This window comes from Arvicola amphibius, chromosome 9, assembly GCF_903992535.2.
Source record: "Arvicola amphibius chromosome 9, mArvAmp1.2, whole genome shotgun sequence".
Lineage (NCBI taxonomy): Eukaryota > Metazoa > Chordata > Mammalia > Rodentia > Cricetidae > Arvicola > Arvicola amphibius.
Window position 1 is genome coordinate 59,886,612 of NC_052055.2, and position 103,651 is coordinate 59,990,262.

The 103,651-nt window shown below is 47.5% G+C and overlaps 1 protein-coding gene across 1 annotated transcript; it reads left to right on the top strand.

The window, feature by feature from the left end:
• Nucleotides 1-29,765: 29,765 nt before the first annotated feature.
• Nucleotides 29,766-74,897, top strand: Slc4a8 (solute carrier family 4 member 8). Its single transcript, XM_038342104.2, has 23 exons — nucleotides 29,766-29,830; nucleotides 36,963-37,112; nucleotides 37,796-37,931; nucleotides 38,727-38,887; nucleotides 43,607-43,795; nucleotides 44,676-44,767; nucleotides 45,716-45,873; nucleotides 46,651-46,738; nucleotides 47,710-47,856; nucleotides 48,788-48,888; nucleotides 54,367-54,541; nucleotides 55,259-55,392; nucleotides 56,663-56,908; nucleotides 58,217-58,322; nucleotides 59,386-59,547; nucleotides 61,283-61,396; nucleotides 63,908-64,069; nucleotides 64,867-65,118; nucleotides 67,116-67,184; nucleotides 68,412-68,585; nucleotides 69,711-69,848; nucleotides 73,314-73,405; nucleotides 74,798-74,897. The coding sequence occupies exons 2-23, from the start codon at nucleotides 36,992-36,994 to the stop codon at nucleotides 74,895-74,897; spliced, it is 3,117 nt and encodes a 1,038-aa protein (XP_038198032.2). The 5' UTR covers nucleotides 29,766-29,830; nucleotides 36,963-36,991.
• The last annotated feature ends 28,754 nt before the right edge of the window (nucleotides 74,898-103,651 follow it).

Below are 103,651 nucleotides of genomic sequence, written 5' to 3' on the forward strand. Positions count from 1 at the left end.
GCTAACCCCTGCTTCTTCCCTAATCATTACAATATATGTTTTTCTATGTTGGAAATAAAATGGCATTGTTAAATGAGCTTTTGGTTGTTTTCAGACAGGGCCTGTTGTCTGAGAAATCACATCTCCATCACACACAGGAAGTAAAAGAGATGGAGAGTCAATGGGGGGGCTAGTAATGAGCGAAGGCTGTGGACAGTTCTGTTAAGCCACCCCACAGTGACATACTTCCCTAAACAGGCATCCTGTGCTACAAGTTCCGAATCTCCCCAAACTGCAGGGGACCGACCAATGGGGGACCAAGCAGCTTACGGAATGTCATGAATTTATAAGAAGGACATTTCATCTTTAAACTACCAAGGGGAAATACCCACTGAGCTAATCACAAGGTCGAACAAGGGTAATCTTTAGTAGTTCTAAAAGAGCAGCCTTAGCTGCAAAATTGAAGTCCTCAAAAAAAAAAAAATCCAAAAAGAGGGCTGGGCATGGTGGCGCATCTGTTTAATAATCCGAGCATTCAGGAGGCAGTGGCAGGTAGCTCTCTGTGAGTGCCAGGTCTATATAGTGAGACTCAGTCTCAAAAATAAAATATAAAGCTGGATGTTACACTCTGTAAATTGTAAAAGGAGAAAGATTTTTGCCAAGGAGATGGTGCGTGAGCTCTAGTACCTAGTACTTGGGAAGTGGAGGGAGGGGAGATTCACTGGACATTATCCTTGACAACTAGCAGTTCAACAAGTCTAGGATTTGTGAGATTTTTCTGTCTCCACATAAGAAAGAAGAAAGAGCCGGGTAGGGGTGATGCACGCCTTTAATCCCAGCACTCGCGAGGCAGAGGCAGGTGGATCTCTGTGATTTGGAGAGGAGGTCTAGGAAGAAGACCTTTCCATACCTTTCCTGATGATCCTTGGGCTCTCAGAGCAGCAGGAAAGCGCCCGCCCAGGTGCACATGCCTATAATCCCAGCTCTGTGGAGCCCAAGCAGGAGGATGACAAACTCAATGGCAGCCTAAGAGCCTGTCTCAAAACAAAAGCCGGAGTGGAATTCAATAGCAGAATGCTTGTCTTGCATGCCCACAGCCCTGGGTTTGAGCTGCAGCAAGCAGAAACTACAGGGAGATAATAGCGGACCTTTGTGCCATTGACAGATATAAACTGCTCTGCAGGACAACATTCCTGTCATGAGAACCATGCCTATAATGTATGTTTGAATGTTTCAGGGAATACAAAATAAGTGATTAGAAATGTAAATGTTTAGGGAAATGTAAATGACTTTTGTACATGCAGGGCTTCTTTCTTTTTTCTTATTTTTTTTTTTTATTTATGAGAGAAGGTTTCTCTGTAGCTTTGGTGGCTGTCCTGGAACTATCTGTTGTAGACCAGGCTGGTCTTGAACTCACAGAGATCCACCTGCTTCTGCCTCCCGAGTGCTGCGATTAAAGGCATGTGCCACCAACACCCAGCCATACAGGGCTTCTTCATTCTGCCTTTCAGTTTTTTTCTTTTTTCTTTTGTGTGTGTGTGCGTGTGTGTGTGTGTGTGTGTGTGTGTGTGTGTGTGTGTGTTAGAATTTCATGTTGTCAAGGCTGGCCTTGAACTCACCATGGAATGAGGCTGGTCTTGATTTTCTTGCATCCATTTCCTCAGTATTTTGAGTTCAGACATGTGGCAGCTGCCTAGCTTGTGTGTAGGTGTGTGTGCACGTGTGGTCATGTGAGTGCAAATGCTGCGTGTGCGTGTGTGAAAGTGAGGGAATCTCTGGGGTGTCTTCCTCTTCTCTCCCCTGCTTACATTTTGAGACAAGGACTCTCACTGAACCTGGAGCTTCCAGACTGACTAGGCTGCTGGCGAGGAGCTTCAGGGATCCGCCTGTCCCCACTGTCCCCAGCTTTTACATGGTGGAAGGAATCTGAACTCCAGTCTTCATGCTTACATAGCAGGCATTGTACTGACTGAGGCTTCTCCTTCGCCCCTCTTTCCAACCTTTGCAAAGTCTGAAGTTACTTCTAAATAAGAAAGTGTTTTAAAACTGAACTGTATAACTGGGTGGTGGTGGCACAGCCTTAAACCCCAGGACTTGGGAGGCAGGCAGAGGCAGGCTGATTTCTGGGAGTTCAAGGCCAGCCTGATTTACAGAGTGAGTCCTAACTGCTCCATCGCTACTCAGAAACCCTGCTTGAAAAAGCAATAGTAAATAAGTAGATAGAACGATAGATAAAATAAAAACTCCAAATTCAGCCCACACTAGATAGCGGCACACTGTCTCTTGAGTGGTAAAATTGTAGGCATGTGCTACCACCACCCGGCTTTATACAGAAACTTTGAAGGGCTCAGGGGGAAGGCGCTTGCTACCAAGCTGATGACTTCAGTCCCTAGACCTCCATTGTGGGGTGAGAACAGACTCCCTCGGGTTGTCCTCTAGCTTCCACATATGCTCCATGCCACGAATATCACTCATAAATGAATAAAAACATAATAAACTGACAATAAAAAACAGTACCAAGCTGAGCATGGCGACACGTAGCTGTAACCCGAGCACTTAGACACGATCCTTACACTACTTAGACCTCCAACTTCTGATCTTTCTAAGTCGAAGGAGGAGGATCAGAACTCTCAGGCCAACCTTGGCTCAACATTTCCCAGTTGGAGGCTAGCCTGGGTTATATGAGACATGGTCGTAAGTAATAAACAAGTGGACCTAGAACCCAGTGTGATGCCCTAGTGCTGGTAAACTCTCAACCAGCTGGAGGACAGGCAGAAGGATCCATGAATTTCAAAGCCAGCCCAGTTCCATGCCAGCCTGGACTGATGATGTAAGATCCTGGCTCCACAATATACAACAAGGATTAGTTAATATGGTAGCACATGCCTTTCTTTAATCCAGCAGTCAGGAGCAGAAGAGCAAGAGGATCTCTGTGGGTTCAAGGCCAGTGTATAAATGGAGTTTCAGGGCTACAGAGAGACCTTGTCTCAAAACAGTAACAAAAAAAAAATCAAGGATTGAATGAGGGAAGAAAAGGAGAAGGAGGTAAGACATCACGACACTAGTTGAGTGCATGTACACTCACATGACCACACATGTCATACACCTACACATACACAGACACACAAGATAGGCTGGTGACACATGCCTATCCTTGAGTTCTTCCCAGGTCCTGACACATATGATCCCACCACTGCAAAAATAAATAAAGTAAAAATTTAAAGTAGGGACAGTTAAATGTGCCATGGGATCCCCTACATAATGGAATAATATGTATCTGGAAAGATGAATAAAAGTTTCTAAGCCAGCCTCGGTGGCACATGTGCCTGTAACTCCAACACTTGAGAGGCAGAGACAGGAAGATCAGAAGTTCAAGGTCATCCTCAGTTAAATATTGAATTTGAGGCCAGTTTGGGTTACAAGAAACCTTCTCTCAAAAATGAATAAAACTTTGCAGAAATCGCCTCAGTTATTAAGTAGACACACCTGGGAAGACAGAACCTCAAAGAGTTGCCTTCACCAGATTGGCCTGCAGACATGATGACAGGGTGTGTTCTTAATTGTGAACTCATGCAGGGGAGCCTAGTCTCATTATGGCGGGTAATGTGATCCTGGGACAGGAGGTTCTCTTGTACAAGGAAGGTAGAGGCTTTATGGTGCCTTTTCTTTGTTGGAGATTCTCTGAGTGGGGTTTGGGGTTTGGAGAGACAAAGACAGACAGTGACAGACCAGGGGTGGGGGGAATGGGGCTTTCCAGATTGTTCAGGAACAAGCTGGAAGCTCCAATCAAACATTATTCCTGGGAACTCTGCACAAAGAGAAAGTTGCCAGCTATAACTAAAATGATCCCACCAGGCACCGAGGAAATGATTGAGGGTACAATGCCAGGCGGGCATGAGGAGCAGAGGACTGGAGTTCCATGGCAAAGCTGGGCATGTTGCTGCATCATTGGGAAGGCTGAGAACCGCTGGGCAAGCAGTGAGGCCAGCTGATCCTGGGAAGGGACTGCCACTGTCTGCATGACCATCATGACAGGAATCCTGGGACAGCTGATCCCAGGAAGGGGCTGCCTGTTAATATGACCATCAGGACAGGAATCCTGGGATTGCGGAATGGCTCTTTTTCTGGGTTGCTGTGGGGGAAATGACGTTAGAAACTGGTTTGTAGGACTAGTCTCTCTGCAACTCTAGTCTTCTAGTCTTCTAGTCTTCTAGTCTTCTAGGCGGGAAGTCCTGGGGAGACAGACTGATGAGCAGATGATGACGTAACTGTAAGGGGCTTACTCTAGCCCCGTCCACCTTCCCTAGACACAGCTGAGGTTTTGGTTGTTTCATCAGGGCCACACTATGTAGCCTGGCCCACAACTCCCCGCCTCCCTGCCTTAGCCTCTCAGTGCTGGGATTCTGGACCATGATCCGACCATGCCTGACTCCAAAGTGTTCTAAGACTAGAGTCTCGTGCCCCACGTGCTAAAAGTCAACCCCAAGCCTTGCCCGTGTTAGCAATTCTTCTACCTCTAAGCTACACCACAGTCCTAAGTTGGACTTGTTTTCCCTTTTCAGTGAATCTGGCAAATATTTGCTCCTGTTTTCTATCGAGTTGCAGAAGAGACCGGAGAAAGTCTGGCCTTTTCTGTTTAGCACAAGCGAAAAGAGGCACATTCTGTGTTTAGTCCCCTTGGCTCCAGTGCAGATGTCTAAAGGAGTCTCCTTTCTTTCTTATTATCTGCAACATAAAAAGCCTCAGGGACTGTAGCAAGGGAAGGAAGAGTGGTCTGGACTAGATCTATGTCTATGCCAGGTCATAGCTTTTGTTATTATGTTGTGCGAGTTTGTTCAGAAAGGACAGACTTCAAAGGGGAAATTGTGGAACTGGGGGTGTAGCTCAAGGGCAGAAAGCTTGCCTACCCAGTCCAAGGTCTTGGTAATAGGTTTTCTGTCCCACCCCCCACAATAGGTTTACTGATAAGGTAAGCCAGATGAAGCGAATGAAAAAAGTTATAAACACAGGTTTATTTTGAACAATGCCACTCCCGGGTGGGCCCTGGGGTCCAGAGATTGGGGGCCAGAGAAGTCGTTCCTCTGAAAAAAATAGGAAGATTTTCTAGGTTGTAGACAAGAGGTCATGACATGTCAACCATACAAACCATGGGTTTCTGTCTAAGTATGGGTTAGGCCAGGACTTGGGTGACTGGCAACTTCAGAGGAGTAACCTGCAATAGCCACCAAAAATATGGCTTTTTGACACCTTTCCTTTGTTGGAGAATCTCTAAGCGGGCAAGGTTTGGAGAGGGAGAGAGACAGGAATGGGGCTTTCTGGATCGTGCAGGGAGTGAGGTTCTAACCAAACATTTTGGTTTGGTACTCAGCACTGGAAAAAAGAAAGCAATGAAAAAGACATGGAATTTTCACTGTGCAGAGGAGGACCCATGCCCAGGCTTTTGCATTGTAGTGTGAGGAGTGACCCATTCAAGGGGGGGAGATGGTCACTGTGCAGGCCAATTGAATTTGTATCTGTAGGAAACCACACACCCCAGCGAAACACAATTGGCAATTGTTGTGTGTGTGTTGTTAATGTTGTCCTTGCCATCCTGGAACTCGCTCTGTAGACCAGGCTGGTTTCAAACTCACAGAGATCTGCCTGCCTCTGCCTCCTGAGTGCTGGGATAAAAGGTGTGTGCAGAGTCAGGTGGGGACCTGGAGGCAGGAGCTGAAGCAGAGGTCACGGAGGAGGTCACTTAGCAGCTGGCTGGCTCTCTCATAGTTTCGTCAGTCCATTTTCTTATGCAACCCAGAACCACCTGCCCAAGGGGGCACTGCCCACAATAGGCTAAGTCTTCCTACATCAACCATTAATCAGGATGATGCCTCTCAGGCTTGCCTATGGGCCAATGTGATGGGGAGGAAGCCCTCATCTCAGATGACTTCACTTGGCAAAGAAACCACACAGAGTTGTGGCTCAGCCACTGTCTCAGGCAGCCCTGGGTTGGCCTGAGCAGTGGGATCATGGCTCTGAATCGGGTCCAGAAGGAGCTGCCTGGTTCACAGAGGGATCGTCTTGTTCAGTGTTCTGCAATAAGGACAGTCCTTACCAGGAAGGGTTTTTTCCCTGACCATCCACTCCCTTACAGTTTATCCTTCCAACCCCCCAAAGATGTGCTTTCACTACCAAAATCTATCACCCTAATATCAGCAGCAATGGCAGCATCTGCCTGGACATCCTGAGGTCCCAGTGGTCCCCAGCATTGACTGTGTCCAAAGGTAGAGACGCTGACATGGACTCAGCATGTCTGTCTCCTGTACTTTCCCCTCTTGCTGGTAGTGTACATGGAAACTCAGGAGGAGCAGATGGCTTGCCCAGATCACAGAGCCCTGCCCAGTCTTGTGCCCACTGCATTCCCACACTGTAAGGAGACGGCATGTGAAGCCCAGTACCTATGCCCTAGTAGTTCTCAGCAGCCATTTGCTGTGTGATGCTCAAAACTGCCAGATGGGTACAAGAAGACAGCATCAGCTCCACTTGCATTTCACCTAAAAGTCTAAAGGCAAATATTAAATAATAAACTTTTCTTTTTCTTCCTTCCTTCATCTAAGGATTACCAACACACACACACACACACAGACACACACACACACACACACACAGAAGCATGGCTATCACTGTGCTCTTAGCAATGGCTCCAACACAAGCATCTTTACTTTCAAATGGTCCACTTATTCAAGGGAAGGCAGTCTGTAAAAGGCTCATGTACATTGAAGACAAATGACAAAATGATGGGTTTGAAAGCTGAGTGTGTTGGGCTGGAGAGATGATTAAAAGCACAGATCCTGAATTCAATTCCCAGCAACCACATGGTGGCTCACAACCACCTATAATGAGATCTGGTGTTCTCTTCTGGCCTGCAGGCACACATGGAGACAGATTACTGTATACATAATAAATAAATCTTTTTTTAAAATTGAGTGTGTGGAATTATAGATGTGAATGTGGGATATATGTGCTGGAATCAAACCAAGGGCCTGACCACCTAGGTAAATGCTCTAGCATGCGTTTCTTTGTAAGAAAGTTGTTATACACACACACACACACACACACACACACACACACACACACACTGATACACACATACTGCCTCTGAGTTCTACAGAGGGTGGATTTGCTGCCACCTAAGGCCAGGTCAGGCTGGAGGGCTAGAAGTGAGCCAAGAACTTCCTGCCTAACTACAACAGATCTCATCCCAAGAAGACAAGGTACAAGTGAAACTACTTTAAACAAACATTTCTGAGCAGGGTTAGGCTTGGTTAGAAACAGATAAGACAAATGTGTTTAGCATAACATAAAAGGGCTCAGATTTGGTATCAAGAGCTTTGGCAAGAGATCCCTTGGGAACACCTGCTTCTTGCAAATTCCCAATGTGCTTCCCTTTGAGTCCTGCAGTCCCACAGGGCCTTTCCTCTGGGCCCCACTTGCAGGTGACACTTTCTAGGACTTGTTTTTCTGTTTGTTCTGCTTCCCCCTTCCCTCCTCTGCTTCTGTCTAGACATCTAAATCAGGGTTGCAAAGAAAGCGGGGGTGGAGCAGGTCTTTGCCTCTGTACTTACACTTCATCTCAGAGTGGCTAGTCTGGGGCAAGGTGTAAATGAGTTGGGCATAAGGAAGCTCTCTGGATGATGCTGATGGTGAGGGGGAGTGATTCTCAGTCAGGAGCTGGCTCTCCTCTGGGGATGTGTGTGTGTGGCATTTGGTTTTCTTTCCTGTGACATGCAGTATTCCAGGCTGGCAGCATACAGTGAACAAAGACAATTACATTCTCTCACCTCCTTAGGCTGTGACTTGGCAAAGGCTGAAAACAAATCATTCACCTGCTTAACCTTTCTGGCATGACAAAGAAGCCCGCCCCTTCTCTTCCACAAGAAGTGCTTCTAGATTGCACTGGAACAAGCCCTAATTAAGTCTTTCCTTGGATCCATCTTTTTCTCCAACCTTTTCTTGGACTTAGATGTGTAATTAAAAGGAATATCAAGAGACACCATTTTTCTTGACCGAAGGGCTGGGATGTAGCTCCATTGATAGAATGCTTGTCTGGCATGTACAGTGTGCCCTGAGTTCAGTCCTCAGTGCTGGGGTGGGGATCGGGGGAGAAACAAGGAAAAAACAAAACAACAACAACAAAAACCAAAGAAACAAAGCTGGTATGGGGCTCAGCTGGAGAGCCTGGTGTGTAGTCTGGAGGTAGAAACACCTGCCTAATGTAGGATAGGTCCTGCCTGATGTAGGCGAGGTCCCTGGTTGGAGCAGAAAAGCAAACTGACAGGAAAAATTAAGATGATTTTGATGGAAAAAATTGACTGCAATTATAGAACATTTTCTCAGATGTTTGTTTCTCACATTTTTGTCATTTTGTCTCTTAGGAAGAAAATGCTTCCAGCCAATAGAGTCACAATCACATGCTCTGTCCCTGACACACATGCATACACAGTCACACATACACACATGCATACACATTCACACACATGCATACACATTCACACATACACACATGCATACACAGTCACACATACACACATGCATACACAGTCACACATACACACATGCATACACATTCACACATACACACATGCATATAGTCATACACACATACGTGCAAACACATATACACATACATTCACATTCACACTCACATACTCACATGCATTCACATACACACATGCATACACAATCACATACACACATATACATTCATGCATTCACACACAGCTTTAACACTCACCTGCATTCCTATTCATATATACACACACGCATTCCCATTCACAATCGCATACACACACATGCATACACACTCGCACATAAAGACATTTTGGTTGAGGATAGATCATGTGGACACGCTGGCCCTTTACGACTGTGTTGCGGAGTGACATGGTAGTTCTCTTAATTTGTGTACGTAGACTCCGTCTGTGTGAAGTGTACCTTACATGTTTGCACAGGGAAAGACCTGTCTACCGGTGAGTATCTTTGACCCATCCTCGTCCAGCTGTGTCTGTACACACTGTGCAAATTTGTGTGCTTTGTATACAGAAAGAGTCTTAAACAATTTATCACGTATCAGGGCTTTCAAGACAAACCTCTTTCTCCCAAGAGTGTGAACCACCGATACTAAAGAGCAGAGAGAAGCAGAGACTACATCTGGAGGACAGAAAGAGAGGGTGGGGTCTATACAGACAGAGAAGCCAGGGCTTCCAAGAGCCATCCTGTCTGGATCAGACGCACCTGGCCTCAGCTGCTGGCATCTCCACGAAGCTAATGTTCTGGCTGGGTGACCTGGGGCATGGCTTCTCTAAGCCTCAGTTTCTCAACTGTGAAATGGGATGAGAGAATCGACTTCACAGAGGCGTGCCAAGGATTACATGAGGTCATGCCCACGAGTGTCCTGCTAATTTGATGTGCCTGTGTGACTTCTGTCTCTGTATGTGTGTTTTTGTATTTTCCTGTTTACTTTATTCCCCTTCCAGGCCAACTGCAGGCCCCACAGGGGTCTGCTAATGCTGTTTCTTAGTTGAATGTTTTTCTCCAGCTGCTCCAGGGCCCATTTGCTCAGTCACTCATTGGCACTTTTTCCACCAGTGTAGGGAGTGCTGTGAGCTAGAAGACTGATTCCTGGTAGCAAGGCAGCTTCCCAGCTTGGGAAGGAGAGACCAAATGAGCTCTAGGGGAGGTCTCAGCCTTAGAAGCTCTGGCTCTGGCCTACTTTCCTTCTGTAATTCTCATACAGGCCAAAGATGGGGCTCTTGACCCTGAAGTCAAGGGCCAGAGCGCTGCCTCCACAGCTGAACTAAAAGGAAATCAGATCCCTTGCCCTACCCTGCCCTCTCTTACTGTGCTGAGACCTGTCTTATGGGGCAGGGAAGTATCAGAGACATCCTCCCTTTGGCCACACCTTTGTTCAGGGCCGGTCTAATGCTTCAGGGTTGTGCTATCAACCACCCCACCGTCTGGCAGCTTTTCCAAGATAGGGCAGCACATCCTCCAGGAACTCCAAGACCAACCAGGCTCACCTCAGCTGATTGTCCTCAGCTCCACAGAGACGTGTCCCCTGTCACATAACTAGGTTCCTTCTGTCACATACCCTTGCAGTTTCCTTCACAGTGGCTGTCATAACTTACAGAATGATCTTGTTGACTTACTAACCCTAACCTAACCCCTAAGTCCCAAGGGGGCAAACTTCTCATTGCTGCTTCCCCAGCACCGAACAACCAAGTCTGGGTACATGAGATCTCAGCAAAGCCACTGTAATCAACAAATACTGATTGAATCCCTGCTTAGTGATTGCCTGATCAAGACATTGTTTAGTTTTCCTGTGATTCTGCTTTCTCACTATGAAACAGCGGGGATAGAGAAGCCCCGACTACTGAAATGAGTGACACATTTTATACCATTAAGTCCGGGTACATAGGGGGCTCCCTAAAACCTTTAATGGTCTGACTTTTTGTTATACAGGGAAATGAAGTCTGCACACATTACCCAGGGCTCCACAGTCGACAAGAGCATTTTCTAATGCAACACTCACTTCTACTGCTCCTCTCGACAGCACTTTCTGTGTTGGCCTGGCTGTGGCTACTCTGCACGTGTTACCATGCTTAATCTTCACCCTAGACTTGAGCTGTTTGCATGCTCTTTATTTCTGCTCAATAAAATGTGTACGCGAACACACCAGCCATGCTGCGCATGTAGAGCCCTGAGGACAGCTTACAAGAGTTGGTTTTCTTTTTATTTCATGTATCTACTGCTAATAAAACTCAGATAATAAGGCTTGGTGACAACTGCCTTCACCTGCTGGACCACCATACACTCATGAGTAGATTGAAATAAGTGCACATGTATTTGTAGTCTTCTGGATGCTCAGCATCCTTTGCGGCTGTGTGGAGCACAGAGGCAAAAATCATTGTTTGTGAGATGAGAAACTGGCAGCGGGCTTTTTATAGAAGATCAGGAATAACAGTGCATGGTGTGTGTGTGTGTGTGTGTGTGTGTATGTGTGTGTGTGTGTTGTGTTACACATTCCTGTGTGACTCATGTGTGACTACACATGGGGAGGTCTGAGGTCTAGGTCTCAATAGCTCTTTGCTTATTTTTTTAATGTGCATCAGTTGTTTTTCCTGCATGTGTGTCTGTGGACCACATTCATTTCTGGTGTCTGAGGAGACCAGAAGAGGTGGACCGATTCTGGGACTGCCATTACGGATGGCTGTGAGACACCAAGGGGAACCAGCCCAGGTCCTCTATGAGAGCAACAGCTTCTCTTACTGCTGAGCCATCTCTCCAACCCTTTCCACCTTATTTGTTAAGACAGAGCCTCTCACTAGATGGAGCTCCTGGTAGATTGGTCTGTACTGGTTGACAAGCAAACTCCAGAACACACTGTTTCTACCTTCCCCACTTCTGGGGTTACAAGCTTTTTCCACCAGACCCAGGTTTTTTCTCAGGTTCTGGGCAGGGGACTCAGGTCCTTAAACTTCCACAGGAAGAACTTTTTAGACAGAGCCATCTCCCCGGATATAGAGTCCCTTTTCAGGGACATCAAGGCTCAGTCTTGTTTCCAGTTTTGGTTCAAACAAAGGATGGTATGCAGATGTTGCGACTTACTTGTTGATTTATTTTGAGATAGGGTGTCACCAGGAATCTAAACTGACCTTGAACTTGTTGCTGCCTCAACCTCCCAGACTGGAGAGGCCCGCACAACCACAAGGGTTGAACTTGGACTTGTCATATTCCCTTCTGGAGCTTTGGCAGAGGCTGAGAATGATTTGCAAGGTTGCTTTCCCACCAACAGTGTGGACTCCCCTCCAGCCTCAAGTGATAGTGTCCATGAGACAAAGGGCCCTTTCTCTCTCTTAAGCCTGGCTGGGAGGATTAACTGCTTTGCTTTCTTTTAAAACCGGATCGAATTGAATGTGTTACTCATCATTTTCCAACCTTGCCTCAGATCTGTTAGTTCTGCTCTTAGATAGGAATTTGTCTTAAAGCTTTCTTTTCTTGTCCTTTCTTTTTATTTATGTACTTATATTTTATGGAGGAATTGAAATTATCCTCAGCTCAAACTCCACTGTCTGCTGTCAGTCTTAGAGGCAGGGAGACCTAAGTCTCATAGCCTGTGGAGGGGCCTGCCTGCTGCCTGTCTGTGCTCTTTAACGTTCTCCAATCTGGCCCCTAGCTCAGGAGTTAACAAGCCAATTGAGAAGTCCCTCTTTTCATCATTGCTTCCTCCTGCCATCTTAGTTTCTGGGAGGGATTTTCTCCTAATTTAAAAATCCTTCATCCGAGGAAGAAAATCAGAATAGGTAAACCCAACACCTTCCCAGAGTCCGTGCAATGCAAACAGAGGCAGTGGTTTTCCTTCTTAGCAGGCAGTTGGAAGGACCTCTGAGTCCATAACCCCCACCCCACCCTGAGGGAGAGAGGAAGGCGGTTTCCAGGGCAACCGGCACAGGGAGAATTGGCTCTCTGGCGCCCTCCTCCCCTCTTCCTGGTAGCTCAGGGTACAGCCGGACAGCGTCCTCCCGTGCTCCGCGCTCTGATTGGCTGCTCGGGCCGCTCTGTGATTGGCTGTGGCGGGCGTCTCGCCGGCTGGTGGCTATGAAGGTGGCGCCGATTGATGGTTGACCGTTGGCTTCAGGGTTTGGGTCGCCGCGTGTGCGATTCGCTCGCCCGGGATCAGAGGGCGAGGACCGCTGCTGCTCAACCTGGAACCCACCGGCGAGACCTGGCTCCGCACGGCCATGCCCGCCGGGAGCAACGAGACGGATGGTGTCCTCAGCTATCAGGTGGGCCCCGCCTCCCGCTCCTCCCCAGCTCAGCCTGGGTCGGGAGCCCACCGCCCGACTCCCGTTCCAGCCGGGGCTCCGGGCGTGTCCGCGAGAGCCGGGGGAGGCCCGCGTGGGACGCCAGAGGGCGCTCCGGGCGGAAGGGGAGGCTGACCTTGGGCCGAACCCGGTGCCGCTGGCACCGCCTCATCCCTTGCGTTACCTGCTGCCCCGTGTCCCGGAGCAGTGACCTCTGTCCGCGGGTCCCCTTAGGCGGCAGACGCCGGCTTCTGGCCTTGCCTTGCTCTGCCGTAGGCGGACGAGAGGGTATCCGAGGACCTTCGCAGGTCTTTGTGTTTTTATTCTGGTTCCTCGGTGACTAAGAGGAAGCCTTGCAAAGACCCTAAGAATATGACCGGCTTTGTGTATTCCCGCCCTGCTGTCCAGACAGCCGATAAGTTCTCAGTAGGGATTGCACATGGACCAGGGAAGCGGTGAGGGGTCTGGATCAACACCACCAGCCTTAAGTAGGTGATGGTGTAACTGCAGGGGCGGTTAATATTAGGAAGCACTGGCCTAGGTATTAAGAGTGTGTGGGTTGAAGTCCCAGTCTGTTTCTTATAGGCTTTCTCACCTTGTGCGTGCTACTTGCCTCTTTGAACCTCAGTTTCCCCGTCTGTTAAAATGGAAATAGTGATCTTTGTAAGGTTTACTTCACAGGGCTGTTTTAAGGACTCTGTGAAACATGGTTTATTGTGTGAGCCCTAATAAGCGCGTAGTAGCTTTTTGAATTCTCACCCCCTTCCCCCCTTCTTGTGAAACCCGGATCAGATGTGATTGCTGCCCTGGAAAGAGGATTTGAAGAAGGGAAGGGAACGGAGACGATGCTGTTGCAGAAGGGTGGTGGGTCTTGGAAGCAAATGCCCGGTTGACATGGTAGTGGGGTCTGGGAAAGGCAGGGGAAACTTCCTGAGTGTTGTGACCCCGGTGTGATGCCCCCTACTCCTCTTCTTTCCTGGAAGTACTATTTGCTCCCCAGTCACCAAAATAAATACATGTGAGATTTTTGGGAAATCTTTCCATATCTGATCTCATGACATACCATGAGCTTCTGTTTGGGAGACAGAAGCAAAAAGAGGCCAAGGTCTTGCTCCTCCCAGCTGGTGGGAAAGGAGGAGAATTAGCTTTGTTTGTTTTGCCTTTGGGGATGCTGGGGATGGACTACCTTCTAATTTAAAGGCAGACACCTTACTGCAGAGCCATATCCCCAGCCTAAAGTAAGAAGTGTGTGTGTGTGTGTGTGTGTGTGTGTGTGTGTGTGTGTGTGTGTGTGTTTGGTGGCCAGAGTTTGATAACTGGTGTCTTTAACCCTCTATCTTTATTTACTGAAAACATGTTCTTGCACTGAACCTGGAGCCATTTTAGCTGGCCAGTGAGCCCCTGGGATCTGCTTGTCTCCCCCTCCCCACTCGCCACCCCACCGCCACCCCCAGTGCTGGGCTTACCAGACAAGCGCATGCTGGCTGCTTACACGGGTGCTGGGGTCTGCATTCAGGTCTTTATTCTTTGAGACAAGCAGGTCACCCACCTTCATTTCACACAACGTGCTAGGAGCCTGAGGCAGGGGGATCACGTGTTTGGGGTTCACATAGACTGCATAATGAGACCTGGTCTCTAAAGATCTGCAAATGTGTTTTTATAAGATCAGGTGCTTTGACACATCTCAGACCATCCCGTGAGTGTACATTGACGCACATCGCAGGAGATTTTTCTAAGAAGAAAATTTGGGCAAAGGTCTGAAGACTGACTATCAGCTGAAGAAAAGGGGAGGTCAGAGAACTTGGAAACAGAGAAAAGGATGTACAACAGTCCTGTGGCAGATATGGGGTGCGTTCTGCAAGGACATATGGTGGAGCCACAAGGAGCAACGAGGAAATGGCGGGATGTGTCCTGGGTTCCTAACATAGCGAGACACTGTGGCCCCCACTGAAGAAGCTGATATTTACCTGAGGAACAAGAGCAGTCATTGATGAGCTTTAGTCCTGGCTGCTGTGGGCGATCGGGCTGGATGTGTGCGCAGGCCCTGTGTCTAACATGCAGAATGTGTGCAGGTTATGGCCAGTACATAGTCACCCTTAGGTTTCTGCTAATGGTCTGTGGTTTGGATTTCTGAACGGACAGTATGTTCTTTACATTGAGCTAAGATAGTTGTGGGTTATGGTGTGGAGAGAGAAAGGGGAGGGACCAGCAGGTCCTTGTGAAGTCAGGCATTAGACACAGGAACTTGAGATTTCAGAAGGGGAGGAGAATGGGGGCTGAAAGGGGAAAGGAAGTGGGAATGGCCTGGAGGAGACATAGTCAACCAATGGGCAGTGACCTTAGTGACCAAGCCCCCTGCGTGCGCACCTGAGAGAGCTGGACCTTGCAAAGAGAGTAGATTGTGTGACTCAGTGGAAGCAGAGAGGTTCCAGGCTTCTCATCCCCCATCCCCCATCCCACAACTCGAGTTTTCTCGGGTGGACTCTGGCCCTTCCCTTTGAAGCTCTCCACAGCTGGGCTCCACCATGCAGCCAGCCGGGTTTAGAAATGCAAGCCATATCATGTCCTCACTTGACACCTGCCAGTGGCTTCTTGGTGAATGTTAGAATAAAATCCAAACTCTGCAGTGGCTGAAGCCTTGCCCACCCTGCCGGGACTGCCCCTATCTCTCACCGTGCACTCCGACTCTGGCTTGCTTTGTGTTTCTTTAGTATGACCAGCACCCTCACAGCTCGGGAATGTGTCCTCTTTCTAGAACACTCTTCCAGCTCAGTGTCCTCATGACTCCTTTGTATCTCCTGAAGAATAGCTTCCCCTGACCTCCACCCTGAGTCACACCCCTCCTTAGGATTCTCTTTGTGTTTCTCCCTAGCACACTTTGTGTGAGTGTTCATGTTTTGATGTCCTGCTATCATCTTGGGGAGAAGTTTCAGGAGGGCAGGGCGCTCAGGTGACCCTGGCTCATACATCGCCCAGTGTCCAGTTAGTGCTTGGCTGCTGGAGGAGACGGCTCGGGAGACTGAGGCTGAGTCTTTCTCTTAGGACCTCGTGGTCTACTAACAGGATTTGCATGAAGCAGCAAACAGCAGTTAGTGGCACACACATAAGCCCCCCCTTTTTTGGTACCTTTGCTCAGGTGAGCGAGCTGCAGAAACTTTCCTGTCTCTTCTCTGAGGAAATTCCATTCTGGCCTTCAAAGCTGGCTCCATGCAGCTCCACGAGGATTTGCCACTCGGTCTCCTCTGCCCACACCGCCAGCCTAGTACTCCCATGTCTCCACTCTGCTCCTGCCACTTGCCCCATCTTCCCTTCTTGCTGTGAGCAGGAAATGCTTTCCGTGTGATGGGCACCATGCTGGATGCTTTGCACGTGTTCTCATGCTCACCTTTTCTTTAGTGACAGCACTGAGGATTGCACCTGAGACTCACACATGCCGGGCAAGCACTCTGTCGCTGCACTGCCCAACCTCACATCCCAGTTAACTTTTCCTGTAGGCCTGATATTTATGTACCTGTATTGGTCCCACTGCATAAACAAAGAAATGGAGATGCAGTGAGGTGAAGGACTTCCAGAAAGGGCAGAGCCGCTGCTCTCCACAGGCTGTGCCCTCAACTACTGTGCGTTACCACAGATGTTGTCTTGCATCTGGAGCAGCGCCTGGCCCTGAGTGAGCACCAGAAGTGCTTGGGAAGGCGTACAAGGAATGCATTAGAGTACAGCTGGCTGGAGTGAGGGAGGCCAGCCCGAGGCTGCTGGCATGATGCCGGCTGTGTCTACGTGGTCTGCATCATCCACCTTGCTAAGCTCTCTGAGGCATTACTGACATTTTAGGAGTTTATGAGCCCTTACAAGTCGGGAGTGATAGAGGAAGGCAATCAGACAGCTTTAGGGAAAGACCTGCTTTGTGCTGGAACATCCAACAGCCTCACAGTTCCGCTGAACAGCACTTTCAGAACTGACCAGAAGGAAGTGCTGGAAGGACTGGGAGGTTGGGCATCAGAGCATCCAGGTAAGGTAGTGCTGGGCATCAACGGGACATCCAGGGAGCGTGGAGACAGTGGACAGAGGGCATCAACGGGACATCCAGGGAGCGTGGAGTCAGTGGACAGAGGGCATCGATGGGACATCCAGGGAGTGTGGAGACAATGGACACAGGGCATCGGTGGGACGTCCAGGGATCATGGAAATAGTGGCGAGGAAAGCAAAGAAGCTTGGCTTTTATGTGCGTGATTGCTGGAACACTTATAGAATACAACTCCAAATCCCGGAGATAGACATAGGAGCAAATAGCTTTGATCCCGGCACTTGGAATGTAGAAGCAGGAGAATTAGTTCAAGGTCAAAGCCAGGGAGATGGTACAATGGATAGAGCACTTCTGGACAAGTATGACACTTGAGTTTGAACTGTAGGACCTGCATAAAGATAGAGGACAAGACAGACTCGACAGAGTTGTCCTCTGACCTTGATAGGTACACCATGGTAGCACATGCCTGCATGCACTACACACACACACACACACACATACACACACATAAATGCACGCACACACACGGTGTAATACTTAAAAAAAGATGGATCAACATTTTAAAACACTTGTTGCTCTTGCAGAGTACCCTAGTTCAATTCCCAACACCCACATGGTGGCTCGTAATCATAACTCCAGTTCCAGGGGCTCTGATGCCTTCTTCTGAAATGGGGCACACAGGTAGTGCACATACATATGTACAGGTAAAGCGCTCATACACATAAATCTAGAAAAATGTTCACAATTGATGTTGGATACGTAGATAGTTCAAGGCCAGCCTGCGCTGTGTGAGACTCTGGCTAAACAAACAGCCAGGAGACGGTGCCAAACCCTGGCCTGTGGGCGATGACTGAGGAGTACAGCCGGCTGGAAGAGCGTCCCCCTGTCTCTTTGTGGTAGACCGGGAACAAACTCGCAGGATAAGAGTTCCCGAAGGAGCTGTGGCTTCTAGTGTTCATCGACTTTGGCACACGAACACGGTACATGTTTGCTGAACAAATGAATGAGTGGCTCCAGGGAGTGCGGTTCGGCTTCCCAAGGGTCGTGGTCAGTTTGTGGTAAGCAGATGATAAGAATTTGCTCGACACTACCGAACAAAAGTGCCAATCCTAGATGGGAGTTTGCCCTGTCACCTCATTGCAGAATAACAAGCCAGACCCCGTCCTCTCCTAGCAGGTGGGGTGGTGTGAGAACCTGTGGGTACCCTCTGTCGTGCTCTGCCAGCTCTGCTGGGAAGCTTTGTAGGAGAGCTGTGGGCCAAGCAGAGCCGTGGGCAGAAAACGGAGCAGCTCAGGCTGCACGTTTACTTCCCTAGGAGCCTTAGATACCCATCTCAGTGCTGTTTGCCCTGGCAGGGTAACCAGGGCCCGTAGTCATCAACACAGGAAAAGCAGCAAGTCGGCTCTAAGTGCGCTGCTAGGTTACAGCAGCACACCTCAGATAATGGAGCCTTGGTCATTTCCCATAAGGTAAGAACAAGTTCACGCCAGCTGTGGTAGTTAGGGAGTCCAGATACACACACTGCACTAGCCTCTTACTGGTTCCGTGTCATTGCCAGAGGCAGAGTGTCTCAAACATCCTATGTCTACATGGGAACAGTTCTGCAGTGGGAGACTGATGCCTTTGCTTGTAAGCATAAGCTTTGGCCAGGGCCGTAGTTCTGGAAGCCTCAGGACAGAGTCTCTTTGTTCCTTCCCATCTTGTTAGATTAAGACTTAGCCATGTTCTTTGGCTCTTCGTTTCCTCCCTCTCTTCTTCCTGCCTCGGGGCCAGAAATCACATCTTAAAGGCCAAAATTTTTCCCTCAAATCTTCCTCTCTGATTCTACTTCTCTGCCTCTTTTGTTTGTGGATGATTTTTTTGTAAACTATTTACATGGCTAAGAGTTTTCCTTGCATGTATGTGGATGCTTCATGTATGTACAGTTACCACAGAGGCCATAAGGCATCGAATTCCCTTGAACTGTAGTTATAGGTGGTTATGAACAATTATGTGGGTGCTGAGAACTAAACCCAAGTCCTTCGCAAAAGCAACCAGTGCTCCTACCTAACAAACCATCTCAACCACCTCAAAAAGAAAGGATTTCCCTGTGCAGCCAAGTATGGCCTAGAATTCACTGTGTAGACCAGGCTGGCCTGAAATTCACTGTGTAGACCAGGCTGGCCTGAAATTCACTGTGTAGACCAGGCTGGCCTGGAATTCATTGTGTAGACCAGGCTAGCCTTGAACTTGTGAACTTTCTGCTTCAGGCTCCCACCTGCTGGAGTACAAGCACACCTGGCTTTACAATGATTTGATTACAGGAAGTTACTTTGGAGTTTACATAATTTTCCACAGACTTCTTGGAAGGTCAGTTGATCAGTGATTGTTAGTTGTAGTCTTAATTCTCTTTTGCCAGGTAAAGTCACAAACTCTCAGATCACTGGGGATCAGAAGAGCATCTCTACCAGAGCCACTATTCTCCAAGTCTGTGCTTATTAGGAGCAACTCTAAGTGGGGTTCAAGGAAAGAATGGCAGAGCCACTGTGGAGTCTCATTTCCCAGCAAACTGCTGTAGGGTGCGAGGGACAGGACAGCTCATGGCTCGCAACTCCTGCCACAGGCCTTGTGGACCGGTGTTTGTAGGCAGTGAGGAAGTTAGTGGAGGCCCTCAGGCATGTCCAACCTTTCAACGTGTGGCAGGCACATCGCTGTCATCCACAGAGTTCATGCTTGAGAACTGCACAGCTCTTACATTACAGAAAGCCACCAAAAAGATTTCCTCTTTGGCTTCTTTTGTTCTAAGCCAAAGTTGGACATGCCGCAAGAAAAGTAGAGAGCTGGGTCAGGCTCAGCGGCCAGGCTTCCACTGGGGGCCAGAATCCAGGTGAAGAGGCAGATGGACCAGGGGCTGGGAAACGGCTGGAGCGCTGCTGAGCAAAAGGACTCTTGGGTATGTGAGGTCCTGGAGCACTGACGGCTTGGGAAGACGTCACTGTGGGTATGAATCCATGATTAGTTTTCTGGAACTCTCAAAAATGACCAGTTTCTTTGCTTTGGGCACTATTAATACATAATTAATAACAAAACTTGAACCTTGTAAACCCTCTCGGTTCCTGTGAGATCTTACTTTGCCTTGATTTAGGACCATGGTGAAGATGAAGTATGTAATACCTGTAGCAATACTGGTAGGCGTAAGTAAGCCTTTACTTGAAATTAGTCCCTCTTCTTTGGTTGACTAGAAAGCCAGGAGGTAGGGCTGAGGATGTCCTCTGTGCAGAGTGCTTGCCTGGGAGACCTGGAGCTGACTCTGCAGGACTAAGCAGAGGCTTTCTTGATGTTGTTCTGGGTGCGAGTGTTGGTTGAGGGGGAGTGCCATAGTTGAAGACTGAAAACATTGGCTTCCTGGGGTGGGGTGGGGTGGGGTGGGGTGGGGTGGGGTGGGGATGGAAGAGGTGTTTGAGATAAAGTTGGGACGCTCTTACCAGAAGAGGGATGGAATTCATTTGGGCACAAGTCCAGACTAGCCAGCAGGGGCAGTGTGTCTAGAAGGGATTCTAAGTGGCCTGTGCCCACAACCTTCATTCTCTACAGCTTCTTGGCTGTGTCTAGGAGTTGGGACATTATGTAATAATTAGCCCTGTTTTTGTCTTTTTATTTGTTCATTACTGGAAGCAAGGCTTTAATTTACCAAGATCTGACTCATTTTTTTTTTCTTGAGACAGGGTCTCACTGTGTAGCCGTCACTGTTCTGGAATTCAGTTTGTAGAACTTAGAGATCACCTGTCTGTGCCTCCTGAGCACTGGGATTAAAGATGTGTCCCGTGTCTAGCTTCATTCATTTTCTTTAGTAATATATTTTATATTTTGAAATTATAATATAGTTATGTCATAGCTCCCTTTTCCTTTCCTCTCTCCAGCCCTTCTCATGCACCTTCTTGCTCTCTTTCTCATATCATGGTCTGTTTTTCTTTAATTGTTCACACACACACACACACACACACACACACACACACACACACTGTATAAATAGAGCCCACTCCGTCCACATGTCAGCTGTGTATATGTGCTCTCAGAGCTGACCTCTTGGTGTTGAATCATTAGTTTGGGGAGCTTTCTCCTGGAAAAGACCATTTTTTAAGGATTATAAATTTTATCTCTCAAGACATGCCATGCAATGTCAGTGATTTAATTAAAAATAGTTTATTATCATTTTTTATATGTATGTGTGTATTTGTCTTCGAGGGTGTATGTGTGTGTACTTGCGCACATATGCACTTGTGAGCACACATGCCTGTGGAGGTCAGAAGAGGGTGTCAGATCCCCTGGAGCTGGAGTTATTGGTGGTTGATTGTAAGCTGCCTGATTTGGGTGCTGGGAACCAAACTCTGGTTCTCTATATGAAGAGCAAGTGCTTAGCAACTGACTCTCTCTCCAGCATCCCAGTGTCAAAGCTTTAGTGAATTAGCCACCTCAGCTCTTAACTAATCCCTGGGACCCTCCAATTCAGGCTTAATAGGAGGCATCATCCATGAGCCACTCAAAGGAAACATAAAAAGAGGATTACTTTAAATGTGTTTGTTCCAATTCACTACTTCCCTCCCTCTCTTTTTCTCTTAAGCGTGTTTAATGTGCTTCTTGTGAATATAATCTTTCTCGAGTCCCAAGCCCCTCTGAGACTCTGGTAAAAGTCGTGGGCAGCCCCCACACCACCAAACGCACACGCACACATACTGCCCCCTCCTCTGAAGCATCCACAGGTATTCTAGAAATTCATGGACTCCGCGTTGGTAAATCTTGCTTTCTGTGAGCAGTGATGGTGGCAGAGGCAAGTATAACCGGCCTGGGTGGTCCCCGCAGCAAGCATAGACCAGGAGGCCCAGTCTGTCTTTTCTCTTAAACTCAACAGTTTCAGACAATTTTGACATATGCTTGAAATTTGGAGAACATTTCAAATGTATATCAAAGGAGAGACATTTGCATATTGAATCATCCTGTACCCATGACTTGGCGTCAACAATGAACACACATCTTGTTTCTTCTCTGTCTCTCTCCAGTCTCCAAATACCAGCTGAAGGGCGCCTTTTAAAATGTATTTGTGCCACATCACAAGATTATTAACTGAAAAGTTTTTGCAGCCTGATAAGCCTCTCTGCTGATGTAATAATCTAAATCAGAGCAAACCGAATTAGAGAAAGCCTGGGTTTGATGAATACCAGTGCTCCCAGGTGGCATTCCAGCCCCCCAGAGAGGAGACAGGAAGGAAGACCAGAAAACCAGGGGTTTGTTCTCTGTGGGGCAGTTTAAATATCCTGTGGGAGTGGTCTTGAGCATCTGTGGGGAGGCTCATCGTTTGGCAGCCTTTCTTGAGCTGGAGTCTGGACTGAGACAGCTCCCAGGAGAGGGGGCTTGGGATGGAACTTGCTAACAATTACAATACTTTAAAAAGTACCTGAGAGGCAGGCAGATCTCTGTGAGTTCAAAGCCAGTCTGGTCTACATAGCATGTTCCAGGACATCCAGGGTAACATAGAAAGACCCTGCCTCAACAACAAATTATAAAGAAAGGAATATAATCAGATACTCATTCTGTTTAAATTTCTGTGAATTAGTTTTAATTATAATTATTTTTTTGTTTTTTAAGCATTAGTTTATGTGAGTCAGGAAGCACATTCACATTCCACTGTAGCCTTTTCCGTGTTCCAGCTGCTCCAGGATGCGGATAGTGACTGCTCCTCTGGCGGACACAGAGGACGAACAGTCTGTCAGTGAGCTCAGCTGTGGATAGCCAAGATAAGGAAGCTTGAAGTTTTCCAATAGTTGAGTTTACTCTCTCTCTCCATACATAACTACATACATACGTATAAGTACATACACATAATACACACATATAGATAGGTATATATACATATATAATGTTGAAGATGTGTTTTTTAAATTTTTATAATTAATTTTATTCTTTGAGATTATAATATATTTGTATCAGTTAGCCCTTTCCTTCCCTCCAGCCGCTCTTGATTTATAGTCTTAGAGAAATCTGCAAGTTCTACCTCTCTTCCCCCCTCTCCGTATTTTCACCTTGTTCTGTGCTGTGCCAGCTGTCTGCTGAGATGGTACCAACTATTATAAGTGATGCTGGATATTAAAATATCAGCTTGGAGACTCGCTCTAGCTGGATAGTAGCTTGGTAGTCAACATTAATAATTACCTCTCTATAAAATTATACCTGGCTTCAAGAGACTATATGATAACATATCATAAAGAGTTCAGAAAGGTCAGGTGGTAGTGGCGCACATCTTTAATCCCAGAATTTGGGAGGCAGAGGCAGGTGAATCTCTGTTAATTCGAGGCCAGCCTGATCTACAGAGCAAGTTTAGGACAGGCTCCAAAGGTACACAGAGAAACCACAACTCCTCCTCCCCCCACAAACACACACACACACACACACGTTCAGAAACAAATGTTGCTCATTGGAAGTTACTTGTCATGTGCTGGGCATTGTCCTGGGCAGGAAGTGACACCTGTCCTGGAGCTTACAGGGGTGGATGCTGGGTTCAGTGTAGGCCACTGTGCTGGGCTCTAGGGGACACTCAAGGATGACAGTGTATTTCCATGCTGAGTGTGGTGGTACATGCCTTTAAGCCCAGCAGAGGCAGGAGGATTTCTGAATTCCAGGCTAACCATGGCCACATACTGAGACCCTGTCTTAAAAACCAAATCAAGAAGACAAGAAGGGATGCAGAGCGGGAGGGAGGGGAAACTGAGGACCTGAAAGATAAGCTAGGTAAGCAGATAGCATGTGAATAAAGTCAGTTGTTTTCCACTAAAACGTGGTGCCCAGCCCCTCGTGCACACAAAAGAGAACAGAAAATAATTCTGCAGGGAAGACTGGACTCTGCAGCTGATCTGCAAGTAGAGCCTCTGTGTGCTGGAAATTGTGTTCATCATGTGGGGCTGAGGGAGGTGCGGAGGTTAAAAGGTGAACTGTGCCATAGTGGGCAGGCCTTTAATCCCTGCACTGCGGAGACAGAGGCAGGTGGATGTCTGTGAGTCTGAGGCCAGCGTGGTCTATACAGCGAGTTCCAGAACAGCTAGGGCTGTTAAGCAGAGAAACCCTGTGTTGAAAAAAAGAAATACTATATAGGCCAATTTCAGTCTTTTCCTTCCTCCTCTTCCTGCCACCCCTCTCCAGTGTATTTCTGTGTAGCCTCCCAGACCTGGTTCTCACTATAGAGCCCAGGCTGGCTTTGAACTCTTGGCAGTCTGTCTGCCTCATCTGTGATTACAAGTGTGAACATCATGCTTGTCTCTGGAACATTAGCTTCATCTGAAAATTCTTCAGTGTGTCTCTACATTGTAAGGCCTGCACCACACCAGCCCGGTGCCCATAGGGTGCCAGTCTTCGCGGACCACGAGTGTCCTCGTCACCATTCGCACTGGCACTTGGCCCATATGTCCCATTTTTGTTCTGATTTTAGAGACTTTGTAACAAACAGCTTTATTTTCATAGTACACTACAGAAGGCACAGAACATTCTCTTTTGTCCCTGTCCCATCCCCTGCCTGGCCTCTTTTATTATCCACTTCCCCAGCAGAGCAGCTTTTTGTGCTAAGTCCGTAACTTGCACTAGGGTGATGCCTTAGTGCAGGACATTCTGTAGGCTTAGACAGATGTTTGATGCCATGGGCCCCCATGCTTAGACTATACAGACTCATTACCCTGCCCCCAAATGCTCTGTGTCTGACCTTTTAGCTCCTCCCCCCAGCTCTTCTTCTTTTTTGGTTGGGGGCAAGGGGTTTCCAGACAGGTTTTCTCCCTGTTGCCTTGGCTGTCCTGGAACTCACTCTGTAGGCCAGGCTGGCCTTGAACTCACAGTTTAAATGGGTAGATCAAGAAAAAAAAACATATTGAGTGAGGTAACTCAAACCCAGAAACGCAAATATAAAACGTACTCACTCATAAGTGGCTTTTAGACATAAAACAAAGAAAAACCAGCCTACAGTTCACAACCCCAGAGAACCTAGACAACAATGATGACCCTAAGAGACACTTACATAGATCTAATCTACATGGGAAGCAGAAAAATACAAGATCTTCTGAGTAAATTGGGAGTGTGGGGGTCATGGGCGAGGGTAGAAGGGAGGGGGAGGAAAGGGGAGCAGAGAAAAATGTATAGCTTAATAAAAACAATAAAAAAAACAGAGATCTGCCTGCCTCTGCCCTCCTGAGTGCTGGGATTAAAGATATGCACCACCACAACCAGTACCACCTTCTTCTTCTTCTTCTTCTTCTTCTTCTTCTTCTTCTTCTTCTTCTTCTTCTTCTTCTTCTTCTTCTTCTTCTTCTTCTTCTTCTTCCTCTCCTTCTCCTTCTTCTTTTTAAAGATTTATTTATTTATTATGTATACAACATTCCTTCCATGTATGCCTACTTGCCAAAAGAGGGCACCAGATCTCATTATAGATGGCTGTGACCTCTGGAAGAACAGTCAGTTCTCTTAACCTCTGAGCCATCTCTCCAGCCCCTACATTCTTCTTTTTTTATTGTTTCCATAGCTTTGTCTTTTCCTGAATATCACAGGGCCAGAATTATTCAGTACATGGAATTTTCTTTCTTTCCTTTCCTTTCCCTTTCTTTCTTTCTCTCTCTTTCTTTCTTAAAAACAACAACCCCCTCCCCCCAACCCAACTTCCCTCGAACTAGTGCTTGTCCTGCATTGGCTCCTGAGTTCTGAGGTTACAGGAGTGTGCTGCCACACTGGGTTAAAAGCTTACGGAGAGTTAATAATTTTTTCCCAGTTTTCTTTTCTCCTCTCTATGTAGTGCTACAGATAGAGCACAATGTCTCATGCATGCCAGGCCAGCTCTATCCCACCATCCTGTGTCTGCAGGGCCTCATGCATGCCAGGCCAGCTCTCCCCAATCATCCTGTGTCTGCAGGGCCTCATGCATGCCAGGCCAGCTCTCCCCAATCATCCTGTGTCTGCAGGGCCTCATGCATGCCAGGCCAGCTCTCAGTCACCATCATGTGTCTCCAGGGCTTCATGGCCCCTTGAATTGGCTTCTTTCACTTAATAAAATGCATTTAAGGCATTCATCTTCTTATGACTTAATAGTTCATTTCTTTTTCATGCCAACACCACTCCATTGTGTGGATGTACTATAGTTTATCTGTTCACCAAGAAGGACATCCTGATTGCGTCTAAATTTTAGCAATTATGAATAAAACTTCTGTAAACATCTATGTTCAGGTTTTTGTGTGGATTTAAAACTTTTTACGACTGCGTTTCTCAGTGTAATAGTCCTGGCTGTCCTGGAACGTGCTCTATAGACCAGGCTGGCCTTGAACTCACAGAGATCTGCCTGCCTCTGTCTCCCAAGTGCTGGGATTAAAGGTGTGCTCCACCACCGCCCAAAAAATAATAATAATAAAAATAAAAATAGAAAAGTTTTGGGTGTAACTATCGACACTGATTTATAAAGTAAGAATTTGTTTTTGGAAGAAACTGTTTTCTAGTGTGGCTGCAGAACTGTGTTTTTCCTAATAGCAAAGAGGAAGGTCTGTTGTTACTAGTGTCCTGGATTCTTGGCCATCCCAATAGCTGGCAGCCACTGAAGGCCTGTGCAGTCCATGAGGGGTTTTCAAGTAGTGTTTGTGAAATTTTTAAAAAATATTTTTCATTTATTCTGTAATGAAAAGCCTTTCTCATCTGCTCTGATACACGTGGAAGAGAGCCTAGACAAACTGTCACCTTTCCAAGTGAAGAGTTGCCTTGTTAGCACTGTCCGTCAACGATGGCCGATTAGTTAAAGTAAGTGTGTGTACGCGAGCATGCATGTGTGTGTGTGTGTGTGTGTGTGTGTGTGTGTGTGTGTGTGTGTGTAACCCAGGGCCCTGCACAGGCCAGACAATGCTTCTTGTTAGATGTTACAGTGCGCAGACTCACGGATCTTAGCATATTTGTTCTGTGTTACCTACTGAAGGTCCTATCCACACTGAAGCGCAGGTTACTGTGTGGTTGGCAAGGACCCTCCAAGGCGGCTGCTTGTGCCCCTGGCTGTGTGTCTGCTGCTTTTCTTGCTTTCTTACTGTCTGATAAAACAGGAAGGTTCAAACACGTTCCAGACCTGTAGCCAGCCAATTTTTTTTTTTTAAATATTTATTTATTTATTATGCATCTGTGTGTATGTCTGTAGGCCAGAAGAGGGCAGCAGACCTCATTTACAGATGGTTGTGAGCCACCATGTGGTTGCCGGGAATTGAACTCAGGACCTTTGGAAGAGCAGGCAATGCTCTTAACCACTGAGCCATCTCTCCAGCCCCCGCCAGCCAATTTTTGTTTTGTTTTGTTTTGTTTTGTTTTGAGAGGGTCTTACTATGTGGGCCAGGCTGGCCTGTAACAGTCACAGATATTCCTTCTCCTGCTTCTGAAGTGCAGGGGTCGAAGGTGGATGCCACTATGCCCTTCTATCAGCTATATTTTTTCAAGAAACTCTGATTCCTTTAAGTAGAGAATGGTATTTTCAGAGGTCATCATCTTGGTGCCGATGATACTTCAAGCTACGGTTAATCATATGTTATAGGCCTTTGAAAGGACAGAGTTTAAAAATATCTACTCATTTAAAGCTATTTATGGACAAAGGATGTGTCGTATGTTTTCACTGATGCGTTGCATGTGAGAAAGACGTAGCCTTTTATTTACCTTCTGTCTCTGCAGTCATGTCTCATTTCCAGCCCTTTGAGAGTCCTCCCTCCAGCCACACTGGGGATGACAAGTTCACACAGTCAGTCACCGCACAGCACACAGTGCCCTCAGATGCCGATGCCCAGTGCGAGTGCTGTGACCAAGGACGTGGTGACTGCGGGCCGCTCAGGGGCTCCACGCAGTGCTTACTCCAATCCTGCTCTCAGAGTGGCCAAAGCAAGACAGCCCCTGGGAGGGCAGCCAGGGCTACAGAGAAAGACTTGTTCTCAAAAGCCAAAAAAGAAAAAAGCAGTTTATGATCTTCGCTGCTGTTGTTTGTCTGACTGTTGTGACTGTGTACTGCGCGGGCGATTGGCTGCTTTGTCCTGGTTTCTCTTTGTCTTCCATTTGCCAGGAACTGATCTGGAGTTGGAGTTGCCAGCTTCGGCCAGCCGGGTTCCCAGCTCTGTGCGCTCTGACTTAGAATCATTCTTCTGAAATAGTCACACCACCAGTTTGACATCTGCTGGTTTGGTTTTTTATTTTGAGAATTCCCTCTGGAAAAGATGTCTTTTTCTTCATGTGTGTCTGTGTCTGTGAACATCTGCCCTGTGTGTGCAGGTCATGTGGCGGCTGGTGGAGCTCTCTCTAGCCCTGTGCTCTAAAGTCTAGCCAGGCGTTTATGTTCCAGCTTCCTTTTCTTTGTTAAAATAGAGCAAATCACAGTTTTTTCCACTTTGGTTTTAAAACTTAATATTATCTCTTAAATATTTTTCATAGTAGTCATAATATGTAATTTTAAATATCTACAAAAGTAAATTATCAAATTAATCACGAATTGACATTTGTTATTCTAGTTCTATAAGAATGTTTATGTTAATCTCATTAAAATATCTTCACACTGGGGAACTAGATTGCCTGTCTTCAGCATTGTGGCGGGGGGGTGGGGGTGGGCGTAGATGGGCTTGATGAAGTGAGGGCTTCAGAGTGAGTTGGAGATCTGAGCAATACCTGGAGGGTGAACCTGGTGAGCTATGGAGGGGGGGGGGTAGCACCAAGCCTGGCAGTGTGCACAGGCCACGTGGAAGTGAGAGAATGCCTCTGTCCCTGTGGTGAAGTGGTCCGTTCGGAGCCTCATGCCAGGAAAGGGAAAGTAAGTCCAGAGTAGCACTTAGTGTGTTTGTCTTAGTGGCCCGATGCCTTGTGAAGGAGAAGGGGACTGGGTCACAGCGTCCTTTTAAGAAAGACTTTCTGGAAGCTGTAGAGATGGTTCTGTGGTTAAGAGCACTGGCTGCTCTTCCAGAGGACCTCGGTGCAATTTCTAGCACCCACATGGCAGCTCACAATATTCTGTAACACCAAGATCTGACAACTTCACACAGACATACATGCAGGCAAAACACCAATGTACATAAAATAAAGTTAAATTAAATCTTAAAAAAAATTCTTACTGAGCAGTTGCTATGTGAATGTTTCTGTGCTGTGTATGGGGCCATAGTCTTTTAAAAATATCTCTCTTTTCCTTTCTTTTCTGAGACAGTTTTACTATGCAACACTGGCTGACCTGGAACTTGCTCTATAGACAAGGTTGGCCTCTGTCTCCTGAGTGCATCATGCCTGGCTTGTTTTGTTTTGAATTGTGTACACGTGTGTGAGTACGTGTGCATGAGTGCAGTTGCCCCGCGGAGGCCAGAAGAGGGTGTCGCATCTCCTGGAGCTGGAGTTAGAGGCTGGAAACGGCAAGAGTATACACATTCTTAACCACTGGTCCATCTCTCTAGCCCCACATATATGTTTCATTGCTAAGCAGAACTGCAGTATGCCTTTGGAACATAAAAATTGGGGGCTGTTAGGTTAGTTTGGAAATGAGGGGCAGTCACCATTCAAGGCGAGTGCCTGCTGGAGTTGGCTTTGCAGATGTGTAACTGGGCCATTGGAGAGGATGGGCGCTGCTCAGTCTTAACTCCCTTCTACCACATCTGTGGTCTTGGGGCACAGTTATTTAATGTTACAGCCTGGAAAGAGAATGACTGCCATGTTTGCATCTCAAGGGTATGTGAGGTTCCATCTTAAAAATATATATAAACCACTGTTTTCCCCCTCCAGGTATCTCAGAGGAGCCTTGGTATATACTGTGGTTTGGAGTATTTGAATGAATGAATATGCGTGTATTTCTTTGATTGTTTGCATTGAATGAATGTATATACATGCATTCCTGTGACCATTTGCTTATCTGTTTTTAAACAGAGACCAGATGAGGAAGCTGTGGTGGATCAGGGCGGGACCAGCACAACCCTCAACATTCACTATGAGAAGGAAGAGTTGGAAGGTAAGAGGCTGCCTCCCATGGCCAGGGAAAATGAAAGCCCTCGGGAGACCTGGGTTCACATCTGACTCTTTCTTCCTGGCTGAGGGACCCTGTGGGGAAACAGTTACCTTCCTTTGCCTCTTGGTCCTTGTCTTAAATAAGAGCAGAGATAAGAGTGCCCCTGTCTGATAGGTTTAGCACAGGACCCAGTAGGCAGTGTGACACACAGACATGAAGTACTGGGCCACTCAGCACAAATATCAACAATAGCAAAAATTTTTTCTTTGAGTCTGTGAAGTGATCACTTAGTTCACTGACTCTTCACAACTGTGTGGGAATGTATCTACACACATTTAATAGAAAAGAAAATATCAGGAGTTTAAGAGTTTGTCTGTAAAACCTTTTTAATCCACATTTCCACTACTGGCATGTCTTTTCTTAACAGTGCCCATTTCTACCAGATTGGTTTTTTTTTTAAATCTAAATAAGAAAAGGGAATCTAACAATATAACAGCAAAAGACAGCATTCACAGCACAAAGTTATATAAAAACGCCAAGTGAAATGGAGGCAGGAGGAGCCGTTCCTGTCCCTGACTCTCCTCTAGCTTCTCGATCCAACCATGGCTCCTCATTAGTAGTGGCATGCCTTTATCCCGGAGGAAGGTGCATGTCCAGTGCAGCTTTGACAAAGAGCCATGCTTGTCTCCACGATGAGCTGGCTGCTGCATCCCATGCACACTCCATTCTTGTCTCCATGGTGAGCTGGCTGCTGCATCCCCTGCATGCTCCATGCTTGTCTCCATGATGAGCTGGCTGCTGCATCCCCTGCACACTGAAGGCTGTGCTGTAGCGGCTCTCCATGCTCAGACAGCACTGATGTGTCCGCTCTGTGCTGCTAGTTCCCACCATGGCTTTTAATATCAGACTTGTGCAGGTCCCGGAAGTGAAGGAAAGCTGGGGAGGCTGACTCAGGCTCTGGGTGTGTGTGTGTGTGTGTGTGTGTGTGTGTGTGGAGGACAGTGATGTAGATCAGTGTCAAGAACTTGAAGTTATTGTGGCCAGGAGGATGAAGGGCCAGGCGAAAGTGGGAGCAGGCAAGTGTGCTGCTGTGTGCAGGAGGGCCTCTGGTTGTCAGGCACTGAAGGAGCAGGCAAGTGTGCTGCTGTGTGCGGGAGGGCCTCTGGTTGTCAGGCACTGAAGGAGCAGGCAAGTGTGCTGCTGTGTGCGGGAGGGGCTCTGGTTATCAGGCACTGAAGGAGCACTTTACACCAGCCTCCCTTTTGTTTGTAGCACTGTTTTCTTTTTAATTTATTTTACATACCAACCAGTTTCCCCTTTCTCTTCTCCTCCCTTTCTCTCTACCACACCTTTTTTTTAACCCCCTACCCCAAAAAGGGTAAGGCCTCCCTTCGGGAGTCAATAAAGCCTGAAGTATCAATTTCAGGGAGGAGCGAGCTCCTTGCCCCTGCATCAAGGCTGAGCAAGGCATCCCACCATAGGGACTGGGTTCCAAAAAGCCAGCTCATGTGCCAGGGACTGGTTCTGATCCCACTGCTAGGTTGGTCCCATGCAGGCTCTCTAGCTGTTGGTCTAGAGTCTGTGAGCTCCTGCAAGCTGGGGTCAGCTGTCTCTGTGGGTTTCCCAATCATGAATCTTGACTCCCACTACCTCTGTAGTACTGTTAATCGTACCAGACAAAAATAAAACTATGAGACAATTTCTGAGATAAATTTGAAGCAAGCTTTATTAAATACTGGCTGGGATGATGTACTCTGGCCAGGTCTCTATCCAGGATTTCCAGAGTGTGGTACCAAATTATGTCAGCCAGGGGCTTTATAAAGGCAAACCCTGCAAGATTATGCACTTCCTGCCTTCGTCCAATCAGAGGCAAGCATATATCCAGCTGTACTTTCTGCCTATGTACCTCCCACCTACTGTGATTGAGCACATCCTGTACTGTTGGGGCAGCCAACCTTGTTTACAGAAGTGAGAACACGTGACTTGTCCTACATGAACTACAGCCCCAGCATTCCAGGAAGTTATCCCTGTAAGCGGGGCTTACAGGTTGGAAGCATTTTTTATATAAATCTCTTAAACGCAGTAATTTAAACTTAAAACATAACTTCAGCCCTCACAGTACCCAGACACATGTTGGTGCCACTCCCTCTTTAATGTTGAGAACTGACCTGATGGTGGGAAGACTGGGTGGAGTCTGTCTTTTCTCCCTCTCTACTGCAAGGCAGACATACAGTTATCACCTCACCCTCCGGGCCTTGTCACCTTGCTTCCTTGTGCTGTCCCAACGCCTCGCAGGGTATTGTGAGCAGCTCCATTGTCCTCTAGTAATTACCCTGTGGACTTTAATCCTCCACTGGGAAGTGGACATGAATATTTTTGTGTGGAATAGAATAATGAACCCACGCAAGTTCTCTTGGATCTTGAGGGCCAGGTCTCATCCATCGAGGTCAGCTGAGTAACATCTCCAGATGATGTCATCTCTTCCTGGGGCATGCTCTCCTCTGCTGGGAAAGAAATGGCAGGATGTCACATTTCTGGGGACACTGTGCTGGAAAATGACTTTTTATGACAAGGTCTTTCTGAAAACTAGAATCTCTTCTGTTAGCACTTTAAAATGGACTACATGCAAATGGAGGCCTAATGGTCCTCCTGTGCCCGAGCCTGAAATGTCTCAGGAGCAGAGCTGAGGAGAGGGCTTTGCTGCTGCAGGCTTGGACATGTTGGGGGTTCTTCCCAAACTCACTCACTCCAGGCATAATGACGGGTGAAGCTGCGCTCAGTCTAGTGGTATCACCAAAGGGCCCAAAGAGAAAAAGATCCCTGCTTTAATAGAAGATGCCATAAGTTGTGTTCTGATTCAGTAATGCAATGCCATCTTGTGGGATTCTGTGGCTGCAAGAAATCCCGCATCTTCCTTCTGCTTTATTTTGTTTGCTCTAGCCACGTTCTCTAACGCCATTCTCAGAGCTGTTAGTGACTGTAAATGTGGATTTTCTGAATGAGTAGATTCTATGCACTAGAGAAGGGTTTTCAACGCAAGAGCAGCTGTCCTGAGACAGCTCAAGCGACAGACCATAGTGCATGCCCGTGGGTCCTCCCAGCCCTGTGGAAAACGGGCACTGGTGTGTGTTAGAGGAATGGCTTTTCCCCTTTTTCCTGGCAGATCATTACTCCTGATTAAGTGCTAGATTTATGACTCCTGATGTCAGCTTAATGCACTTTAACAAAAACTAGCCCCACTTGGTCGTATTTGTAGTTTAAGGAGGCTTGCGTGCTTTCCACATGTAGGACTTCGTGTGGTTATCCACTTAAGAGTCATCCTGTGAGCACAAAGGAGCAGAGTCTCCCTTAGGGCTCCCTAGTGAGTGCTCGGCCAACAGCGCCAGCCACAGTGTGGTCTGCAGCCCCATCTCTGTGGTGGCTCCAACCCATGCTTTCTTTTCTGTCCCAAAATTCCGGTGTCTCTCATTTATGGCTGCTCTGTGTGTGTGTGTGTGTGTGTGTGTGTGTGTGTGTGTGTGTGTGCGCGTGCATTCTTATTTTTAAAAACATCAACATCTTTTTTTACAAGTTTTACTAAATTGTTTGCACACGGATGGTCGCAGTAGACTCACAGAGACACTCACTAAAGAATGAGCATGGTCCCACACCGGTGCTGGAGGAGATCTAAGCAGGGACTTGGAGTTCACAGGTTCACAGTTGGGAGTAAACGGCTGCTCATCTGTAATGCAAGGCAGAAAAAAGGCATGAGAAAAGCTTTAGCTGGGGCTCTGGGTGGCTTGGAGGAAGGTGACCTCACATCTCACCTGGGAGATTAGAAACAATACCAAGGATGCAGATGAATTTGCCGAGAATTTGGTGAGTACATGTGCAGACAGTGCCAGCTCACTTGAGGAAGAGCAGCCTGGCCCAGGTAGAGAGAGAATAAACCGCTGTGGATGCAGCAGCTGTGGAAGGCAGAGGGCACTGAGACCATCCATTGGGTGCTGGTGAAGGTACAAAGGCGTGCACGAGTATTCTTCTCCAGAATGTTCGTTCTGTGCCAGAGGTAGGGCTACCCTTTTTCCTCTGTTGAGATGATGACCTGGTTTTTTAGGGGTCATTTATTCCCATGTTAACTATGTAAAACTTGACCCAAAGGAAAGAATATCCAAAGAATAGGATGAGAACCGAGCACAGGGGTCCTGGACACACAGGATGGACTGTATGCCTGTAACCAGGAGAACAACTCTGTAACGTTCAGTTAGTGTGGGGGGCAGGGAAGAGACCCTGCTTCGTCAGAGCAGGAGCAGCCAATAGCTTGACGTTCCTGATCTATAGGACCTGTTGTGGGAATTCATTCAGCCAATAGCCTTTTGGGTATCAACCAATTAGGGAATGGTCTGAGGTCTAAGCAGATAAAAAGTGTGCTTGTTCTCTTTTGGTTGGGGGTCAGAGTTTTGTTTAGAGCTTTCATCACCCATAGAGGACTGTGGCTTGTATGTCTACAAGGACCCACAATGAAGGGGACAGCGGGGTGGAGCTGGGAATCTAAGGTAACGCTGAGGAAAATTACTTTGTTTTATGTATGGGTGTTTGCCTGTATGTTTATCATTGGATCGTGTGTTTGCCTGTATGTTTATCAGTGGATCGTGTGTTTGCCTGTATGTTTATCAGTGCATCCTGTGTATGCAATGCCATGGAGGCCAGCATAGGCCGTGAGCTCTTCTAGAACTGGAATTGCAGTTGTGAGCCACAGTGGAGCTGCTGGGAAACCCAGGGCCTCTGCAAGAGCAACAAGAGGGGCTCAGGGCTGAGCCACCTCCCCGCCACCATGGGATCCACACAGCGGTGGTGCTGTGAACATAAACGTGGAGCCTCATCTCAGTTTGAGGGGTTTTTGTTTGTTTGTTTGTTTGTTTGTTTGTTTTGAGACAGGGCCTCCCTCTTGTCTAGGCTAGTCTCACTCGCTATGTGTCCCAGATTGACTTCCAAGGTTTAGCCAACCGTTTTCATGCTTTTGTGTGCTAGGATTCTTGGTGTGAGATACCACATCGGCAATGAGCTTGACTTTCAAAGGGAGAGAATTTTAAATTTTTTTGGAGCATGTTAATCACTATAGGTCAGTGGTTCTCAACCTATGGTTCATGATCCCTTTTGGGATCAGACAATTTTTTTACAGGGGTCATGTAGCCATCAGAAAACACAGATATTTACATTATGATTTGTAACTGTACCAAATTTACAGTTATGAAGTAGCAACAAAAATAATTTCATGGTTTGGGAACTGTACTAAAGGGTCTCAGCATTAGGAAGGTTGAGAACCACTGCTGTAAATAGAGATTTGAAGCTGGCCAGGCATTGGTGGCAAAAAAAAAAAAAAAAACACTTGAGAGATGGCTCAGTCATTAAACATAAAAGATTTGAAGCTGTATGGTAGCACACACTGAGGCAGAATTGTATAAAACCAACCTGTAGGCCAAGCTGGAATAAACCTAAAGATTCAAAACCAGGGGCTACGAGAGTCACGTGTAGAAGTGAATTTGAAATCCAAAGAATGGGTCCCACTGAAAAAAGAGGAGAGAGCAAGGGTCCAGAGTCACCCTATTTGGGTTGTGTGACATCTGAAGGTGTCTGGAGGCAGCGGCATGAGAGTGCAAGGAACCCAGAACAACAAAGAAGATGGACATCTGGATCCCCGGATGTATGCCGGGCTCACCACAGAGTCTGTGGAACTGTCAGATGTGCTGTGACAGGGCTTTGGTGACTAAGTGCCATCTGATGTCCTTACTGCATACAGCTTTAGTAGAGGGCAGGGACAGGAGCCACAGTCAGAGGCCATGGAACTGGAACTTGCCCGGGGCGGCGGGGGGGGGAGTGAGGCCAGTCATGATTCTTTGTGGGAAAGGAAGGAGAGGGGGAAACGTGGGGAGCAGCCAGTGGGAGTCTTCGAAGGTCAGCCATGGAAAGACTGGATAGAGGAGAGAGTGAGGGTAGCCATACTGGGCAGAGGGACAGGGGAGTGGGAGGCATGGGATGGAGAGCTCCTGAGCCCAGCAGAGGAGCCAGACTGTGATGATTGGAGCTGCCATGAAATGCCCTGCGTCTTCGCAGTAAGGCAAGAAACAAGGAGTCAAAGGGAAGGAATGGGTATAGAGAGGATTCAAAGACACCAGCTGAAGATGCCAAGAGCCATGGGAACAGTGTGGACACAGACATGTTGTGAGTATAAGGCTTGGGAACAGCCCTGAAGCTTCTGATTCTGGGCTCCAGGCTTGGCAGGAAGTCAGGTAGAGGATGAAAACCAAAGAGGGGGTGTGGGAGGAGTGGGGACCAGGAGAAGGGGCAAGAAAGGACTGCTGTCTGGTCACTTACTTCCGTGTCCTCCACTCTGTGACCGTCTTTAGTGTCTCTAAACCCAGCCTTGCTCCCTCTGAGTTAGAAGGTCCATCTGTAGCAGTCTAGGTGGTATGGCCTGTGGTGCTGGGCATGACCTTGAGCAGTTTCTGTGCCTAATCTTATTTGCTGCTCTTGATAACCCCGTGAGTTAAAAAGATGGAGTGCCAGCGTTCCGTGTAGAAGCTGAGTCAAGAGAGGCTTGTTCATCCTCAGACATCCAGTGCTGAAAGGGAGCTTTAAGCCCAGCTGGGCTGACTGGGGCCTTGACCATGCGTAAGCACTTCCTGCCAAAACCGGCCACAGTTCCCATACAGGAATTGTCTCTTTAAAATCACCCCCTTTGTTCTTGTAATAGCAAAAAGTAACATATATCCATAGTTTGTAAGTCATATCCCCTCCTTCCCTTCCTATTCCTCCTCCCCCCACCCTCCCTTCCAGAGCCTTGCACACACCAAGGCATCCAGCTGCTGAGCTGCATTCCCGTGCTCTAATATGTGACCTGCTGTGCCCTTCACATGTCCTTCAGTCTCAAGTGTTCTTCATTTGATTGCCACACATCCTTGTGAGGTTTATAGCCATGTGCAGGACAGAGGAAGACACTGCCAAGTCTGTGATTGCTGTCTTTAGTCCTGGAGTCTGTGATGTTTAATCATTCCAGAAGGGCCTGGTACAAAAACCCATGATGTTTTTCCTCTTAATTATGCTAGACTCCTTTTGTGAAAGGCATTCTCACCATAGGTCTTCTGCTTTCATCCAGGTCATAGAACTCTGTATGTGGGGGTTCGGATGCCACTGGGCAGGCAGGGCCATCGGCACCACCGCACTCATGGCCAGAAGCACCGGAGACGCGGAGCACGGGGCAAAGGAACCAGCCAGAGTGAAGAGGTCCTGGAAGCTTTGGCCCATGGTAATACCTTGGGGAGAAGGGGTAGCACTCTGAGGAGAGGGGAGGTAACACCCTGGGAAGAGGAGGGTAACCCCATGGGGATAGAGGACCAGTGTCTATGATAGGGTGGTGTGGTGATTCATGGGAATGCAGGAGGCATAGGCAGGTGGCCTTGATTTTCTAGCCCTTGACTAGGGGTCCCAGGAAGAAGGAATGCTTCTAAGAACTAAAAATGTCTTCCTGAAATTGACATTTCCACTCCTCAGTCAACACTATAAGTAATCCTTTGCTATTTAAAATTAGTCACTCTCTAGAAAACTAAAGAAAAAAATCTATTTTTATGTGTTTTGGTGTCTTGCCTGCATTTGTGCTTATGTGCCACATGCTTGCCCGGTGCCTTTGGTGGCCAGAAGAGGGCGTCATATCCCTGGGACTGGAGTTAGACAGTTGTGACCTGGTGTGTGGGTGCTGGGAACTGAACTGATTTCTAGGTTCTTATGGGACTTCTGCAAGTGGTCTTAGTTTATAGTTCTGCTCTCTGGTTTAAATGTTGACACTTAACCTTTTCTCTAAGAACAAAAGAACTTTGAAATCTGTATTCAGGACATCTTCTATATATTCCCAAAGCTGTGAGGCAGAATGCTATTTTCGTTCTGACTTGGAGGCTAGATACACATCCAGACCTTTCTCTGTCGGTTTTCTAGACACCCCGTCTCAGCGTGTTCAGTTCATTCTGGGCACTGAGGACGACGAGGAGCATGTGCCTCATGAGCTGTTCACAGAGCTGGATGAGATCTGTCTGAGAGAGGGAGAGGATGCCGAGTGGAAGGAGACAGCCAGGTGAGGCCCTGAAGGAGCTCGGGGACAGGCAGATGCACATCTCTCAGCAGGTGGCAGGCCTGCTTGCCCTGACTCTTCATGGCTGAAGTGGTAGCTAGGAGGCCTGGCTCCTGCTCACACTGATGTAGCTAGCATTGATGCATGCTCTACTGTGGACATTTTCCAGTGGCTGAGAGAACTAAACAGGCCAGTTGGCTGATACCAAGTGACAAGGCGGTCAGTCTTTCGTGTTTCTGTCTTCTGGATTTCTAAATTCATACCGAGCACTGATAAAAATGTTATTTTTTATTAATGTGCTTTGTCACTATGTCCAAATGATACAGATTAAATTTTTAAAAGTCACGCTTACTATAAACAATTAAATTAAATGAAGATAAGCAAAAGGAAGAAAATGACAGTTACCTTCAACCCTACTGTCCCAAAGAGAAAACAAGGCATTTAGGGTCTTATACATATATGTGTTTATAATTTTAGATTAGTCTTTGAATAAAAATGGGATTAAGGTTGGGCATTTGTGATCCCCACCTTTAGTCCCAGCACTCAGGAGACAGAGGCAAAGGAGTTCAATGCCAGCCTGGTCCACAAGGTGAGTTCCAGGACAGCAAGGACTGTTACACAAAGAAACCCTGTCTCAAAAAAACAAAACAAAAAAAGATTTGCACTGTGCCACAACTTTTCCAGTTTTTCTGTGTCTGTACCAGGTGTTCCAGTGTTTTCTATGTCCATTCAGATATTTTGCCCTCTTGAAAAAACCATCTTCTGTCTGTGGCATCTCATTATTGGCCATGTTTGCAGGTGGCTGAAGTTTGAAGAGGATGTTGAAGATGGGGGAGAGCGCTGGAGCAAGCCTTACGTGGCCACCCTCTCTCTGCACAGTCTGTTTGAGCTGAGGAGCTGCCTCATCAATGGCTCTGTCCTCCTGGACATGCGTGCAAGCAGCATAGAAGAAATTTCAGGTAAGGCTAACAAAGGGCAGAGACATTTTGTATAAATAGAAAGTATAAGAGGCAGGTGTTCTGGTGCACACAGGTAATCCTGGAAGTTGGGAGGGCTGAAGCAGGATAATGACGGGTTCAAGGCCTGCACTATACAGTGATACTTTATTTTAAGCAAAACAGACAGAACAATGAAGTCAGAAAGAAAGAAAATTAAAGGGCTGCTTAGATGGCTTAGTTAGCAAACATACTTGCTGGGCAACTTGAGTCCCACCCAGGAACTCATGGTGGAAGAACTGACTTATGAAAGTTGTCCTCTGTCCTCCACGAAGACCCCATGACGCACGCCTTCATCACACACACGTGTACACTAATAATTGTGACAATCATATTAACTACAAGAAGAAAATTAAATTAAAGATTTAAAAGTATAAAACATGTCATCTAGAACAGATGTGCAGGAACGTAAACCATAGCATACCCATGCTTCAGCGCGGCATGCATGGTAGACCTGTCTGTTGGGGTTTTCTGATGTGAACAGACTTTAAGATACTGTGTTTGGGGCACAGCTTTGGAGACTACCAAATAGCATGTGGAACACTTCCCCTCAGATTGACTCCATTCTACTGGACAGGTTAAATATTTCTTCATTCCAAGTGTCTAAATAATCATGCCTCTCTACGGACTTTTGGGGGCCCCCGGGGGATGGAGGTCAGTACTGACGGACTCCTGTGTGAACTCTTTTAGAAGGCGGTGCCCCAGTTGTACTACCAACTGTGGGGGAAGTAGAATTTAAAAAAAAAGTGAGTTCAGAGTTAGAGTCACATTCACTGCTCTAGAGATAGTGGAACCTGGGAGAATGGAGCCCAAAAGTACAGTTTACACCCTGGAGACAATTCCACGGGCAAGTCTCGGGTAGTGGGCAAGCTGCCCTTGACAACTGGCAAAAACATGTTTTCTGTGGAGGCTTATAAAAACAGTAGCCAATCAGAAAGAGTGGACTCACCCCTGTCCAGTCAATACACCTCTTACAAACAGTAGCCATTCGTAAAGAATAAACTTACTCCTATCCAATCAATACACTTGGAAGGGGCACAAAAGCACTTCCAAGAACAGTTGGGTGTTTTTGAAGAAACTGAGGTCCCAACACTCATGGTTTCTGGGAGATTTCTCAGAGCCCTTTTATCTTCCTTCACACGACTCCACTCCTAGACTGTATTCCAAGTGGAATACATATATATGTGTGTGTGTGTGTGTGTGTGTGTGTGTGTGTGTGTGTGTGTGTGTATGTATGTATGTATACTGTATATCATCGACTTCTGACTATGTGTCTAAATGCCCGTGAAGTTCCCCAGAAAGTTTGTGCCCTGTTTTTCAGTGGAGGAGCCCCGGAGAGTTAGTGATATTATAATCATCAAGAATGAGGAGACCCTGCAGAAGTCTTGGCAGGGCAGTACTCGATCAAATTAGCTGTAAGAAATACAGAGGGTGAGCTAAAGGGAGCATGAACCAGGTTGTTGGATTCGACCAGATGAGATGGTGTTCCACTGCAGGTGAAGGAGACCTTCCCTCCACCACCCCCGGCACAGGGGCTGTTTTTTCCTAGACCCCAGATTCAGTATAAACCACATCCAAGCACCTGTTTCTAAGGCAATCTTTTATAAGTGTGGAAGAAAAGTTAAGGGCCGCTGTCTGACTCAGGCAGAAAAAGAAGCAGCAGATGACCTTGCAGGTAGAATTTTAGGAGAAGAGAAGGGGGTCCGTGTTACAGTGGGCTAGGACGCGGTGCTGATGGAGGTAGGGCTGAGGGGGATGGGGAAGCAGACGAGGGAAGGGGTCTGTGTTACAGTGAGCCTGGACACTGTGGTGACAGAGGTAGGACTGAGGGAAATGGGAGCTGACTAGGGAAAGGGGGCAGGGCTGTTTGTCCCAGAGGAACAAAGGACTGCCTCCAGATAGGAGACAGATGTGGCACATAGGCATGTAATGGTAAAATGGGGGAACTCTGTGTTAGGGTGAGGTGTTTAATTTTAATTGGTCATGTTAATTAGGTGAGCCAAAGGGGGCTTCTGATAGCTGGACTCTGGAGTCAGCCTCAGGAGGAGGAGGTGGAAAATAAGGGAAGAAACCTTGGTGGCAGCTTAAGGAATGCAGCCCAAAGGTTTTTAAGCAAGGCAGAGGGGCTGGAGGAGTAAGGTAAGAGCTGGCAGAGCCACCTGCTGCAGTGGGCCAGTGTCCCCTCAGTGGGCCAGGGTCCCCTCAGTGGGCCGTACAGCAAGGGCTGATTGCCAGCGCAGCTCAGGAGGTAGAGGGGTGGGAATCACTTGATGGACTTGTTTTGGGCAGGAAGGGAAGAATGTTAGGGACTCTATCATGTGGCTGGATGACTAGAAAATCTGCAGGTCTGGTGGGTGGAAAGAGGATGGGTTTCATTTTGTACTTGCTAAGTTTTAGGGTGTGGGTACATCCAGATGATGTCTGCCCATGATCGGAGCTTTGATGTGACTTGAGATAGGTCACACCGGTTCATGGCATTTGGTGCTCACAGTCTCCAGGGCAGTTGAGAATATTGAAGTTAGAAATGGCGGTGAGGACGCCATCTGTCTGAGGATGACTGCGTGGGGCATAAGCAGGCTGGTGGAAGCGAGTTGCCCTTGGAGACTGAGCTCAGGATTGCAGATGGTGAGAGGACAGCCAGTGCCAGCTGCCAAGCCTGTGTTAGCCACCAGGACTGCTGCAACCCAAGTCCACATGTGTGGTGGCTAACACCTGGAATGCCAGCACTCAGAGGGTAAGGCACGTAGATCAAGTTCAAGACTACTCTGGGCTTGTAGCAAGATCTCGTCTCAAAATAAAACCAATCAAACAATAAGTTTTGAAGCCGGAAATCTGAAATGAGTTATAGGCAGAGCCGTGTTCTAAAGGCCCAGAGCAGACATGGATTTTCGTGATCCTTTGGTGCTCGGCAGGGAGCTGCAGGTGATTCTTAAAGCAGGATTTTTTCTTTTGAGAATTTTAAGTGGGAAGAGAAAAGCTAAAAACAGTAGCTAAAAGAGGGCCCTCATGGAATTTTCTTCTTTCGAAGTGCAGGATTTTGAAGCATGAGTGTAATATGAGAGAAGAAATAATCATTATAAAGGCTAAATTTGCAGGACTCCGGCCTTGATTGCTCACCCCTCTGCTCCCAGCACAAAGAACAGGCAGGAAGACCAGATGCTCACAGCTCGTTGCAGCAGCAATCAGCATGAGGAGACATCAGCGCTGTCCTCTCTGTATAGGGGAGACTGAGAAGAGAGTAGTCGTGTAATTCCAAAGTCAGATGGGTCAAAAGCAGTGGAACTAGAGATAGAGTGTAGGGCCTGAAGCTCTGGACATTTATCTAGAGCCCTGATGACAGAACCAAGTAAGACCTTCTGCAAAGCTGGTTAGTTTAAATGCCAGTGTTTGTCTTCAGTTAGCAGTTAACTAATTTAAATAATACATCTTTAAACTTTATTATTTCATTTTATATTCATATTTTGTCTGCATGTATGTCTTCTGAAAGAGCAGCCCATGCTCTAAACCACTGAACCATCTCTCCAACCCCAATTTCATCTTTTTTAGGCTGCACTTTCAAGTAGCCACTGCAATTCAAGGTTGCAGCATCCCTGACAGTTACAGCAGTGCTGGGCTCGTGGAGGAAGACAATAGAGTCAAGAGGGGAATCATGGGCTCTTGAGTCAGCCAGTGCTGGATGCGAACCCTTGCTCTTTGGCTTCGCAGATGTGAGAGCTTGGGGACTTTTGTAAAGACCGTCCCTTGGTTTCCTTGTTTGGAAGAACTCTGACTCAGAAGTTAAGAGCATTTGTGCCTCCTACAGAGGACTCATGTTTGGTTCCCAGGACCTCACTGTGTGGCTCATGGCCCCTTGTAACTCCAGATACGGGGAGCTGATGATTCTCTTCCAGTCTTCATGGGTATCTGCACACATATGGGGCACACACACACACATAAATAAAGACAAAAATAAATACATTTTAAAAGAGAATTAAAAAAGAATTGTCATCAAAATGCCCACTTGTAGAGTTTCAGTGAGGACTGGGCAGATAACAGATGAAAATCCCATGGTATAATTCTGGGCATGCATTAAATTCTCAAGGGCTTCATTCTCTAAGCAATGATTGGAGCTAAGCATAATGGCATAGTCACCGTGTTGACTTCCTACCTTAAAATTTTTTAATTAATTAATTTTATTTTATACATGTGAGTAGTTTGATTGCGTGTGTGCATGTACACCATATGCCTGGTGCCCTTGGGAGCTGTAAGAGGGTGTTGGGTCTCCTAGAACTGGATTTACAGATGGTTATGACCACCATGGGAGTACTGGGAATAGAACCCAGGTTCTTTGCAAGAGCAGTCAGAGTTTTTATCCTTTATTGCCATCTCTCCAGCTCCTGTAAGCCCCACTTTTGCAGAAGGGTCACATTAGCCCTGGAATTCATGGCCAGCCTATATAGCATAGTGGCACTCTGTCCCTAAACCATGTGTTCTCATTGTTGTCTCGTTGTTAAATAAGCAAAGGACGGTGTTCCATAGCAACAAAACCTAAATGCTCCTTCAGACAGGAAGCTGAAACCACCTTGGTGACCCTAGGAGAGCAGCTCATCTCTGCCTTTTGCCCCTTCCCCTGCCACCTGATACCCTTCCCTTTGGATTCCTGAACTCTCCGTCTGAGTGTTGCTGTGAATGTCTCTTTTCTAGACCTGATACTGGACCAGCAAGAACTGTTCAGTGACCTGAATGACAGTATGAGGGTTAAAGTGCGGGAAGCCCTGCTCAAGAAACACCACCATCAGAATGAGAGGCGGAGGAACAACCTCATTCCCATTGTCCGCTCCTTTGCTGAGGTTGGCAAGAAGCAATCGGACCCACATTCCATGGATAAAGACGGTAAGGACTTGGGGGGTGTCTCTTGTTTCTCTCTGTTGAAAACACATTTGGGGACCAGTTGGCGATGCAGAATTACTAGAGGGCAAAGGCTATAACACTTAGACCCCTGGACTCTTTGATGGATAGTAAGCTGGGTGACTAGGAAACGCCACCTTCTCCCTGTGACCTTGGACAGCACTCAAGGTGGGTCTGCACAGTGAGGGATGTGTTCCCCACGTGCTTCCAGAGTAGGTATAGCTCTGGGGAGAATGTTCACATTGATGAGGAGCTGGGCCAGAGAAGGTGAGCTGAGGCCTTGTCCAGCTAAACAAAAGTCTGCTTAGACACAAACTGCCATGGTCTAGCCAGGCCTCCAGGCTTGCGCTTTGGCTCCAAACCCTCCAGAGTGTATGGCCCTGGACAGTCTTCACATTGCACTTAATAAAGACAATGGCAGGACCTTCCTTCCATTTGTAGTGGGATTTCTGTGAGTTAGCTTAGGTCCAGAGCCTGTGCACAGGCACAAGTGGGCCACAAATTCTCCCAGCTGTTAACTGCTTCTCTTGCTATGCATGGCTGGGCAAGGCCTCACCTGTAGCATCTCCTCCTCTACTAAGTCAGAGTGCAGACCTTTGCTGGCAAGCTGTTTGACAAGCTCTCTGCAGAGGTGCTCGCGCACTGAGGGTCAGGATGACTCCCCTAAGAGAGAAAGGAAGAGAGGAAGGTAATGGAGGACTAGACCTCTGCCTTCTTAGCACTGAGTGTGGGGACAGATGTGATGAACCCTGCTTCATAGTCCTGCCAGCCTGTAGAGGTCACAGCTGGCTGTGATGGACGGGCTGGGTCAGAGGGGAAGGAGGGGCAAGCCCTTGGCAGATTCTGTTTGACTGTCTCCAAATAGGTCAGACTGTTTCTCCTCAGTCTGCTCCAACTACGAGTCTTGAGGTGAAAAATGGAGTGAATTGCGAGCACAGTCCTGTGGATCTAAGCAAGGTGAGGAGACATGGCAGGTTGACTTCTAGACCGAAGGTTATCTGTAGTGGAGCCCAGGGTCTTCTGGAATCTCTCTGGGATCTGGTAAGCTCTGAGGGCTCATGAGCCTTCCCCAAGAGCAGCACTGCTTCTGTGGAAAGGGACGCCATCTTCCTTGTCATCTCCCTCTGCACACTCGGCCTGCCGGCTCAGCACAGCGAAGACTGACTACTGCTGAGGGCTGCTGACCCGGCTCCCGGCTCATTAGTGACCCTCTGGCCTGATGCCCTGCAGTCCTTCTCACTGGTGTCACTGCAGTATTTTGCTGCTGCCTCCTAAAGCTCCTGATGTTGGGTTCTTCTTGGAGGGCTGTGGCTGCTGTATCTGATGCAACAGTCGAGTATTGCAAGGAGAAATAACATGACCCAGAACTCCTGAGATGCGTCCTCCCAGAGGAGCATGGTGCGGGGGGGGGGGGGGGTATCAAAGTTCTTGTAGTTAAACTTTGATTCTTGAGGTGGCTCAGTGGCTAAAGGTGTTGCTGCCTGAATTCTGTCCAGAAACCCACACAGTTGTGGGAGAACTGATTTCACAAGGTGTTCTCTGGCTTCCAGACATGGACTGCAGCATGTGTAGACACACACCCACACCTCTACACTAAATTATATATAGTTTATATGTGATATAAGTGATAAATATGTGTGTGTATGTGTGCGCACGCTCGTGCCTGTATTCTAAGCTCCGTAGTTCTAGTTAGCTTTCTCTCCCTGAATCTTAATCACTTCCCCCCCACACTTTGTTTTTATATAGTGGGACTGATCTGATCTATGATCCCTCCATCCAGGGTTTTTATAAAGTTCAAATAAAACAGTGAGGAACTCTTCTGTAACCTTGAGTGATACTTGAAGAGAATGATCGCCAGCGAAGCCGATGGCTCCTAAATTCTCAAAGACTCCTGTGTACTTTCAGGTGGACCTTCATTTCATGAAAAAAATTCCCACTGGGGCAGAGGCCTCCAATGTCTTGGTTGGAGAGGTGGACACTCTGGACCGTCCCATCGTCGCCTTTGTGAGGCTCTCCCCAGCTGTGCTCCTCTCGGGCCTGACGGAAGTGCCCATCCCAACAAGGTACCTGGGTTCTGCCCGGAGCTGAGCGACTATGAACACTGGCGCTAGAAGCTAGTTAGTACCAGAAGTTAGGGTGGGCCGTTTGGAGAGAGCGTTCAAAATTCCTTGGTGAGCTATGAAGGGGATGAAGGGAGGATGGAGGGTGGGGGGAGTGAGTTCTATCTTTTAAGGCTGTGACCATGAGTACAGTTGGCCTTGGAAGAGGAGGAGCCCAGGGGAACAGGGAAAGAGCACAGCAGGGGCCACTGGACTGTCACACCAGGAGGCCTCGGTCTCCAGGGAACTGTCTCCAGGCAAAGGTACTGATGTCTTCCACAGTGCTGGCAGGACTTGGCTATTTGTGTGCCCCAAGGTGGTGACGTGGTTATTCAGAGCCCCACTAAGTATAGAGAGTGCACAGCTGTCCAGAACACAATTCGCGCTCCTCCCCAGGACTTGGTCATTTCAACTTCCCTCACTCTGTCATTTTCTCATTAGAACAATGGATGGGGATTAAATAACCTTGAATTTACACAGCGCTGCAGTGTTTTGAAAAAACATCCTTTCTATAGCTAGGAATTGTGTCTATGGTAACGCTGAGAAGCCCAGCCAGCCACGTTATTGAATGATGTCTTGTTAATAGCTCTGAATGATGCCTGGCCATAGCAGGCTGATGTTTTCTTGAAGGCGGTGATGGTCTCTGTGTGGTAGTCCGGGCAAGGTTTGCTATTTAGAGTGGATAAGATGTAGCTTCTCCTTCTTTATTTATGTAGCTCCCTCTTTTGTGTGTTTTGGCAGATTTCTATTTATCTTACTGGGCCCAGTAGGAAAAGGTCAGCAGTACCATGAGATTGGCAGATCCATGGCCACCATCATGACGGATGAGGTACACACCACTTCTGCCTTCCACCCACTCATCTCGTAAATAGTGAGCATTTCTCTGTTGCGGAAGCTGTGTGCGTTGTTGGGGACAAGATGAGGACTGTGACAGCATCTGTTGGGAAGCATCGGGGACTTCTCTAGGAGCCATTCGAGAGAACTACGCCCTTTGGGAGACTTTTCTTGCAGTTCCATTGCTTGTTTGTCTATGGACAGGTTCTTAGCACGTGGCCCAGGTTGGCCTTGAACACCCAGTGCTGGGATTATAAGCATGTACCACTATGGCCACTTAACTCTCCCTTTTTTAAATAATCCAAGATGCAAAGACATCATTTTCTGAGAGAATTATTATTGCCAAGTAAAATGTGTCAACTCATATTTAATGGAGCTCATGAGAATATAGTTAATTAAATATGTTGAAGTTATTTGTAGAAAGAAATGCTCCTGTTCCCTGGAAAGAGAGGTTTGCATAAGGTCAGGCCTTGCCCTCAGGCAGTGTCGTGTGGAGGTGTCACCACTGCTCAGCAGCTGGGGAGGGCTGCTGTGCAGTGGGTGTGCAAGGCGCACGCCTGTGTGCTAAGTCCACCTGTGATCTCTTTCTGCTCCTTTCACAGGTGACTTCCATTAGCAAGGCCATCTGATTTCAGACGTGACTAAGAAAATTTCTGTATGCCTTGTTCTTTCTCCCATGGAGACAATAAAATGACTTTAGAGTCGTGTCTCGTGTCTTCTCTCCATGAGCCAGCCTGGCTTCCACTTGAGGTGCCCTCCTGCTGTGGCTTTGGGTGTGCCTGGCTTCACGGGCACAGGCACTCCACACTCAGCGTTAGGTTCCTTTATGCACTAAGTTTTATGTCTTACATGTTCATGCCAGGGATAAAAATCAAGAGGCTATATCCGTTTCTCAGTGTTCAGTAGATATTGTTGCAAACAAAATAATGTTGAGTTTTCCTAAGGTTTCTTTCCTCCCTTCTGTAGATTTTTCATGATGTGGCATATAAAGCCAAGGAGCGAGATGACCTTCTGGCAGGGATCGACGAATTCCTGGACCAGGTGACCGTGCTCCCTCCAGGGGAGTGGGACCCATCCATTAGAATTGAGCCACCCAAAAATGTCCCTTCCCAGGTAACGTTTGCATATAAGCTATTGGTGACTGCTGTTCCTTCCACAGACAAGCAAAGTTATGTTATATTTATGCTTAATATACCAAGACTCGTCCCTGTTTGGGAGCTCTTGAATGTCAGACTAGGAATAAAAGATTAATCTATAATAACAGGTCGGCCCTGATGTGATATCATTGTCTTTTGTTTTGTTATTGTTGTTGTCTTGGTTTTTGGTTTTTGAGACAGGGTTTCTCTGTGGCTTTGCAGCCTGGAAACTAGCTCTGTAGACCAGACTGGCCTCGAACTCACAGAGATCCATCTGCCTCTGCCTCCACGTTCTGGGATTAAAGGAGTGTGCCACCACTGCCTGGCTAAGATATCATTGTTAACTGGGAATGGAGTTTTAGCCGCACTTGGAAGGACTGATCTAGAGTGAAGGAGGGAGAGGGAAAATATTTCCTGGAAATACATTGTATACAAAATAATCAAGTTTAAAAATGGTATAATGAAAGAACAAATAGGTTTCTAGATGGTTCTCTGACATACTGAGGATGGAAAGAGAGCTTCTATATATACCAGATGAGGCCAGGCATTTTTATCCATGTAAATTTGGCCTTCCCAGATGCCCACCCCCTGCTCTTATCTCTAGTTTACAGAATTAACTGATCTAGGGCAAGATTTTAAAGGTCAGTGAGACAGGGATGCAGACTTGAAACTGAGGCTTTAGTCATACTTTGTCTCTGGAAAGTTATAGGTAGGCATCAGATTCTATTGGGGAAGTTGTTTCCTGTATGTAAATACATATCTCCCACCCCATGAAAGTCAGTTGCATCAAATCAGCAATGCATGTGGAAGCCATGAACATTTGAACATTTTTCTGGCTTTCAGACGTGGGGGAAGAGCAAAGACAGAGAGATGCCGACTTGACACATTTTGTGATCTTTTGTCAAAAGGAAAAAAGGAAAATGCCTGGAGTCCCAAATGGAAACATTTGCCACATGGAACCAGAGCCACATGGAGGACACAGTGGACCAGAGCTCGAACGGACTGGGCGGTAAGTTCTGAGACCTGTTCCCTGGGTGCTGCTTGCTGGCAGACACTGTGTTAAGGAATGAGACATCCTTGTCTGTGGTTGGCTTTCAGGTGGGACCATCTGCTGTAAATGTGATGGATGTGCCTAATACTGCATTCATTCATTCATTCATTCATTCATTCAGGTTTTTTAAATGTTCTGCCTGTCCACTAGTCCTTTCTAGGCATTGTTTGTTCTGATGTGAGCACACGCTTCCCCTTCCTCGTTTCCTGGTGTCCCCATTTCTCCTTTATCTCCGCCTAGATGCTAGTTCCTTTGGAAAGCCTTCTAGTATTCTCTGTGGCTCAAGTTAGGTACTTCTACATTATTGATCTTTAACTCCCTGTCCTACCTCGTCATAATTACAAACTATACCATATTTCAGTATTGTTTCTTTTTCTGTTTGGTTTTTTTGTGGGTGGGTGTGTCTTTCCTGCTAGACCCTTGACTCAAAAAAGTCAAATACTTCCCTGTTTTCCTGGCACTCAGCACAGTGCCCAGTGTGAGAGCAGACACATGACGTCTGATGAGTGAATGGATTCTTTTAGATTCATACCTCTGTGTAGCATGGAATGGACAAGGTCTGAGTAAATGCTGGGTTATCGCTTCAGGATGAAAAACTCCCTGAGGGTAGGAGGATAGTTGTTATATTAGGTGTGTGTGTCTAAGGGAAAATCTACAATTCCAGGCCAGTGTTGTAAAGACGGGTGTCCTTTATGGTAAGTGATGGTAACTAGTCCACAGACCAGGAAGCTTATATTCCAGGTTGGAAAGAGATAGAAGACAATGGCATGAGCATTGATGTGGGAGAAGGCTGGGACGGTCTAGATGTTGTGTTTTGTCTACAGAGGATCCAGTGGGTGGGAGTCGTCAGGGCTAGACTCATGGTGGTGATATAATTTTCATGTCATCTTCCTCTTTGTCTGTTTATCTTCTTCTAGAAACTCAGGTGTTTCTGTTTAATTTTTAAAAAAAAATATAGTGCATGGTTTATTTTTCTACTCTTGGAAAATCATGGGGAAGTCAGGAAGGGGACAGAGAAATTGGGAGTGGGGATGGCCCTTACCCTGGCACTGTGCTGACAGGAGTACATTTTCTGGTTGGAAGGATGTTTTGAAGGTAACTGTTCTGGGATAACATTGGCAGGAAGGATGAACCCTTGAACGGTCGTGGCTATTGCTAAAGGGAGCAGCCTAAAAGAAAGTTGAACATTTTGTTTCAAGTTGAGAAAGGAGCATGGGAAACGAGTCTAGCAGCGGTGAGGGGAGCATCAGGAGAGAGGCTCCAGGGCAGCCCCGGAGGGGGCGGGGTCTGATAGCACCTCAGAGTTACAGTGTATCTTTTTGATGTATAACTATGTCTATACCCAGCTGTAGGTGAAGCACTTGGATTGAGGCCCCACGGTTTTCTCAAACAGGCATCTGTGCAGAAGTGACATTTCAGGAAATAGAACATGAGAATCTTGTGTTTAAAATCAGTTCCCTGGCCAGGCGGTGGTGGCACACGCCTTTAATCCCAGCACTCGGGAGGCAGAGGCAGACGGATCTCTGTGAGTTGGAGGCCAGCCTGGTCTACAAGAGCTAGTTCCAGGACAGGCTCCAAAGCCACAGAGAAACCCTGTCTCGAAAAACCATAAATAAATAAATAAATAAATAAATAAATAAATAAATAAATAAATAAATAAATAAGGAAAGAAAGAAAGAAAAAAAGAAAGAAAGAAAGGAAGAAAGAAAGAAAGAAAGTCAGTTCCCTGTGATGCTTTGGGCCACCGTTGGATTGGATTTCAACGGGTACAGGATCTTGGAAATAGTATCTGATTTTTCCCATGGAAAACACCAGTGACCGGATTATCACACTTCATCACAAACCCAATAATCTTAACTCAGAAGTTCAAATAGGATTTGGAAGAGTTCTGCATGTTTCACACAAGGACTTCTGGGTGTGGCAGTGCTTGGCTGTCCTCTTCCTGAGCTAATGTCATCCTCAGACTACCTAAGGAAGGACAAGAGGGCCATAGCCTTCCTGTCACAGTAGCCTCTCAGGCCAGGGGACCCACCGCCTCTGTGAGAAATCACAGTTCCACGCCAGCTTTGGCCCCTAACCCACTTATAGTTATATATAAAAGGTGAATGGGAACCCTGGACTTGTGAGCGTTTCTGGAACCTTCTGGACTACATAATCATGAAAATGTTTCTAACTCTTCCCACCGTTTGTTGCATGGTTCCGAATGCAGATGTCTATTTATGCATATAGTGTTACAGGACCTCGATCCAAATGCAGAGACTTAGGGATGGTTATTCATGTTGGTGAAGAGGGTTGGGAGATCAGGTAGAGGGGACTCCAGGAACCCTATGACAATGGGACGCACCCCTCTGCATTCTGTGTCTTCTTTCCCTCTGAGCTAAGGTTAAGACCATGTTGTGGACCTTCCTGATGCGGACACAGGTGGGGATATCATGGAACAAAGCAGGAAGTGTGACAAGACGCTTCCTCTGCAGCAGGGTCCTCTGGGAAGGGGTTTTGGGGGTAGATTTATATCCCTTATTTGGGGTACAAATTTTTGGGAAGGGTTAATGAAAAAAGAAACCAGAGCTGCTGTCTCGATGATCCCCCACGCTTCAAACAGGTTTCTTTCAAAGCACAGCAGACAAATGGATGGCTGGCCTGTCCCTAAAGCCCTCCAGGGAAGGGCTCCCTAAGTCAGTGTTCCAGAGCCTAGTGACCCTCTGCACTGGTAAGTCTGCTCTTGCATCAAGCTTAAATTCATCTCTGTGTGCCTCCTGCCCCCAACACTTGAACATCAAGGATGATATTGGAGGGAAAGGAAGTTCCAAGTATGAAGAGAAACATCTACATCTATTCAGTGTCTGCATTCTGGTCTGATTTTTTGCATGTATATCTAAAAGAAGTAATCAGTGCTGGGCGGTGGTGGCGCACGCCTTTAATCCCAGCATTCTGGAGGCAGAGGCAGGCGGATCTCTATGAGTTCAAGGCCAGCTTTGGTCTACAGAGCAAGTTCCAGGATAGCCAGAGCTGTGTAATAGAGAAATCTTATCTCAAAAATAACTGAAGTAATCAGAAATTGTTCTAGTCATGCCGTTAGTGTGGCCCTGGTATCTGCCTCTCCCTAGAAGTTCTGGGCAGATGCCTTCTGTTTCATATAACTTGTGTGTTATTCACCTTCGTGAAGCCTCTTTGCCCAGAGGTGTGCTGGTCAATGGTGTAGCATCTCAAGGAGCCTCAGTCAGGTGCATGAGATTCTTTTCCCTTCAGATGGAGGTTGCTGGTAAGAGGTGATGGGCTCCTGGTGCAAGACGCTGTTGTAGGGAGGACCCTGAAACACTTTTATAGTGCTCCAGATTAATCACTGCCACCGCAAAGGTTCATGAGGGTCTGTTTGTACAGAGAGAATAAGACAAATGGCACTCTGTTTTAGATCAGGTCTTTGGTCCCAACCCCAAGGCTGACTTTGGATGTTCTAGGCCAGCTCCTGGAGAGAGCTCTTCTACCTGAGCTGTTTGCTGTACATACCAATGCTAAAGCAGGTCCTGGGGTTGACTTTCTTATCTCCTCCCAAGACCACAGCCAGATGGTGATGTTACTGGTATAGCTGGAGGAATGGCAGCACAGCCAGATGGTGATGTCACTGGTATAGCTGGAGGAATGGCAGCACAGCCAGAGGAGAACAGTGAGTGAGCAGTTCCACGCTGTGTCCCCTCTGCACCCCAACCTCAGGCCAGTGCTGTGTAGAGCAGGCTTGCCTGGCTTGTCTTTTGGGTGTAGGTCCTGACCTCTTCTTAGTTCCCTGGGCTCTTAGGAGAGGCCAGGGACAGCCACACTGCCCTCCAGTGGAGAAAATGGGTTTGTCGTAGCTTTCTTTTCTTTCTTTCTTTCTTTCTTTCTTTCTTTTTTTTTTTTTTTTTTTTTTTTTTTTGGTTTTTCGAGACAGGGTTTCTCTGCAGCTTTAGAGCCTGTCCTGGAGCTAGCTCTTGTAAACCAGGCTGGTCTCGAACTCACAGAGATCCGGCTGCCTCTGCCTCCCGAGTGCTGGGATTAATGTCGTAGCTTTCTTATGGTCCCCAGCTGTCACCAACATTTTGACAGTTTTGTCTTATTTTTTTCTTCTCACTTGTTTTTATGTTTTCTAGATCATTTTAAACTAAATTGTCGATATCATTTTCCTGTAAATACCTCAGTATGTATCTCCTTTAATAAGGGTGTTTCAAAAGCAATTATGCCAATCTCGTCTAAAAAGATTAACCATCTCATTACTTGCTGATAGAGGATCCAATCAAAGTTTTCATTTATTAGTTACTGCCCTGAAACATTGAAACATCCCATACTTCTTTCCTTTTTTTTTTTTTTGCCTTCTATCTGAAGCCAGTGCTATTTCTTGTAACTTTTCTGTGGTGCTGAGGCCAGGCTTAGGAAATGACTCAGCTGGGGGCAGTGTTCCTCCTTGGTGTGTGTCCTGCTCTTCCTAGGCCTCTTCTGGAGTGCTTAAGCAACAGTGGAGCCCTACCGATTCTCCCTCCTGAGTGGCCCTTGAACTTACCATTCCTTCTCTCAGCCCACACTCCCTTCCCCAGGCCAGAAGCGGCCACAGGGCGACGGTTCTAGAATGCTTGTTGGACGCTGCTCCACTGTTTAAATTCATTAGTAGTAACTTGGCATGCTGTTAGGATTAGACTCCAACTCCTCAAAACCATTCACATCCTCTGTGACTCAGTTTCTCCAACCTTGTCTGTCAGTTTTTTGCCCTTGTGCTGTTGATCTCTGCTAGCGCCTTGAACCTAGCGCATGTTCTCACCCTGGGTGTCCCCATGCTGGTCCCTCCACCTTGTCTGTCTCCCAGTCCTCCTTTGAGTCCCCGTTGATGCCCCCCAGCCTGCGCTGCCATAGCGCCCATCGTCATTGCCTGTCCCCTGCACTGCACTGCTGGTCTGGGAGAACAGGGCTGTGTTGGTCTTGCTCACTGCTCCATCTCCAGAGCCTGGCACGGTGCCTGGCACTCGTTCTCTTCTACTCGTCAAGGGCATGAGTCAGTCGTTGTGCAGAGACCGAGGCAGGGGCTTCTCAGAATGGGAATGTGCATGCGTAGAGCTGTATGCCCGGAAAGCCTTAACAACACTGGTAATCTGAGCTGCTTTCACATTTCCTCTAACGGCTTAGAAATGGAAACTGACACTAATATTTGCTTTCTTGTTAAGTTTTTGAATATTGATAAGTGGGCAATGTGCATACCTACACTGACTTTTTAATGCTTGGTACATATTCAATTTTACCATACGTCATACCCTGGATTATAACAGAGTCTGTCTGTACCAAAATGATGTGTTTGGGGTGAAGTTGAAGGTAAAATATTCCTGAGCACATTAGAAGTACTTTCAGGTGTGTTCTGCTTGTGCCCTTGTGGAGGAGGGACTGCGTTAGAGGCCTGTCCACCCTGTCTCTCTGCAGGCTGTTTGGGGGCTTGGTGCTGGACATCAAGCGGAAGGCTCCCTGGTACTGGAGTGACTACCGAGACGCACTCAGCTTACAGTGTCTGGCCTCCTTTCTGTTCCTATACTGTGCCTGCATGTCACCTGTTATCACCTTTGGGGGACTGCTTGGAGAAGCCACTGAAGGACGTATAGTAAGAGCTTTCATCATTTCTGGTGGTCCAAACCAAGACTGAAAATATTGTGGTGACCCCGAGAGAGACATACATGGATCCCCTTAGGAAGGAGAAAAGGACAAGATCTCTGGAATAAATTGGGAGTGTGGGGGGCAGGGAGGGATAGAAAGATAGGGAGAGGGAAGAGGACTGGAGAAAATGTATAGCTCAATAAAAACAATAATAGAAAATATTGTGGTGGCATCCAAGTTCTTTGGGGGCACCTTCCATCGTCAGTGCTGAGGAGACTGGATCCTGTGTCCTGAGTGACTGGGTTTTCTGCCCTATGGAGGAGCCCAGCTCTGCCTCCTGCATACACCCCTAGTTCTTGTACGTCACTTTCACTAAGTGGTTCCCAGGAATGTAAATGGACCCACTGATAACATTTGCAAACAAGATTTATTGACTGTGTGATAGGGTGTCTGTCATGTGAACAACATTTGTGCTTTTTTATATATCTTTAACTACTGAACTGAGCTAAAGGATGAAACTCATGAGAAATCATGGCAGGTGGCTTGGTACCTGAATTATTAGAGTGGCATTGGTTTGCAAGAGCTCTCGGTTCTGTGTACCCCTCCCTCTTGCATAGAAGAAATACAAGCAATGACTGTCAAGGCACAGAGCAACTAAGTCAGTGTAGGTAAGGCAGCTGTTCTCTGCGGACAACTATGGACTCTTGTTTTTTCTCCTCCTCAGAGTGCAATTGAATCCTTGTTTGGAGCGTCCATGACGGGGATCGCCTACTCCTTGTTTGCTGGGCAGCCCCTTACCATCTTGGGGAGCACTGGCCCTGTGCTCGTGTTCGAGAAGATTCTGTTCAAGTTCTGCAAGTAAGACATTGTTTTTCTGCAGGTTACTGGATGTGGCTGCAGTCTGCCAGTGCCGAGCACCAGCTCCTGTGCAGGCTCACAGCAGACACAAACCCAAGGGACAGGCATCTCTGGCCTGCTGTCCTCCCGCAGCCCTGTAGCCACAAGCCTCCCTCTCTCCAGAGCCTGCCTGGTGTCTCCTCACCATTACTGAAAATCTTTACAGCTTTAGTCTCTTAAATTTATCACTTTTTGAGATTTATTTATATTTATTCTATGTATAGAGGCATTTTGCCTGCATGTATGCTGTGCACCATCTGTGTGCAGTGCCTGTGGAAATCAGAAGAGGATGTTGGATCCTCTGGAACTGGAGTTGCAGGTGGTTGTGAGCTACCCATTTGGGAGCTGGGAATCAAATCCAGGCCCACTAGAATTGAAGCCAGTGCTCTTAACCATTAAACCATCTCTCGAGCTCTATTTATTTATTCTGAGCTAAGGTCTTTTGTGTAGCCCGGGCTGGCCTGGAACTGTGTAGCCCAGGCTGGCCTTGCACTCACATTCCTCTTACTATGACTCCCTGAGTGCTGGGCCGCGGGCTGCACCACTATTGCCCAGGTGGGCTTTTTATTTGTTTGTTTGTTTGTTTGTTTGAGACAGGGTTTCTCTGTAGCTTTGGTGCCTGTCCTGGACCTAGCTCTTGTAGACCAGGCTGGCCTCAAACTCACAGAGATCCGCCTGCCTCTGCCTCCCAAGCTCTGGGATTAAAGGTATGCATCACCACTGCCCAGCATACTTTTTAATTTTTAAGAAAACCATCTTAACTGATTCAGACTCCCTCCCTTTTATGTTTTAGACCAATTTTAAGTTGGGTCTACTGTCCTTCATATTCTGTTTGTGGATGTGGTGGGCCTAACAGTGGTCTGATTTCCATCCTGTAAGACCCTTTCCCCACATTGTGTTAGAAGTAGAAACACACAGGACCAGAGCCAGCCCCGTCTTCTCATTCACAGCCACGCTGATAATCACATTGGGTCGTAAGGGCAGAAGGATTACTGTACATGTAGTGTTTTCTTCCTTCTCTGTTTTCTGTGCCTTTGCCCGGCAAACAGTTCCAGTGAAGAAGATGTTGAACACGTTGTCCCAGGGCTTTACTGCGGCGTGCAGTACATGCAGCCTTAGGGACAAAGGGTTGCAGTGCTGGTGTGGATAGGCTGAGCCGGATCAGCCATGGTGGTCCTTTGTCTCTCTGTGCCTCCCTTCGGTGGTCTTCACGAGCTCCGGTGTTTTGCAGGGACTATGCCCTTTCGTACCTCTCCCTGCGAGCCTGTATCGGGCTGTGGACTGCCTTCCTGTGCATTGTTCTCGTGGCCACGGACGCCAGTTCCCTCGTCTGCTACATCACCCGCTTCACCGAAGAAGCATTTGCCTCCCTGATTTGCATTATTTTCATCTATGAAGCAATAGAAAAGCTGATTCACCTGGCAGAGACCTACCCCATCCACATGCACAGCCAGCTGGACCACCTTAGCCTCTATTAGTAAGTATGCTTCCTGCCTTTCTTCATCACCCCCCCTTACAGAATTGGGAACTTTCTCTTTACCAAGACATGGTAATCAAGTAATTTACACTGCTATATGTTTGTCAATGTAATGCATGTGTTTAAGTATTAATGTATCTTGATCGTGTTCACCCCAATACTTTCCCTTATATTCCTCCACCCTGTCACCTTCCACTGATCTTTGTCTTCTGTCCAAACCCAGTCCTCCTTCTCCCTTCATGTCTTCATGTGTGTGTGTGTGTGTGTGTGTGAGAGAGAGAGAGAGAGAGAGAGGGAGACCCACTGAGTTTGATTGGGGTTGCTCACATGAGCATAGGTTATTGACAAGAACACAGACCTTTTGCCCATGGTTAGGCCACTGAAGAAATTGTCGGCCTTTTTTCTAGCAGCCTGCCACTTTGTTTGGCATGGAGTCTCTGTTGTTTGGCACTGTGTTCCCAGCTAGCTGACCTGCAGGTTCCAGGTCCTCTGTCTCCATGTTATCGTCATCGTCGGTGTGAGGGATTGCGGCTGCACACAGCATTCCTAGGTGTCTAGATCTAGAGGTTTAAACTCAGTTCTCATGCTTGTATAGCAAGCAAGCACTTTGCCCACTCAGCTAACTTCCCAGCCTTGAGACTGATTTTCCTTTAAATCTAAATGTAGTTTTGAGACTTCCTTCTGCTGAGATCTGAATTTTAATTCTGTTATAAAAGGCATGGTTTCTAAATGCACAGGTGAAGCAAGGGTGGTGAGAATGGCTGTTAGTTGACCATACTGATGCAAGGCATGCTGAGGCTGAGAGGCAGCATGGTGGCCTGCAGGACATTGTGCCTAACCTGGATGGATGAGAGAGGAGGGAGGGGCACTGGAGCAGCCAGCCTGGCTCAGCTGGAGTCAGCAGGAAATACTGGGTACAGGAGACACACTCCAGGAGGTTCGCACAGAAGCATGAGAGTCAAACCCTCGCTGTGCAGATTGATTCACGGCGAGAGCTTAAGAGGTAGAAACTAAACAAGGAACTTCCCTGGCTTATTCTGGGCATATTGCATGCCAGGCATAGATTGTCCATACCATTTTATCCAAGGCCTACATGCTGACTGAGTGGAACACACCTTTAGTCATGACCAACTGAAAATCAGCATGTGGTTGTGTTGATAAATCGTCTTCAACCAGTAGGACCCATCTCCAAGATCTGGAGTGTATGAGAAAGAAAGGTAGCTCGGACAGAGCCTTTAGCCTAGGCCAGCTAAGAGCACTTAGTAACTAGCGGGCGGCTTCCATTGGGATGTTTTCATCTTTCCCTAGCTGCAGGTGCACGCTCCCAGAGAATCCAAACAACCATACTTTACGGTACTGGAAGGACCACAACATTGTGACCACAGAAGTGAACTGGGCGAACCTGACTGTCAGTGTAAGTCTGGGGATGGGCAGGTCCTCTGTTGTGACCACCAGGTCTATAAAGGACTTCTAGATTGAGGTAGAGCAACCCTTTGCTGGACCCTGGCATTTAAGCTTAAGCCAGATTCAGTAACATTTACCTGTAACCTTGGGAGCCTGAAGTAGGGACATTGTAAGTTTAAGGCCATTAGGGCTGTGCAGAGAGACCCATCTGGGGGCTTAAGAAGAACCATTTTGATCATATAAGCAGTAACTGTGTGGGGCGTGTTGATTAGCTCTGTATATTGATATACCTAGAGATTTCTTTTTCTTTATCATGCTAAAATTGATACATTTTATTTATTTATTAATCTCTGTAGTATCCTTGGAGGGAACAGTTGGCTGTTACACATTTCTGCCACAAGAACTCGAGAATCACCTCTTGTGTTTATTTTTGAAAACTGCCTTGGGATTTGTAAGAATTTATAAGATATACTTGGAAGAAAAACTGGTCTATTATTGTGACTGTGTTTGCCCCTCCAGTGACATGGGTTTCCCTAAGATTTTTAAGATGACTTTTATACTCTGAACTGTTGTATTTCCCATTAGTGTATGCTCATTTCTTACCAGATTCTCTCCGTGACACTTAGAAAATTAGCTACTAATGGCAGTGATAGCTTTATTTCATTTCTTTGTTTTATATAAACATGATGGCTGATTTTCATAAAAAAAAAAAACTCACAAAAATGAATGACAACATAGGAGCAAAGAGGTCCAGGCTCTGTGTAGCTGGAGGAAATTCAAGTTTCAAAGGTTATCTAATAAAAATAATATCACCTTCTGAGTTCTTCCCAGAGCCTCAGAAGTGTGTGTTCCAGACAGTTCTGATTTCATGCCTAAGTGTGTTGGTTAGGACCACCCAGTGTTCTCGACAGGGACTTGCTAGTGAGAGCCCTAGCTACATGGTGGTCACGTGGCCAGTGCTGGTGGTCTGTGCTCACCCGCAGCCATGGGATAGCAGTGCATGGTGAGCTGGGAAGGTGGCAGCTGTGTGTCCCCGTGTGCCACTTTGTAACCCAGAATTCTTGTCCCTCCAGGAATGCCAGGAGATGCATGGAGAGTTCATGGGCTCGGCGTGTGCTCATCATGGACCCTACACTCCCGATGTGCTCTTTTGGTCCTGTATTCTCTTCTTCACCACCTTCATCCTCTCAAGCACCTTAAAGACGTTTAAGACGAGCCACTATTTCCCGACCAGAGTAGGTAGCTGCTCAGATGTTGCTTTTGTGTTAGAATTCTAACTACAGAACTGACTCTCAGCCCCATGGCAGCATGGAGGGTACCAGCTTTCCTGATAAGCTGCACTGGGGCAGGGTTTTCTAGTGCGTGGCAGCCTCCTTCACAGCTCCATGGTATGGAATGAGGATGCCTAAAACCTTTCAGATTAAAAAAGACGGGGTAGGTTGAAGGTGGTGGTACTGTCCCCTAAAGGTTATGTCTCAGTTCCAGACTCTGTTCAAGTTCGTGTCTGAGATTCTGAGACACATGGGATATAAAACTAGAGCATGCATGTTGGAGAGATTGGCTTATGTTCTGTAAAGGACCCAGAAGCCCCTTCCTTGGCATGGTTCTTGCCATAGGTTACAAACTCTGTAGCTTCAGGAGCCAGCCTGTCTTTGTCTTGGGTTCCTTCCCTGACCATCTGAAGCCTCAAGAGCCATTGTGTATGTCACAGGCAGGATTTCTGCTGGTCCAGGCAGAGCAGAACGAGAGGCCTGAGTTTGAGCAGCTGTGAGCCATGGCTTCAGCGAGTCCACCGTTGAGGCACATCCACATACTAGAGTATGGGGGCGGGGCTCGGTTGGTTTTTTACCATATCTACATCCATGATTAAAACCCATTCACAGGCCTTAGTGAGCTTGCAGAGTAGCTGAGGGAAGCAACACATTAATAAGTTCACAGTCTGTTTCCTATCTAGACAAATAGTTGACAAGTGGCTGCTACATGCTGACCAGTTGCCAAGCCTGGGTAAGTGTCATGGAGTGGTCAGGGCCTGAGTCATCGGAGAATGCATAGAACAGTCGGATGAACAAAACCATTGAGAGAGTGCTTCAGATCTGAGGCCTCAGAGCAAAGGGACATTAGTAGTGATGCTGTGTGTGCCAGGATGTCTTTACCTCCTCTCTGTGGGGAGCTGAGCCCAGGGTGCTGGTCCCTATCTGTTACTAAAGCTCATCTATGATGGAGGACTTTCATTGGTTAATTAATAAAGAAACTGCGTTGGCCCTTTAAGAGGACAGAAAATTAGGTAGGCACAGTAGACAGAACAGAATTGTGGGAGAAAGGAAGCAGAGTGAGGCAGATGCTTCAGGCAGTCGCCATAAGCGGTCGCCATGCCTCTCCTCTTCAAGATGGACGCAGGTTAAGATCTCTCCTGGTAAGCAGCCACCTCGTGGTGCTACATAGATTACTAAATATGGGTTAAAGGAAGATATGAGTATTAACCAATAAGAGGCTGAAACTAACGGGCCAGGCAGTGTTTAAATAAATACAGTTTCTGTGTAATTATTTTGGGTGTAAAGCTAGCTGGGTGGCAGGATGCAGCCTGCCACTCCTTCTACACATCTAAGCTCTAAAATGGGATGATCCTCTTGGAACAGGTCTTAAAATGAATGGGAATACATGTGCACACACACAAGCACACATACACATACACACATAAACAGACATACACATATATACACCACACACATATGCGCCTCGGGTGGACCTGTGCACCCCAATCGGGGCTCTCTAGAGACTAGTCTGGATTACAGTAGACTTGGTCAGAGGTTTGTTGTTCCATATTATACATACACACGTGTGGCATTACTTTGAGTATACTAAAATAGTCTTGATTAACTAGTTTTGCATTAGTTCAGCTGCTAAGTGTTTTCTGAGGCACAGTAGCTCTTGAGGTGCTAACTTCTTTGCTCTGATTCTTTCTCATGCCAGGCACGCTCCATGGTGAGCGACTTTGCCGTCTTCCTTACCATCTTCACAATGGTGATCATCGACTTCTTGATTGGAGTCCCATCGCCAAAGCTTCAGGTCCCCAGTGTGTTCAAGGTACGCAGATGCCTGAGTGTAGACTGGTCTGAAGTTGAGCTCACAGGTTCAGTAGGCAAAAGGTAATGTGTGTTATTATGAATACCTGCCCTGCTAAGCTTTAGTTGAATGGAAACTGCCATTTCCATAAAGATGTGCTGGTGTGGAGAGGTGGCCCCAGGAGCACTTGGGTGATGCTTCACAGAGCTCCAGCTTTAAGGAACTGGGAAGGAGTAAAAACGACCTAAGCCCTAAGAAGATCTTGTTTGGAGTCCAGGGCTCCTGCTGAGCCATCAGGACATCTCTTCAACCATATTTTACACTTGTTTATTTATAATCCATAGTAGTTTAAAAGCTCACATGCAAGCTGATTCATTGGGAATTCATTTCAGTGCAAGGGTTATAAGCAGATGAGACTGGAGAGCTGAGCTTAGTTAACTCCACAGACCCTCATTGGGTGGGGAAGGCAGAGAGCCTGGATATGCTCAGCTTCTTCAGAAAACTCCAGAGTAGGAGGGGCTGAGGATGTCAGGAAGACAGACGGTAGTAGAGGTAGTGGATGCTCCATGGCTCACTCCTTAATCCCAGCACTCGGGAGGCAGAGGCAGGCAGGTCTCTGTGAATTTGAGGCCAGCCTGGTCTACAGAGTGAGTTCCAGGACAGGATGCTCCATAGTGAGTTACTTTGCTGTCTTCCTCACTGTAAGCAGTCTCTCTCTCTCTCTCTCTCTCTCTCTCTCTCTCTCTCTCTCTCTCTCTCTCTCTCTCTCTCTCTCTCTCTCTCTCTCCCCCCAATCTGTTTAATTTTGTTAAAATGCTGAAAGGGTTGAGAAACACCTCCAAGGGCCTGGTGTTCTTATCCCTGTATGAATGGTCACTATCAGCTTTTTCTCTACCTAATACCTAATTGGCTACAGGACAAATAGATTTTGTATAAAAACAGGCAAGTTTGGAGCATTAAGCAGTCCTTGGGGAAGTTCCATGGTGCACAGGCTTAAGACTGAGTTGATTTCTGGGACCTCTCGGGGGCAGGAAAAGATCCGAGGAAATGTAGCTGGTGCAGACAACTTAGGAAGCAGAGAGGAAGCAGCCCCTTGCCTTCTCTCCTTACGTAGCCAGTCCCAGCTCCCAAGGCCGGGCTGAAGGCAGGCATAGTCACTTCTTATCCACTGGGGACTAGTTCTATGCTCTGTTCTAGAAAGGAAACGCTGTATTTGCAGACAGCTTGTGTGCAAGCGCCTCGGTTCTTACAGCATCTCTAGACCGCTCTTACCTAAAGCAGTTGTGTGCTGTTATACTGCAGTGTTAGAGAGCAGTGTAACCCAGAGGCACCTCCCCAGCATCTCTAATCTGCAGCTGATCAAGTCGACAGATGTAGCAGGCCCGGCTGTGCGACCACCTATAATATCATTAATGCATTAGCAAGCTTCCGTGTTGGCCTGAGAACTTAACTACTACCTATGACTATATAGTATAACTATGGAGAAACAGAGGTTGTAAAGTTTTAGAATTACTTAACTGATTCAAAATCTAGAACTTATCAGCATTACTGAAGAGTTCTTTAATCCAAGTGTGGTAACTAATGTAGCAGGCAAATGCTCCAGATATAGCCATCTCTCCTGTATTTGCTGAGTTTGGGGTCATTCTGGGTAATAAGACTTTTATCCTCCAATACCATTTGTCTTTTCTTGGTGTACACCAAGGGTGGGGCTCAGAGTTTGAACAAATGCTTATAAAGCCATTGAAGAGGGTCCTAGGTCAGACATCCCCAAGCTCTGGGACTCTTAAGCCTCCAGTTCCTGGGTTCCTTTTCACCACATCTGAGGGCTGATGGACAGAATCTGAGTGACCTGGGTCCAGTGGCTGTTGTTTGTACTTCTGACAGTCCTCGGCTCCAGCGAGGAGTGGTGAGAATCATCCACATTTCGCACATTTGTCTCGGGAAGTCTTTTTTTTTTTATTATTTTTTATTTTTTTTATTTCATTTTATTTTATTTTATTTTTATTTTTTATTTTTTATTTTTTTGGTTTTTCGAGACAGGGTTTCTCTGCAGCTTTAGAGCCTGTCCTGGAGCTAGCTCTTGTAGACCAGGCTGGTCTCGAACTCACAGAGATCCGCCTGCCTCTGCCTCCCGAGTGCTGGGATTAAAGGCGTGCGCCACCACCGCCCAGCTCGGGAAGTCTTTTTTTTTTAAACAACAGATTTAGTTACTAATAAATTTACTTGGACTGACATTGAGATAAAGTTGCTTTCTCTGCACTTGGGGACTTAGGGAATAAATAGAAGGCCGTGTAGGATTAATGAATATTCCACAGGAAGCTGTTAAGTGATGATTGATTGCTGAGGAGGATTTGGGAAAAAGGCCAGAGATTTCCTCAGGGGTTGCTGTATTTCATGTTTTATTTTATTTTTCTAGGGATTTTCGTTCATATGAGATCAAAAAGAAGAATAGACTAATGATTAAGCTTGGTTTATTATGCTCGAATCTCCAGAGTTAAGATGCAAAAATCCAGCTTGTTCTTAATCTCTTAGCCAACACGGGATGACCGAGGCTGGTTTGTTAGTCCCATCGGCCCTAACCCCTGGTGGACGGTGATAGCTGCAGTTATCCCGGCTCTCCTGTGCACTATTCTGATATTCATGGACCAGCAGATCACCGCTGTCATCATTAACAGGAAGGAGCATAAGCTCAAGGTAACCAGAGCTTCTAGCCTAGACGGCTGAAATGGCAGCTTCTTAACGTTTATATTTTGGGATAGGCCTGGCTCTACCAGGAACTGAACTGAATAAAGTCTCAGAAGGGCTTTTCATTGCTTGCCCATTAATAACGAAGATTGGTTGGAGGTGAGAACAGTGAAACCTGAATTGTTTTATGGGAGGAGCGTGGACTCAGTACTCCCCTCTCAGACTGTGTAGAGATGGGTGGCCCGAGGTCCTGCTGGTCCCTAAATAGCTACATGTTCTGAATCAACAACTAAACAGCTTTTCCACAAGCAGGATTTCTCCCCCTGAGATCCAGTGTGAGGCTTTAAGATGAATCTTGAGTTTAGGATTACAGACTAGGGTTAGCTCTGACTCTCGTATTAGTGAGATGCCACACGCCTTCTCTACCTCTATGGCAGAATCCAGACTTAGCAAGGATAGGGACGGTGTCCAGAAGCTCAATAAAAGTGTTGCTCCCTAGTATCTAGAATGGTCACTATATGGCTTGCTTTCTGCCGCTCTTCTAGAGGAGGCTGGTTTTAAATGTGTGAGACTCAGGCAAAGGAAGCTGGAGGCTACTATATAAACACCAGGTATTTGCATATATATATATATATATAGGACAAACCAAACTTCCCTTTTTCTTCTGTTTCCTTCTAACTGGGAGGGCTATAAGAATTCTCCAGACTCTTTCCCTTACACTCCTGCTAGCTTACAGCCTGAAGCCTTTAGCTCACGGTACACAACCTGCTTCAGCCGGCTCACTGAAGGTGCCTGTCTTCCCACAGAAAGGCTGTGGCTACCATCTGGACCTGCTGATGGTGGCCGTCATGCTGGGCGTTTGTTCCGTCATGGGGCTGCCTTGGTTTGTGGCTGCCACTGTCCTGTCCATCACACATGTGAACAGCCTCAAGCTGGAGTCTGAGTGTTCTGCTCCTGGGGAACAGCCCAAGTTCCTGGGCATCCGAGAGCAGAGAGTTACGGGCCTTATGATCTTCGTGCTGATGGGCTGCTCGGTCTTCATGACGGCTGTCTTAAAGGTAATCAGTCATCGAGGGTCTTTGTGCCAGGAACCCTGCTGGGGATACAGTGGCTCCAATATATAAATATGCAGATCCCTGCCCCGGAAGAGTTCATCCTGTGAGTAAGACAATTAAATGTGCTGAAGAAAACAAACATTGTAATTATAAAATGTAATAAGTCATCTGATGGACCACTGTCTTGCCATTTTCTTTCTTTTTTGAATAGGTCCCTTAATGTTGGAGGACCAACCCAGGGCCTCTGCGTGCAAAACAAACACTGTGTTGCTGAGCCATGTCCCAGCCCTTCTTACTCCTGGGATTTTGTTTTTGAGACAGGTCTTATATGGCCCTGGCTGGCTAAAACTCACTATGTAGACTAGGCTGGCCTTGAACTTGTGGCAGTTGTCCTGCCTCAGCCTCTTGATTGACAGGATTGTAGATATTGTTCTAGTATGTTTTTTACTGCTATGATAAAGACGATGACCAAAAACCACTTGGGGAGGAAAGGGTTTATTTCACCTTGTACTTCTAGGTAACAGTCCATCATGAAGGAAAGGCAGAGTGGAACTGAAGTAGAAACCGTGTGGCATATTGGCTCATAAGCTGGTCCATGCCCAGCTGACTTCCTTATACAATCCGGGCCCATTTGCCTAGGGATGCTGCTGCCCACAGTGGGCTCCACAGTAATCATTAACCAAGACATGCCCACAGGCTGTTCTTTACTGACATTTCCTCTTTCCAGGTGACTCTTAAGTTATATCAAGTTGGTAATAGACTCACCGCACAGACAACCATCCAGCAGTGACTTGTCAGCAGACCAGGATGTCACTCTAGAGTGGGGCAACACAAAAATCCAGTGTGGACTCTGTAACCCTAAGAGGAGCTGCGTTGTTCTTTAGCCCAGGATAAAAACAAACCAAGAGACTAGGCATACAGGATGCCAGGCAGCGGCTCCAGGCTCAGCGCTGCAGCAGCCAGGCAGAGTGGGGACGTGGTGGAGGGAGGAAAATCATGTTTAAGGCCTTCCTTCTCTGCACAGCAAATTCAAGGCCAGCTGTGTGGAAGCTGAAAGACATGATGTGGCAGGAAAGCCACGTTCACATGTTGTGTCCACCACGTAAAAACCCAGCATGACGACATGTTCTCAACTAGTTTCCTCTCTGCTGCCCTCAAGTCTCTAGGTCAATAAAAATGAATTTTTTTATAGTTTGTGGCAAAATACATTAAGTTCCTGAGGAGGTACCTGATGGTGAATATGGAAGATTTAAATCACACCAGTGAAGTGTGTGTTTGCGTTTGACCACACATGTGTATGCATGTGTGTGCACATGACCACAAGTGTGTGCATGTATGTGCATGTGTGTGCACATGACCATGGGTGTGTGTATATGAGCACAAATTTGTACGTGTGTACATGTGTGTGCACATGTGTTTGCATGTGTGCTTGCACATGACAAGTGTTCGTGAATGTGTGTGTGCATTACCACAAACGCGTGTATGTGTGTGCACATTACCACAAATGTGTGTACATGTGTGTGTGTGCATGATCATGAGTGTGTGCACATGTCCATAACTGTATGGGTATCCCATGTGTGTCCTCATACTGGAGAAGAGGGATGGCTAGCAGAGGGAGAAGCTGGAGGAGATACAAGGCCCGTGTTACCTATGGTTAACAATTTCATTTCAAAATAAAAAGATTTTGATCATCATTGACTTATCTTTTTGTTTCCAGTTTAATGGAAAGAGAGATTTATGAAATTGTCTGTGGCTTGGTTTCATGTTCAGAGTTAAAATGTATATAGATGGTACATGGTAGCACACGGCCTTTAACCCGGCACCCAGGAGGCAAAGATGGGCAGGTGTCTGTGAGTTCAAGGCAAGCCTGGTCTACATATTGAGTTCCATGCCAGCCAAAGGCCACACAGTAAGACCCTGTCTCCAAAAAATAAATAAGATTTGATGGCTTTAAGTCCTGCTGGTGTCCCACATTTCCTGTCTTGCTCCCTTGTCTGCAGTTTATCCCGATGCCAGTGCTCTATGGAGTTTTCCTCTACATGGGAGTCTCTTCTCTGCACGGAATCCAGGTACTGTGTGGTTCAGCTGGGCCGTGTCTCTTGCTATATTCACTTGTCCCGACCAGAGAGGCACAATTCCCCAAGAGAGGCACAGCCGGTTCCTGAGATAATACTTCTTATCTTGCCATTTGGCCAAGAAATGTCTTCAGATGTGGGGTAGGAAATACGGCCATGCTGGTGTGAGAGGACCGTCTGCCAGGACAACAGGGCTTAATGTCACAGTCGTGAAACCAGGGATACTTTGTCGAATTCCTGTAGTCAAGAACCAAAGAATCACCAAGATGGCTCAGCAGGAAAGGGCTTGCTACCAAGCCCTTAACTTAAGATGCTTGCTACTAAGCCCATAAGGCACTTGCTACCAAGCCTGACAAATCTGAGTTCCATCCTTGGAACCTATGGTGGAAGAAGAGAACCAACTTCTATAAGTAGTCCTTTGACTTCCACATGCATGATGGTGGAGTGTGTGTGTGTGTGTGTGTGTGTGTGTGTGTGTGTGTGTTTTGGGGGTGATATGTGTGGTTGCACATGCTACAGCAGGCATGTTGTAGCCAAAGGACAACTTTGTGGACCTGTTTCTCTCCTTCCACCTTCATATGGGTCCCAGGATTTGAACTCAGGTCGTCAGGCTTGCACACCAGCCCTTCTCCTGGACCATCTCTCTAGCCCCAGAACATCACAATTCCTTGATCCAGAATTTTAGAGGTCTTTTTTGATCTTGTAAATAAGTAACTTCAAACCTTTCAAAGAACAAGCAAGAAAGTTGAGTTTGAGAACTTAGGGATTTGTGGGGAGAGAATTTCTTCATTGAAACAGTGTCCTATTCTGTGGCTCAGTTGGACTGGGGACCCACAGTGTAGCCTAGACTGACTTCAAACTCTTGGCTATTCTTTTGACCCAGCCTGTCTGTGTAGCCACGCCTGGGTGGAGTTGGTTTTGATAGTAAGCTCAACGGTGCAGTTGGCTTCTGGTCACCCACCTGGGAACGCTCTCTGCAGCTGCAGTCTGTATTGGGCGGGGATGGGGGGAGGAGGGACTGCACCTGGAACTAAAAAAGATGGTTTTTGTCTTGACTGCCACTTCCAGGCCTTGGCCAAATCTGTCATCTCAGAGACCCAGCTTCCATTCTCTCCGGGAGGAACGGCCCCAGCTGCCGTGCGCAGCAGGTGGTGGGGGCTACCGTGGGCTTGAGGTTCCTACCCAGGGACCTCCAGAGCAAGTGTGTCTTCTTCCTTCCAGTTCTTTGATCGTCTGAAGCTTTTTGGGATGCCTGCAAAACACCAGCCAGACTTCATCTACCTGCGGCACGTGCCCCTGCGCAAAGTCCACCTCTTCACCCTCATCCAGCTCACCTGCCTCGTCCTGCTCTGGGTAATCAAGGCGTCGCCAGCTGCCATTGTTTTCCCAATGATGGTAAGGGTTCTCTCCCGCCCCTCCCCTCATATGGTTTCTCTGTGTAGCCCTGGATATCCTAGAACTCACTCTGTAGATCAGGCTGGCATAGAACTCAGAGATCTGCCTGCCTCTGCCTCCCGAGTGCTGGGATTAAGGCATGTGGCCTGGCTACTGAATGAAGGTTGTTTTAATAAAAAATACCAATGTTATTTTTTTGAAGCAGTGCTAAAAAATGTATACCATAAAGTTTCTGTGTTCACCATTTTATTTATTTATTTGTTTGTTTGTTTGTTTGGATTTTCAAGGCAAGATTCCTCTATGTATCTCTGGCTGTCCTGGAACTCACAGAGACCCACCTGCCTCTCCCTCCAGAGTGCTGGGGCTAGAGGCATGCTCCATCATTACCCAGCGTGTATTCACCACTTTTAAGGGTATGGGTCAGGGGGATTAAGAACATTGTTGAGGTTCCAACATCACTATCCGTGTCTGAACCTTTACATTGCAAAACAGAGACTTCGGGCTGTCACCTCTCATTCTCCTTTTCTGCAAATGTGGAGGCACCCACAGTGCTGCTGTTGTCTATCTCTGCGACTTCTGCTACCTTAGCTGCTCATGCGGCATTGCTTTATTTCCCTGTTGTTCATGTTGTCTCATGGGTCAGAATTTGCTTAAGTTTGAATAATGGATGCTCAGTTCATTTATGCTGTAGATTAAATGTCAGTTCCTGGTAAACTGATTCCTTCTCTGACCTCCATGGCACCAGGCATTCACATAGTACACATGCATACATAGTTACATAGTACACACACAAACATAGATACATAGTACACGTGCATATATAGATGTATAGTACACACGCATACATAGATACATAGTGCACGTGCATATATAGATGCATAGTACACATCATACAAAGTACACGTGTATACATAAACACATAGTACACATAACAATATATATCTTAAAAATCAATAAAAATTTAAATGTAAATAATGCTGGGTGCCAGTGGCCTACAGTGAGTGGTTACTGCTGCAGCCATCAAGAGTGCAGTTCTGCTTGAGATGTCCTCGCCTGCTGTGGGAGTCATTTAGCTTGACTTCCTCAGGAGAGGCTCCCCTTTACCACACCTTCCCTTCTCGTCAGGTCCTGGCCTTGGTCTTCGTCAGGAAAGTCATGGATCTCTGTTTCTCCAAGCGTGAGCTGAGCTGGCTGGATGACCTGATGCCTGAAAGCAAAAAGAAGAAGCTGGACGACGCAAAGAAGAAGGCCAAGGAGGAGGAGGTAGAGCCTTGCTGTGCTCAGCCCTGTTTCAGGGTCTCGACCCGCAGAGTGGAAAGAGGGAGGGAGGACGGTGTGTGAGGATACCTTGCCTGAGATCCTAAAAGTAACACTGAGGGGCTGAACGTTACCTCAGCTGAGGAAGGGTTGAAGGGTCCTGGCCCTGTGTTCCCTTGATGTTTTGGAATTGGTAACTAGTCATTTCCTCCTTTGATTTTACCCCAGGATCAAACTATCATATGAACATAAACTCTGAGATTCTCAGATCCAGTGGCTCCTTTGCTTCCAGAAGATCTGAGTTGACACATGCATAAACCCATTATTTCTGAGAGTATTGGTTATGCATCTAATTGCAGATGGTGCAAACTCAGCTTGTGAGGGACGTTCTGTCTTCATCACCCTCAGCAGTTGGCACCTTGCCATCTTACACAATGGACCATGAGCCATGGCCTGAACATGCACAGAAAGGATGCGTAGACTAAGAAATGAAAGGCCTGGGCATGTCTCAGTGCAGTGCTGCTCCGAATAGTGTCCCTCTAACTGTCTGTCTGTCTGTCTAACTACCTACCTACCTGTCCATTCATCTATCTATCTATCTATCTATCTATCTATCTATCTATCTACACACATACATATTTTCCTGCTGCCTGCTCTGGCCTAGTCAGACTCTGTCACTCAGCAGACACTGCTATCTTTTTTAACTATATTTTAAAATAAAATTTCCTAATGTCTAATGTCTTGAATTTTTTAAATCTTATATTATTAAATGAACTAAAATTTTAAATACGAAAGCAATGACAAAACCCGTTCATCCTCCTATTGTGCCACAACCTCTGTCTAGGAATATTCTTTTCCACCTATCGAATGACAGCAATGCTTAAGTGGGTAGAACTAACCCTTCAACTCTGTGGACATCTCTTTAGAGTGCAGCCTAAAGTGGAGCCTTAAATATACTTATGCCAGGAATGGAGATACGGCTCATGGCTGATAGCACTGACTGCTCTTCCAGAGGATCCAGGTTTGGTTCCCAGCACCCATGTGGCAGCTCACCCATCTGTAACTCCAGTTCCAGGGGACACAATACCCCATTCTGGCCTCTTTGGGCACAAGGCAACAACCACATGATGTAAATATGTGTAACCACATGATGTAAATATATGTAGACAAAACACCCCCCCATTGCCGGGCGGTGGTGGCGCACGCCTTTAATCCCAGCACTCGGGAGGCAGAGGCAGGCGGATCTCTGTGAGTTCGAGACCAGCCTGGTCTACAAGAGCTAGTTCCAGGACAGGCTCCAAAGCCACAGAGAAACCTTGTCTCGAAAAACCAAAAAAAAAACAAACAAAAAAAAAAACCCATAATGGCATACACGCATGGTGTTTGCGCACAAGTGCACATATGAGCACGCACACAAATACATACTAAGCTAGGTGCTACAGCATATACTTACATTCCCAACACTTGGAAGGCTGAGGCAGGGGACAGTTTGAACCTGGGAGTTCAGCCTGATTAACACGAGACCCTGCATCAGAAAGAAAAATGTTTGTGCATTTGATCCAGGAACACTAATCTTTCTTTCGTTCCTTCCTTCCTTTTTTCCTTCCTTCCTTCCTTCCTTCTTGGGGTTTTCGAGACAGGATTTCTCTATATATCTCTGGCTGTCCTGGAGCTCACTCTGTAGACCAGGCTGGCCTCAAACTCACAGAGGTCCGCCTGCCTCTGAATCCTGAGTTCTGGGATTAAAGGCATGCGCCACCACCGCCGGGCTTAAGTTTTATTATTGTTATGCTCTAAACATGTTTGTAGATAATTTTTACCTCTATAATTATTCCTTTAAGTAAGTGGCATTTTTAAGAAGTCATTTATTTTTTTATTTTGCTCGTAAGATAGGATCTCACTATGTAACCCAGGCTATCCTCAAACTCCAAATCTTTTTGTGTTGTCATAATTTTTTAAGAAAATATTTTAAATGAAACATTTTAAGTATATGTAAAAATAAGAAAACTCTTTCCCTAATTTCCTTATTACTGGTGTGTGTGTGTGTGTGTGTGTGTGTGTGTGTGTGTGTGTGTGTTTCTGCAGGTGGAGGCCAGAGGTTAACGTCAGGTATCTCACTTGATTGTGTCCCTCCCTATTTGTAGCACTACTGTCTCTGGCTGAACCTGGAGCTCACGCTTGTGCTGGTCAGCTGACCACCAAGCCCGCCTGTCTCTCCTCCCAAGCGCCAGGGTTACAGGGATGCTGCCGTGCTTGGCTTTGTATGTGGGGCCTGCTAATCCAAACTCAGGTTCTCACACTTATGCCACAAGTGCTTTGCACCTCAGCCATCTTCCAAATGCCCCGTTACTATTTTAACAACTTGTTTATTTGGACCAAATCTAACAAAGGACCATCCATACGTTACAGTACTCCGATTTCCACTTCAAATCAGCTTAGAGTTCTCCTTCTCCTTTCTGCCAGGAAGCTGGGCTTTGACTGCAGGGTGTCTCTCTCATCAGACAATTCTTGCTATTGTCTTCTTTGGCAACACTGACATGTTCTTCTGTCTCTTGTGTTCCTAGTAATTGGTCACTCTAGAGCAGTGGTTCTCAGCCTTCCTAACACTGTGACCCTTTAATACAGTTCTTCATGTAATTATTATAGAATTATTTTCATTACTGCTTCATAACTGTAATTTGGCTACTGTTATGAATTGTAATGTGAGTATCTGATATGCAGGATGTCTATTATGCAACTTCCCAAAAGGGTCTCGACCCACAGGCCGAGAGCCACTGCCGTAGAGGCTTGCATTCAGGTTATTATTGTTTTCTGATACTGTCCCATATGTACTATTATTCATTCGCCTCCCTCTTGGGAGGAGTCAGACCCAGGGAAGGACCTAGCTCTGCAAATGTGAGTGAAACTGAAAACGGCCGGGAGACGCTGGGTCTTCCTGGTCCGAGATGGACTCAGTCATAAGTTAGGACTCAGTCAAGAGACCACCAAAATGGCTGCTCCGTGGCTAAGGGGAGGCTTCGTTGTGGGTAAGAGAGAGAACGTTCAGAGGCACTTGGAAGAGTCCAGAACAGAAAGAAAAATAAGCACACTGGATTATAACCAGAGCTATCTGCAAGAGAAGTGAGAATGGTATGTATTGAACACACAAACACACACGCACACGCGCGCACACGCACACACACACACACACACACACACACAACGAGCTACAGAGAGCAGGTATCTGGGAGATGGGAGGCCTGTGAACTGCTGGCAGCTAGCGACCCACTGGCAGTGACCCTTTCTGGCAGGCAGAAACCCATTTCACAGGTTCCTGAGAAATGCTGGCTGTAGGCTTGTAGCAACCCTATAGTCCAGCTTGAGCTGAACCCAGGCTCATTCCTGGTCATATGCATATGCATGGCCTTCTGGAGTTTGGGGAGTTAGAATTTTCTTTGGACCTAACAATAATAAGGTCCCCTTTTCTTCCAGGAGGCTGAGAAGATGCTGGACATAGCGGGTGATAAGTTCCCACTCGAAAGCAGGAAGTTGCTAAGTAGTCCTGGCAAGAACAGCAACTTCAGGTAAGCCCCCAAATACCACAGCTTGCTGCCTGATTCCTGCCGCAATCCTGCTGCCGTTCTGAGGAGCCGAGCAGTCAGCCCACCTTGTGGAAGCAACTTTACATTCCACTGTGTTCTGAACGCCCACTGCATGCCCCACTTTGTAGGGTTGGGAGTCAGGGAGCCAGTGTCCCCCGTGCCTTCTGCCATGTCCGGTGTCCAGGAGCTTTGCTCGTGTCCCCATCGGTCTTTACAACAGCCCTCTAAGGGTCATTAGCTGCTTTGAACACCTGAGAACGCTGATTAGGATGTGTGCCAGGGTTACAAAGCTGCTAATTCAAGGTCAGGATTAAGGCGGGACCTCTCTGCTTCTCAACCCCAGGTTCTTCTCGTCCACTTCCCTAAGGTCAGTAGGGTATGTTATCATTTCCAGGGTGTCCTCAGCCTGGTGGGCATGTCGTGCCTGCACTGGGGTCTGACTTTGGGGACAAGAAGAGACAGTCCATTCCAATGTGGGCTATAGCATTTTCAGTTCAGGGAGTCAAGAGGATATTGACCTTGAAGCCCAGACAAACCCTGTGCTGGTGTCTCAGCCCCTTTCTCTACCAAACTCGTTGCTCCCCATGAAGCACAGGGCACCAACTGCTCCTGACGTCCGCATCTGTCTGGAAGCAGCATACCTAGGCTGTGGGAGCCTGGAGATGAGGACAGCAGGAGGAGGAAGGAGGCCTGATGGCCACCACCTCCAGAACCCGGGGATTAGCTGTGATTTAGACTGCAGATAAAGCAGGGAATCTCGTCTTGGCTCCCTGAGAAGGCGTCTGTGTGCTGTATGGGAGAGGCCATCAGCTCTGATGTCTGGCAACGAAGCAGGATCATGGCTCCTTTTCCTGTGGGATGCTATTGCTTCTCTTTGCTTTTCAGGAGACCATCTGGCCCATAGATGGCTCTAGAGTGGTCTGGGGTTTCCCAGGACCAGGGGCTGTGTTTAGGGTCTTGGTTCTGTGCAGTTGTTTAACTTTTGATGGACATTTAGTCCAAAAAGCTTTGGGTTTTACACCTTCAAAATGAGTATTATGATTATTCGTCTCTGTCCCTGTGATTGTTAAGCTAATGGAGTATGGAAGTCTTTTGTAAACTATAATGAAAGAGATTCTGTTATGTAAATGGGAACGAACAAGAGTGCCTGCCACACCGCCACGGTGGCAGCATCCTCTGTCAGCTCTTTGAGAGCGCCAGCCCCACCGCAGCCCTGCTCAGAGCCACCTTGCCCCTCCTGCCCTGGGGGGGCCTCTCCTGGCTGCAGCTCTGTGCTCAAGCCGCTCCCCCTCCTTGTGGGGTGATGCTCATGGGAAACTAGGGTGTGTCTTTTACTTACATGTTTGATATTCATTGCCTAAGCTTTTATTTCAGATGTGACCCCTCTGAGATTAATATATCAGATGAAATGCCCAAAACCACAGTCTGGAAGGCTCTCAGTATAAATTCTGGAAATACAAAGGAGAATAGGTAAAGAGAATTCTAATTTTTCGTTTTTATTTACTTCTGACTTTTGAAATGGCAATAGTGTTAAAGGTAAGATGTATGTTACCTGTAGGGTTGGATTTGCCTCGTAAACAACAAAACTATTGCTAGCTGTACAGTAAGAGGAAATAAAAACACAAAGTTCCCAAATATTTGAAAAGACAAGCTGTTCTGAGCTGCCCGTTTACTTTGGTCACAAAGGCAGGCTATAATTATTTTGGAATGTAAATTTGCTTTATCTGTTTAGTTTCTTTAATACACTTGGAGAAAGTTTCTCATTTCAGAACCTAAAGGTTGTCTCTGATTACTACAACCACACAAACTGGAAAATTGCTAAAAGCCTGTTAACACTAATAAATAATATAATAATGATAAATAATATTGGCTCAAACTTTGACCCACTTAACTTAGGTCCTAAAATAAGAATTTTTTAAACATAACAGTTTTCTTATTCTGCAAAGAAATTTCTCTGTCATTTAACAATAGCATAGATCAGTTTTAATCCGATTATTAAAGAAAATGGAAGGATCGGAGGTATCTTTGCATACATTAAGAAATGCTATGAATATAAGTTAGAATTTTAGCCTAAACACTTACGTTTAAGTCCTCAGATAAATTAAGGCAAAAAATGTGAGTCTTGATATAGATAACAGGTTTTGTTAAAACAGACAAGCCAGGAACTGGGAAAGCTGGTCCTGCTCCTACTTCCGGGCTTAACTTGGCATTTGCTGCTTCTGGCATTTGGCTCAGTGGTAAAGTGAGGGTACTAGTGAGGTCACTCTGGAGAGCAACCGAGTGCTTCCCAGGGTCACAGCTGCCAGTGTGTGCTGCCACTTCTTCCCTGAATGGGTTAAAATAGATCTCTGTTCAATGCAAGTGAAACACAGAGTCTTCTTCTCTCAGAGGAAAATCCAGGCAGCTGTGGAAATGTATAACACATGTGGTTATTTTTAGTTGAGAACTAGTCTACTTGTAAATGAATTTAAAATATAGCTAGATTCAAGTTGTGGTGGCGTCTTCAAAGTATTGTGTTGAGAGTAGGCGCATGTCATGTGTCCCTTTGTCTCACTGTGACATTGTTATCCAGCCTCTTCAATTGAGACTCTGCTGGTGTGGAAGATTTGGGCCATGAGTTGCCTCAGAGAAGTTCTGGTTTTCGAGAAAATGGTGAGTCTCTTGGAGAAGAAGCCAGGCCGAGTCGGGCCCTATCCTTGGTCATCTCAGAGCCATGCCACACGGAAGCTTCCAGTCGCTCAGTGTGCATTGGAAGACATCCAGCTACCCTCATGCCAGCAGCCAGGCACCAGCAGGGCCACCGGCAGGACGACCTCCTGTTGCTTCCTCTCCTCTTTCTTCTTCCTCTTCAGAACTGCCACCATTAAGGAGCCAGCTTCCCATTTTTCAGACATTTTCTCCTATACTCTCTGCTGGCCTCGGAAGCCACACGAGTCCATTCTGTCATTGAGGATTCCTTCATGAGATCCCTCTTCATGAACGGTGGCTTGGGGTGGTAGCAAAGAGGCTAAGAGGGGAGGTTCCTGGGCTGTTACCAGCTGCAGCTCACGAGCAGCCTCTACTTGAAAGGGGTGCTGGTCAGACCAGACACTATAGGAGGTTTGCTGCCTGAGATCGACCATCAGGGCATCAACAGTGGCCACCACCAGAATTGGCAAGATGCCGCTGACCTGGGGTCATCCGTATCAGTTCCCAGAAGCAGTCAACACGAAGTCACCAGACCTTTGGAAGATGCAGGGCCAAGTGTGAGAGCAAGAGTTTAGCTGACTGAAGGAAGGCTTCAGAGAAGTTGGCAACATTAGGGGACTGAACATCTTTTCTTGGGTTTCCTTGAAACTAGAGAAAGAGAAGGAGCCTGTGACCGAAGCAACCAGGGCAGACTTCCTAGCTGGGGGTTTGGTGTCAGGTCTATTCTGTAGCCATCTAGGAAAGATTCGGTGGCAGTTCTTTGTGAGTCAAATGGTGGGTCTGGGGTTGTTGTTGGCTGTTTTGTGGGACTGTTTGACATTCTGCTGCTGTCTCTTGAGGCTACCTTGTTACTTCACCCTGGAGAGACACAGTGCTCCTCTACATCTCTTTAGCTGCCTTGGTAGCGAACACCATCACTCAATGGACCAAAACTGCCTTCAGCCCTGTGTGGCTTCCTTGTCACACAGATTTCTTTTGGTTGTCAGAAGTTCTGCATCTCAGATATAAAAATCCATGCTAAGAAATGAACTGTAAATGGTGAAGTCAGTTTGGGCGCTTGGTTTAAAAGTATGTGAGTGATTTTACAACTACCATCAAGGGTTTGGGCCCCAGTGCTCACAGACCTCCCCTTCCTTTGTGCACAGAGAGTGACTAGCAAGCTGGTCCCGCTGGCTTTCCATCTGCATCTTTGTACACAAGACCTCCATGTACACAGTGTGTGCTTTTTTTCCCTGGGTGAGGACACGTGCGCCATTTGTTGTGGTTTGCACCCTCAGACTCTGAATGCACACTAAGGCATCTGCTTACTCTCTGAAGGCGTTTGGTGTTGAGGGACTCTTGTCGCCACCACTTCCCTGCCTGTGGGGACCACTGTCCTGTTGACGCAAAGATGATTTTCAAGATATTTAACAATCGGTACAGGACAGAAACAAGCCACGCAGAGCAGACATTCTTTGCAAAATAGTGGCTGGCTTTGCTGTTCTGTGCCTGGTGGATGAATGCCACCCTACTCTCAAATCCTGACATCCTCTGAAATAGGGGTTTTGTTCCTGGTTTGTCTGATCTCTACGCACAGGAGATCTCTGTTCTGTTTCAGCAGCAGCCCTGACTTGCTCTCAGGTACTCCATACTGGAACAGGCAGGTTCTACAGAAATCAGTGGGCATTAAAGTCTCTGGGAGCCAAATTTCCCAAGCGGATCACTTCAGGGCAGATCTAATCATTATAACCCTTTCCCAGCTGGGGATGATTCTGAAGCAGCCTGTCAGTGGGAAAGCTTTCTTGATAACTTCATGGCTGCTCTTTTTCATGGCTTTTGTCCTCTGGGAACACCCCTTTTGTCCCCTGGGAACACCCCTTTTGTTCCCTGGGAACAACCCCCTTTTCTTGCTTCATCTTTTTCCTCCTGTATTTTCATGCAAGCTTTTGTGTAGGGAAATTGGTGACTGCTTCACCTACTGCTCTGGCCTCCATGCACCCAAGAGGCAGGCGTGTAAGGTGCCCATCCTGCACCGAAGTCAGTGGCAGTGTCGCTGAGGACAGTGGCTCTTCCCAAGCCCTGATGCTGAGTCGCCCTGGGGGGTGGGGGCTGCCTTTGTTAGCCCTGAGCAATGCAGCTATGGACCTCTGTTTTTTTCTCATGCCAACGTTTGCTGGAACCAGAGAAGTGGTCATCTGTTGTCTGACAAGGGTCCTGACACGCTGGTGCTGTCAGCTGGCAATGTTACCCGAGTGGAGGGAGGCAGAGACTCAAGAACACATTGGCAGTGAAGCCTTGGCTCTAGGGGGCTGAGTTGCTTCCTGACGACTCTCAGGGAGAAGGTGAAGACCTGAAGAGATACACTGTCCGGTTGCCAGTGTGTTTGGTTGCCCAACACACATGCAGGAGGCCGTGTGCTTCACCACCACAGCCCCGTCCCGGGTCTCCTTCACTCATGAAACCTGCCTTTTTTGTAGACAGAAAGTGGCCATATCTTCCCCCAAAGACAATGTGAATAGTCATAGTTTCTCTTTGTTGGTGATGGGACTTTTAAATTTCTTATAAACATTGGATAAAAATCTGGCATCGACTAAGTCCCCAGCCTGCCCAAAGGCTGGGGCAGCCTTCCAGCCTCCCCTCTGGACAGTCTGTGGTTTGTGCTCATCCTAAAGGACAGTTCCTAATCCCACTTTATCTTCCACCTGCCCAGCTCTCCAGACTCCTTTGTTAGTCAGGGAAGCAGGGATTGTCCTTGTATCCTGTCTAGTGATCCATCGTTCGTATACTGAAGCGTAGGATTGGTTAGGGTCTAGGACCCCTGGGTTTTTTAGTCTTTAATGAACGTCAGAGACACCATTATCGTATTGTCTCCCCTGTGACTTTGCCAGTGTCTTTGAAGGTCTTTTGCAAGAGTGACAGTACCTTCACATAGGACTTTAACTGTATATGTGTGGGTGTTTGTCTACATGTATGTCTTTGTACCATGTGTGTACCCGGTGCCTGAAGAGAGCAGAGGGCATCAGATTTCCTGGAACCAGATTTACAGATCATTGTGAGCATCCATGTGGATGCTGGGACTCATACCTGAGTCCTCCTGACTGTGGAACCCTGTCCTCAGCTTTCTGGATTTTTAAACTGTGGGGTCAGGCCAGTTTGTCCCTTGTGGCCCTCACTATCCTCGCTGGACCTTCCCAGGCCCTGCGCTGAGTGTTCTCTTAGTGGAGACCCTTTAGCCGGCCCTGACTGCCTGGGCGAGACCTCACCCACGCTCCTGTTTCTTCTGCCTTGGCTTTCCTGGAACCCTTTCTTTCTCTCCTTCAGCTCTTCCTGCCATTGTTCAAGTTCCTTCTGTGGAAAGAACCATGATCAGTTCCTGACAGCACCACCAGCTGAGGTGTCCAGGGCTTCGAGTCCAGCTGCTGCTGCTGCCTCTCGGAAAAGGACCTTTATGGTTATGTTCTGACATGACATGTTGAGGCACGCTAAGTTCCTAAGCTCCCATGTTTGTCTGTACTGATCACATGACATGTTGAGGAGCTCTAAGCGTTCCTAAGCTCCCATGTTCATTTATACTGATCTACATTTGCTCTAAGCAGGAAAACACATTCAAAATTGAAATAGAATCAATTTTCTGCACTATTGTTGAGTGATTCTTGGTGCCCCCTCCAACACTCCCGCCCTGAGACAGGTCTCACTGTGCAGACCAAGCCAGCCGTCAGCTTGCTGCAGTTTTCTCGCCTCCCCAGCGCGGCGGTTCCAAGCATGCGCCACCATACCTGGCTCGCCCTTGGCCTTCATAGCATTAATTATAGAGAATGAATGACTGACCCAGTCACACTCTTTCTTCAGTTACCTTTTTTGTGGCTAGAAATGAGGATAATTTTCATAAGCAAAGGAGGTGTGAAGTAACCATCGCTGTTCGAGTGTGCGCGAGGAGTAGAGTCTTTTCAGTAGCCGTCGGGAGTGAGCCGTCCAGACTGGGTCCTTGGAGGAGATCCTGTGCTCAGAAGAATGGGATGGTTTGGTCCTTCCCAGGAGAGAAGGGATAGCACCCTCCCCCGGATCTAACCCACTTCCAGCCTCTGGCAAGTAAGAGTGTCTCCCCTAGCTGCGGTCTCTGAGCAGGAGGCATAGCCCATCCCCCACCCTCCCACAACCTCTTCCTAAACCCAGCACAGTCGGCTGGCCTGGGCATTGCTTAACAGGCGTGTGGGCGACTTCTCCAGCAGGCTTTTACTGGTGTGACTGCCTTGGAACCTGAAGCACTAACCTGATTGTGCAATTGGTCCTTTTGTGAGAGAAGCCAAGACTCTTCCTGCCCCTCTCCCCTTCTGAGATGCTAAGCCTGCCTCTTGTTTCTTGTCTGTCATTGATTAGAAGTGGCTGATGGTGTCCGTGGAGAGCAGGGCAGCCTTCCCACGGAAGGGGACTGATGTCCGTGGAGAGCAGGGCAGCCTTCCCACAGACAGGGCAACTCGAGGTGCTGGTACTTTCCCCTCCTTTTCTATGTTAACTCTCGTAGGTCTCATGCAGAGGCAGATACTTTTGTTTTAGAGATTCCAAAGTCTATATTTTTAGTGTAAGAAGTGTACCCTCACCACACTCCATGGCGTAAATAGAACTGGGAATAAAATGTGTCGTTGTGATTATCCCATAGCAATGTGTGCTAGAAACAAGACCCCACCCTTCTGGTCTGTCAATGACTGGGCAGGTGACTGTGACAGTGTATCTCTTAGCCCTCTGCCTGCCCACATTTGTGTGTGCTCACCTCTCTGGGCGACAAATAAAGTCTGTATAAACTGTTTGCTTCTGTGCTGTTTTTTTGAGCCTGAGTTCAGATCGTGTGGAGAAGATTCATGAAGATAGTGGAACAAAGGATTGGGAGGGGTCTGCCAAGGGTGTGGCAGAGGGGGCTTTGTGGCACCTATATGCTGTTCTGAGACTCTAGAATCCTTACAGCTGAGCCATGGCACAGGCTGCTGGGCCTCTCTTAGAGCCAGCAGGAAAAGGAAAGGGTTATTTTGAAGACACCCCTGGGCTATGAGATCAATATCTATGCACTACCCAGTGCCCCAAAATACAGATTTTAGAATCTGGCTATTAAAGGTTGGTTCTGGGAGAGTGGGGGACACTTGGTTACTTAACTCTCAAAACTTCATAGTTCAACGGTTAGGGACAAGGGGAAGATGGACATGGTGGGGTAGGAACAGCCAATGGGGGAGTGAAAGAAAAGGGGATGTGGGGAGCCAGGCAAGGATGCCCGACTGGATGACAAAAAACTTCTCCCCTGGAAGCATCCAGTGTGGATGTTCAGAGAGGTGAGTCAGCCATGCTGGACCTGCAGTCTGTAGGCTTAGGACTCCCCAGCTCCCAGACTTTTGCTGTCTTTTGACTGTTTTCCCAACTCCTCCAGTGTGCGCATGCCCTCTGCCTACTTCCCAGGGTGTGCTCGTCTGTGCTGTGTAGTGCTAGTGCTGGGGAAGCTGCTCTTGCAGGACACAGCCAGCTCTGATGTCGTGAGCTCCAGAGGGCATCGTTCCCTACCCAGGGTTCGGGAGTCTATTAATTGATAAGTTGAATGTCCTTAGGACGGACCTGGCTTGTAGCAGCAGAGAGAACTGATAAACACAGAGGTTGAGGGTTCCTAGACTAATTCAGCACTGATCGCATCAGGTCTTTGCTGCATCTTCCCTTTTTAGCTTCACCGTTACAAGATAGCTCCTGAAACTAGTAGGAGCTACATTAGCCAAGATCACTGCCACATGCAAGATAGGCAGTCTCTCTTTACCTCTCTTGTCCTCTCCACCTCTCACTTAAATAATGAGGAGGACCCCAGAAGCAGCCCACACAGCGCTGGTCAGAACTGGATCACACATCATCTCTTAAGGATGATCACAGGTCAACTTTATCCTTTGGGGTCAGCACTCATTTTCCTGGTCATGTTCTGTTCCAGCACCTGTATAGAATCAGCATTCTACAGCAAAGCATAATCTGGCCAGCCCAGGAGATGCTCCCTGTAGCTGGAGAGATGCTCCAGGGAGGGGTGCAGATGCCAGAGCGCTCCAGTTGCTCCCGCTCTGGAGCATGCTTAAACGGCACCTGCCAGCGTGCCTCACCTTTGCCGTGGCGCAGTACTTGCTGCCAGGCTTCACCTCCACCTAGCTTGTTCCCACCCAGTTCTAGAATGTTCCCCCTGCATTTGAGCTCTTGCCCAGACTCTCACAGCCTTACCACCTCCAGATCCTTCCAACTTCAGCCCCCACAGCTCCCAGCTTCACTGTCTCTGCACTTCCAAAATGATTACCAAGCCTGACAATGCTGGGGTGGGTCCCCACTTTTTTGTAGGCCACAATATAGGGTCCTGACAGCTCGGGCAGCAGGAGAAAGGTGTGTGTGAAGCTGTAGAGAACAGGGCTGTGGGACCCAGCAGTTAGGAGCACTTGCTGCTTTTCCTGCAACCCACATGGCAGCTCACCGCCATCTGTAACTCCAATTCCAGGGGATCCAAAGCCCACCTCTGGCCTTCACAGGGACCAGGCATGCAAGTGGTACAGAGGCATACATGCAGGCAAACACCCATACTCATAAATAAAAAATTAAAACAAAAGCCAGAAGGCGTGGCTGTGTAGGACTGTGATCGTCAGTTTTCTTCAGGAGGCACAAACCTAAGAGATGCAGTAACACTGCGTTCAGTTACCTTAGTCATGGCCAAAGACAATATTGCCTGCTTACATTTGGTTGATTTCAAATGTAGGGGTACACGGCACATGCTTGCAGGATGCTATGCTGCCCACTCGCCCACCACACATGCCGTGTACACTGACCCTTACTGTTGGGTGTTTCTGATAGAGGGACACACCTGTTGGGAGGCTGTGCCCCTCAGAAGACACCCAGCCTATATAGCTGTCAATTCAGCAGCAAGCCTGCCCCATCTCTCTACAGCCAGCTGACTTGGGCAGTTCGCCCCAGCGGTGCCTGACTTTCTTCACCTGCGAATGGAGAAGGTGATTCTACTGTACACAGCCAGTAGTAGAGGCAGGATGAGGGAAGGGGGTGCAGCGTGCAAAAGCTAGCTCTTTTCTGTGTTCCCCACACCTCCTCCAGTCTCAGCACGTCTCCCCCATCTTTTTGCCTTTTGGCGTTGCAGCTGCATGCTGGATTGACCTCCCTGCCCCAGAATCTGCTCCAGGCAAAGGGGTGGCCATCACTGGGACTGGCTTCTGAGTGCTTTGCACTAATCATAAGAAGAAAGAAGAAAAAGGCCTCTTGGGATATACATGCTCTCCAGCTTAGGGGTCTAGCTGTCACCTGTCCTGTGGGGTCATGGGACACTAGTCCCAGATTTGCCAACACTTTGCCTGGAGGGAAGAAGGCCAGGGAGCAGGTTTACCAAGCTCCTACAGGTTAGTGACCTCTGTTACTATCCTAACTCCCTCTTATCAGCTAGGGAATCACAATGGGCTGTCCTTACCAAATCCCTAACAGTCAGTCACGTGGGAAAGACAGTGCCAGGCTTGACTGCCCAGTCACTTGCTTTTCATGAAACACGGAACTGTGAGAGTCTAGCATCAGTTTGGGGTCTGTCTTAGTTAGGGCTTCTTTGCTGTGAAGAGACACCATGACCACAGCAACTCTTATAAAGGAAGCATTTAATTGGGGCTGGCTCACAGTTTCAGCAGTTTAGCCCAAGGTCATGGTGGGGAGCATGGCAGCACACAGGCAGACATAGTAGTAGAAGAAGTAGTTGAGAATTCTGCATCTGAATCCACAAGCATCAGGAAGAGATGCTGAGAGCCCATCTAGTGACACACTTCCTCCAACAAGGCCACACCTCCTAATCCCAAGCAGGGCCATTATGATCCTAAGAAGTCATCATTCTTGCTCAAACCAGCACAGGCTCACTCCAATAATTGCTGTCTTCTTACTCAAAGGCCTCTGGCTTTTTGTGACCCACTGTGCAGTGCTGAAGGCTTAAAACCTGGCCACTGTCTGCTGTTCTGTGTGCTTCAGTCATTCTGACCCAGTGTCTGCAGTGCATGCAGTGGGCACTGCAGATAGATGAGAGCCAGTGTCTGCTGTTCTGTGTGCTTCAGTCACTCTGACCCAGTGTCTGCAGTGCATACAGTGGGCACTGCAGATAGATGAGGGCCAGTGTCTGCTGTTCTGTGTGCTTCAGTCATTCTGATCCAGTGTCTGCAGTGCATACAGTGGGCACTGCAGATTGATGAGGGCCAGTGTCTGCTTCAGTCATCTGATCCAGTGTCTGCAGTGTGTGCAGTGAATGTTACAGATGAAGAAAATGGAGCCTGGTTTTTGTTCAGATCTGTGCTCTCAGCTTCCACTCTCTGCTAACTCCAAAAGGTTCCTGTTCTGTTTTTGTGGGGTTTTTGTTTGTTTTCCAATTTTATCACAAGCTACAATTATCTGGAAAGAGAACTTTAAGTTGAGAAAATGCTCCCATCAAATTGTCTGTAGGGCATTTTTTCATTTTTAATTCTTTTTATATTAAAAAATTTTATAAAATATATTTCGATCATGTTTTTCATTCCCTCAACTTTCCAAGATTCTCCCAACTCCCTATCCATCCAACTTTATGCTTTCTTTCTCTGTTTTTCTCTTCCAGAAAAGAAAAACAAAAAACAAGAAACAAACAAAAAATATTCCCAAGAAACACACATACAAAAGGACCCCACAAAAACAAAAATCAAAGATGCTAAAGACCAATAAAACAAACAAATAACAAAAAAGCAAAATCAAAGTGAAACAAAAAGTCTTCAAAAATACCAATAGAGCATTTTCTTGATGATTGGCACAAAAGGTGGTGTCACCCTGGACTGGTGGCCCTGGATTCTGTAAGAAAGTATGCCAGGAAGAGTAAGCCAATGAGCAGCATCCTCTGTGGCCTCTGCTTCAGTTCAGTCTGGCCTCCAGGTTCCTGCGTCGAGCCCTGCTCTGACGTCCCTCTATGACGGGTTGTAACGTGATGTGCTAGCTGAACAAACTCTCTCCTCAGGCTCCGTTTGGTCACGGTGCTTATCACGGTCACTGAAAGCAAAGCAGGATAGTTGTAGCTGGACCCGCATCTTAAACATTTTGATAGAGAAGGGACGAGAAAATGCTGGAGAACAAAACACTAAAGAGAAACAGTTGGAGAGCATCCCAGCTACATTGCCTATAAATAACAGAAGTCAAGAAATCAAGTTCTTACTCTGGAATGATCAAACAAATTCAAATAATAAAATATATGCCCTGTAAGCATCTTTTACAAATGCTGGACATGCGACTTTCCCCCTCATGATCAACCAAGGCTCAGTTGCTGCTCCCAAACACTCTAGCCCATCTTCCCAAGACAGAGGGCGCCAGGGTGCAGCGTGAGGGTGCCAGGAAGCAAAGCACTGATTGGGTATCCTGGCATTAAGATGTGATCATTGTGGTGGCCAGGTTGTCACATTATAAATCACCACCTGCCTCACTCCCCTCTGGTCTGTATAGTGTGCTCTGTTCAGAGACCACTGGAGAAACAGAAACCCAAAGCACGTGTTTAAAAGGAGCTGCTGAGGAATAGAAAAGAGACTCAGAGTCCTGGCAACTGGGATGTTCTCATCCTATAAAAGGGAACATCAGAGTCCTCAGAGGACCTGCGATTGGATAGCACCTGCAAATCAGTCCTGTGGGCAAGGGTCCTTTCAGAGCCAAGGAAGCCAAAGAGGAGCTGGGAGCCCAGAGGTGGGAGTGCAGGAAAGTTCAGAGAAGGGGTGCTGAGGGATGAGCTTAGGATGGAGAATCCTGGGTCAGAAGCCACTGATCAGAAAACGGAGCCATCTGAAGGCCTTAACTGCTGTCCAGGACTCCAGTGGCAGAGATATTTTGATGTTTTGATGTAGTATGGAGAAGGTTTGACGTAGCTGGGCCAACAGAAGGTGACAGGAACAGGACAGATGGAGACACAAGGAAAAGGCAGACCGGATCCAAGGAGCAACTGGACCTGGGGAGCAGGGTGGGTGGAGTGAACAATGTTTCAGTACCACTCACCTGAGAGGAAACACGCTAAGACATGCTAGGGCCAGATTATATCCTGGGCAGCTGACTGCGTGTGCACAGGCCCATGCCGTATGTGCCCGTGTCCGCATGCAGAGGCCAGAAGGCAGTGTGATACTTTCCTCTGCCTCTCTGCACCTTCTGTTTTGAGGCATGCTCTCTCACTGGAGCTAATCACTCCAGCTAGCTGGCCAGTGAGCTCCAGGGATCCTTCCATGCCCATTTCTGGCTTCTTACATGGGAGTTGGGGATTTGAACTCACTACTTCTTGCTTTTACAGCAAGTGTTCTTACCTACGGAACCATCTCCTCAGTCTCTAGACATTTCTGTCTTTAAAAAATTGTTTTCTTGGAGGCAGGAGGGATGGCTCAACAGTTAAGAGCACTTGCTGTTTTTGAAGAGGACTCTGGTTCAGTTCCCAGCACAACCATCTTTAACTCCAGTTCCAGGAGACCTGACACCCTCCTCTGGCTTCTGCAGGAGCCAGGCATCTATACACGTGCAGGGAAAACACATACACACAAAAATCTTTTAAAAATCTGTTTCCTTAAGATTAATAATCACCAGTCTGGAGATCTAATTCAGTAGAGCTCACGTTTAGCACGCATGAAACTTTGGATTCAATCTCTAGGATTGTCAAGAAATTATTAAAAATCATTTAGAAGTGTGTGTGTTATTCATGTGTGCATGTGCCTGTGTGTGTGTGCATATATGGAGGTCAGATGTCAACATGGGGTATCTCCCTCTATCACTCTGCACTTTATTTTCCAGACAGGGTCTCACTGAACTTGGAGTTCACTGATTGGCCAGATTGGCTGTCCAGGAGCCCCTTGGACTCTCCAATCTCTGCCTCCCAACTAAGGAATTACAGGTGGACACCAGCATACTCAACTCTTTACATGGATGCTAGGGTCCACATACATTATTTTGCGCAGTGAACACTTTACCATATCCCCAGACACTTGTTTAAAATTATTACAAATTAATGGAGTTCACTGTGATATAAAATGTCACACATTACCACACCCACTGTCCCAGCATGAGGACCTTATGGCCAATGCTGTCCAAGAGTGCAGTCGGTGTCTTGGTATGGACCACGCCAGCGCTGGGGTGGGGGCTGCCAGGGTGCTCTAGGTGTGGAAGAGCAGACAGGGGAGTACATGATTCTCTGACAGGGAAAAGAGGTGCTGCAGACAGACAGCGTTTCCTGGGAACAAGCTGAGAGATGGGAGGGTGTTGGTGAAGAGTGGGTGGGGAACAGATGTCTGAGCTGAGAGGAGGGAGCACATGGGTGCTGGGAAGAGAGGGTGGGATGGATGAGGCTGTGCGTCTGAGGCAGAGCAGGTGGGTGAGGGCCTTGGCATTCACATCTCCGTTGCTCTTGGCTGGGTCTCTGGATTCCATGAGAGCCAGGTTAAAGACATAGGATTCCACAGGACCAGAGGAGGGTGCTACCGCCAGGGTCCCTGAGCCTGCCTGCTACTGTACCGCGAGGGTCCCCGAGCCTGTCTGCCACTGTACCGCGAGGGTCCCCGAGCCTGCCTGCTGCTGTACTTTCTAGGCTTCTTTACAAGATCTCAGGGCTGAATCATGTCCCCTTATGAGCATGAGAACCCTGGTGACAGCTGCTCAGGCTCCAGTTGATCTCTACCATGCCCACATGGAGCAAGACCCTGCTGCTACCATCATCTCTACCTCCCACAGATACGCTGTGCCAACCCACTTCCACCCTGCCAACACCCCTGTGTGTGATGGCATCGGCTTAGCAGCCCTCAGCACAGCAGTGCCCTGGTCCAAGGCCAGATCCTTTTCTGCCAGGTTTTGGGTACCTTATACCTGTGGATTCTTTTTTATTGGGGGCAGTGAGCCAAAAGGGGTTTCAGCACAAGGCAGCAACTGCCTACAAGGCCAGGTCCTGTGCAGAGTGGGGTTGCTTCTAGAAAGTGTCAAGGACAGGGACAGCAATGTTGCCTCTCTCCTTTGAAAAAACACCAGAGTGTGGGGGCTCAGTGTCCACCCGATGCTGGGACAGCCCCTTGAACTGCTCACCAGAGTGTGGGGGCTCAGTGTCCACCTGATGCCGAGACAGCCACCTGGACTGCAGCACCAGAGTGTAGTCCACCCGATGCTGGGACAGCCCCTTGGACTGGTCACCAGAGTGTGGGGGCTCAGTATCCACCCGATGCCGAGACAGCCACCTGGACTGCTCACCAGAGTGCGGGGGCTCAGTGTCCACCCGATGCTGGGACAGCCCCTTGAACGGCAGCTCCCCCCGACAGCTCACTGAGCTGTGCACCTGACCCTGAAATGTGGAAACTTGGGCTGACAGTGAAAGCAGCTTGGATGCTCATACACAGCAGGTGGCAGAGCTGGATGCCAGCCGAGGCCTTTCTGGGCCCCAGGATCATGTTTCAGTTTACTGTCCTGGCAAAACCTGTTCAGTGTGTTTTCCAGGCCCAAAGACCCTGTGGGATCTGAGTAATTTGCCTTGGTCATGTCTGCATGACGTGCATTGATGACATTTTCACTGTGTCACATACTGTCCCCTAAGCTCAGGACACATGGGAAGGGTGTCATACATGAATAGGAATTGAGGAGGAGGCTAGTCTTTTTTATTTTGTGTGTATGGGTGTTTTGTCTGCATATATATATATGTGTGTGTGTGTGTGTATATATATATATATATATATATATATATATATATATATATGCACACCACTTGCATGCAGTGCCTGAGGAGGCCTGTAGGCAATGTTAAGTGAACCTATGAGAGCCCAAATAAAAGGATAATCAAGATTTATTAGGGAACACGTAGAAATAACAACAAGGTAGAGAGCCGCCGTGGTCTTTGTTCTGCCCTGGGGTCAATGGATGCAGTGATCTGATCTCCTCCCACCACCACAGGAGAGCTAGAGAGCCCCATCCTCTTCCTCATAAGAGATCATGCCCACACATAGAAGCCACGCCCTAAAGGCCAGTATCCCAAAATTATTGGTGGAATGAATTTCCACACTAGCCAGAAGAGGGCATCAGATCCTCCGGAACTGAAGTTACAGGTGGTTGCTGAGCGGTCATGTGGATGCTGGGAATCAAACCCCATGCTCTGGGAGAGAAGTCAGTGCTCTTGACTGCTGAGCTGCCCCCTCCAGCCCCAGGAGACTGATCATACTGATGGGGACCAGCTGGGTCTTGGCTAGGGAGGAGTTGGTAGATTCCATGCTGGCTCTGGTCCTGATGCTACTCGCTGGAAACCTCCATTTCTTTCCCAGGGATCTAGTTTCCCTCCCAGTATATAGGAGCTGTGATAACACGGCTCCTAAGCTCCCTTACAATTCCAACATTCCATGAATCTAGGTTGAGGGTGGGAACCAATCAGCAGGCTTGTCCTGGGGGTCAGAGCCATACAAGTGTGGCAACTGCCAGGGTAGACAGGTGCATCCTGGGAGTCAGTTGAGGGAACCAAAGATAACCAGAAGTGTTCAGGCAGACTGGAGTCTGGAATCCAGCAGCCGAGAACCTGAGCCCTTAGACTCCCAAAACCTTAAAAGAGACCGTTTAGTGCTTGTGACCCCGTGTGTCTCCTAGCGCTGACATACTGATGTTGATACAACCTTCAATATCTTGTCTGTAGAACACAGGGTAGGGGACTCAGCCTTTAATGAACCATTGGAAAAATCTGACCACAGGAAACCTGCATTATGGAACTGTGGGAAGAGACCCCCCTCACCTGGCTGTTATACTGACCTTGTAGATCAAATGCATCCCTGGAACAGGAGTCTATCCAGCCAGCAAGGCCCCACCAAGAAAGGACCATAGAGGGAAAAGGGACCAGCCTTGGGTTCCTATCACGTGGTGTGCACCGTGGCTGTCTCAGCAACTGCCCTGGGAAGGGAAAACATGGCATCCATCCAGCTCCAGACCTGCACACTCCTCAGCTGCCCCCTCCCCGCTCCATCTTCAACTGTAGCTTCTTCCCTCGTGCAGGACAAAGATACCAGCTGTGTCATGCAGCAGACCCTCAGCTCCAGGTTCCCCCCCACTGACTCCCTCTTGCTGACCCCGCAGTCCTTGCCTGCTGGACCCCCAGCTCCACCTCCTCCCCACATACATGTCAATCCCTCCTGGGACTGAAAGGCACGGGGATGTTTTTGGCTAGACATGGTTTCAGTTAAAACATGCCATTCATGGAGTTCTGTGTAGGAGGCATAATTATTCCTATTCTATGGATGAAGAAATTGAGGCTCCAGATGCTGAGTAATTTCCCTGAAACTGCACAGCTAGGGTGGCTGATCTGTCTCCACGGCCCTTCTGTTGTGAACAGGAGGAGGGGCTCAGCAGTTCAGGGCACTGGCTGCCCTTGCCGAGGACTGGGTTGGATTCCCAGCACCCACGTGGCTCATAACTGTGTAACTGCAGTTCCAGAGGATCCAGCACTGTCTTCTGCCCTTCACAGGCACCAGACACACACAGTGCACAAGCATGCTTGTAAAATAGAACTAAAAGAGAAAGAAAGAAAAAAGAAAGGGGAAAGAGGCTTTTTTGACCTCCCAGAGCCTCCGGGGCAGCTTCCCCTGCTTTCTTACACTGGCTCCCCAGGGACAGGATTTCTCCTTGCCTTCGTTCTTGTAACATTAGGAAAACAGCTATTTTTTCCATTAACTAAATATACAATTATTTCATAGTATTAAATATACTTTTCCTCACTCTGCATCTTGCTCCCTCCCTGCCCCTGTTAAGCAGTCTCTCATGCATTCCCAGAAGAGCTTCTTGTTGCCCGAGGCTTCACCCCAGCTCCTGGCATAAGACCGCTCTCCAGGGAAGGTCAAGATCACTCCCAGGGACTATCTAAACTGCCCCCCAGAGAATGAACATGTGGTCTCCGAGTTTCATGTGGTCTCCCCTTCTCTCTCTTTCCCTCTCCATGTTTTCCCAGGACTATCTGGGAGCACTGCATTAAACATGGGCATCTTTTATTCGGTCTAATTTGGTCTGATTGGAATTATTTGTGTCAGCAGAGAGGCTCCTCTCTAAGAGAAATACCTAACAGTTCTCACCACCCCCACCCCAGCTCAGCTGCAGAGGCCAGAGAGATGCTTCAGGGTAGAGTGGTTCCCTCTGGGAAAGTCTATATTCCCCTAGACTCAGAGGAGCATGCCCTGAAGAACAGGGAAGAGCCAGAGTCCCAAGGTGGGGAGGCTTAAGAACCTCTAAACTGGACCCATAATCAACATTCAAAAGAACAGATCTGCTCAGCCCCCAGGAGGGAACACAGGCCCTGGGCCTCCCTACCTCCTCTGCTCTCTGGGTTAGAAAGCATCCATAGTCCCAAGAGAATAGAGTCATTCCCCAGGCAGAGCTCCCGCATTCTGTGTGGCCGAGAGGCACAGGCATGACTCCCTTCTCAGCGTACCTTCTTCACACAGTGGGCTCTTGAAACTGAGGGTTCTGCTTTCTTCTCACAGTTAAGAACGTTCAGGGGCAGTGGGTCAGTCAGTGCTCTCCCTCCTGTCCCCTGAGTCTTCTTGTCAGGTTTGTCATTCTCAGAGCACAGACATTTGACCTACACAACTGTGATGGCCAATCCGCTATCCACTGGTAGTATGTGGCTGTTTTTTAGCTTAAAGATATATGCCCTAGGCATAGCAATTCATGCAGGAGGATTGCAAGTTTGAGACTAACCTGGGCTACATGGTGTCGGGCTAGCCTAGGATACGGGGGCGGGGGGGGCGGGGGGCGAGGAATGCAGCTCAGTTGGTAGAGTGCTTGCCTGGCTTTTAGGAAGCCCTGGGGTGGATCCCAGCACCATAGTAGAACCTGGGTGCCAGGGCCAAAGGAAACTCCAGTTCCCAGGTTCTAAAAGGCAGTCCTGGACTAGAGGAGAATTTCTGGCAGCTAGATTAAAGCCAGCATTCTAAAGGAACTTGTGAAGTCCGTTCCACTCTAGCAAAAGGAGCCTTTTCCCTATGTCTGAGACAAATCGTTACCTGTGGTGCCTATTAGGGTACCAAAGCATGTGCTGGCCTCTGAGCTCCGTCAGTTCCGCAGTCCCGGACAGCAGCCTTCTACCTTCTAGCCCTTCTCACCCTACACTCCCTCCAGTTCATGGGCTTCCCCCCACTACCCATTCTCCTTATAACCCTGCTATTTATATATATTCTCTCTCTCTCTCTCTCTCTCTCTCTCTCTCTCTCTCTCTCTCTCTTTCTCTCTTGCTCACTCCTCTTCCTCCCCCTCTTCTCTTGCTTGCTCACTCCTTCCCCCCCCCCCCTCTGTTCCTCTCTCTTCCTTCCTCTCTGCTCCTGCTTCTCTTCTGGCCATGTTCAGTCTTCTGCTCTCTCTCTCTCGGCTCTGGACTTGCCCGGCTGTCTGGCTGCTCTCACAGCTACTGTCTAGACTTTCCCTCTAACATTCCATGGAGCAGTTTATACACACACGAAATAAGAGTCCTGAGGACAAAGTCACAGGAGCCACCACAGTAAAAGGCCCCGTGGCTTGCTGTATGAAGGGAGCTGTTAGCATTTGGTATATTTCCTCCCCGTCTTTTCCCGACCGGTACTTTCCACACTATTAAAATCACTCAGTGTGTGTTATTTGAACCTGGATTTTCGTTTTCAGCCTTATGGTGTGTACATGACCTAATGTGTTGTTGCTGTTTTATTTAGAGGCCGCGTCTTACCATATAGCCTAGGCTGGCCTTGAACTCAGACATCTGCCTGCTTCTGCCTTCTGAGTTCTGGGATTAAATGTGGGTGCTGTAGGATATTATTTAAACTATGTAAAGACATGTTACATTTGTTTATGTCGCAGAATATTTAACTGTGTAAAGGTATGTTACATTTGTTTTTGTTCCATTTGTTTAACAATGTAAGAATGTGTGTTTAATTATGTGGAAATGTATTGCATCTGTTTCACCTTGCTTGCCTAAGGCACTGGATTGGGCTAATAAAGAGCCGAACAGTCAATAGCTAGGCAGGAGAGGGGTAGGTGGGGCTAGCAGGCAAGACCATAAATAGGAGGAGAAATCCAGGCTTGAGAGAAGGAAGGAAAGAGAGAAGGAAGGAAGGAGAGAAGGAGGAGGAGAGAAGGAGGGAGACACCTGGAGCCAGAAGCCAGGCAGCTGTGGCCAGCCAGACACAAGAAGCAGTGAAAGTAAGAACTATAGAGGTAAGAAAGGTAATAAGCCCTGAGGCAAAAGGTAGGGAAAAAGAAACAGGTTAATTTAAGTTGAAAGAGCTAGCCAGAAAAGAGCTAAGCTAGGCCAAGCGGTCAGACTAATAAGGCTCTGTGTCATGAGTTGAGAGCTGGTTGGTGACCCAAAAGAAAAAGCCTAGTACAGGGGAGTGCCACCATGCCTAGCCCAACTTAATATTTTGTTGTTGTTGTTTTGTTCCAACTTAATGTTTTTATTCATATACATTGCAAAATGACAGCAATATCCAGCTAATTATCATATGATACATTGTTAATCATTATTTTTTGTAATTTTTCAGGGGGCTGGAGAGATGGTTCAGTGGTTAAGAGGACTGGCTGTTCTTCCAGAGGACCCAGGTTCAATTTCCAGCACAGACAGGGCAGTTCACAACTGTTTGTTACTCCAGTTCCAAGGAATCTGATGCCCATTTCTGGTTTTTGAAAGCTCCAGGCATGTATGTGGTTCACAGACATAAATATGCAGGTGAAACACCCATACACGTAAAATAAAATAAGACAATGTGGTAACAACATGGCTTTATTTTTAGCTGTGAAGTCATTGAAGATCATTTCAAGGCTGTGAATGTCGATCCGTTGAGGAGCCTTTGCCCAACATGTGTGAGTCACCCCCAGTACTGGAAAAAACTCATTACAAAGACCCTGTTAGGTCTCAGGTAGTCCATATACAGTTCTCAGGCTGTCCACATGTATAGAAATGAGCTCAAGCTGGACTATAGGAGGATTTCCAGTGGTCTAATGAAAGTCAGCCTTCCTCAGGAACCTGTGAAACCAGACCTGCCCAAAGGAGTCATTTTCCTCGCTGCTGGCAGAAGGGGCATTGGCTCCACTGGCATGTACCTGTGGCTGCATGTTAACGTGTGCCAGCTCCCCAGTCCCTGCTTACGAACACTTGCTGTACGTCTCAAAGTCTACGCTACCATCCTGGCCTCCCCCCTCGGATCCCTGCCCTTTGTGCCACCTGTCCCCCTCGGCTATGCTTACTATTTCTTTTGCTGTCTCACTCCGACTTCAACTATCCTCCTGCCCTCCTGGATTCTTCCAGATGCTGCTGGCTATTTTCTCTCTCTTACCCACAATACCACAGAGTATCATTTTGGTGGTTTCTTCACTGTATCTCTTACATACATACACTGTAGCTTATTATGGGATATTCCGTGACTCACGTCACTAATTCACCAGAGCGGGCCTCTGTCAACAATGTGACAAACACTTTTTAGCATAAAGGTTTCTCTGTGTATCACATCATTTCCTCAGAACAGAGATTCTGTAATGAGAGTTATTGGCTTGAAGGATAAGCCGATTTGTAAAGCTCTTGATTGGATTGACTGCCTAAAGCACCAACCAAACCCCTCACAGGGCTGAGCATGCTCACTATGCTAGGAAACTGTGGATTCTGGTTGGGCAGTGCTGGTCAGTCAACTTTGAGAGGATTTCCATGGTCCCACCAGACTGAACTCTCAATCCCCCCCCCCCCGGCAGGGGGCCCAGCTTCATCATCATCCACCAAAGTTGAACAGCGTCTTTATCAAGATGCACAACGTTTCCCAGGCCAGAGAAAGATCCCAGGCTAGGACTCCTCTAGGCATCTCAACCGTAGAAAAGAATCTGTGGGGTTCTTTCTATGTACCTGTCAGTGCAGTGTGCTTCAAGAAAAACAAGATCTCCAAGGGAGTTTGTGTCCAGATTCTGGGAGACCCCTCCCACACATAGCGTTGGTTTATTTGAGAGCAATACCCTCTTGTCTTGTCTAGGCTCCCATCAAGGAGACTTAGTGTGATCTGAGCTGCTTTCTGCCTCAGCTCTGCCCCTAATTAGTTATCTGGCCACCCCAAGAGATTCTTCCCAGCTCTACCAGTTCCTCTTCTGCAAAGTTACCTGTTGAATTTCTGTGTTTTAAGGTCCTTCATCTGGTCCCTGTTGTACGTTTGAGATTCCTGCACCCCAATGCTGTGCACATACCACATCTTCATTGTTTATTTTTGGGTGCATAAGTATCAGACAAACGGCATTTGCGGAGAGAATGGTTCTTGGTGTTCGATCCACAGTGTTTATCGGGTGTGAGTGGATTGATGCTGTGTGGAGGGACACAGAGGCAATGACGAGGTTCAGAACCCCGGACATGGCTGTCCCAGGGAGGGTGGGGTGAAGTAAGGAATCTGCTTCCCTGCCCGCTTGCTTTTGGGACCACAACCTGCAGATGAAGTCTGCTCCCTCTTCAGCTCCAGAGCATCTTCTTAGATGAGCCTTCCCAGGCATACTCAAGTGACATGCAACCTTGAGAACCGCTGCCCCCCAGTGCCACAGTTGGGCCCTCACCTTGCCTTTGAATTGAAAAACGTCTGTTGTTCCAGCTTGCTGTCCTGGCTTTGCCTTGTCTATTGCAGTGGTGCTCAAGCTGTGACCACTTTGGGGGTTGCATATCAGATATTTACGTTACGATTCATAGCAGTAACAAAACTACAGTTACGAAGTAGCAACAAATAATGTTATGTTTGGGTTCACCACATGAGGAACTGTATCAAAGGGCCACAACATCAAGAAGGGTGAGAACCACTGCTCTGCTGGGGAGGAGAATGGAGGCAGAGATTTTCTGCCTTCTTCTACCTCCAGGTTTTCCAGGCGTTGATTACCTGAGCTGAGCAGCACCACCAAGGCATGTTGAGCTGCAGTGGAAGTCAGCTGTAAAGGACATTGGCAGGAACACTCTTAAATGTAATGGATAGGCAGGCTCACAAAGGCAAAAGTGTCCTTAAGAAGGTAAGTAATGAAAGGGACCAATTAGGAAGAGGCCATGAAGGACATAAATGGGTGGGGCCCTGGCAAGCCACAGTCACTGTCTTAACTGTACCCTCCTGTCCTCAAGTCTGTATGCAAGGGGGTGCAGTAAAGAAACTTTCCACATGACCACTCTGTGGTATGGTTGGTAGTATTGTAAATAAGAGAGAGAAAATGTCCAGAGGCATCTGGAAGAGTCCAGAGCAAAGAGAGAAGGAAGCAGACTGGACACGGCCAACAAACTGGACGTGGCTAGGGCTATTGGGAGAGAGAGGAGAATTGCAGGAGATAGAGAAGAGAGAGAAGCAGGGACGTTATAGAGAGAGCAAAAGGATAGCTGGGAGGAGGGAGCGCCGGGAGGTGATAAGGGCCAGGTGTTAGTGTGGACTTTAAACTAAGGAACAGGTATTTGTGATTCTGAGAGTACCTGGAGGCCAGCATGTGCTTTGATATGCTGATTGATAGCCTATGCCCTTTCTGCCAGAGGAAAGGGAAAAGCTTCTTCCGGGTGGGGTGGGGGTGGGGGTGGGAGGTGGGAACCCACCCTTTCCCACCCATCCTTTCACAAGTTCCTAAGGAAGGCTGACTTTTATTTAACCCACAGAAATACTCCTATCGTGAAGGTTGAGCTGGGTTTTGGTATTTGGATGGCCTTTTGGAGTTTGGGAATTGGAGTTTCCTTTGGACCTGACACAGTCGTCCCTGCCAGCTCTACAGTCACTGCCCAGGGCTCATTACCACAGTGTCCCCCTCAGAGGATGAAGCAGGGCCTCTTCATGTTGCTGCATCAAGACCCTGAGATGCTGGTCAGTTTATGTTCCTGAGGCAATGACAACCTGTAAGGGACAGAGGCTCAAAGCCCAGGACCTTGTCCCAAGCAGCGTAGGCTCTGTGTGGCCAGGAATGGGGCTTTGCCTCCAGTCTGAGGTAGTCTGGGGTGCCCCACAGGTGACCCTTGCCTTCTCTCTGCTCCTTCCCTGTTCTCTTTTAGCCACTCTCTCTGGGGTTTGCCTGAGTCCTTTCCGAGTCACTCACTGTGCTCAAAATGCTGTCTCATCCCTCCTCCAGATTTTTTTATTTTTTATTTTTATGTAGCCAAGAATAACCTTGAACTCAGGTTTGGTTGGTTTGCTTTAAAGTTTATTTTACTTGTTTAATTATGTCTCTGTGTGTGCACAGTCACCTATGGAGTCAGAAAAGGGCATCAGATCCGTCTGGAGCTGGAGTCGCAGGCATTTGTGAGACACCTGGCATTAATACTGGGAGCTGAACTGGGGTCCTCAGCTGGAACAAACCCAGGGTGCTCTTAGCAGCGGAGTCATTGTGCTAACCCTCACCTTGAATTCTTTTGGGTAGGGGTGGGGGCTGGGGGTGGGTTCTAGACAGAGTTTCTCGGTGTAACAGCCCTGTCTGTCCTGGAACTCACTCTGTAGTCCAAACCGGCCTCTGCCTCTGCTGGGATTAAAGGGGTCCACCACCACGTCTTTGAACTCTTGATCCATGTACCTCCACTTTCCAAGTTCTGGGGGGTGCAGACCTGCATGGGCACACCTGACCCACCAAGAATTCATTCAAACACCAAACAGCCTCGACTCTGGCTCATAATTCCCTAAGAAGGAGGGATGAACTCGTTCCCATGACAACCCACAGAGGCTCTCTACTCCTTTCTCCAACCTAGACAGCCCAGACTTGCAGGATTGACTTCTCTCAGAAGGGTATGTTAATGCTGGTGGGGAGGTAGAATCGGACAGATGGTACCAGGCTGCCTGAAAATACGTGAAATTGATGGAAAAATGCAAATTTGTTGCTAATTCCAGGCAAACACAAGGTGGAGCCCTGGAGTCCAAACTGGGAGCAAGCAACTCTAAATAGCACAGAGAGACTTCTTGTCCTTCGTAGTGAGCCCAGAGTGCTGTCCCACAGACTTGGCTAAAGAACCGGTCTTTGTGCGGCACGCCCTCTGCTGGAACAATTCATGAACAGCAGCTGGTCATGAGGGAAGGAACCAGGAGGGTTCCCCACCCAATCCTACTGACCCTATAGGATTCCCCTTAAAAGTCTCCCCCTCCAGGAAGCCTGCTTCATCCCCGCAGCTGCAAGAAGGCTTGGGCATGAGTGCTCACAGCCTTTCTTTTGCTTTCCCCTGGTGATTCTGCCTACCTATGCCACAGGAAGACACTGCCCACGCCCTCTCCTCTAGTCATTTATGCCTTTCCGGGGGGAAAAGTATATTTTTAAAAAGTTTACTCCCGAAGGAATTTGCATCTGCCTAGAAATATCTATTATAATTAATTGCTAAATTCACATCATCAAAAGGAGACCTTTGGATCCAAATGTCACATCTCCAAAGAGGACAACCTAAAATATATCTATTAAAAGATGTAAACAAGTTGCCTGGACAGTGAGTCATTAACCACTCAGGGTGTTGGCACATTAGCCGAGCCCAGAGCTCAGAGCTAAGGCATTATGGGAAATTCGGTTAAGTAGCAAAGAAAAATGAGAAAAGGAAGAAAAATCAAGAATAAAGGGAGAGAGGGTAGAGCAACAGGGACTTTTGAAGAGAAGTGACTGGGGAAGACCGAGGAGGCAGAAGGGCTAGAAGGGGTTAGAAGGGCACCTCACACTCACCCTAGGGGTGGTTATCTCAAAGGACTTCAAAATAAATGAATCGGATCCAAATGCCAAAAGGTCTAGTAAAATGCAGCCAATAGTGCCTAATTAAATGTCTGTAAAACATAGCATTATGTTAACTTTATTAAATGCTAAATTTGGCATTGATAAATATTCATTCCATTTTAAAGAGTTTGTGGGTTAGATTTTCTCACTTCATAAGAATTTCCGGGTAGAGGTTCCTGGAAAATCGTAGCCAATTGAGTAATTAGCTATTACTCATTGCCACATAATTTCCAAACCAAAATTATAATCCCTCTCTCTCTCAAATTTCCAGGGCAAATTGTACTTAATGTAGAATGTGTGTGAATTTTAGTATATTTAAGGTAATAAAGCTGGGACTCCCTTCCAGGGCAAACTGTACTTAATGTAGGATGCGAGTGAATTTTAGTATATTTAAGGTAATAAAGCTGGGACTCCCTGGGATTTACCAAGCCCAGCAAGTGGCCCTGCATAGCAAAGGCCAATTCCCTTCATTATTTTACAATTTCACCTTCAGCACTACCACCGCCCTGTGTGTTCCCACATGGCACCCACATCCTGCACGTATGTATTTAGTAATGACCTTTTATTTGGGGGACAATTTACAACTACAGAAAGGTTATAAAGATGACAGAGCCCTCTCGTTCCTCTTTATCCATTTCCCGTAGTGTTTTGTGTAACAGTACCACTAAAACCAGGAAAGCATGCATGTACTAATGATTAACTCTAGAATTTATTTGGATTCCAATTTTTATAGTTTGTGGTACCAGAATCCAATCTAGGGAACTGCTTAGCCTTTAATTATCCGTTCCTGTAGCCACCTGGTTGGCGACAGTTCCTCAACCCCCTGGTGCTCCTTGTGCCCTTTGTAGTCTTGAGGAAGGGTGGCAGGAGTGGGGTGAGCACTGTGGCATACAGGTGCCCGCACCTCTGACTTTGTTCCCACCGGAAGCAGTTTGGGCACAGGATTTGCAGAATGCCCCTCCGTCAGGCATACCTGATGTTTATCCCAGGCTTAGGCAAGGGCTACGTGGGTTTGGGGAAGAAGAGCACAGAAGTAAAGTGCCCTCCCTACTCATTGTTCCTATCAGGGCATAGCACCCCGCAGCCATCGCTGGTGACACTAACTTCTGCTCTTCACGGTGTCTGCTGTGTCCCCTGGTAAAGTCACTACCTCCCACTTCCATGATGTATTTGGATATGAGTTTGTCCCACACATAAAGGGGGCACAAATTCCACCTCCAAGAGATTATATATTATTTGTAATTCAGCTTTAAGGAAGTTTTGTTCTTTATTCTCATCTATTTATCAAATCATTAATTATACTGATATAGATTCATTTATAGACTAATTTTGGGCTCCTATCAAATACCACATCACTTATTGCTCAAATTCTTTTAGCTTCAGCCACTGGTACCTTTTCCATATGGGTCTCCGTTCTGTGAGCACAACGATGGCCCAGGGCAGGCTAACTTTATAAAGAAAGTTTACCAGCATGCAGAGGTGGAGGCTGATTGGGTTCCTTTTCCCTTCGCTGTGGAAATTATCGTGACAGGAGCAGCGGAGGCAGGAAGGGTTTATTCTGGCTGACAGTTCCCAGTTACAGCAGGAGCCAACCCCATGCACCCAGTCAAGACAGCAGAGGCCCCTGAATGAACGCTGCTGCCACTCAGCCCCATCTCTCCATTTACTGAGCCAGGGCACGGTGCCACCCACAGGGCAGATCTTCCACAGATGTGCCCAGAGGCCATCCCCCAGGTGACTCTAGTCAAGTTGACAGTGAGCAATTAACTCAATCTGTATTCGGCAGGGTTCCTGGAACAACAGAGCTCATAGAGTTAATATATATTAAAGGGGAAATTGTTAAGTAGGCCAACACAATATGGTCTGGGGATCCAACAATAGCTGTACCAATAGAGGCCCCAGTAGCTCGTCAGTCCACAGGCTGGGTACCTCAGCTGCTGCGTCCCTACAGCAGCGGCGCTGAGCTATCAATGGAGGCAGCAGCCACAGGACGAGCCATCTCACCGCAAAGGCAAGTTCCAGTTGGCAGAAGCCAAGCTTCTTGTGTAGGACCTCGGACCTCATTTCATCTGGTTCCCTGTGGAAGGCACTGCCCATATTAGGGCCATTACACTCATTTTAAATAGCCAAGCCAAGAAAATCCCTCGTGGGCATGCCCACTGGCTTGCCTTTCAATTGGTCCCAGATCCAGGGAAGATGGCTGCTAAGTTTACCCATCACAGAGACAGACAATCCGAACAGCGTGGCAGATTCCGAAGAGGGCTCCTCATGGACTGTGTCACCTAATGACAGATGGTGATGACAGGACATGTGGGACCGGGTCAGCAGGAAGCCAGGGATCTGTGCAGGCCAGGCTTAGCCTGTCAGAACTACCAGACACATAGGAGCGACTTTTACTTGTCCCAAGGACCTAAGGACAGCACTGTAAACTGACTCAAGGCCTGATATTCCCCCATCCACACCAAGACCCAAATCTTTAACACATGAATTTTTGTGGGACAAACAGCATCTACCTAAGTCATGGCACTATTTTTCCAGTAATGGGAATTGAATCCAGGGTCTCACACAGACTAGGTAAATGTTCTACCACTGAGTTACTCTCCAATCCTACCTTTAGGCTTTCTGAGGACTTTCTTACTCTCTGCCACTACAGGTCTTTGACTCTGTATTTATTTATGTGTGTACATGTGTGAGTGTGACTGTGTGTGAGTGTGAATTGTGTGTGAGAGTGTGTGTATGTGTGTGAGTGTGACTGTGTGTGTGAGTGTGAATGTGTGAGTGTGTGTGAATGGGTGAGTGTGTGTGAATGTGTGTGTGTGCACACGCGCACTTGTGTTTGGATGCAGGTATGGAATTTTAGAGTCAACCTTGCCTGCCTGGCATTCCTGACATACTGTCCACCTTGGGTCTATTGGTTTGTTTGGTTTGGTTTTGAGATTTCATTCGGTTTGTTTTTTGAGGCAGAGTTTCTCATTGGCCAGAGGTTCACAACATAGTCTATGCTGGCTGGCCAGAGAGCCCCAGGGCTCTGCCTGTTTCTGCCTTCCCAGCACTGGGTGGTGTGTTAGTCACTGTTCTATTGCTGTAAAGAGACACCATGACCAAGGCAACACTTATAAAGGAAGGCATTTGATTTGAGGCTCATTTATAGTTTCTGAGGGTTAGTCCATTATCATGGTGGGGAGCACGGTGGCTTGATGGCAGGCATGGTGCTGGAGAAGTAGCTACATCCTGATGGGCAGGAGAGACAGAGAGAGAGAGAGAGAGACAGAGACAAGAGAGAGACAGAGAGAGAGACAGAGACAGAGACGAGAGAGAGAGAGAGAGGGAGAGAGAGAGAGAGAGAGAGAGAGAGAGCATCTAGGCCTGGTGTGGTCTTTTGAAACCTCCAAGCCCACTCCCAGTGTCACGCATTCTCCAACAAGACCACGCTTCCTGAACTTCCCCAAACAGCAGTCCACCAGCTGATCGAGCACTCTCTCTCTCTCTCTCTCTCTCTCTCTCTCTCTCTCTCTCTCTCTCTCTCACACACACACACACACACACACACACACACACACACACACACTCACACAATTCACTTTCTCTCTCTCACACACACACACACACACTCACACACACGCATGAGTCTATGAGGCCTATTCTCATTCCAGGTGGAAACCACGATTCGCATGGTGCTGGGGCTTTAACTAGGGTCCTCATCCCTGCGTGGCAAGCACTTTACTGAGTCATCTTTCAGCTCTGGCAGGCTCTGAAATAGTTCTTCTCCACCTCCTATCCTCCCAAACTACAGGGCTGAACTAGGGGTGAGGTCACAGGTCACTGCCTTTCCCAGCTAATCAGCAACAAGGGTTGTTTCTTGACTAAGTCTTGTTGATAGTTTGAGCTTTGGTTGTCTTTTATTTTGGACTTTTGGGAAAGGGTCACTAGACTAATTTTGACACACACCCTTCTGGTTTGGCCAGTAACTCCAAGCAGAAATGTTGTACACCACTCCCAAGCTCTTGTCCATAGGAGACTCGAGGAGTGGGTGACTTGGGCCTCAATCCTCCTCCATGTCTGCTGACTGCTATGGAGCTGTAGTTGCCTATCAGCTGCAGCAGCAGAGACTGAAGACCCTGTTCATGGTGCTGCTGACAGCAGGGCCTGTTCTCCTCCTAGGGACAGACAGATCTCCATGGTACCCCGCGGGCAGAGCAGATGCACGGAGGAGACCCTTAGAAGACGTCCCAGCTGTGACAGGAGCACAGTGTTAGGTGGCCGGTTTTGAGTTCAGGGAGAACAGACATGGCGAGAGCAACAGCTGTGTGCTGAGGTAAGCTGGCCACAGGCTTGACTCCACTCACCCGGAGGGAATTTCTCGCCCCTGATGCTCCTGACCTGCTGACCCAGCTTCAGACACTGTCTCCCTCCCACCCCCGCCCCAGAAGAGAGCTCCCTTGTGCATCTTGACACCAGCAGCCCTGCCCCTGTCAGGAATTCACACCCAGCTTGGGAATAAGCTGCCTGAGCTGGGGAACTAGACCCCTGTTTAATGACAGTTGTCACAGAGAAACAGGATGTCTGAAACCACACCAAAGAATAGTGTGTTCTTCGGTGGCTGTTGTCTCCCGCCTGACACGGCGAGGGCGGAAGGGAGCTCGCCAAGGGAGTCACAGCGGCAGATGGAAGGGGCCAAGTGGCACCTGCTGCAGAGTTAGGAGAAGAGCAGGGCACCTCCCGTTTCCAAGAAGTTGGCTTTTTCTTTTCTTTTTCTCTCCCCGCTGCCCCGTATCTTTTTTGGGTCTTTGCAAAGTTAGTTTCAATCCCCTCTAGCAGCGAATCCCAAGCACCCGCTGAGAACACAGCCAGTGCTGGAGA

Coding starts and splice junctions, on each gene's coding strand:
- Slc4a8 (XM_038342104.2), top strand. CDS start 36,992: ATGCCACTGGGCAGGCAGGGCCATCGGCACCACCGCACTCATGGCCAG. Junction 37,113..37,795: donor CCTGGAAGCTTTGGCCCATG/GTAATACCTTGG, acceptor TCGGTTTTCTAG/ACACCCCGTCTCAGCGTGTT. Junction 65,119..67,115: donor TCATGACGGCTGTCTTAAAG/GTAATCAGTCAT, acceptor CCTTGTCTGCAG/TTTATCCCGATGCCAGTGCT.